At 43.6% G+C, this 143,868-nt stretch overlaps 1 protein-coding gene and 1 long non-coding RNA gene across 2 annotated transcripts; both read right to left on the bottom strand.

Annotated features, from left to right (window-relative positions):
• Window positions 1-15,357: 15,357 nt before the first annotated feature.
• Window positions 15,358-15,919, bottom strand: LOC147633933 (uncharacterized). The gene is made up of 2 exons (XR_015266950.1): window positions 15,794-15,919; window positions 15,358-15,682 (listed from the first exon to the last, which is right to left on the bottom strand). It is a non-coding gene; the product is annotated as an uncharacterized LOC147633933 (long non-coding RNA).
• A 7,970-nt stretch (window positions 15,920-23,889) lies between these two features.
• Window positions 23,890-84,375, bottom strand: LOC147633934 (uncharacterized). The gene is made up of 10 exons (XM_086805003.1): window positions 84,200-84,375; window positions 82,465-82,564; window positions 82,044-82,356; window positions 81,194-81,337; window positions 71,886-71,987; window positions 31,843-31,946; window positions 31,641-31,767; window positions 28,959-29,111; window positions 24,713-24,813; window positions 23,890-24,618 (listed from the first exon to the last, which is right to left on the bottom strand). The coding sequence occupies exons 1-10, from the start codon at window positions 84,225-84,227 to the stop codon at window positions 24,339-24,341; spliced, it is 1,452 nt and encodes a 483-aa protein (XP_086661129.1). The 5' UTR covers window positions 84,228-84,375; the 3' UTR covers window positions 23,890-24,338.
• Between the last annotated feature and the right edge of the window lie 59,493 nt (window positions 84,376-143,868).

Raw genomic sequence — 143,868 nt, forward strand, 5'->3', positions numbered from 1 at the left:
GATGAGAGTTCATTATAGAAACTGTATTTGTGACCTGTTTGTAAATAACTGTTTTATGTCAAGAATGATGGGAAAGCATTTTGACCGTCTTGTGATTAAGGTCGTGGGAGACCTAACTGATAAAGTTGCAACAGCTGACGGAGAGTCAACGGAGGATGTCTCGGGTAGCATGGTCGGCCGAGGTCTTGACCAGCCTCGGTTCGATTTAAATGGTGAGCTTCCGGTACGGTGGATGAGGGACCAAGGAAGCGGCCTATGAGTGAAGCGCTAGGTGACCTGCAAAGGATCCTAGAGGGTGCTGACCATACGGTGCTCGGGCTCTGGGTCGCCGAAGATACCCACACGTGCATCGTGGAAGATATTGGAACAAGGAGTAAGAGTTGTTTTCTGAAACCGGGCATGGATCTGGTTGATTGACCTTGCTGGTCCTCAACGGATGAGTCCATGGCTCTTTTATATGGATCTGTTGGTTGATCTTGCTGATCTTCAACGGAGATTCCATCTTGATTTTTATAAGTGATTATATTGCCGGGTACTATGAGCTAGGAACTATTGAAAAGGCCCTTGAGTGGACAGGTGGTGAGCGTTCTGGTTGCCAATGATGCCATAGATACTCCGATGAAGGAATGATTGGAAATTAAGATTCAACCAGATATTTTGGAGGATTGGGATCAATGATACTATGGTTTCATTAAATGATTGTTTTAAAGATGGCTGAATCTGTAAAAAAGGCAATTTCATATTGGGTGTGTAAGTGGCATGACTAATGTTAAATTTGCATGAATATCCGGCTAGGGGGCCAGGGAACTCTTTTCCCTGGTACCCGGGACAAAACCTAACCAAATTCTAAATTGGACCCCATCACTACAGTCACCATAGTCAATGCCTATCTCTTGCCGATAATCCTTTGCAACAACAAGCCTAGCTTTGTATCGCTCAATACTACCGTCAGCTTTGCATTTAAGTTGTAAACCCATTTTGTGCCAATGGCCTTCTCCTGTTAAGGAAACCCTACCCTAACTATGTCGTGGGAAGTTGCCTATCCTCCGATCTCCAGCATGGCTCAAGAGCTCCACCGTAGCCACTCATCACCACCATCCTCCCACACTCGTCACACCAAGGTGGTTGCTCTAATCCAACGGGTGATGCAAGCTCTCTCGACGGGGACGAAGATCATGTGGGATCTCCACAGGAAGAGGATCGCATTGGTTAACCTAATCATGAGAGAGAGAGAGAGAGAGAGAGAGCGAGAGAGGAAGCAAGAGGGAACAAGTGATTAGCATTAATCACTCCCAAACCCTAACCCTGAGCACACCACACATGCTAGATTAGAGTTGCAAGAGAGAGGGAGAGAGAGAACACTCCAATTCTATTGCACAAATGGGAGGATGAGTTACAAACAAGAGAAATTAGCTTTTATAGTTCCAAGCATTTTCTCACTAGGCTGCCCCGAAATAAGTGACCCGGGGTGCCCAAAACATAGTTACAAGGCTTTTCTCTATGGTTTGGCCAACTGACCAAGATTCTCTTGTCTGTCCTTTGAAGCTCAATACTTGGGAGCATCTTTAGGGTGTTTCCCTCATCAAATGAAGGGATTTAGAATATAGCATGGGTTCTCATTAACATAAGTGAGCAGATATAGTCATAGGAATGTGTTAACCAATATGTGGTTAACATACTCCCCTTCTTGAAGTTGATCGCGTCCTCATGATCAGTGAGGGGTTGTCAAGGCACGCGGGGAAGTATCGCACTTGGTTGGTTATGTGGTCTCTCTGGAAATGAGAAGGGGTGGGGGAGTTAGTAAGATGGAAAGAAGTTAGTAGAGTACTTACGAGATTAAGTATCCAGCTAGTCTGATGGGCTCTTATGAGTTTGCTTTTTTGTATGTGCCCAGCAAGTAGTACTCTCTTTTCTTTTTTTTCACCTGTGTGGCAAGACATCCTCATTAGAGGAGTCAGAGTACTTGAATGAGTAGACTAGCATAGAATACTTAATGACCAGTATCCCAGTAGTAGGTGGTATGATTAAAGAGGAGTTAGTAAAACAATGGGGCTAGTAAGCAAGTGGCGAGGGGGGAATTCTGGAGGGACAAGAAGGCAACACTCATAACTCAACTGCTTGGACTCCGAGATGCTGTAGGTCGATGGCAATGTTCATGAAGCTCTAGCATCTGTGTTAAGACACCGTAATGGGTATCTTTACTCCCATGGATGTTAAGTCATCAGGTTGCGGTGTTATCTCTTTTTCTTTTGGTGCTTTGTCTTCTTCAGTCCTCGGAGATCTGGGATCTTATGTTGATAGGAGTGGCCGATGTTGAGGATCTATAGGTGTTGAGCCGAAGAAGAAGGTTTGGGTAGAATTGATGAGACATGAAGCGCAGTTACTCGGGTGAAGTAGGGGGGTGATTAAGGAGATCCAGGCAATGGGTCGTACCATGGACTAGGCTTGTGCCCACCATGGTCCCCCCATCCAAAGATATACTCTAAATGGCTGTCAATGATGAAGCTTTATGCGGTGTGTACGCATAGGACAGAGCCCAGTGAGATTTGCAGGTGTTGTGCATGGGCGAGAGCAAAACGTGTGCCGATGGTCCTAATCACCTAGAGACTCTCGTTTTTTTCGTGTGTTTATGGTCAGCACCCCTAAAAAGGGTTTTGTAATGAGTGGCCCTTGTGGCTAGAGTTGTGAGCTTACCTTTGAGTTTATCTTTAACTGGTTGGATAAGCTCAGCCATGTGTAGCACTGCCCCTTAGTTTGGTAGGGGCAGGGTGGATCTTCGTGGATGAGGCTCCGTGGATTGAAAGGGTTGGGAAAATTGAGCTTTGGAGTGGCCATGGGTTGGGTGTGGGCAAGTCCGGAGGATTTTGTTGAGGAGGGGACTTGCCTGCCTGGTGGTCACCAAACCATCTTTGTCGATTGGACAGGTAGTACTAGCATGGTGGGTGTGGTTTGGGCAAACTGTTGAGAGGTATGCCTTGGAAGCCAAATGATGGATTTGCCATCATGGAATCCTTGGGCTTCTAGGAGACATTTGTGCACCCAACGCTGCCAAGTGATGAAGCTCCGTGGTTAGCAAGGCTTCCGAATTAAGACGTGATTAGTAAATAATTAAGACGTGATTAACAAAGTGATTAGTGTGAGTAATTAACAAATAGCTTAATGTAGGCATGGATAATCAAAAACCAGCAAATTCTCATTAGGCCAATGCCTCAATTTATAGAGTTTACATCCAAATAGCTTAATGTAGGCATGGATAATCAAAAACCAGCAAATTCTCTTTAGGTCAATGCCTCAATTTATAGAGTTTACATCCAAATAGCTTAATGTAGGCATGGATAATCAAAAACCAACAAACTCTCATTAGGCCAATCTCTCAATTTATAGAGTTTACATCCAAGCATCTAATCCCACTGATTTCTCCTTGATTCACTCCACCTCTTTTGCTTGATTCTCTCCACCTCTCCCAGAATATCTCCACACTTCCTAAATCTTCTCATGCTACCCTTTATTCTCTCCCAGTAGATTCTTCTCACCTTTTCACAGGTTCTCTCACATTTACAGATTCTCTTTTACAGCCTCTAACCAAGGGCTTGTTCCCGCACACACCCTATTTCAACACCTCCCCTCAAATGAATACTCCTACAACACCTGGATCCTATACCAAGTCTCCCTCTTATTTGATAGTCCGCGAGACCAGTGTCTAGCACACCTCCCCTCAAGTTAACTTAGCACACTTGGACCCTATACCAAGTTTCTCTCTTACTTGTTGAGAGCCCGCGACCAGTGCCTCAAGTAGTCCTTGACACTCTCTCTCTATGTGTCCAAGGCTACTACAAGTGCCCGTGACCTTGACTAAAGTGCTCACACATACATCTATCTACCACGTGGCCTACATCATCGGGTGGCTCAGAGGTGGTTTTACTTTGTTGGGGCAGGTTACATTGGGTTGTGGGGTCTCTCTCTCTCTCTCTCTCTCTCTCTCTCTCTCTCTCTCTCTCTCTCTCTCTCTCTCAGATTTTCACATGGCTCCTCACTCTTTGGAGCCTCACATCTTCTCTTGTCTTCAGTCTTCTTATTGGCAGCTTCTCTTCACGCGTCCGTGTCTTCCTCTTCTTTCAGTCTTCTTGTTGTGGCAGCTTCTCTTCTCGTGTCCATGTCTTCCTTCAATGCTTCCTCTAGATTTTATTGGTGTGGATCTTCTTCTTGGAAAAGAGATGTTCTTCTTCTTTCATGGCTGGGGCCATGAGCTTGTCCGTCAGGTCTTCTTGCTCCATGTGAGCAACATGTTTAAATGTTTTGCTGACAGTTCCTTTGGATTTTTGATGTTTATCTTGTGTCATTATGCAATGCAAACCCAAATCTATGCGGGAGGTCTTACCTCTTGCCTTATTCTGGACAAGGGCAGTGTCTGATCCCATTTTTACACTGATATAATGTGCCCAATACATAATGCATATAGCATTCATTCTTATGCACATTCCCAAACGCAACTCTGGCTGTGAATAATCTTGAATTTGAGTGAGATTTACAGGCATTAACCAAGGGTTAAATGCAAAATGATGATTACTACAAATTTATCATAGCACAATTTTACCAGAAATTACATTAAATCAAGGGTAACCAATTTGTACGAAATGGTTGGAGCATCAAACCAACTCCGAATTGCAATCTGAAGTTATAGAGATCTGTATCAGATACCTAATGGTTAATTTTAACCCTCAATTGTACCAAAATATAGTGATTAACATTGATTAATCACTGATTAGCAAATTAATCCACTGTTTTGTGTGTAAAAAACAGAGTATGCAGGGAGTCCAGATCTGGTGCCTTAGACCTCAAATGAGTTCAAATTCTTTCAAGGACATCAATAGCAATGAGTCTAGTAGAGGATTAAGCTAATAAACACAAGATTCGACCAAATATTGAATGCTTAATCTCTGTTTTACCAAAGTCACCTGCAGATTTGATGAAGAGCTTGGATCTCACTATAGACTTGATCAAATCAATTTCTGACTTCACCAGCTTGTAGAGCATTCTTGAAAACCCCTGGAGCTATGAGAAATTAGAGCAATTTGATTTAATGAAGTAGAAAATGCAGATTTTCTCCAAAAAAATGGCGCTTGCTAAAATCACGATTTCTCCTTCGTCCGATGGCAGTTTGCGCTTCTGTTTCGACTGGCTAGAGCTCCTTTGGGTTAGTTATCCTGGGCTAGAAGGGTTTGGGCAATAGTTAAGTGTGCAAGGAGAGGGAGCTCCTCCACTGGCTGGGGGTACAAAGGCTAGTTCAAAAAAAGAGGGGAAAAATATAATTTTTTACTAATCCTAATTAGCAAAATGATTAGCAAGATAATGAGCTCACAAATTGATGGATTCTAGGCTTGGCTCTGATGCCATGTTGAAATTATAGCAATGTGATGAGCTATGGTAGATCAAATACTAGAATCAACATCATTAACAAAGTGATTAGTAAATAATTAAGATGTGATTAGTGAGTAATTAACAAATAGCTTAATGTAGGCATGGATAATCAAAAACCAGCAAATTCTTATTAGGCCAATGCCTCAATTTATAGATTTTACATCCAAGCATCTAATCCCACTGATTTCTCCTTGATTCACTCCACCTCTTTTGCTTGATTCTCTCCACCTCTCCCAGAATATCTCCACACTTCCTAAATCTTCTCATGCTACCCTTTATTCTCTCCCAGTAGATTCTTTTCACCTTTTCACAGGTTCTCTCACATTTACATATTTTCTTTTATAGCCTCTAACCAAGGGCTTGTTCCCGCACACACCCTATTCACTTGTATATTTCAACATTGCCTTCATGGAAGCCTTGTGCTTTGAGCACATTGGTAGGCGCCCAGCTTTATTGGACTCATTATTCTTGGGGTGGCCAAACTTGTGGTTGTGGGACCTTTTGTCGTGGCTTCTTGGGGAGTTGTGATGGATGAGCACAAGTGACATTCTTGGGTAGCTAGAGGTGAGTGTTGCCTTCATAGTAGCCTAGTGCTCGTAACAAGTGGTCGGGGACTAGCCAACATTGAACCTTTGTTTAGGGTTGGTGTGTGTTGGCTTAGTTGGCTAGAGATGGCCCTTTGGGGATCCATAATTCTGTGTAGCCATCGTAGAATCCCTGAGCAATAAGAAGATTCTTTGGCTCCTACCATTGATTGTCATGATAAAGATATGAGGTCGGGGTGCTTGCAATGTGGGTGGTCGAGGTTGTAGAGTTTAGGGGGATTGTCGACCATCGAAGCTTGATTATGCTTGTTGAAGGGTGTCAACAATGCTTGATTGACCGTCTATGTGAAGGCATGGAGTGTGTGAACAGAGGAGACTGTCGGTATATGATGAGGATGGGACGTGAGGGGGGGAAGGGCAGTCGGGAGTGAGGGTGTGTGGATGAGTTCCTCTTGGGGACACAAGAGGACGGTGGCCTTTTTGCCGTTGATTTCCATCATGGCCGTTTCATTGCACCAATTGATTTGGCAGTGAGTGGCACAATCCATTCTTTTCCAATGATAATCCAGCCTTGGAGTGCACCTACATCTATGACATGAAATCTGCACTCCAATTGGTTATTTCCAATAGAAATTTTAGGAGTGAAATGCCGTGAAATTTGAATGTAAGTGTTTTCGTTTGTTAGTGTGGGTTTTCCTGAGAGTTTTCCATGCCTCCAAGAATATGAGATTGGTGTGGAACACAGGATATATGTGGGCTTGCCACCGTTGTAGACCATTCTCAATCAAGAGTCCAATCCATATTCTTGGTGGGTTGAGTTCTGGTGGTAGTTCAGGGGTAGTGGAAGACTTATCAGTTATTGTGGGGGGTGAGGGAGTACCCTTTGTGGAAGCAGTTGGTGGGGACAGAGGATCGGATTCGATGCACTCCCCATCCCAGAGGATCATTGTTACCTTACCCTATGGAAGCTTGAGGGTAGCTGTGTTGTCAGCTTGGTTTATTGTACTTGTAGCATTCTAGAATGACGGCTTCCTTTGTCTCACATGTTGGAACCACATAGAACTTACAAGCCAATGGGTTAGATACAATATGTACAGTTTGTGTAAAGGACCCAAGGCTTTGTATGCATTTCCACTCGGCATGGGCAATTTTTAGAGATGGTTTCCCAGAGAGACCCATGTTTACCATGGCAAAAGATTGTGGCTGGCTATGGGAGACAACAAGGCACATTTCGGTTGTATGTTTCTGCAAAAGGGGAAATCTATCCAGACCCGAAGGGTGGTTGTTTCAAGTTGTCGAGCTACGCTTACACTCAGGGTGTTAAGCAAGGCAATGGCCTTATAGGGTTCATGAATGGTCTGGCCGCTTGGGAGCACAAATTATGTGCCGAGTTTGTGATCTGGGAGGGTGCAAGTGTAGCAAGGAGTTTCAACCAATCGTGGTCGACTTCATCACTATGGACAGAAGCAGTTGTGCATGGCACCCGTGCATCATCAAGAGCTTAATGACAAGCATCACAAACCAAGAGATCATTGCTCCTCGCAGTAGTCACAGATTCTTCAATAAGGAGAGATTTGGCCATGGGATGTGAGTGCCAGGTATATAAGTTGACCTTAAGCATTTGAGACGCTTTGCGGAGGTAGACATGATGTAGGTCCTGGTCATGGAGCAGTCGGGTTTGTCTCATGAAGGGTCGACCCAAGATGACATCATAGGATGCGTTACGAAAGTTCATGACCACAAATGTGAGGTGGAATGTCATGCCACAAACTTTTACCTTAGGGGTTTTGCTGAGTTTTTATCCGCAAGCTTGATCACCAATGTGATGGGATCGAGGCGTGGTTGACCCTAGGTTTCCCAACATGTTTGTGTAACGATGCTTACTCCAGCACCTCCATCTAGGATGCCTTTGACCGCATGTCCATTATAGAAAATGGGCAATGCTATGTTTGTGTCATCACCTTCAAAGTAGTGTCCCAGTGCATTGACGTGAATTGTTGGTGCATCTTTGGGTCGTGGGTGGTGGTGATGAAGTAAGTCTGGATGATGGGGCTCAGATTCATCCAAGGAATCTCTAGCTTCCTCATCCACATAAGCTTGTAGTTTGTGTTCTATCCAATCCCAAAGGTCATTCCATAAATTTGGACTACCTTTTAACAAGGTTCCAATGGGCATGTGGATTTGAGAGGAGAGGAAGGTAAAGAGGCCGGTCAGGTCTCATTGATGAGTAGGGGCTTCTTGAGGGGCGAGGCCTTGATCATAGGGTGGACCAGCAATAGTATATGGAAGTTCTATTTGGTCTTTATTTAACAGGTGTGGAGGTCAAGAGGTGGCTGCAGTAGGACAATAAAATACCTCAGCAAATCTGGTGTGCGAACCTCATAAGTCTCTGTCGGAATGTGTGTCAGTGTTCCCATCAAGTTGTTTGATGTGAACAGGGGATTTGGGCTTGCAATTTGTGGAATAGGCATAGGAGGATGAGGAGGTGCATGAGGGGCAAAATCATCATTTGTCAACATCATGTTGGCAAATAGATCTTCCTCAGCCTAGAGCGGTTATTACAAGGGCTCCTGCATGACCCGGTGCGGAAGTTCAGGTTCACTGGGGGATGACGTGCACTCCGATAAGGGGTCAAAGGTTACAAAAATGGGTGGCGGTTCAAGTTGAGACTGGTATTGCTCTACAAGTGCTTGGGCCTCCTGAAGACGTTGCTTCTCAAGGATGGCATTGGGATATGTGGCCAGCCGTTTTTCCTGTTTGGTGAGTTTTTGTTGGGCTGTAGGGGGGAGGGGCAATTCGACATGATCATCGCCTGCCGGAGGAGGATGATGTGGTCTTTGTTGAGCCCGTGCAGATGCTAACCCAATCGTTACCATGGCCAACGTGCTCAAAGCGTTGTTTCTTTTGGGATGTGTCTTTCTTTAGCTTAGCCTGCAACCGTGTGACAACATTCAATGGGACAGTGGACAACATTCAATGGGATAGTGGATATCTTCCCATGCTAAACACTCAACACATTGAGGGATGGCATGCCTTCGATTGTGGAATGAGAAACTGATTACAAAGGGAAATCCTTATAGTAATTGTCAATGACATTGTGGTTGCATTGGCAGACATTTCTTTTGAGGGCAGTCTGCCACTCTATGGGGTTCATGGAAGAGGAAACACAGAAGAGGTGGTTTCCCTGCTCCTGCGGGTGCACCTATAGTGTGCACAAGTGGTTTAGGGTCCTTGTGAGGCACCGGCAGAGGGAGGTGAGGTGTTAGGGGTGCCTCAGGGATGGCAGAGCTCATAGGTTCCACAAGTTTAGCAATGGACCTAGTTGGGATCTTTCCATAAGCAATGGGGTTTGCCCGGAGAGGCAACGGTTAGGATGGAAAGATTGATACTTGAGAGGGGCATCGTGGCACGTTATATGAGCAGCTGGTTTGGGGTGGTGCCACCAACAAGGCTTGGGGCCTAGGAGGAGAGGAAGGTAATGTTACAAATGAGCTGTGGGTGGCATTGGCGTTGTGGCCAATTGCGTGGAATAGCTTTCTCGCATGTTGTCATCATTGAGAAAGATCGCCCATTTACAGGCCTGATCAAAGGTGGAGGGGTCCTTGACCAACAGGTGAAGCCTTGGATTGTGCAAGCCCAAGAGAAAACGGTCCATTAATTGCTTCTCTCTCAAATTTTCCCTCTCTTCACAATGCGAATCAAGATACTTGATGTAAGCAATGTAGTCGTGTAATGTTTCCTCGGGTTTTTGTTCCAATTCGAACAATTGGATGACGGGGCTCCGTTTGGGCCTATAGGATGCAAATCTGAGAATAAAGGCCTCTTGTACCGCTTTGAAAGCGCTTTTGTTGCTGAGGGTCCAAGGATTGAAACCATTGCACAGCCTTAACCTCAAGGCTGAGTCCAAGTAAATGGACTTTGGTTGCATCATCGAAAATTTCAAATGCCTGCTGATGACAGATTTCGTTAAAGACCTCGATGTGGAATACGGGGTCTCCAACTCCATGGAATTTTAGCAGAAGTTTGAAAATTTTTACCCACATAGGTTTTGTATGTGATGTTTGTGGGTGCAAGTGTTGTGACACTCCCCTTCCTAGAGCTTGTGCTAAGCTTGGAATGTCAAGTTGTGGCATAAGGAGAGGCATTGCAAGGGTGGAGGTGGGAATAGATCCGTGGTGGATAGAGAAGAGGGTATGTGAATGTGCTTGAGGCATCTATCCATGTTGGGGTGCATGTATGGAGGGGCCCTTCAAAGATCATTTCGCCCTCCCGCCGACCAAGACTGTGTGGCATGGCGACCACATGTGAATGAGCAATTGAGGCCGGGGTGCCGCCAAATGGAATGGAGGCATTGGGGGCATGCAACCATGACCAAAAGGTGTACATGGTGTACAAGGAAGCTTAAAGAAGCTTCACCGGTGCACTCGCACGCCCAAAATAGGAGTTTTAGCTCACTTTTGCCTTGCGCGTAAACATACCCTTAAGATTAAAAGTGGTGTTTTGAGGCGTTTTATGCATGTAAAAATGACCCAAGTGAGTCGAGGACGTAGACCAAAAGCACCTCAACAGATTTGAAAATTTTAAATTTTTTGAATTTTTTTTTAATTTGTATTTTTTTTTTAAAGAACGTCCACAACACTTGGGAAGGAACGGCCGGGAAGGAACATCCACGGCACTTGGGAAGGAACAGCCGAGAAGGAACGTCCCCACGACACTTGGGAAGGAACAGCCAAGGAAGGAACATCCAGGAAGGAACGTCCACAAGACTTGGGAAGGAACGACCGAGAAGGAACTTCCATGGCACTTGGGAAGGAACGATCGCAGCACTTGGGAAAAGGAACGTCCACGGCCCTTAGGAAAGGAACAGCCGGGAAGGAATGTCCACTGCACTTGGGAAGGAACGATCGCGGCACTTAGGAAGGATTGGCTGAGAAGAAATGTCCACAGCACTTGGGAAGGAACGGTCGAGAAGGAATGTCCACGGCATTTGGGAGGAAGGAATGGCCAGGAAGAAATGTCCACAGCACTTGGGAAGGAACGGCTGGGAAGGAACGTCCACAGCACTTGGGAGGAACGTCCACGGCACTTGGGAGGAAGGAACGGCCGGGAAGGAACGTCCATGGCACTTGGGAAGGAACGACTGGGAAGTAACATCCACAACACTTGGAAAGGAACGTCCACGGGACTTGGGAAGGAACGTCCATGGCACTTTTGAGATTTGAATTTCAAATTAGAGGGAAGAAGTGAGTGGGAGACAACTAAGACCCCCTCTTTAATGCTAGGTGGGATATGGCTAAAGTTAGAGACAACTAAGACCCCCTCCTTAATGCTAGGTGGGTGGGATATGGCTAAAGTTAGAGGCTACCTCTAAATCAGTGGATTTTGACTAATATAGAGGTCCTCTAGCTTAACTAAAGATTAATTCTCCTAATCCCACTATTAATCACTCCGTAACTCTCTTATTTGCCCTCAAACTACTCCTAATTGGTGAGGAGTTTAAGCATGGGGATTTGATAGGTGGATTAGCAATGTTTATGCTAATCGAAAGATGTGATTATCCCAAAATAATTTCACTAATTAATCCACTCAAAAGAGAAAAAATTAGACAAAAGAGACCAAATTAGTGCTAATTCTTGCTAATTAAGACCTAATTGGAGTGAACTAAGCATAGATTTGAGTCAAGACAAGTGTTTAGAACACTAATACCACTCCAATTAGTCAAGCAATTAGGCTCAATTTTTTAGTTTTTTGCTCTTTAAGTCCACTAATCATACTAACCACTAGATTAGTGATAATTAGTCAAAATTAAGAGATAGTTTATGGTTTTTTTTAGTTTTTTTGTTTGATTAGTATTCTATCTAGTAATGCTAACCTACCTATGCAAAGGAATTAAGAGAAAAAATAAAATTAAGCTGTAAATTAACAAAAAGAGTCTAGGTTTAAGCAAAAAACCTCTTGATTAGGCTCTAATCACCCAAATCACAAGTTTTTTTACTTAAACAAGTGATAATCCTACTCTAAACACAAAGCTATTCATGAATCTTAACAAAAACATCAAAACAACCAAACAAAACATCAAAATACAACAAAAAATCAAAAAATCGCATACTAAAGAGCCTACCTGGCACTGGACTATGGAAGCTCCATCGGATTCGAATCAAAGATGGCATAGACAAGTAGCAGATGGCGCTCCCCAGTAGCGGTGCCAAAAATGTTAAAAAAGGCTCTCTATGGCCTTAAGCAGGCTCTTAGAGCATGGTATGAGAAGATTCAGCATACTTGGTTGCAAATGATTTTTGCAACAATCCAACAGAGAGTACCCTCTATGTGAAGAGGAGTAAGGACACATTTTTGGTCATCGTTCTCTATACGTTGACGACATGTTGCTCACAGGACCCGATATAGATCAAATTTCAGCCTTTAAGGCTAATTTACAATCATCGTTTGAGATTTCATATTTGGGGCCCTTGCATTACTATTTGAGGATTCAGTTTATGCAACGCAATGATGACATTGTTATACTGCAATCTAAATATATACAGAAGCTATTAAAGAGGTTTAATCTTGATGAGAAGACTGTAAACCTGTGCTTACACCTATGGAGACAAGTACTCAACTTAGTCTTTAAGATACAAGAGACTCTTTTGATGCTAGTTTGTATCAGCAGGCTGTTGGATCCCTTCTTTATGTGTGCAACACGAGGCCAGATATACAATATGCAGTCTCACAGCTGAGCAGATTTATGCATAGCCTAGGAAGCATTAGTAGGCTGTTAAGTGGGTTTCTGCTATTTACACTCAGTATTTTGGATTATTTTATCCAAAGAGAGGTGAGTCATAGCTGCATGCTTTCAGTGACCCAGACCGGGCCGGGGACTCTATGACACACAAGTGTCCACTAGTGGGTTTTTCTTTCGCCTTAGTGATTCATGTATATCATGGCTCAACAAGAAGCAACCTACAATGGCCACTTCCAGCTGTGAAGCTGAGTACAGGGCAGCTTTTATAGCTACAATTGAGTGTGTGTGGCTCATACGTCTTATGGTTGATTTGGGTGTTGGACAGTCGTCTAGCACTACGATTTTCACTGACAACCAGAGTGCATTAGCAGTTGCCAAGGAACCTAGTGTTTCATGCTCGCACTATAAGCACATTGAGGTGAATTACCACTATGTCAGGAAAAGACTCTCTCTGCCTGCAGAGCAGAGATCAGCTTGGTCTATGTGCTTACACATGACAACATGGTAGATTTATTCACGAAGGCTCTTCCTCATATAAAAAGTTCAAAGCTTTTCATAAAGCTTTGGGCTTACTACCTTTTCAAGATTGATCAGCCATACCATGTACATATTCACATCATGACTCCAAGGTGGATTTGTAGCATTATATGGTAGTGATATGTGTGAACACACTTAGGACCGTCGAGACACTTTTTTCATCACTAGGAGATTTTTTCCCCCGTGCGTATGTACACCCTCTTATCTACTCATTTTGGGATATATACTTATCTTTTGTATCTGGCACACATTTGTTGATTCTAATCTAGTGAGTTTGTGTGCTCTCCAGCTTCTCTATCTTGTGTGTGTGCATTGTTGCAACCCTAACCCTAATTCCAACAACTGTAAAGAGTTTTCAAATTTGCACTAAAATCTGCATTAGTATCTGTTCAAAACTGTTATGAATCTGCACTTACAACTTTGTGGGAAGTACAAGAAGTTATCCCCCAAATACTGTGGGCCATATGTGATTACAAAGAAAGTAGGTGACTTAGCCTATGAACTTCTTCTGCCTCCACATCTCAAAGTACATAATGTATTTCATGTCAGCCTACTTAAGAAGTATGTACCGAGCCCGAATCATGTGCTTAATGAGATGAACTCTTAACTTCTTCAACCTTTGAGAGAAGGTTCTCAGAAACAGAATTCTGAGAGAATTATTAGTCAAATGGAAGTTCTATCCTTTTGAAGACGCCACCTGGGAGAAAGAAGCCGAACTGATGCGGGATCGCCCCGAGTTTGCAAGATGAGGATATCTTGTGTTTTTTCAAGTGGGAGAGGATGTAAGATTTCTCCCCAGCCCCTCAAGATGTCCAGCTTCTTCCCCTATAATCAATCCCCTTTTCAGAATAATAAAAGATCTTGTTTCTACCTATTTAGACCTAGAGAGAGAAAATTTTCTAGAGAGAGAGAATTCAGTTTTTAGATATTTTTGGATGAAAAAATATCCCTTCTTATTAAAATAAATTTCACTAAAACAGAAGTTTAAAAAGAAATTCCTAAGGTGCATTAGAAATAAATTATAATGTGCACAAAAGACCTTAGCCTAAGGGTCCAGATTTTCTAAAAATTTTGGATTAAGGTTCTTATGGACCAATAAGATTAATCCCTCAACAAATCTTGGAGTAAGTGCATAAACTTTAACTTCGTTTCATGTATCTTGAATATTGTGCACCTATTGCTTTCTCAACAAGAAACAAATTGAAAGACGAAGATGCTTGGTGAAAGATTAAGTGAATATTTACAACTTTTGACAAAGATTACATAACAATAGCAAAGAACTTGTGAAAGCTTCAAGAGCAATGAATTACACAGAACGACAAAGAAATGATGCAATTCTTGAGCAAGAAAGTGTGCAAAAACTGTTAAATCTTTTCAAATTTGAAAATAAGCAAGCCTTATCATAGATTAGTGTTAATCTTTCAAAGATTAAAGCTAAACACACTTCTACAACTAAGATTGATCAAGCTATACTAGTTTTGATACAAAAGTGTACAAGCTTTACAATTTCAAGTGCAAAAATTAAAAAAGTTGTTGGTTAACATTGTGTTTGCAAGTATGGCCCTATTGGGAATTGAACCTAGTCTACTGGTGTGAGCCAATGTGCCCCATACAACCACAGGGTTCTACTCACTTGCATACAAGACTTCTTGAGTGTGAAGATCTTGCAGATTATTACAGATCTTCAATCTACAAACTTGGTGTGCAAGCAATAGTACAAAGATTCAATGAGAAGACAAACAGTTGGCAACTTGGATCTTGGCATCATAGAGCCTTAAGTGGCCAACTCTGTATAACATCGTCGAGCACAAGACTGAGCAGTCTACTCGACACCAGCAACAACAAGTTCTCACAAAGTCTCTTTATTGAGCTAATTGAGCTTCTGACAACAGCAGTAGCAAGTTCTCACATAGTCACTTCATCGAGCTACAACAACTCTCATACAGTGATTTGCAGCACCATTGGAGTGCAACAAGGGCAAGCATCATAGCCTCGTGGGGCTCAACAAGCAAGGAGGAGATGCTGAAAAGTATAGTTAATGGAAGACATGGCATGGAATAAGCATGTATGCTTGCAAAAGATTGATGATTAAAGGCAAACAATTGGTAGCAAATGTGCTCTAGCAAACAAAAGTCACATTATTTAAAATTTGTACATGAAGACTCCAAAACAGATGTATGTCCTTTCCTGTCACAAGCTAGCTGTTCAAAGGAAAAGCTGCCACCAACCAATACTGAAAAAGCCAGAAGAGTCTTTGTAGAAATAGAGGTCCCATCCTTAGCCGAAGCCAAAACAAGCTCTGGTTGCATTCCTCCAAGCTTGTAAGTGGCATCAAGTTAATGTGAAGAAGCGAAGTGAATGCTTCAACAAACAACCAGCCGCCTGTGCACAAGCAGAGTTCAAGGCCACTGAAGGTTTTCATTTCATCTGAGGCCATCGTTTGCTTCAGCAAAGAAAGCAACAGTGAGAGAAGTGCAGAGTTAACAGCGGCTTTCTCTCTACAACAAGCGTTCAATCATCGCAAAGGAGGTTTTGCAAGTGTTTAGGACTACACATTTCTGGGGGCAGGCGGGATTCCATAGAGCTCGAACTTCCTCAGCAAGTTATTATCTCTGGTTCTGATCCGCGCTTGTCTGAGTAAGTGGAAAACACCTGCTCCTTGGTGGGAATGGTTGTGTTGCGAGGATTCAAGAAGACAGCCATTACTCCTCGGGCAGTTTCTAGAACAAGGGACAACGGAGTCACATCAAGCAGAAGCAGGTCCTGCACCTTCTCATTCCCCTCTCCACTCAGAATTGCAGCTTGCACAGAGGACATTCAGACATTTCTGAGGTCAGTAGAAATCATTGAGCTTTCCATTTCATGTGCCTAGGCCAGCTGGTGCAGCTAGACAGGGGAAAGAAAAAATGTGTGTGAGTAAAAAAAGAAGAAAGGGTCTTTAACGTTTAGGTTTTCTTCTCCTAACCTTTTCACATTTTCCCATCTTTCATACCATTCCCATCAGGCCCATCCACATTTTGTCCAGCCTTACCCATTCATGCATGTTTGGACCTTAGGGAACATTTACATGCTTTTGAAGTTGTTTTGGTTTATTCACATACCTTCCGTAATGTGGGTGCTATTTTTAGCACATGGTGGGCTTACTTCATATACTTGAGACTTGTGAAGAGGTGTGATTCATACATTTAGCATTTGTGGAGCGTTTTGAGACATTTTTGGGTTTGTTGGGGTTTGTTCACATGTTTTTTTTTACGCATTATGAGCCTTGTTCACACATGAGTACATTTTTGTGGGGTGTTCACTCACTTTGAGCTTTCATTGGGTATTGTTCACATGCTTTGAGCATTGGGTAGTGTTCGCATGTAGACATGATTTATTACTATTACCCCTCTATTACTCACCATGGTAAGTTTCTTTCTTTGGCGACGACATCCTCTTGTGGCTCTTGATGATTGAGGGGACGCATGTGTGATGCTAGATTCTTAGTTGGGATACTTCGTATGCAGTACCATGGATTACCCGACATGATCAGATTATACATCACTTTTGGCGACTTTGTGCATACATTTGGGGCATCTAAACTTTGACCATTGGATCCTTCATCATCTATTTCACGTGATGACGAGATAGTCCATTCAGGCCATAGATGGAGGATGGAAGTACGGAGTTTATTGTTTATACATGTTCATCATCTATGTGATGAGAGAGATTGGCACATTCAATGATCCTTTGACTGTTGGTCATTGAGATATTTCTTGGAGGCACATGGATCGGTTTTTCTCAATTGGGATGACTCCTATGGTCACTTGTTCAAGTCTCGTACATTCTTGAGTAGTCATGATTATATTCATGAGGATGTATATTGCATCGACATTGGCACAGATGATGATGATGACGATGTATCACACCCACATACCTATGATGATGTATCGTGCACACATACACATGATGATATTGATGTATTGCACACACATACACATGATGATAGTGATACACGAGCACATATTGCTACTAACACATTCACATATGATGATAGTGATAGTGATAGTGAGAGTGAGAGTGAGAGTGATGTGTGTGAGTTAGATCATGTGGGCATGATCTTGATGAGAGGGATAGCAGTGAGCATTCCGAGCATTGTAATTAATGATACGCATATGTCTACCTACCTTCCAGCAGATCATAGTGATGCATTAGGAGATAGTGATGCATTAGACTATCATGGGGATCAGCTCTTGACTAGTGATGCATCCATTGCAGTGTGTGAGATTCGGTATGATGATACTTCACATGTTGATGAGCATATGATAGTGCATGAGGAGTATAGCCCAGAGTTTTTAGTACTACATGATACTTCACATGTTGATGAGCATACGATAGTGGATGAGGAGCATAGACTTGTGTTTCTAGTACTAGATACTCTTTCTAATCTTCTATTCATGGAGATATCTATGATTCTATCTCTACTCCTAGCCCCCATAGCATGCCTGGAATCATTCATTTGGGTTTAGTGCATATACTTGGGTGGGTAGTCAGGCATTGCATATGAGCATAGCGATGATTTTGTTGAGGTGAGACTTCGTAGGAGAGAGAGGATTATGCAAATGGATCTAGAGAGCTTTGTATTTGATTTGGGTATTTTCATAGATCCAGTGATTAGAGATTTTGACATATCTTTGGATATATGTTATATATAGATTCCATTGATGGATACAGACCATGATCATGATGATGATTTTAGAGATTTGTATTACTTTCTATTTCATCCACTCCAAAGTTGGCTTACCCTTCTCCTCCAAGTTGTTCTTGTTCTTCTTACAAAAAGTAGGGTCTTCTGCCTTTTATATAGGCTCTACCAAGGGGTAGGGTTCAGCTAACCCTAGATCCCTTTTCCACCCACATGCCCACTTTATTTGAGTGTGTTCACACCTCCATTACCTCTTCCTCTTATCCTTAAGCTTGTACATCAAATATTTCAACAGTTTCATTAGCTCCTTTTCCAACGCGAGATTGGGTTACTCTTTTAGTTTCTTTGAAAGGATAGTGTTCTCTTTGGGAAGAGCTCGTTTGAGTGGGAGATCACCAGTTGTCTCTCGCGAGGGAGAGAGCTTTTAGAGCTATCATCCAAATCTTTCAATGGTGGTCACAATGTTGTTGCCCTTGGCAACCGATCGTGCATTGTGTTTCTACATGGGATCTTCAAGGTTTTCTTCTTTTGGACCTCTAGTTTTGATTCTTTATCCTTTTCAAGGGCTATTATAGCCTTTGGGACCTATGCCTCAAGATCTTTGGTGGTTGGTTTTGAGATTGAAGCTTGAGCTTTCTACTTCTTAGCTGCCTTGTTAGCGTTGCCCTTATCTTAATCTGATGGCATTAAGGGGTATTGTATGAATAACAAGTTAAGACTCATTGAAGTGGCTGATGCTCCAACCCCAATGGGGTTATTGTCCCTCTGTTGGGATAATCGCTAAAAGCATGTTTGAATCCACATTTGTAACATGTGGGATTATTGTCCCTCTGTTGGGATAATCAGTAAAAGCATGTTTGAATCCACATTTGTAACATGTGCCTCCATATAGAATGACATTGGGATTTGGCATTGGATTTGAAGATGGAGTTGGGATACTTGGTGTGCGACGGCTCTATATGAGAACACTCAACAACATAGTGCAGGCCCTTAGAAACTTTGAAGACGTGGTGTGCATGACATATCATGGAAGTATCTTTCCCTTTATTGCACCATAGCTTTGAACAAGAAGGCATAGTCAGTGGCCTGCATGACATATTATTGAAGTCTCTTGCCCTTTATTGCACCATAGCTTCGAGTAAGAAGGCATAGTCAATGGTTGGGGGTTTCTCTAGATTGTATTGCTCATATGATTCATAGCTCTCCTAGTTTGGAATCTCGAGGTCTTCTGGTAATGTCACCGAATATTGTTATACCATTGAGTTCAAGAGGAACTAGTTAGGGTGGTATCGGATGTGGGTATGGCATTGGTGGTGGCAGTCTGTACATACCTCTCGGTATAGGGTTCTCATAAATGGGAACTGGATTATGAAAGCATTTGGTATGAGTGGTAGGGCTAGTTGTTTCTTTGGCGTCGGGAGTATAGGTTATGGTGCCAGGTTCCTCTAGTACCAATAATGAGTTATATTGTGGTTTCCATGGGGCTACAACAATGAGCAGAATACTATAGTCGTCAAGGCCTCAGCATAGGACACTCCGTACTTGTATGATTTTAGTGGAAAATTGAACACCAAACCATATCTCTCCGTGGAAATAAGTGTGGGTGTACAACTTAAGGAACTGGTTGGGGTTGGCCTTGAAGTTGCCCTTGGGGTGAGCCCTGCCACCACTCCTAGCCTAAATGGTTGATCTAGTTTTATGCCAACTCATCCATGCTCATGTCCTTGACTAGGACACTAGTTGGTGCTGGTGGGACACCCTTAACTTTGGATTCTTTGAATGATGCATCCCCTATGTCTTGGTTTGTGTGGACAACTTCTACATCCTTTGTCTTGGTTCGGGTGGATAACTTCTACATCCTTGTCTTGGCGATTAGCTACTAGGTCTGTTGATACGGCAACACTCATTGAAGATGTAGTGTCTAGACTATATAGATGTGGTCATGAAGCCTCTTGCCCTTGAGACAAATCATAAATCAATCAATGAGCGATAAGTCATCTAATCTCTCATGGGATACACCTAACATTGTGAAGATACTTGGTTCTAGCAATATAGTCCCGCATTATTTCACCCTCCTCTTGCTTGAGGTTGTAGATGTAATGTGGCTCCATCCAGCTCCACTGGGCGAGAATCCCACTATAAATGTGTGTCTCAAGACCTCGTAGCTAGCTTTTCATGTGGGTTTAGAGACCTAATCTAGTGGCTTGCTTTGCCTTCAAGGCAAAGTCCAAATGAACAAATCTTAGTGGGATCATCAATCCTTCCCATGGCCTCATAAACTTGATCGAACTTCTCTAGATTAGTTCCATCAAATTTGGTCATCATCCTTGAGATGAGGTTGGCTTTGTTTTGCTAACTCTGAGCCTCTGGGTATTATGTTTGTGGCAACCTCCCTTTCCATTTCAAACACCATCATAAGCATGTCTTTTGTATATTCGCATGGGCGATGGAACGAAGGGAGTGGTTACACAAAACACTTTGTTTTAGGGCATGGGATTTCTTGCCCCATGGGGTTAGGCTGTGTGGTTTTCCAATGGCATTTGTCCTATGTTGTCGGCATAGCTTTGAGACTACAAGCTCGCATGTTGTTTGCAAGGACATGTTATGTGAATGCCCTTATGGATCCCTATGGTTTGAGGTAGTCTTGCACATTGACTCTTTACCCTTCCCTGTGTTCCATGTTCCTTGTTCAAATGGAGAAGAACTCGAGCTTGGTTCCATGGTGAAGCCGCTTCAATAATGAGCTCCTATGCAGAGTGGGAGTGTGTTGTGTGCACTTGTATTGGGGGAACACTCGTCCCCCTAATGGTACAACAACAAAAGAGACATGTCTTGATTACCGTAATTGCAATTGTTGGGCTACTAGTTGGTCATGGTCAAACCCAGGGCAAGATTGACACCAAATGTTTGAAACACTATGGCGTTTGAAATGGTTTGACCGCTTCCTAAGGGAGAAAACCTTGAGTTTCCCGATCCTACTCCTGCTCCTGCACAAGAGCTTCACCTAAAAATAAATAGATTTAATGTCCTTTTCATGAAGTTTATGACGTTTATAGAGCCAATTATGGTGAATATAGGTTGGAGGATCATGAGTGACGACTTCTATTTCTAAATGTCATGTTGTTCCTCCACTCACATCTACATTTAGTTGGCTTATCTTGTCCCAAAGCTCCTCCCTTGAGGTAGATCTGAAGGAGTTTTGTCTTCTTAATTGGGGAGCGCTCTGCTGTGGATGGCTGTTTAATGGGTGATGCACTATAGTCAACTGTATTGTCGTTTCTAACAATTAGTCTAGATTGGGTTTGTATCAAGGGTTTAAACAGTCTCTAGTGCTTCTTGAAGCAGGTCTAAAACTAATTTTAGACACGTTCGTTCTTCTCATGCTTAAAAACGTTTTTTTATTTTGTAGCACAAAAAATACCTTTTTTAGTTTTGAGATCATGTCTTTTTTGGGATCATGTCTTTAGGTTCATGCCTCTATACTCACGTCTGCATGCACATGTATGTAGTCTCACACCTTTTTTCTTTAAAAAAGGCTCACATACTTTATTTTTATGAAATAGGCCAATCTGGGGTATAGAGCTTCATGTAATAAGCCTATGACACGGTTGATTGGGCAATAATTGTACTCTTTAATGCCCCAATAATTCTCATACAAATTGTATGATTAAAAAATCCTTAAAGGATATAAGTAGGTACATCCTTACAAGTCTTTAAGGTACTAATTATTGGTTAGTACAATAGTAGGTATACCTAACTCTAGACTCATGTCTCCAGGCTCACGGCTCACTTCTCCAAGCACACATGTATTAACGCATGTTTGACTCATGTCCTTTTTCGAGGCACTGTGGGCTCACGTCTCCCAACCTAAGCTCATTTGGCCTGGTATTTTCAATTTCTTTAAGAATTTTTGAGACTTGATGGAGGGATGGTAAGGGTTGTAATCCTAGTTAATGGTTATTATGTAAGTAAGTGATTGTTTTTTATTGGATTTGCATGCTTCTAAGCCACCAATTCAAACAATGCATAAACAAAAATTACGTATCTAACTCTAATCCACACCTAATCGAGCTTAATACTCTTGTTTTCAGAGTGAATTCTACTCCTAATCATAATTGCTAAGCTATTCCTTGGCTCAATGCAACAACATCAAAGACTTACGAGCTTCAAAATCATGCATACAAGCAAGCAAGAGTAGAGAAGAGGGGGAGCTATTACAAGGGAGTGATTGTGTATTGCTTATTGTCAAATAACTAGTTTTCACACTAGGCTGGTCAAACTTAAAAATGCTCTAGCCTCTATTAGTAGTCTTAAGAAACTTGTACGCAAAGTCCATAGGACTTTCCCATTTGACATTAAGCACATGGTAGGTCTGCTTTATATGTTCCAACGTCGTACAAAAGATAACTGCCCGTTCAAGCGAGTAAGATGAGAAAGCACCTTACGATAGGTCAAGTAGGTGAAACCATGTTATCCTATGGAGTGGTTAATACCAAGCACGAAGAAATTTCTATTTTCCATCAAAGTTTTTTCCTTATATATATTCAAATGGACCCACTTTACACTATGTTACCTAATGAAGAAGAGCTTCTTGTCTCTTCTTCTTCTTCTTCAAACATTAAAAGAAGAAGTCTACCATCTTTTAGCTATACATTTGTTCTCTTCTTCGCTCACAAATTGCTACTTCTCCCCCTCTTGTTAGTCGTCCAAATTAATCACCTCAACAAAAGGTGACACCAAAATGTAGCTAGAAGAGCAAAGATGGTTTATCTTGACCTGATCAATTTGGATGACCAACATGAGAAAAAAGAGATGCAATAATGTACAAAGAAAGAAGACAACAAATCTATGGTGAAAGATACTCTCATCTCCTTCCTCTTTAAATGTCCAAAGAATAAGTAGAAGTAGAAGAGCTTGATCTTCAACTACACAACCCACATCTTCCAAAAAATATTCTTCTATAAACTCCTGAAAATAGATTAAAACCTTGCAATTATCTAATATTTTAGCGGATAATCGAATCCAATAGATAGGCATATCCAAGGCCTTTAATAGAGCCAAGTGGTGGATTGGAGTCAAGTTATTTCAAAGAGTATAATCGAGGAGAAAAAATATAGTTGTTGAGACTCTCTTCTACAAACTCCTTGAATTTTTTAAAGACTTTAGTTACTAATCAAATCCACTAGATAGGCATACAAGGCCTATGATATAGCTCATAACCATTGACATTGAAAAGTTGCTAAGTTTTTAGTTTATTTTGGAGAGTTTGAATACAAAGACGTGTGTTTTGGAGACTTGTTGAAAGTAAGGCAAAATTGGAATTAGGTGATTGGGGATCCTAGTCTCTCTCTCCACCTCACACATCATTTTAAGGGAGGAGAGAGAGAGAGAGAGAGAGAGAGAAAGATATATTAACGTCTACGAGAGGCCAAAGTCGGCCTATGAGACAAAAAATAATACAACTGTGTTCTTCCGGTCATCGGAAGAAAAGAAACAAAAGAAAAAGTGTGCATGTGTCTGGATACAACTGTGAATCATCATGGATCGGTGGAGCCCATATACAAACAATATAACCAGATATGCTACATTACTCTTCATGGTCTATGGAGTCATGAGAATCTGGCTTTGATGTAGTGAGAGTAGTATGGCAAGATTGGAATTAAGGAGCATACGAGATTGTGTAGCCTTGTCACATAGCAAGATAAAGAGAAGGCACAAGCCTCCAAATACCTCCTAGAGTTTCAATATAACTCTTTGAATCAAGGGGCACAACAGTGCTACCACCTGTCTTCAAAAGTAACTCCACTGAATTCCTATCCTGCTGTACACCTAATATTTTCACAAAATGGTGTAAGCTCCTTACTAAACAAAATATATATATATTCTAATTATTCACACTTTTTTAGGACCTTTGTGACTACTCCAATCCACTATTGCCCCAATCAATAGACCCCCACAAACATCTACAACTGCATAAGACTCAGTATGTATATCGAAGGGAAAAACTTGTTTGTCCAGTTTGTATAAGGCACTCCATGTGATTGAGCGCCATAATCAGCATAGTAAACTTTTTATTGTACAACTTGCACTTTAATGCAATGTAAGTGCTACTGCATAAGACAAGATGACATTAGCTGCAGTTGTGGGTCCAGCAGCCCAGTTAGTTGGGCCATGGGAAAGGTATCTTATCCAATATTCTGTCAGTCTATAACATGAAAAGCTAAAAGAAGTGTGTTATCAATAATAATCACAATTCTACAAAGTCAGCCAACTAGATATCCGAATAGTGTGTTTATGTGAATTGACATTTTGTATGGTGTGCTTTCTTGAACCTATGTAAGTCGTGTAAAAGCATGTGTATTCAAGCCTTTGAACTCATGTACTCTGTAAGCTTAAAATGGCATCCAGGCCTTTCCTACCCCCCAGATAGCCATTCCATCCAAGCTCTTCCTCCATGGGGCAGAAAATAATCCTGTAACGTTCTTGAGATGGTCCATACAATACGATTGGTAGGCACGTCCATGGCTCCCACATTAGGTAGTTCTTCAATGACTGCATCTGCAAGGTCAGATATGAAAGTCTTCTCACATCCAAGCGCAGGCACACGGCCCCATTCTGTAATCCCTGACTCCAAAGCAAGGTCTCGGTACTCGACATCGATTTCCTCTAGCGTCTCAATGTGTTCACTAACAAAGCTGCAAAGCCACCAAAGGCAAGCATTGCATTTATCAATCTCAAGACCTCTTGCATGGAGCTTTAATGATGGCAAGATGTAGCAAGCAAACTAACCTGATGGGAATAGCCAAGAGACCTTTGACCCCCTTCTGGCCCAACTCTTTGATTGTGTCATCTGTGTAAGGCTTTAACCATTCTATAGGTCCAACCCGACTCTATCAAAAGTACAAAAACAGAAATAATTAGATTTGAGCTCAAGAATTTGATAATCTATCTATCTATAATAAAGGATTATATTAAAACGTGTTTTAATATGGCACCAAAATGTTTTTTGCATTTCCATTAAATATATTATGTGAGATTTTCAAGAATAAGTGTGTTTTTCTAAGGTTTCATTTTAGTCAATGAAATGAGGACCCCCATTTCCTCTTTTTTTAAGGCAATAAAATGATGACTCCCCATATCGTTTCTATTTACATAAATTCACCCAGATGCTTTCTATTTGCAATCCTATCTATTTATGGCAATAAAATGATGACCCTCGATATCGTTTCTATTTTTATGCTTTCACCCATATCCTTTCTATTTAAGGTCCACAATTCTCTAAAAAAGCTTCAAAGGGCTCCCTCAACGAGTAGAGGAAGGGAAAGAGAGGAGGAGAGGGAAGGGGTGGGAGAAACTCATCTTCTAAGGTTGTAATAATTAAATGCCACGTCAGTGGCATTTAATTAATACATATCAAATAAATTGTTTGAATAATAAAACGTGTTTTACTATGGTATAGAAACTAAACGAATTGATTTAGTTTTTCTTTCTTATAGCATTTGAAAATTAGCCTCACCTAAATATTTTCTTAAAAATTGTAGTCCCCCCCCCTCTCCTCTCTCTCTCTCTCTCTCTCTCTCTCTCTTTGCGTGTGTGTGTGTTGGAATTGAAATGGCACCCTATGGTCAGATCCAGGAGGTTTTGCACAAATATACACAGGAAGAGATGCAGTTTTTTATACACACGTGACGCACACATCAAAGCCCTGAAAGAGGACTACCCGAGGTGTCAAGGTACACATGGGAGTCCACATATAGGGACCATACCCGTAATTTTGGGGAAGCAGAGGTTAGTTAAGTCCTCATTTGCATAAGGTACGGTGCTAGACTTTATAAAGCGGCCTTACCCTTAGCTTAATGCCAAACGGAAAAGTGATAAATGGGAAAGCTTAGGACTAGAACTAGTACCAATGGAGTTAGTTTTGTCTGGCCTAGTGTGAAAGCTAGTCATTTGTATATAAGTCAATATTTACGTTAAGCAAGACACATTCATTCCCTTGCAATAGAATACTTGTAAGCTCTCTCTCTTCTTTGCTTGCTTGTGCTAAATGGTTTGCTTGCTTGAATAGGTTTGCTTATAGTTTTTTCCCTCTCATTAGCTTCTATTCCATCCACCGCTTGTGAGAGAGAACCACCGCAAAGGCCATTCTTTTCTTGCCTCCATCTAGGCAAAGAGAGCTCTTCCTTCAACCCATGGCCATGGATCATTCCGTGTGAGGACACAACAGACGGGCTAGCACACCCACATTAGGAAGTTGCATTTGCGGCTCAAAGACAAGACCAAACAACACTTATTTCGGCAAAGGCTAAGGTAAGCTCTTGACTTGAACATATGACTTTGAGGAAAGCAACCATATTGTTTTTCATTTGCTTTGTTCAACTTTTACATTGCGAATAGACTTTTTCTTTGTTTTTTTTTTCCTTAAAAATGCTAAAAATTACCCCAAAAAAAGGTGAACAAATGTAGACAAGCGGAACAAGGAGGTCAAATTCACGTTGATACGCCTAACCTTGCCAACCTTTCGGATTCCACACAATGCGGTGCGTCATTTTCCACGAGAGATGAACTTTTGCATAGGATTTATACAAGATGAACATCACCATATGCCCCTCTTTTTCTTTGAAGGTATTGTGGAGTTCGCTCAAAAAGGAGACATCCTCCTATTGGGTGACTCCAATGCTCAGGCAGCCGGAACAAAGGTACATATTTATTACTTCCATGAAAAACCAGTGATACTCTTGAAGATGGATCATATAGAGTAAGGGATACAGCGGACCGTAGTGGACACAAAGCATATCACTAGCTATGGTAGAAGCTTCCTAGAGATGGGTGTCGTGCATGAGGAGTTGATATATACAGGATGTCCCCTTAGCAATCATCGGACAGCCTCACCTGCTTCCACACAATGGCCGCACACGTAGAGTCGATTACTTGATGGGGTCTCCTGTTCTTATGCGACACATCCAGGAGTTTACCATCCATAGTAACAAAAAAACTTGTTTCTAGCTTTCAAAACCTCGAAACTTCAAAACGGTTTTTAAAAACCTCGAAACCTCTCCAGAACGGCAATTTCGCCCAGATTTCAAGTTCCTTCTTCTTTCCCCTCCCCCACCCCCCGCGATTTTTCTAGGATTTTTTTATTTTTGTTTTTCTTCCATATCCTCCTCATCACCTTCCTTCCCTCTTCTTCCCTACCTCCCTCCTTCCCTTTCCATCTTCTTCTACTTCTTTCACATGTACTCCTCCTTTCTTCTTTCTCCTCTTCTTCTTCGTTTCTCTTCTTCTCTCCTCCTCTTCTCCCTTGCTCTTCTTCTCCTTTTCTCTTCTTCTACTCTCTTCTTTTTCCTTTTTCTTCATACACCATCCTTCAATGTCTTAAATCTTTCCCAATTTCTACCTTCTCTTCTTCAATTTCTTAAGAATCCTTGATTGAACCACTTGTGGCATCTAATCAAGCAAAATTGCCATAATGCCTCGCCAAAATAAGGATGGTTCCCTGAGATGTGTGAGAAGACACCATTTTTCATCATTACACTGATTTTAGATGGCTACGTACAGGGGAGGCATCAAAGCAATCCACTCTGCGTTCTTGTATCTCATCACAAGCTTGGGTAAAGAAGCGGCAAAGGGTGGCAGAAATGGAGATTTGTCGTGCTCTTATTGAGTGTAATATATCCTTCAATGTGTTAAGGAGAGACCAATGGAAAAGAATGGTGAAAGCAATTGCGCAGGTACGGCCTACTGAGACGTGGACAGGTCTTGAGTATACGAAGATGCGTACATCCATGTTGGATGAGCAGAAGGCCTTGATAGACAAGGCGCTCACTCCTGTGAAAGCAGGTTGGCAGGAGTTTGGATGCACTATTATTTCAGATAGGTGGGCAGACATTCGCAAGAGGCACATAATCAATATCCAATAAAAGGTCCTTAGACCTTAGTAGAGCATTATTTAGGAAGTTATACACAAGCTATCTGTAGAAAGAGTACACGTGTCTAGAGACCATTTACTTGCTATATAATCCTTTATATATATGTGGCATATACTTGCCAAAATGATGTAATGGCTTTAGTCTCTTCATGAGAGATTATCACTTTAATGATAAATCATGCTTTACTCCAGGATTCTTGTACCCATTAGTCCTATAATAATCCCCATAATAAACATGTGCTTAACTCCTTAATCCCGTGTTAATAATCTTCTGTCTCTGCACGTTTTTCTCTCATCCCTATCCCATCATCACTACTGCCTGGCCGTCACCATCACTGCACTCAAAGGCTGTACACACTAACATATGGTATCAAAGCTTGACACGACACAAGGCAGCTATAACTTTGATTGGCTGTGCACAAGTAATCGTGCAAGGCAGCATGCAGAGTTTGGTGACGTTTCTCTGTAGCAGCTGATCATCATCTTCAAGTAGTCCGTGTGGGCTATACAACACGATGTGCTGTGTGGGCATCAGCTGCTGCAGGTGAAGCATAGCCAAGGCAACACGAAGGTTGACTGGAGAAAGATGAGATTGCAAGTGATCATGTGTGCACGGCACATGTGTATTTGTGTATGTGTATCCCGCATGTGTGCCTACGTTTGTGCTCATGCATGTGTTTGTGTGTGGGTGCGTATGCATGTGTAGTACATTGCATGTAATTAGACTGAACAGCAAAGTTTGAAAGTGGATAAATCTTTTACAATCCTCCCCTTTTACATCTTTGAATCCTCACAAAATCTTTTAAATAGAAAATTTGGTTTGCAAGTGGATAATCCTCCCCCTTTCCACCTTTGACTCCCTCGCAAAATCTTTTAAATAGAAAATTTCAAGAACCTTAATTATATTTTCTCTTTCAAAGATTTTATGTCTCACCTGTGGCTTGGCCACAGACTCCCCCGCTAGTAATACTTACAAAAAGACATCCACTTCAAATAAGCCACAATAGAGGCTTTAGAAACATAAAGATATAGATCCAAGTGCAAGGGTCTGACGGCAGCACTTGATTAACGGCATCCACTACAAACAAGGAAAGAAAGAAGGCTCACCTGGTAAGCAAGAATGTGTTTATTATGTATCCCTCTCTTCCTTATCTCAGTCATTATGAGTCTTACACACTTCTCCATCTCATCTTTGTAAGGATCACCAGCCTCCTCAACATACGTGCGTGGCACTCCATGTGCACTGAAGAATATAACTACCTGTAATTTTATAAAGCCTTCAAAAACAGTGCTAAATATAGACAGAATATAGAGTTTAACTTTACTTTCATACAACTGAGCATGTATTGATGTGCATTCTGGAGGTGTCACCACACCAAAGAGCATCATTCAAAATGTGTATCATATGGTTTTTTTATTAGAATTACTTACCTCCTTTACAAGCATGTTTACCTGCAGAAAATCTCCACACACACACACACACACAGTTTTCTTTTTTGTAAAAAGTTATGTTCTATTGCTTCATTGTACAAAGTAAGAAGTCCTCAAAAAAGAGGGAAAATTCTTAAATAGCAGTCACAAAAGTTAAAAACACTAAAAAACAAAGCCAACTGGCCATCATCAATCTGATTCAGGTCAAACAAAGACTGACTCAAGGATTGATGAAAGTAGTGATAACGTGCAATCCTTACGGAATGAAAAAACCAACTGATTTCTTGCATGCCATATTGTCTGCAAAGCCTAATATCTAGTCCAGATTAGAAAGGGTTCTCCATGATCCAATCTAGAAGGCCACGTGCCAAAGAGAGAAAAAAATCTAGAGAAGGAATACCTTGGAAATCTAAGTTGAGGAGAATGTGAAATTTGTCGAAGGAAACTTTTGGTCTACGTACAAGACCAAAGAAGATGCATCATTGTTTCCTTAATGCAACGACAAGAAGGGAATTTTGCACCAGCTATGTATCTTTTTTCAAGAAATTCTCCAATTGGGAGCACTCCCCAGTCCCAACAAGCATTGTCATAAAATTTGAGTGGCAATTTACTATGCCAGATTTTCTTTAGATTTTGTTTTCACCAATGGGTTGTCTAAGTGAGGAGCCGAATCTTATTAACTCGATCGACAAACCACACACTTTTTTTTTTTTGTAATACGTTATATTACTGGAAACCTCCCAATGGAGGAGCCACACACACACACATAGATGTATGTGTGATGTGTGTGTGTGTGTGTGTGTGTGTGTGTGTGTGTGTGTGTGTGTGTAGGTATATGTATATTTATGTGAGCGTGTGCGTGCGCGCGCGCGCGCGCGTGTGTGTGTGTGTGTGTGTGTGTGAGAGAGAGAGAGAGAGAGAGAGATATGTGTACTTTATGGGGAATGCATAAGAATACTAAATGGTGGAAACAAGGGCTTCAACTAATCTGGGATTGTAAGCTACCTCTCAAAGAGCATCTATTCTTATGGAGATGCCTTGTGGGAATACTTCCAATTTCCACTTTTCTGGCAAAACGACATATCTCCAATGATAGATGTTGTAGATGTGGACGACATGCAGAGTCTGTTCCACATCTTGCATTGCACGGAGTCCAGGACTTTCTTGCAAGCACCAACTCATAATCTCCAAGGACATTTTCCATCCTTCAAAGGAGGAAAACTCTTCTAGATTTTTGGTATTTTGCCATCTTGCATGGCTGGATTTGACATTTTCATGATATGGATGAGATATCGAGCACTTTGGACTCTTTGGAAGGCTAGGAACCATATTATGTTTCGCCAGCCTTCTCTAGATGCTTATTCTTTCTTTCATGCCAAACTTCACCAGTCCCTACATGACTATTGACAGCTGGAGGCTATTGATACCCAGCAGTTTGAGGTCTTTTTCTAGCTTTATTCCTTGGATGAATTCTCTCTAAAGTGAGGAGCACACTAGAGCCCCAAGGAGGCAACCAAAATGTCCTAAATAGTAGGAAAGAAAAGCACATGGCCTGTATACACAATCAAAATATGAAAAGCACATGATGGCATGTATACACAATCAAAATATGAAAAGCACATGGCTTGTATGCACAATCAAAATCTGAAAACGTAGCTCACCAGTGGGTGAGGATTTATCGACCAATTAGAAATGGAACAAAAGAAAGAAGCTAAGCAAGTGTAAGACCAAAAAATGAATTCACCCATACACATATAACCCAAGAGTAATTAATAAAATCATGGATATGTGACAAACTGAATGTAATCAATCCATCAAAATGTTACATCCTTACTACAAGTAACAGGGGATTGGCAGTAAAACCAATTGACAGTCAATAATCCCATAAAGCAGGCATGGGGCCTATATAAGTGAACTAGTGTTACCCATAACAAGTGGCATGCATCATTGTGTGGTAGAGCCAGCCCATGAGATGGGTCTAGGGATGCCCACCCCAAGGGATGCTGGCACACCTAGTATGAAACGTAGCAACACCGAGGGTTCGGCAGTCCAAGAAACTGAAGACTTCTTGTTCAAGAGTTCTCACTAATTCAACTCTCCATGTGCTCGAAGATGGTGCACAACTGTGGGGGCTATGGTTGGGTTGGAGAAAAATTGGTTGCTGATATCTAGGGTGTTCAGGTAATCTCCAATGGTTTGTGGCAGTTGTCTTGTGCTTTGGATGGATGCTATGGTCTCGGGTTTGGGGTTGCCATACAAAAGCACCACGAGAAGTTCTCAACAAGCAGAAGACAATTCTTCATTACATCACCCTGTGTGAGTGGGTGCATGTGCACAATATGAGAGAAACTTATGTACCTCATTTGGCTGCTTAAACGTCTTGAGCTCCTGATCTATTAAGGCTGACATGGCTTTCACATATCCTTCCCTTTGATACCAGGATGGAATCACAGTATGCTGCATGTTTGCAAGATATTCATCCTCCCTGCCATGTAAACTGATTTACACATTTTTCTGACTAGAAAAGCATGTAAATGATGTCTTAACAAAACTTATTTACCTGAAAATTTCTTCCAAAAGTCGAAGACTTGAGCCACTTGTTGAGATAGAGAATTGGGGGTAAAGAGGTAGAACAACAAGTCTCGTAATCTGATCTTTCTTGATCTGAAAAACCAATTCTTATCTGACAAACATATTTCATCTTCATTTAAGCTCAGTAGCCAGAGACTGTGCAACATCCATGCATTTGTATTGTCTTTAATGATATAAAAATAGCAGTTTTTATTATTATTTTGTGTGTCCACCCTTGCTCAGGCCCCCAAGGCAGAAACATAACTCTCTCTCTCTCTCCTTCCTCCCTGCCTGTGGGAAGGACTGCAGAGTGATTTGGAGGAATGGCCCCGAGTCTCCAAGAGAAACTCGAGGCCCTCGAGATGGCAATGAAGGCATTAATCAAGGAGAACAAGAAGACATCCGATTCCAACCTCAATGAGGTGGAAAACAAACTACACAAGCACATCATAGCTCTCGAAGCACGGGTCACGAACCTCGAACAAGAGAACACGGCACTCAAAGAGGAGGTGAGTGCATTGAAAATGGAAATGGTAGCCATCAAGAATGCTGAGAAGGAAGAAGGGGAGATCAATGACAACACTCTCACGGCCATCAAAGAAGAGATCTCCAAGGAGATCACAAAGGACATGGAAGGAAAGCTCGAAGCCAAGCAATCAGGATGGGTCGAGGTGGTGAAGAAGAACATCCGTAAAGAAGTGAGAGAGGAAACTCAAAGGGAAGAAAACCAAATCATTCACACCACCATTGAGGAGGAGAAGATGAGGCATGCCCGCCGCCTCAACATTCGAGTCACAGGTATAGCCGAGACACCCGACTCCACTCCCGAGAAAGATGCACAGCTTCTATGCATGAAGCTCGGCTACAAGGAAGAGCACCCTCTCCCCTTCACCAAAGCATGGAGAGCTGGGAAAGACTTAACACGCAAGCGAGCCCTCATCCTACAGTTTGCAGGAGAGACGGAGAGGGTCACCTTCATGAGGAAGAGGGTTATACTACGGGGTTTAGAGGGAGCTCCTATTTTCTTGGATGATGATCTCACGAGGATGCAGCTTGAGCATAGGAGAACTTGCATGCCACGAGTCTTACACGCGAGGAGAGAAGGCAAGAAGGCCTTCTATCGAGATGGTCGGGTCATCATTGATGGCCAGCCCATGGATTAGCGGTTTGGGGCCTATGGGACACAGACCAGGCCACTGACAGAGATACACATAGCAGTATGGAACTGTAATGGTTCACTATGGGTGCAGCCTGGACGACTGGAGCATGTTATGGTGGGGAGAGACATCATACTTCTGACAGAGACACATCAGAGCCCAGAGAGAGGGCTACCTCGAGTAGAGGGATTCCAGTGGGAGTCAGCATACAGGAGGACCACACGCCAGGGTACCTCGAGAGGGTCGGGGGGAGTAGCAGTCCTATTCAGACGAGAGCTACAGGGGAGACTGAGAGTGGTAGCACAGGATCCAGAGGCCAGATACATGTGGATCAGCTTACAGCTCTCACAGGACATGGTTATATACATAGCTCTATGTTACTTTTCTCCATCAGGATCCTCCTATGTCATTACAGAGGACATGCCACAGGAGGAGGAGATAGGAGCCTCGCCATACACTTGTCTGTCAGAGGAGATTATGCATTATTCTACACTAGGGGAAGTATTTCTTACGGGCGACTTCAATGCCCACACACAGAGCAGACAGTGTGAGGTGTATGACTATGATGACATGGAGATCCTCCACCCTGTGGATCCAGAGGAGATAGGGGCTAGTCGGGCATCAGAGGACACTGGACCAGACAGAGGACATTATGGAGACCACTTACTAGAGTTGGGAGCCAGGCATCGTCTCGTTATTTATAACGGGATGCTACAGTGGCCGGGATCAGGAGGACTGACATGCTTCCCACATGGGGGTCATACACGGACCGGAGGCACGGTGGTAGACTACATTATGGGGTCTTTGGAAGCATCACAGCTTGTCACCTCATTCTCCATTCCACCTCGTCCTATTGGGGCAGATCATACATACTTGGCATTTTCACTAGCCGGATCACCAGTATCACCAGCCCCCCACATACCGACGCCACACACTACCATCTACTTCACACATGACATGGCAGACATATACACTGGCAGAGTAGAGGATGGGCTCCTACTCATGGATCCCCTGGCATCTATGGATACCATTACAGCCCAGCTCGCATCACTCCTACACACGGCTGCATTACAGAGCTTCCCACATCGTGTACACTCAGGAGAGCCTGCGAGACCTGGGACTATGCCCGCCCCAGAACAGATGGTATGATGACGAGTGCAGAGCCCTATACTCACGACTCCGCATACAGAGAGCCTTGGGAGCCATCACAGAGCAGGAGTCGAGGAGAGAGATGAGGAGACTTACTCGCCGCAAAAGGCGGGCCTTCGCAGAGATGCAGGAGCTAGAGATCTTTCATTTCTTCATGAGTAGAGATAGCCCTGTCTCATGGCGGCACTTCAGAGAGCCCCGGACCCCGACACCTATTGCAGACCCACAGACATGGCACACATATGCAGAGGGTCTATACCATGCCCCACAGCAGCCACCTATACCTCAGCCACAGGAGCCTCGACCTACCACAGCTAGCTTCTTTACCCACTCGATGGTACAGGAAGCTATCCGCCGCCTACAGCATGGACGGGCCGCCGACCATATGGGCCTGCAGGGTGAGCATCTCATATATGCAGTAGATTCTTTAGCTCCTTTTCTTGCACACCTGTTTAACAGGGCACTAGCAGAGGGTTTGCCTGCGGAGTGGACGATGCACACCATTGTGCCGATTCACAAAACAGGGGATATGCTCGATCCGAGCAACTACAGGACGGTTATGGTTGGCCACGTGCTGGCCAAACTCTATGGTGCAGTGCTGGAGCAGGAGCTTAGCTTATATGCTGAGCGAGCAGGTTTACGCTCTTCAGGGCAGGCAGGCTTCAGGAGAGCTTTCTCTACCACTGACCATGTATTCACTTTGAGATGTATGATTGATCAGGCCAGAGTGAGGAAGAGAAAGCTCTATTGCTGCTTTGTGGATTTCCGCAAGGCATTTGACACAGTACCACGAGAGAGGCTCTTTCAGCGCCTGCAGTCTCTTGGCATACCAGCAGATATGACATGGGGCATCTATGCATTATATGAGCAGGTTTTTGGGCGAGTCAGATGTCCAGGAGGTATGTCCGAGACTATTGCTAGCACCATTGGTGTGAAGCAAGGATGCCCACTTTCCCCCACGCTATTTGGGTTATACATTGATGAGGTGGCTGACTTCATTACACAGGGAGGCGGAGATGGAGTTGATTTAGCAGGTACCTCAGTACATATTATGCTCTATGCTGATGATATTGTATTAGTGTCTGAGTCCCCAGGGGGTCTACAGCAGCATCTACATGCACTCCATGATTTCTGCACACAGAGGGGTCTTACTGTGAACCTTGGGAAAACCAAGGTTATGGTCTTTCATACATCGAGACAGGGCAGGAGTCATCTGACATTCACTCTCGCAGGATGCCAGGTGGAGGTGGTGACATCATACGTGTACCTAGGGGTTACCTTCTCTGCAGCAGCCACACGCTTTACCATGGGTTCAGCAGCCAGAGCTAGATTGACACGGGGATATGCAGCATTGGCTATGCTAGAGAGACAGTGCCACCAGGCGCATTTTCAGGAGCCCCGGACGAAGGGGTGGCTATTTGACACATTAGTCACACCGGCATTGATGTATGGAGCAGCAGTATGGGCGCCAGGCCTTGCTACCCATTGGTGGACACAGATAGAGAGACCACAGGCCCTCATGATGGCACGCATGATACGCAGCAAACCGTCAGTACCTCATGACATTATCCGAGCAGAGTTTGCTGCGCCTCCTATGATGGTAGAGGCCATATTTCAGACTATATGCCTGCTAGACAGATTCAGAGAGATGCCACAGGACAGATTATCATACAGAGCTTTTCAGGCATCTAGACAGTTGGCTGAGGCAGGAGACAGAGGATCATGGTATGCACAGGTCACACATTGGTTCTCACAGCATGGCCTAGACATGGATCATCTACCACCATTCCAGTATGACAGGGATGCACCACATATCCGTCTCTCTCATAGTGAGAGGAACAGAGTATTGAGACAGGATCTATGGCAGCTCTATACACGAGAGACATGGATTTCGCCTACACAGCCTCTTCCACCGAAGATGCTATACTACAGAGATCACTTCATGAGTATCACTGATGATGGATTTATAGAGAGGCCTAGATACATGGAGGGCTTTTTACCACACGGCTCCCGAGTGGCTATTGGTCAGCTCAGAGTTTCATCACACCGATTGGAGATTGAGACTGGCAGAGCAGCACGGATCCCCCGAGAGGAGAGGGTATGCAGATTGTGCAGAGAGGAGGTGGAGAGTGAGGAGCATTATGTATGCAGATGCAGAGCATATACAGCCATCAGAGAGAGATATCCCATTTTATTGAGAGAGCCACATTCCCTACGCCAGATCTTTGAGGCAGCAGACCAGCGCATACTGGGGAGATACATTCTAGACATACAGCGCCACAGAGAGACATTATTACAGGCTCAGACAGCTCCAGAGGGGGGGGCGACAGACACAGATTACTACATTTTTTCAGAGATCTATACCCCTCCCAGCCCCTACACGGCAGGGAATTACTCTCCAGAGAGCAGAGACACTTAGAGCCCGCAGGAGACAGAGGACACCTGGCTTTCGGACACCACGCCTATACCAGAGAGAGATGACAGAGATCAGAGCTCAGTTTCACAGAGAGGGTGCGGAGCGACTGGCTCGCTTCAGAGCACACCCAGGCATGTTCTTCAGGGAGCTGTGGACACCCCCTTCACTGATGTATACCATTTTATACCCCCAGTATGGTACAGGATGGAGCTAGCTAGGTTGCATATCATGATTGTATACTCCATGCATATAGCTTTGCATTCTCCTAGTAATAGAGCTCCATCCCCTGCACACCCAGATTCAGCTTTTTTATTCAGTACTTTTTCATTTTGTTGGGATGACAGAGGATACCCCATATCTCATTACTTTTTGTACCCTATACCTAGCATAGTAGGATCTAGATTTTTCATCTTGTATAATCTCAAAATCTGAGATCGTAGTTTTCAGTTTTTAGTTTTAGTTTACTGTTGCTTTTTCTTATTTCATCCATGACGAGATTTCATGGACGCTATGTATACATCATTTTGGTCTCATAGACCCTTTGGGTCTTTTGAAGGCGTCAATATAACTCTCTCTCTCTCTCTCCCATACGATTACAGCCTGGACTGCCCCTTCTTGGACCTTAGTCGCTCTGAGCAGAATAGGGTGATCAGGATGGACATCGTGAGGCTAGATGCAGAAAGGACATGGTCCAGGCCCCCCCTACCACTAGGCACGAAGATGGCCCACTATCGGGACCATTTTCTACATCTCTCCCCAGATGGCTTTGTGACACGGTCTACATACATGTACACCCATCTCTCACATGGCATTTCCAGTGCCATTGGACAGATCCGCACTTCATCACATCAGCTTAGGATAGAGACTAGCAGATACGAGGGGATGAAGCCAGAAGACCGCATTTGTCAGCTATGCCACCAGGAAGTGGAGTCAGAGGAGCACTACATATGCCAATGTACTGTGTACTATGAGATACAAGGGAGATACTGGTGTCTCTTCCGAAAGGGTTTTGGACCATTACGACATGTGATGGAGTTTGAGGATCAGAGGTGTTTGGGGCTTTTCTTATTGGAGCTCAGACGCCATCGAGAGGCTCTCCTACGAGCCAGGACAGCACACCAAGATCCACCCCGCCAGCAAGCCATGACAGATTTTTTCAGGGCCAGGACCACCCCTGCAGATACGACCAGGACCTCCACTACCCCCTCGGCGAGCCAGACGTCCCATAGACGTCCTTCAAGAGGAGTCACCCTTGACAAAGTCATAGCACTTTGTCGAGCGAGACGCCCATGCTTACCAAGACCTCGTCCACGGACACTTCATCACCGGTGGATTAGATCCATCATCACCCGCCACAAGAGACAACTTCCCCGCCACTTTAGTTTCTCTATCTTACAGCACCCCATGAGAGAGATACTGAGATGGGCAGATTACACCAATCTTATGCTAGTTGTAGATATTATACACTTTTGTTGTACCTCAGTAGGAGTTTTTTCCTTTCATAGCTGTTTAGGACTGTTTTAGGACTTTTTAGTCCTTTTTGTCTAACTTTTGATGAGATACCATCAGCTGTGTACTATGTTTTGGTCTCATAGGCCACTTTGGCCTTTCGCAGACGTTAATATATCTTTCTTTCTTTCTCTCTCTCTCTCAGATGGGAGTTTGTTCACCGCCCACACCCATGCACAGTAGGGGGTACCCGGGGGTCAGGAGAGGTGGCTTTACTATACAGGGAGGAGCTTCAACATATGATACAGGTGGTCAGACAGGATGAGGCCGCACAGTTTTTGCAGGTGAGGATCCAGACAGAGAGGGCCCGAGACATCTACCTTGCAATGTGCTACTTTGCACCCTCCAATTCTACATATGCCACCCATGGAGAGTCCCCGCACTTGCCCCTTTATGGTGACATTATGAAGTTTTCCACTCTAGGGGACATCCTCCTGGCTGTAGACTTCAATGCCCACACCACAGGTGCACGGGTACCCTTCTTTGAGACAGATGATCCCATGTACCAGGAGATTGACACGGTGCGTACGGATCTGGAGCAGACATCACAGGATACAGCAACCCGCACAGAATATGGAGAGTATCTCTTAGCCCTCGACGGGGCTCATAGGCTAGCCATTTACAATGGCCTAGCTAGATGGCCTAGATCCAACTCCTTCACCTCCTACCCCTTCGGACATGGAGCTAGTACAGTGGACTATCTAATGGGATCCCTCTCTCTGATCCCACTCATTCCAGAGTTTACCATCTCTCCTCGCCCCACGGTGTTGGGGCCAACCATGCATACCTGGCCTTCTCCCTCACATGCCGATACACCATGCAACCACCTGCTTTGCCCCATCACCATCCACAATACCACTTCACCAGAGAGACCTCTTCCATCTATTCTGATCACGTCTACCACATCCTCTCCGACCTCGACCCCCACATCCCACTTGATGAGCTTACTACACACCTCTCAGCCACCCTCCATACGTCCGCTGCAGCCGCCTTCCACACACTCCAAAGCCACCCCTACATCACCAGGAGGGACTGTCCAACAAAATAGCTCGTACGACGAGGAATGTCGTGATACCCGAGCCCGTCTACATCAGGAGATGGCACTAGGATCCACCACTCACCAGCAGGCACGAGTGATCTTTCGACGTCTCACACGGAGAAAGAAGAGAGCCTACCTAGCCAGGCTTGAGCAAGAGCTATACCAGCTATTTCTTGGAAGGGACTATAAGGAGGCCTGGAGGATCTTCCAGGATCATCGCCTTCCCATTCCGATTACTTCACCCAGCACCTGGCACACCTATGCCACCTCTCTCTACCATGTCCCCGAGCAACCACCTCTCCCCCATCCACCCGAACCTCGTCCCCCACACTCTTCCTTCTTTCACCTGAGCATGGTGAGAGATGCTATTGACAGGATGCAGACTGGGAGAGCACAGGATCATGATGGACTCCTCACCGAGTATTTCTCCCATGCTAGGGACATGCTAGCCCCTTTAATGGTTCACATGTTTAACAGGGCTTTATGTGAGGGCTTCCCCGTCAGCTGGTCATCGAATACTATTGTTACCTATCTTGAAAGCAGGTGACCCCATGGACCCCAACAACTATAGGACTATCATGATTGGTCACACCTTGGCCAAGATTTATGGTTCGATTTTGGAGCATGAGCTTAGTAGATGGTTCGAGGAGCAGAGACTCAGAGCACCGGGGCAGGCAAGCTTCAAGAGAGGGCACTCCACACTAGATCATATCTTTACACTACGGGGGATCACTGAGGAGGGGAGAGCTCATGGGCAATGGATATACTGCTGCTTTGTGGATTTCCGCAAAGCTTTTGATACTGTCCCACGGGCCAGACTAATGAGGAGACTGCAGGATATGGGAGTGCTAGCAGAGATGCTCTGGGGGATCATTACAATCTATGAGTCAGTCACAGGCAGAGTACGGGCTCTAGGAGGTGACTCAAAGATCATACACAGCACTATCGGGGTGAAGCAGGGCTGCCCCTTGTCTCCTACTCTATTTGGTCTATACATTGAGAGATCTCGGATTACATAGACAAACAGGGAGGACCAGGAGCACATTTGGCAGGAGTCCTAATACCGATCCTCTTGTATGCAAATGATATTGTTCTTATTTCTGATTCACCAGAGGAGCTGCAGAGGCATTTGGATGCATTACGTGTAACACGCGGAAGCTCTGGGAGTCTTCTTTCAGCCCTGGAAAACTTTTGATGCAAAAACGCAGGTATAGAGAGAGAGTAGAGAGAGAGAGGTGCTGGAAAATTCAGTATATTCTATGGTACAGAAAGGTACCTAAATCTGCAGCCATGGGCTGCCTTACATAAAAAGGTGGTTAACACCAAAATCTGTCCCCTATGGGACCTCTAATGATCCAAACCCCTAGTGGGAGTGAATGCATAAAACAATGAGCTCTTGGGCTATTTATAGCCCCTTGAAATCCATGGAGAACTGGCCGACTGCTGGTCGGCCAGCAGCCCTGCCAGAAAATACCAAAACGCAAGTACTTTTATTAGATGCTCTTGTCTTTATGATGCGCTTCAGCCCCTGGCCCCTCTGGAATCAGCCGACAGCCCTTATCTGGATCCTGTGCTTCAGCCGTCTGCTTCCGTCCATGATCCCACTTGTCCTGCTCCATGTCCACCTCAGATGCTACACCTGAAGCTCCTACATTCTGGTTCTACCTATCTTCTACTGGTTCATGGTCTTTATCTGTATGCCCCCCTTCTCGATTTAGCCTTGAGAAGGTCCATGGCATTGCTGATGCACATGACATTACGGGCCTTTTGCGAGGACCGGGACCTTACTGTGAACCTTGGAAAGACCAAGGTCATGATCTTTAACACCTCCTCACAGTGGATAAGTAGATCTGCAGTACAGTTTACATACACTGGAGAGCTTGTGGAGTATGTTACCTCATATGTATACCTTGGGATCACTTTTGCTGGACCTCAGTTCTCGATGCGGAAGGCGGCCGACGCTAGATTCACGAGGGGATATGCAGCCCTTGGCTCCCTAGAGAGGCAATGCTCACAGGTACAGTTTCAGGAGCCGAGGACGAAGCTTTGGCTATATGATACTCTAGTTACACCTGCACTAGAGTATGGTGCCCCCATCTAAGGTCCTAACTTATACCACAGGAGGAGACAGAGGAGAGAGCCGGCCAAGACAGATACAGAGGAGGTATATGATGGGTGGAAGCCGATGGAAAGGCCCCTAGTGGTGATGATCTCACGCATGATTAGGAGTAAACCATCAGTGCCACATGAGATTGTGCGGGCAAAGATGGGGGTTGCACCGATAGTGACAGAGGCTCTATTCCAAACAGTCACATACTGGCATAGGCTATGGGAGCTTCCACTTGATAGATACCCCCGGCTAGCCCTGGAGTCCTCGAGACAATTGACACTTGAGGGAGATACAGAGTGCTGGTATGCACAAGTAAGCACTTGGTTTGGCATGCACGATATGCAAATGGAGAACCTCCCCCCCTTCCAGTACAGCATAGAGACCCCGTCATTTGCTCTCAGCCGCACAGAGCGGAACAGGGTTATCAGGAAGGACATTGTCAGATTGGATACTCAGAGGACATGGAGTTCACCTAGTCGTCCACTAGGGACGAAGATGGCCTTCTACAGAGATCACCTCCTATGCCTGACAGAGGATGGGTTCATCATCCGTCCACGCTACATGGACATACACCTATCCTTTGGGGTGAGACGTGCGATCGGCCAAATCCGCACCTCGTCCCACCAGTTGAGAGTGGAGACCGCCAGATATGGGCCTAGGGCAGCCACACCAGAGGATAGGATATGCCAACTCTGTCACACAGAGCCCGAGACAGAGGACCATTACATATGCTGATGCCCTGTATACTATGAGATTCAGGGGAGGTTCCACTGCCTCTTCCGAGCTGGGTTCGGACCACTTTCCAGGATCATGGACTTCCCGGATCAGAGATGCCTGGGACTTTTTCTTCTAGAGCTCCGTAGACACAGGGAGTCCTTAGTGAGATCCAGATCAGCTGTACTTGCTCGAGGACCAGCACAGAGAGCTCTCACCGACTTCTTCCATACCAGCACTTCGAGGGCCGATCCACCCATCATACCCAGACCACACCCTAGTGTAGGAGCTCGGCCGAGAGGTGTGACACTCGACAGAGCCACTGAGTTATGCAGAGCTCGACGCCCCAGACCCCATGGCCCTCGCACACGGCCACGCCACCACAGGAAGATCCGGGCCATCATCGCAGGACCTTCTCGCGCCAGCTCAGTTTTACCACCTTGAGCACCATGTCACAATGGCCCATGAGGGATGTATTAGGGTGATATGAGAGCTCTCTGCTCATGTACCTAGATCAGATTTTAAAGTTCTAGATTTTTTATTATCTTTCTTTATTACTATTTTGTACCCAAGATGATGTACCTCATGGATATGATGTAATGTAACCTTTTGGTCTCATAGGTCATTTTGGCCTTTTGAAGACGTTAATACAACAACTTTCTTTCTCTCTCTTTCTCTCTCTCTCTTTCTCTCTCTCTCTCTTTCTCTCTCTCTCTCTCTCCATGGCGTGAAGAACTAGAGGCAAAGGTGAACCACCAAGAGGAGGAGGAGATTTGGACGTTGAAAGAGACCTAGATGCAACAACGGGCAATGCCAAAGCCCACCCCAATGATAGGGGAAATTTGGGCAGAAATGGAAGCCCTAAAGACTACTATCAAGAACCATACAGTGGAGGAAGGGGAACTAAATATACAAGAGGGTCTAAGGACGGAACTGGAGCAGTTGAAGGCTCACAAGACATCATACATGAGACTCTGGAGGAGGAGAAACGCAGGAAGGATAGGGCCCTCCATGTGCGAGTGTAGAGGCTAAAGGTTGGGGCTTCCCCCAAGGCAGATGCCACACATCCATATAATATAGAAGTACAAAATATTATATGTTAGAGTGTCCTTTCACACTTGATGTCCAAGGGGAAAAACCACATGGGAAAAAGTGCCCTTGGGTAAGTCCTGTTCACACATAGCACTACCAGAAGTGAGCATATGCCTACAAATCCCCCCTGTAGTGGAAGTGTGAACCTGTACAAGGTAGCAGATCACTCTCTGTATGAGAGTAAGCCCAAAGCTTTGCGGAAAGCTTCAAACTTTTCTCGAGGTAAAGCCTTTATGAATAGATCTACAACATTATCCTGTGTAGGGCAATAAGATAAACTGATCTCCCCTGCATGTAGCCTCTCTCTGACATAGTGATAATGAATCTCTATGTGCTTGGTACGTGCATGAAATACTGGATTTCATGCCACAGCCATAGCACTCTGGCTATCAGTGAGAATGGTGGTGGGTGTCTGCTGACACTCACGAAGATCAGCCAATAGTCTCCTCAACCATACACAATCTACTGTAGCTGTAAAGACTGCCCTGTACTCAGCCTCACAAGTAGATGTAGCAACAGTGGGTTGCTTTTTACTCAACCAAGATATGCATGAACTGCCAAGAAAAAAACAATTCGCACTGGTGGATTGCCTGGTATCATAATCACCAGCCCAATCTGAATCACTGTATGCATAAAGCTGCAAGCTACCCCCCCTGGAGTAGAACAAACCAAGATCCAAGGTACCCTTAAGATAACGAAAAATGCGTTTGACTGCTTGCCAATGCTTTGTGCCTGGGCTGTGCATGAATTTGCTCAACAAAGACACTCCAAAAGATATGTCTGGCCTCGTGTTACACAAGTAAATGAGGCATCCCACTGCCTAATGCCGGCCTCAAAAGGCTCTCCAATATCATGCATAGTAAGCCGTACACCTGGTTCTACCGGAGTAGAAATGGGCTTACATTCATCCATGTGAAACCTTTTTAGCAAACTTTTTATGCATTTAGTTTGCTGCATAACAATGCCATCATCTGTATGCATAAACTGTATGCCAAGATAGTAGTGTAAAGGCCCCACAAGGGTACCGTACACACATGTATGCTTTCATATATATTTTTGACTATATGAATCGTGTAAAATTTCAAGATTATCATCCAAATCTTAATTTTCAAAGGCTTTTGCAAATTTAAATTCTTCTTCAATGCTTCCTCACTTAAGGATTGGGATTTCCTGATCTCGCGAATCGGGACTATCTTTAGCTCTATAGATCCTCTTCTTTTCCCAAGTCGCATCTTCAACAGGGAGAAACTCCCATTTAACTAAGCATTCTTTTAGAATCCTATGCTGTAGAGATTTCTCGAACATCTTGGGTTCCGATTCCAAATGTACCTTGCACTAGCAAGCATAACCACAAGTAATAATCTTTTCTCATGATATGGAAGATGCTGCGAAAGCTGTGGAGGAAGAAGCAAGTCATAAGATTTATCTCCAATATTCCTGGTAATACCATAAGGTCCACAAGATCTTGTGGTACTTTCACAAGGGTCGTAAACAAAGAAAAAGCATATGGCCTCCCTCAAAATCATGACTCAACCTCTTGCGATCTACATAATGTTTTTGTCTACCTTGACCAGCTTTGATATCTTTTCTTATAGATGGCATTTGATTGTCCATCTCATCAAGCATCTGTGCTTCAAAATCTCTACCTTCATTAGGGGGTCAGACCAAGTCAAGGATGTAAGGAAATCTTGACCATAGATAGCTTTAAGAGGATTCATTACTAATGCTTTTATAATAAGGATCATAGGGAAATTCTACTATATGTAGGAAGTTCAACTATCTTTCTTGTTCCCGTGCACAGAAAACTTTGAGGGTGTCTTCTATATAACCTGACATATCAAATTCAGGTTTCAAATCAGCTTTGAAATCTGAAATTTGTGCTTTGCTTGTACCTGTAATGAGCATGTCATCTACATACAAGATGACTATGAGAATATCGGCATCGGTTTTCTTCACATACAATGTGCTTTCAGCTGGACTATTCTCATAACCTTGGCTAGTTAGATGAGCATGTATCTTATCATACCAAGCTCTTAGAGCTTGCTTTAACCCATACAATGCTTTGTGCAACCTGCATACTTTATGTTCCTCACCAGGAACTACAAAACCAATGGGCTGATTTACATATACTTCCTCCTGTAAATCCCCATTTAAGAATGCAGTTTTGATATCCAATTGATGCACTTTCCATCCTTTATGGGCAGCCAATGCAATCACTGATCTTATTGTGGTCATTCTCGAAGTAGGAGCAAAAGTCTCTTCATAATCTATTCCCTTTTTCTGGGAGTAGCCTTTAGCCACAAGTCTTGCTTTGTACCTGTCAATAGTACCATCAGACTTTCTTTTGACTTTGTACACCCACTTTGTTCCAATTACATGCTTGCCTTTAGGCAATTCCACAAGATCCCAGGTATTGTTCTTCATGATAGAAGAAATTTCAGCTTGCATAGCTTGCAACCAATGCTCATTCTCATGTGCTTCTTCATAAGAAGAAGGCTCTTCTGAATCAAAGAGACCACCCATTGCGAATGCAGACTCCCCACGATGTACATTCAAAGCATGGCTGGAACTAGCCCTTGTTCTACCTGTGAGTGGAGTTGCAAGTTTGCTTTCTTGCAAAGTTTTCAGCAACCATCTTGGCACTGACTTGGCTGTGTCTATGGCTGTTTGCTCTTCCCTGACAAGATCTTCCACTTCTTCCATAGAAGGGGGCTGAATGGCTGGCTGGTCCACATGTTCTACATGTGGATTTTCTTGTGTAGGGGCTGGCTGATCTGAATCCCCCCTAATTGCAATGGGTAAAAGTCCATCAAACATGTCCTGTATGCCTGTATCATTGCTTTTATACAAGCTGTACATGGGCTGTTCTGAATTTTCAGCAAATACCACATCTCTACTGACAAAAATCCTTCGTGTAGTTGGATTATAAAGACGGTATCCTTTGCTCTCATTGCTGTAGTCCACAAAAATGCATTTAATTGCTTTGTCATCTAGCTTTGTTCGGAGTTGTTCTGGCACATGTGCATATGCCAAACACCCAAATGTACGCATATAATCCACTGTTGGCTTTCGGCTATACCAAGCCTCAAATGGTGTTATGGTTTTCAAAGCTTTTGTTGGACACCTGTTCAACACATGAGCTGCACACATTATAGCTTCCATCCAAAATTTGTGAGGCAACTTTTGTGCTTTCACCATGCATCTTGCCATCTCCATGAGAGATCTATTTTTCCTTTCAGCTACACCATTCTGTTGCGGTGTATAAGGCACAGTACGGTGTTTGATGCCCTTTTGAAGCATATAATCTTTGAATGCATTTGACATGTATTCTCCACCTCTATCTCAGCAGAGTATTTGGACTTTACATCCACACATATTTTCAGTCATTGCTACAAAGTGTTGAAAGCATGTAAACACATCTGCTTTCGCTTTCAAGGGGTAAGCCCAAGCAAACCTGGAGTAGTCATCAATGAATGTGACAAAGTAAAGATGCCCCCCTATGGATGGTGTCCTCATCGGACCACATACATCACTATGTATGAGCTGTGATTTACTTTCAGCTCTAACAGCTCCATCTTTGGGGAATGGTTTTCGTTGCATCTTTCCCAAAATACACCCCTCACATACATGTCTTGGTGGAGACTCAAGAGGCGGCATATTATCAACCATATGATGCTTTTGCAAAAGCATCAAACTCTGACAATTTACATGCCCAAAACGAGCATGCCATAGCTCTGCATCATGCATAGCAAGAGTGTGGGCAGCCACTGTATTTGCATCATAAGTGCGCTTGTCATAGCTGTCCAGCTTATACAAGCCTTTGTATCGTGTTCCAGAAGTGACTATTTCATAACCCTTTGATGGGTCTTTTACCAAACACTTCCAATCTTCAAATTCAACCTTTAAACCTTGGTCGTTTATGGCTGAGACGGAGAGCAGATTTTTCTTTATCCCTGGAACATACAATACATTTTTCATACATATATTGGCACCATTGGCTGCAATAAGTATGACATTACCAATTCCCTTTACTGGATATGTGGTATGATCTGCACATGATACAGTGCGGCCTTTTGAAGCATAAACCAAGTGCTGAAATACATCTTTGCATGAAGTGATGCGGCTCGAAGCACCACTATCAAAATACCATGATGCATTTTGTGACCTGTCTGTCAGATGCAATGCAAGACATATCAGTGTCTGAAGCACTTGGTGTGTCACTAGTGCATGTGACCAAAAAAGTGTACTCTTCCTGGATTACATTAGCTGATTGATGTGCTTTGTCATCAGAAGAGTCTGCTACTGCATTGCCTGCTTCTTTCCTTTTCTCTTTTGCAATCCGCTTCCTACATTCACTGATGTAGTGTCCAGGCTTATGGCAGTAGTGACATTTGCCCTTCTTTTTGGGCTTGTTTGCATCCCCTTTGTCAGACTTTTCACCACTAGAAGAGGGCTGTCCATGACCAGCCTTGCTAGACTGTTGTCCCCCATGCTAAAGCTCTTTGCTTTACCCTTATCCTTGGCTGTAAATGCCTTTTCTCCACCACGGTTGCTCGATAAGTTTGCTCTTGTTTCCTCTTCCTGCAAGAGTAAACCCACGAGCTCTTCAAAAGTGACGGGATCACCACCTCCTCTCATTGAGAGGTTGAGAGAGGTGTGAAAGCTCAAGTAGGAAGGTGGTAAAGAATGAAGAGTGTTGGTGACCATCTGTCTGTCTGGGATAACCTCATCAATGTTGAGCAATTGTTCCTGCAAATCTTTCACTTTGGTGAGATGATCTGCCATGGAGTGACTCTCATCCATAGAAAGAAGATCCAATTTCCTCTTCAAGTAGGCAACTCTTGCCTCGTTGCGTACCTGATACATTGCTTCCAATGTGTCCCATGCAAGCTTCGATGTGCATGAACGAATGTGCGGAATAATAGTCCTTTTCACTGAAAGGGCTATCAATGACATGGCTTGTGCATCTCTAGAGTCCCATCTCTTCTGCTCTTGTGTGGGAGCAGGATCTACATCAGGAGCTCTTTGAGCACCTCCCCTTTGAGGCGTGGCTGGCTGTATGGTAAGTGGGCGTGTGCCATCACCACACACGATGCCCCAAAGCCCTTTGGCTACCAGCAAATTACGGATCATGAAACTCCAGAGGGAGTAGTTAGATCCATCCAGCTTGTCCTCCTGGGTGAGCACACCAAATACATATGTAGCATTCTGTGCCATGTCAACAAAATATATCTGCAAGCAAACCAAGCACCAATGTGCACTGCCAGGCAACCAAATGTCCTGTGCAAATGTATGCCTGCAAACCAAAGCAAGTGTAAACCTGCACCAAATTGTCCAATTACACACAATGTGTATACATGCGTGACAAATCGCAGCTGTAATGCCCAATTACATACTCCAATCAGAAAATCTCTAATTTTTATGCACTCCAATCGCTTCAATGTGCATCTAATTGGCCAATTTTCACAAAAGCCCCAAATTTTTGCAAATGAAAGAGGTTCAATTTGTCGATTTTGACCTCAATTTTGAAAACCTCCAAATTTCTGCAAATGAGAGAGGTTCAATTTGTTGATTTTGACCTCAATTTCAAAAACCCCCAAATTGCAGTCAAAGCAACATGCCCAATTTTATCAATTTGTCCTGAAATTGAGAAATCTCCCAAATTGCACCTGTAATTTTCCTGTGAATTTGACTTGCACAGAAGTGTCTGCTAAATCTGCATATGACCTGCACTGTAATGGCTGCAAAATATTGTATTTGTATTTGACCCAAAATGTGCGCAGAGAAATACCTTCCTGCAAGGGCAGCAGGCTTGGAGCAGACAATCTAATAGAGTTGACGGCGGGAGCCGGTGGAGCTGTGCAGAGCTGCAGGTGTCGAGGAGGGCAGAGCTGCAGACGGTTGCAGTCGTTGCAGGTGGAGGCATTGGAGGGAGTGTTGCAGGGCGGCGGTTGGCTGTGGGCAGCCGATGGGGAGCTGGGGCTGAAGCTTACGGAGCTGATGGAACGGAGGGGCAATGTGTGGACCATCGACTGCTCTGGCCGGAACAGAGTCGACGGAGGTGCAGACTGGCCGGAACGGAGTCGACGGATGTGTAGACTGGCCGGAACACAAAGTCGACGGTGGGCACCGAGGGACGGACGGACAGCCGGTGGGAGGCGCACCTGGCCGGAGGCTGTGCTGAGACGCCGGCTGCAGAGGAGGTGCCGCCTGGGAGGAGGTGGTGGGCTCCCCACTAGTGCCGCCCGTCTCTGGCGGCCGGACGGCGGAGCAATGACCCCTCCATGATAATTCATCATATGTTTCTGCAGTCAAGGCTTGTCAGTGTGGAGAAGCTCACACACAGAAATGAGAGAGAGAGAGAGCCAAAAGTGTCGTATCCACAAAATGCAAGTCAACCCTTGCATGTGTGCCACATCCATATAATATAGAAGTACAAAATATTATATGTTAGAGTGTCCTTTCACACTTGATGTCCAAGGGGAAAAACCACATGGGAAAAAGTGCCCTTGGTTAAGCCTTGTTCACACATAGCACTACCATAAGTGAGCATATGCCTACAAGAGTCATCCACATTGCCATGTGTATTGACACTGGACCACTCCCCTTACACCACATAGCATGGTCAGTCACTCTACTTACCATTATATGGGGATATTATGGAGTTCTCATGTCACCAATTGGCGGACCATTTGGTCCATCTCCAGTTTTTGCGTCTCGTTCACTTGAGGCCAGGCCAGTGTCTCATGTGAAGAGGCCAGTATTTTGCTGACATGGACGGGAGCCAGACTGGTGCCACCCGTGTGTTAGCAGGATGGTGTCGTATGGACGGGAGCCAGACTGGTGCCACCCGTGTATGACCTGGACTGTGTTCGACCCATGGGATTGTCACGCCATGGAAGAGCCAGTATTCGTGTCGTGTTTTGCCTATGGGACTGTCACACCATAGGGAGACTCGTGCCTAGAACTGTCTTACCTATGGGACTGTCACTCCATAGGAAGACCAGGTTTTTATGTTTTACGTCGTGAGTTTTGTGCCGACAGATATTTTGTACTTGTTCCATGAACGGGAGATATGTCCATGTTACTATTTGCACATGCACACATGATTTGCATGTTTGAAACTGTTTTCGCATGACTTGTATTTTTGTGTTTGCCTGCTTGACGTGTTACTTACTGAGCGGGGACGCCTGCCAGTGAGTCGTGAAGTTTGCTCTGTATTCTGACGAGTTTTGGTGCATGTGAACAGGTGGTAAGTATATCGCACATGTTGTTTTAATATTTTATTTCTAACCTTTTGTTTTATAAGGTTAAGTGTTCACATTCATTTAAAAGTGGGCACCCACTTAGGGGCCAAGGTGGGAAGCCCCACTTAAGTGAGTGTGGGGGTGGGCATGGTCACCTACCCACACTCCTCACCCACATGCAAGCGTGGAAATCACTAGTGTAACTCCACCTTAAGTTTTATATAAAAAAAAACCTTCTGCTTCAAGCGTGGACATCACCACCCGGCGAATCGCTTCTACCTTGCCCTCGTTCTCTAACCGGCGACCATCCCTTTTGCGCATGCTTCTCTCTCAGGCGACTGTTTTCCCCTACACTACAGGCTGCAACCAAACACCTCCCCAGGCTCCCAAGCGGCTGCTGAATTATACGTGCTTCTGCTCCAAGGCGGGTGCTGACTGGCTGCGTGACTCTCTCTCTTCTCAGGCGGCTGCAACCAGGCGTGTGCTGTCCCTCATAACAGACTGCGCTGCCGCCTCTTGCAGGCAGCTGTGCGTGTGTTTCCCTTCATAAATGGCTGCGCATACCTTTCTACAGGCGCCTATCACATCTTCTCTCCTACAGGTGGGCTGCGCAGGTTGCAGCCAGGCGTAGCTGAACTGCACAGGCTGCCCTCTCTGCGCCAGCTACCTCAAGCACCTGTCTTCCAACAGGACAGCTCACCATCTACTGAAGGCTGCACGTTCAGATTAGCCGGCTCCTCCACACAGCAGCCAAGCATCTTCTCTCGCCAATGGGTACTCCTTCCCTCACAACAGGCGGCTGTGGTCTTTGTGGTTGTACTTAACCTGGTGGCTGCGCTAATTTCTCAACGAGGCGGCTGTGCCATCTCAACAAGATTGCACATCTTCAAGTGGCAACAACTGGTGTTTCACTCAGGTAACTGCACACATGGGTATTGGATTTCTCTATCTGCTATCCACAAGTAAGTGAATTTCAGATTTAAGTAAAAGTATTTTTGTGTTAAATTTGATAAGGGATTCCCGACTCCCTATACGGCCACACCCGTTCGGTGCCGGGTTGTCCAAGCTCTATTGGAGAACCTCGGTCCAAAGGTGCTGAGATCGGGAGAGCCAGGCGTTAGTACAAGAGCGCCTGTTTGTGCGTGGTCTCGGAACACCAGTGAGGCGCTCTCCGCGGAGTCCAGTGAAAGCACAGGACCGTAGAGACTGGACCACGCTAGTGGTGATTCTGCTTCGAGCATCTACATCGAATTTCGACTTCGAGTCTATTTGTTCGGTACTGTTTTCATATGTACATGGACATCATCTGGTTCTTGGAACCCATGGAGCATTGTATTTATTAAATACTCCCAATAAATATATCATATATTGAGGGGGGGTCGGCCCGTTCCGGCCCCAGTGCTGGTGTCCATCTTTCCATTTCATTTCAATTCAATTTCAAGTTGTATTAAGTTGTCCATTTCAAATTTGTGGTTTTAAAGTTGTGCTATTAAGCGTGTGGGTGTCCAACGGAGTCTTCCCACTTGACGGGATCGGTTTCATCTCACATCTCAGGGAAGTCCTCCTGCTCGAAGACTTCAATGCCAGGACGGGGAATTAGCAAGTCTTGACGACCCTATCAAACTACAGGAGCTGGACATCACTGACACAAGGTTAGAGAGATCATCACAGGACCGTGTGGAGGTCACCATGTAAGGGAGACATTTTTTAGAGCTGGGAGCTACACATGGTCTTGTTATCTATAACGGGATGTCCGATGGCCCTCCTCTAACGCCCTCACCTCCTTCCCTTACTCAAGAGGTAGCAGCACCGTAGATTACTTGATGGGATCTCCGACTTTGGCACACCTCCCCAACTTCTCCATCCTGCCAACCCCCCTTTGAACCTGACAATGCCTACCTCTCTTTCACTCTTACTTGCACACCACCTGCTCCCCCACCACCACCCATCCAAATCTGAAAGGAGGACGAGCTAGTGTGGGACCAGCCCCACCTAATCTGTCAATGAAGCTCGAGATCTCATCAATGTAGCGGGAGGGGCTTAAGAGACATTTGGATGCCTTACAAGACTTTTGCACTCAACGAGACCTCACTAATAACCTTGGTAAAACCAAGGTAATGGTCCTCAATATCTCCTACCCCTTCACATCTAGATTAAGCTTCACATACAAAGGGGATCCTGTGGATATTGTCTCATCCTATGTCTACCTCGATCACTTTCAGTGGCCCACGCTTCACCATGCTTCCCGCAGCACATGCCAAAGTTACACATGGATATGCAGCCTTGAGCTTACTTGAGCGGCAATGCTTCCAGACACATTTCCAGGAGCCCTGGATGAAGGATTGGCTTTTTGACACCCTCGTCACACCAACCTTGATGTATGGAGCAGCCTTCTGGGTCGTGTTTTGATTATGAAGTGTTTCGATGTGTTCTTAATCCTCTTTCATCTAATGTTACTTCTGATTTTAAATCTAGTAAGTTAGATGTTTGGGAGACATGTGAGTTAGAAAACATCAAGGTAGAGTTCATTAATGTTTTTTCCACAGAGTTACCTCATGGTTTACCGCCTAGTCAGTCGGTTGACCATAGGATTGATTTGATTCCAAGGTCTCAACCTGTGATGAGCATTGCACCTTACAGGATCAGCCAGTTGGAAGAGGATGAGTATGATTTGGTAAAACGTATAGTTTACTAGCCCAGGACTATGTGGTAAAGTGTCGTTAGTGTCAGGTGAATAAGGCTCAGCGTCTTAAGACCAAAGGATTGTCACATCCACTAGAGATCCCTTATAGTAGATGGGAGAGTATTTCCATGGATTTTATCACCAATTTACCATGCATTTGCAGAGGGGATGATGCCATTTGGGTGTGGTGGGACAAAGATGGCAAGATTTCTATCCACAAGGAAAACAGTAACGGCTCTTGAATTGGAGTTTATTGAGGAGCTTTTTAGATTATATGGTTTTACCTTGTGACATGGTGAGTTATAGGGACTCGAAGTTTACTCCAACATTTCTCGCAGCTAGTCTCTCAGAAATTGGAGACCAAGCTGAGTTTGAGTTCATCTAATCATCCTCAACCAACGGGCAGAATGAGAGGGTGAATCACGTTTTCGAGGATATGCTTCGTGCATACGTCTCCAGGAGACCATCAAACTAGGAGAGGTTTATCCTCATGGTTAAGTTTGCCCATAATAGTGCCAATCATGCCGCCACTGGTTACAAGTTGTTTATGTTGATGTATGGATACCAACCTAGATCTCCGGTAGCTATGGGACTTAGAGTATTCACAATGATGCGGCCAGGGATTTCTTGGCAAATATGCAAGAGATGCTAGCCAGAGCTAGAGATTCTATCACGAGTGCTCAAGATAGAGCACAATTGTGCGCTAGCTAATAGACTGTCAAAATACGCAACGGAAATGATAACCAAACTTGAGACCACAAGAGCAAGTAGAGTGCAGAAAATAGACAGCAAAAGAGGAGAGAGATAGGCGTATAACTCTTCTCTATACACAAGATCCCGAGAAATAACTGAATGAGTACAATGTGGGGCAATGGGGCCTATTTATATGGCCCCATCATGGGGTTGGCCAGCACTAGTGGCCCTCACGACTGGGCACGTCCAATCGGCCAGCAGAGAAAAATACCACGACCCCTCCTGATGAAGTCGGCCAGCTCCTGGTACACATGAGTGCAGTCGGCCAGCATCAGAGGCTTCTGCCAGCCTGTGGCAGCCACCCACATCATGGGAAAAATGGGAAAAAAATACGAGGAGTAAGGAAAAATGATAAAACACCTATACAGGGCGGGCACACCCACAACAGAGGCCTTGGTGTCTGATAAAGACAGGAGATGACTTCTAACACCCCCTCTCAGCTCCTGGCTGTGAAATCAACCCAAGGGAGCTGGAGTGCCGCCTGAGCGTAGCCTGAGGTAGAGACTTCGTGAAGAGGTCCGCCGCATTGTCCTCCGTCGAACAATAAAGTAGCAAGATGTCACCAGCCAAGATCTTCTCACGTACAAAGTGATACTGTATCTCTATGTGCTTGGTCCGGGCATGGAAGACCGGGTTCCGAGCAATAGCTATACAACTCTGGTTATCGCATTGGATGACTGTGGGCTCCTTCTGTGGAAACCCAATCTCGCCTAGCAACCTCCGCAACCACACAACCTCGCAAGCAGCACCACAAGCAGCCCGGTACTCTGCCTCTGTCGAAGAAAGGGCAATAGTTGGCTCCCTCTTATTGCTCCTGTGCGAGGGTAAAACTGTAACCTGAAGTAGATCTCCTCGTGTCTGGATCTCCTCCCCAATCTGAGTCACTCCAACCTTGGAGTGATCCTTCATACTCTGGAGATACCGCAAGATCCGCAATCCTGCGTCCCAATGAGACTTCAATGGCGTCTGCATAAAAGAGCTCAACAGCCCCACGGAGAAGCTCAAGTCCAATCTGGTGTTCAGCAACTAGATCAATGAACCAACCAACTTTCGATACTGCGAGGCATCAACTCGCTCACAAGGATCATTAACGGTTAACTTTGTGTTTGGGTCCATCGGCGAAGTAATAGGCTTGCACTTCTCCATCCCAAAGGCCTCAAGCAACTCATGAACATACCGCTGCTGAGAGACAAAAAACCCCCTCTGGGTCTGCCAGATCTCCAATCCCAAAAAGAAGTGGAGTAAGCCTAAGTCGGTCATCTCAAACTCCTTTGACAAGGCAACCTTCGTCACACCAATGTGCTCCACATGACCGCCGATGAGAATGAGATCATCCACATAAAGGATGATAATCATAACCATGCCGCGTTCTCGAAAGAGATACAGGTTAGGATCTGCAACCGATCTCTGAAATCCAGTCCGAACAAAGAAGGAATCAATCTTCTGATTCCAAGCCCTGGGAGCCTGCTTAAGACCATACAAGGCCTTACGTAACCTGTAAACCATCCCTTTTGATCCTGGAACCACAAAGCCTGGAGGCTGCTCAACATACACCTCCTCCTACAGGTCACCATTAAGGAACGCAGATTTTACATCCATTTGATACACGGGCCACCTCTGAGAATAAGCAAGGGCAAGAACGGTCCGAATCGTGGACATCCGTGCTGTCGGTGCAAAGGTATCCTCGTATTCGATGCCTGGCTGCTGAGCATAACCTTTAGCCACAAGTCTGGCTTTGTATTTGTCCACCGACCCATCTGACGCATATTTGGTCTTAAAGACCCATTTGACACCAATGACTGACCGTTTCGACGGCCTCGGTACCAACTCCCATGTGTTGTTCTTCTCGATGGCATCAAGTTCCACCTGCATGGCTTTCCTCCAAGTATCTTGTGAGAGGGCTTCCTTGACGGAAGTGGGCTCCTTGTCCCGCATAATACGAGACATCAGAGCATAGTTTACCTGAAGAAGCTCCGCTGTATTGCTTTTGTCTCGGACTCTGTGTGATCTTCGAGGGCCATCCTCTGTGGTCCACTCGGAGGGTAACTCCGTGACACTTGACTCCCGAAGGGTGTCCAACAACCACCTAGGTACTCGAACAGATCGTGGAGCCTCCTGCGGTTGCGGGGGCTCTACTCCAGCTGCGGGCTCAACCTCCTGTGTTGACTGAGGGTGATCAACTGGAGCAATGGTCTGGGAATCATCATCAGACTCTTCTGGATCTCCAAGAAGTGGCGGCTCCTCGACATTGGATACTGGAACATGCTCATCAAAGACCACATCCCGACTGACAACAATCTCATTCCTGTCTAGATCATACAATCTGTATCCCTTGGAAAGAGAATTATACCCCACAAATATAAGCTTGCGGGACTTGGAGTCAAGCTTCCCCCTCTACTTCTTCGGAATATGTACATACGCATCACTCCCAAAAACACGGAAGTGCGAGACATCAGGTTTCCTGCCAAAGTATGCCTCAAACGGAGTCATGTTAGGTACTGAAGTCGTCGGAGATCGGTTGAGGGTATGGACAGCCGTTGCCACAGCCTCTCCCCAAAGTGGACGAGGAAGATCACAATGCTCCAGCATGGTCCTCGCCATCTCCACCACAATCCTGTTTTTGCGTTCTACAACTCCATTCTCTGAGGGCGATCCGGTATTGGCCAGTTTCCTCTTGATGCCATGGTCTGCACAAAATCTAAGAAATACAGTCGAGGAGAATTCACCTCCTTTGTCAGCCTTGAGAGTCTTTACCTGCAATCCAGACTCTTTCTCCACCATCACATGCCAATCCTTGAACCGTGCAAAAGCTTGGTCCTTCTGTGAAAGAAAGTAGACCCACGTGAATCTAGTACAGTCATCAACAAGCAGCATAAAATAGAGAGATCCTCCTAATGATGGTGTCTGCTGAGGTCCACACAAGTCAGTGTGAATCAACTCCAACGGTTTCAAAGCCTGCCTGGAAGCCTGCTTCGGAAAGGATTCCCTGTGCTGCTTACCACGTATGCAAGAACTGCAACGTCCTTGCCTACTGCCAACATCTGGCAAGCCAACCACCATCTGGTCTCGAAAAGCTCGCCGCAGTGCGTCCACATTTAAGTGGCCAAAACGAAAGTGCCCCAAATCTCCGACCTAAGAACCTGTCAACGAGGAGAGTGCAGAGAGCTTGTAGATACCATTCTCCACACCGCCTTCCCAAACAACCTAGCCAGTCTCACGGTCCCGTAGAGCAACTGAATGCTCCTCAAATTCCACCCGAAAGCCAGTCTTGCATACTTCATGCACTGACAGAAGATGAAACCCAGAGCAGGGACATAAAGAACAGAAGAAGCATGCTTGCCCCCCATGCCGTCCGGAATAATCTCCATCCGGCCCTCACTGTGTATTGGAATAGTGGAGTTGTCGCCAATAAAGATGCGACCTGACTGCCGTTTTAGATCCAAAAAGAAGTCACGGGACGGAATCATGTGCCTGGAAGCACCACTGTCAAGAATCCATTCCCGGGTATCCTTCGCGGTGAAGCCAACTGCCTCCTCGCTCGAAGACGATGAAGCATCGGAGTCCATCATCTCTAAGTGCACAAATGCAGGAGTCTTTGTAGCCGAGGCTGAAGAATCAGCACTCTTCCCAATCCGCTTAGGACACTTCCTCCAATAGTGGCCTTTCTCGCCACAATCATTGCAGGATCGTTCGGCGTTCAGCTTCTCTCGTTCTGAGTCGGGCTTCTTCTCAGAAGACTTCTCCGGTGAAGCCTTCCCTTTGCCCTTGTTGTTATTTCGGCCCTTCGACCGTTGGCCAGTTAAGGCCTCCGAACCTCCGCTGTGAGGAGGGTTTGTGAAACGTTCCTCATGGTCCAAGACCATGGGCACAAGCTCCTCCCAAGTAATGGTGCTGAGCCTGCCACTCGTAATCAAAGAGGAGTAGAAAGTGGAATATTGAGCAGGCAAGTGAGACAGCAAAGTAATGGCCATATCTTCAGATGATATCTCCTTCCCAGCCTGGAGGACTTCCTACTGAAGAGCCTGCAGCTTGTTAATGTGCTCCCACATCGTCGATGACTTTGCAGGGTTCATAACCCGCATCTGCACTTCCAAGGAGATCTTCTTCATGGGTGATACCCTATTATAAAGAGGAGCCAAGTGCTGCCATATGCCTCTGGCCAACGTCATGTGCTTTACGTGATTAATCACTTGTGGTGTGCAATTGAGGAAAATAAATGACCGGACCCTGGCGTTGACACGATCCCACATCTGTGCCTGTGCCTCTCGGTCCTTCTTTATCAACAGTAACTCCCCTTCCTCTGCTTCCGGCCGTGGAACCCCGATAACAATGAAATCAGCAAGGTCATATGACTCCAGCACAGACTCCATCATCACCTTCCAGATGCCGTAATTGTTCTCGTCCAACTGACGGTCCACTGGGAACGTGGGGAGAGTCGGGATCTTCACATGCTTCTCAGCCATCTCTAACAAATCTGCCATCGCGGGGATGTAACTGAAAAAGGGTGGGTGGGTGGGAAAAAAAACTCTAAACCTGCAAGTGGCTGTCCAGCACTTTAGCCCGCCTTCCTCTTGCAACTTCTCTTCCCGAACAGTCCAAACAGTCCACCAATCAGCAGCGTAATTATCCCCCTCTTGCTCAGAAAACTCCCAAGATCTATCAAGAGCCTAGGGCTCTGATACCATGTCAAAACACACAGCGGAAATGATAACCAAACTTGAGACCACAAGAGCAAGTAGAGTGCAAAAAATAGACAGCACAAGAGAAGGAGAGAGATAGGCGTATAACTCTTCTCTATACACAAGATCCCGAGAAATAACTGAATGAGTACAATGTGGGGCAATGGGGCCTATTTATATGGCCCCATCATGCAGTCGGCCAACACTAGTGGCCCTCACGACTGGGCACATCCAATCGGCCAGCAGAGAAAAATACCACGACCCCTCCTGATGAAGTCGGCCAGCTCTTGGTACACATGAGTGCAGTCGGCCAGCATCAAAGGCTCCTGCCAGCCTGTGGCAGCCACCCACATCATGGAAAAAATGGGGAAAAAATACGGGGAGTGAGGAAAAATGATAAAACACCTATACAGGGCGGGCACACCCACAACAGAGGCCCTGGTGTCTGATAAAGATAGGAGATGACAAGGGAGTTATGCAAGGGAATGTTGGTGTATTTGCGAATACCCAAGAGTTCAAAGACATTATGGAGAGGGAAGTTTGGGAAGTTATTCCCTAGGTACTATGGACCTTTCTGGATCCTTAAGAAGATTAGAGAGGTATCCTATAAGCTAGAATTGCCTCTAAATATGGAAGTTCATAAAAAATGAATTAATATGATTTTTCTTAAGGGAAGATTTTCAGCTTAAGAGATGCCTGAAAGGCAGCACAAGTCATCGCTGCAGCGCGTGTAGTCCGCTGCCCCCTGCGCCTCCCCCTTCGCAGTCGCCGCCGCCTCCTCCCCCTCCTCCTTCACCCGCCTGTCCCCGCAGCCCTTCCTCCCCTCCGCCTTCACCCGCCTGTCCCCGCAGCCCTTCCGCCCTTCCTCCCCTCCGCCTTCTTCCCGCCTGCCCCCCTCTGCCCCCCGCCTGAGCCAGACCCTTCCGCCCCCGGCCTCCCTCTTCCGCGCCGCCCTCCACTCCCCCCCCCTTTCTCGCCTTCTCTGCGCAGCCCCCCCTCGCCATCTTTCTGCCTCCGCCTCTCTCCCTCCCCCCCGCCCCCCTTTTTCCACCTCCTTTTCCCCCCCCTCCTTGCGTCGTCGGCTTCTCCGCCCCCCGTCCCTGCCTCTCCCTATCTCCCTGCCTCAGCCCCCCCATCCCCCCCCCCCTTTTTTGTTTTTCGGCGTCTTCAGCGGAGTGGCGTGGTCTTTCTTGGGTTCGTCTCGTCGATTCAGCCAGTACCTGGTCTTTTTCCCCTAGGAGGACTCCATGGCAGCCTCTCCGTCAGCCCCGACCGATACAGGTCTTCGACTAGACTTCTCAGATGCAGAGCAGCAGCTTCTCGCGTCCTCCGTTTCTTCTTTGGAGGCCTCCTCCTTGGTTTGCAAGGTGGTGGGTAGCCGCCCAATGCGGAGAGAGTTACGCGACCTACTTCAGGGTAGCCTCATCGGCGAGACTGCCAGAATCGTCAGCGTGGATTTTTTAGGCCGCGGCTACTACCAGGTGGAGTTCGAGTCCCCACCAGCAGCTCAGAGGGTGCTGGCTCGGAGCCCCATTGCCCTACGCTCCTCTCGGGCGTTCTTGGCGCGATGGACACACGGTTTCGACCCATCGTCTGATCCACTGGCAGGCGCGACTGGATTCCCCATCACCGTCTGCTTTCCAGGTCTCCGAAGGGAGTACTTGCCCCTCCTGCCGGCCATAGGCAAGGCTTTCGGGCAGGTGTTGGAGGTGCCACAGACCGCGGCTTCAGTGGTTGCTCGGGCAGCAGGACTCCCGGCCATTCGTGTTGTTGTTTCGTCACCGGAGTCCCTCCCGAAGACGATCCTCCTCCCTTGTCTTTCTGGAGGACATCTGATTCAGCGCGTGGAGTATTCGGGCCTCCCCGGTCAGTGCTTCATATGTCGGGAGATGGGCCATCTCGCACGCTCCTGTCCCCGCAAGGGGGCTAATCCTTCACGCTTTGCTGCCTCTGGACCCCCTGCGGGAGACCCGAGCGGTGGCCATCCACCTCCGAGACCGGACATCTCTGGCTCGTCACAGCAGGCGCCACCATCGGACGAGCAGGCTCCGGCGGAGGATGCCGCACAGACTCAGGAGGCTGGAGGCTGGCAGGAGGTTCGCCGGCGGAAACGCCCGGCTCGCAGGGACCGTCGCAGACGCCAGCAGGCAGCGCAGGCTGGCGGACAGGATGGTGGACGGGCGACTCCGGCTGGCCCACAGGCACCTACCCGCATTTATGCTCCAGTCAGGGATAGGCGGCCGGTAGGTCCCACCCCGATGGACGAGGATTCAGTCTCAGTGCCCGTTGCTGAGGCCGATGGAGGAGTCTCCCACGTGGAGACCCCACTCCCGCCTCCCCCCGCGGGGGGCCCCGCCCCCTCCTTGGAGCAGTTCCCTGAGGATCCCCGGCCGCACTCTGCGACCCCCGGCTCCCCTCCCCCCCACCCGGAGAGCACTCTTCCCTCCTCCCCCCCTCCCCCCCCCGCCCCCCCCCTCCCTCCTCCCCCGGCGGCCCCCCCTGACTCCTATCCTCTGGCAGATGCCTTTCCATCCTCCCCTCGCTCTCCCCCCTCCTCGCCGCGCGCCCCCATCCCTCCCTCAGCCTCTCCAGGATACTTCGCCAAACCACCCACTGCCCCGGGGCAGCGCAGCTGGGTAGGCCAGAGTTCAGTCCAGCGGTTGTTTCACCGCCTCTCCGGGCCGGTGGAGATGGCGATCCTCGCTTCACCCGCCACAGAGTTCGCCCCAGCCTCCCCTGGGGGGCCCCCGCGAGTGATGGGGCTACCAGTGGATTACAGTTTTTTCAGGTGCCTCCAGCTGGATGCTGGCCCATTCGAGACTCTGGTCGCGCCCCTGCGAGTTTGCGTGGTGTGCCATCCCTCGCGTTCTCCTTCAGTGGTGAGCAGCATGGTGGCCTTCTCCTTTCCTCTCAGCGTTGCCCCAGACACAGCCTGGGATTGCAGCTCTGTAGAGGAAGTTCTGCGTGACCAGATACTGGAGTTTTCTCACCACTTCAGCGACCTGGGGCTCACGGATCTACTGCAAACCAGACTTCACTCAGCCCGCATGAGCCTGTTTGGTATAGGAGATTGGCGGGTGGATCCGGTCCACACATCAGTTGAGGCGGTGCTACTGATTCTCCTCCATGCCGCCCCGAGGGTGCAGCCTTCCTTTAGGTACTTATATGCAGAGGATTGGTCTCACGCCTATGCTCTGGATAGGGCGAAGGCGGAGTGGAGCTGGACTCAGACACAGGTCACCCTCTTTCTGGAGAGACTCCGCACCCGGACAGACAGTGATTATTCTCCCTCCAAGCCGGCGCCCAAGACTCCTAGAGTGGAGGGCAGATCATCCGGGCCGGCTGAGAGGGGTGAGCCAGTGGCGGCTTCTTCACTTGCCTCAGCTCATCCATGAGGATCCTCTCATGGAACATCCAGGGTCTCGGTGGACATCGCTGCCACATTGGTCGGGGCAGACTTCGTCAGGAGATCCAGAGGGCTCTCGTTGGAGGACCCATAGATATTCTTTTCATCCAGGAGCACCACCTTTCTGCCGGGCGTACCCGCATCTGCGGGAAGATCTTGCCAGGCAGGAGTCACACTTTTTGGTCCCCGGCATATGGCCCCCAGGGGAACCAGGGCGGAGTATGCATCTCAGTCAGCGAGCAGCTTCTTTCTGAGGTTGTGGACTCTGGCACTCTGGTTCAGGGTCGAGCGCAGTGGGTCATCCTTCGGGTTGGGGAAGACCGCATTGGCTTCCTCAACTTCTACGCCCCTAACGGGGCGTCCGGGAGAGCCGAGTTCTGGAGCACCATCAGGCAGTCCCTCCCCTTGGCAGACCACTGGTGCCTAGGAGGGGATTGCAACATGCTGGAGGACGCAGAGGATAGGATGGGGGGCAGCCAGGAGACCATTCATGGGCCAGAGCTAGCTGCCTGGGAGGAGCTAGTGCTACAGGTGAGAGGCCAGGATCCGTGGACTCTCCCGGAGTTTGGCAGGTTGCAGGGGAGTCTATCTTTCTCGCGCTCGGATAGACGAGCCACAGGCGTTAACCTTTCCCGCATCGACAGATTCTACATTGATGAGTGGGCCTGTGATAGAGGCGGCACTGTGGGCATACTTGCTGGCTCCTCCTTTTCAGACCACTTCCCAGTGCTTCTCCAGATTGAGGACCCTACGAGAGGAGAGCGGGGCCAGAGCGTCCGGATTCCTGATTGTCTCATAGAGGAGCCTGAGATCGTGCTCAGAGTTGAGCAGGTCTGGCAGGAGCTACAGTTCAGGAGAGGCTCGGCAGCCAGTGATCTTGCCAGTGGCTTGCAGGAGATTAGTCGGATGCTCAGACTGGCTGCCTTGGACCGTCTGGAGGCCTTCAGGGAGCAGGAGAGGAGCCTACGGAGGAGTTTAGCGTCTCTCCAGAGACTCCACGAGAGAGATCCTCTGAGCCCTTGGATCTCTGAGCAGATGGAGACAGCTCGCACTGAGATCAGATCCATCGAGGAGAGGCGGGTGGAGTTCCGATTCCATGCTCGGTCTTCTTTTTGGACTCAGGCTGGAGATAGAGTGACTCGGGATTTCTTTGAGGCGACTGGGCCTCGCTTCAGACGAGAGGGTCTCAGGCGGCTTCGTCAGGCTGATGGCCAGGTTGTGGTGGATCCCCCCAGGGTGCGGGCGATAGCCACAGATTTTTACAGGGTTCTTCTCTCTGCTGAGCCGGCAGACGACAGGGTGAGAGAGGCTAGGGAGGCAGTCTGGAGCTTCACGAGACCGGTTGTGCCGGCCCATCTGCAGCACTCCCTTCTCTCCCCCTTCTCGGATACGGAACTGGAGGAGGCTCTTCAGGCATTACCGCGGGGCAAATGCCCAGGAGAGGACGGTCTTTCAGTGGCTTTCTTCCAGAGGTACTGGGGCCTCCTTCATAGGGGCTTCAGATTGGCATTCCAGGAGATTATGGAGACGGGAGTCATGCCGGACAGCATTGCAGAGGGGTTGATTCACTTGATCCCCAAAGAGGGCGGAGACAGACTGGAGATTAGACAGTGGAGACCGATCACCTTGCTAGGCACGGCCTACAAGGTCCTAGCTAAGGCGATCAGCAGGCGGCTTCAGCCTCACCTTCCGGACATCATCCACTCCACGCAGACAGGCTTCATCCAGGATCGGAGCATTCTGGATAACATTTTCTCTTTCTGGGAGGCTACGGCCTTGGCTAGATTGCGGCAGGAGGATTTGGCGGTGCTCCTTCTCGACTTCGAGAAGGCATATGATCGGGTGGACTGGGCCTTCTTGGAAGGCACTATGGAGAGGATGGGCTTCCCCCCTCAGTGGATCCGTGGGGTATCTGCACTCTACACTTCGGCTCATAGCCAGGTGCTGATACAGGGTGTGTGCGGTGAGAGGTTCCAGCTTTCGCGCTCGGTGCGGCAGGGGTGCCCCTTGGCGCCCTTTCTTTTTCTTTTTGTGGCGGAGGCCATGAGCACCTTTTTGACGGCACAGGATACAGGTTTGAGGGGCCTCCAGCTTCCCATCCGCACCTCGGAGGAGCTCCTAGACTCGGAGTTTGCGGATGACACTGCTGTCTATCTTCAGGGAGGTGAGGAGAACCTCCGCCGCTTCGCCTCAGCCATGGACAGGTTTTGCAGAGCCTCGGGCGCTTTGATCAACTGGCACAAGTCGTGTGGGCTGTGGGTCAGTTCTATGCCCCCCCCGACTTGGAGGCCAGTTGATGGTTTTCAGTGGCTGCCCCCCGGCACTACAGTGCGTTATCTGGGCTGCTATGTGGGCATTGATATATCTCCGGAGCAGCAGATAGCCCCCCTTCTTCTGAGCATTCGGAAGAAGCTTCTGTATTGGAGTACTGCTCGTTTATCTCTGGCTGGCCGCGTAGTGGTGGCCAACCAGGTTCTGCTCGCTACCATGTGGTACATCACTTCCTGCTGGGCCTTCTCTCGGGCGTGCATCGGCCAGGTGCAGAGGCTCATCAGGAACTTTCTTTGGTCCGGAGGCGATGGGCGACCCGCTAGGGCAAAGGTGGCATGGGCTGTGATCACTCAGCCGAGGGAGAGAGGCGGCTTGGGCATTGTAGATCCTATTTGCCAAAGCCGAGCTTTGCTTGGCAAGCTGGTAGTTCGTGGTCTCCTGCCAGGTGTTGAGCCGTGGAAGGAGCTTCTTGTTTCCAGGATGCTCAGCCGCACTCCGTCTCTTAGCGGCCCCTGGAACCCCAGCATCAGGTGGATCTTTACGGAGCAGCGCTCCAGAGGAGTGGGCCTTGGCTTCGAGGAGCGTTTTGCAGCCAGCCTTCTGAGGGCCTGGGCGCATCTGAGGCCTGCACTCTTCCAGACTCCCCCGGGCACCGATGAGGAGCGCCTGAGGCAGCCATTGATCTGGAACCCCTTGATTCGTCTCCCCAGTGGCCATATGGTTGGCTCGCGGTCTCACGTGTCGTGGGGCCCGTTGAGCTCCGGCCCAGCCCAGTCCCTAGACGACTGGATATGTTTTCAGCAGCTGCCTCCAGAGGCTCAGGAGAGGAGACTCAGTGGGATGAGGGGCAGAGAGTTGATGAGACAGGATATTGAGGCGGCCATCCCCCGGGAGTGGCGGACCCCAGTACAGGACCCTTCACCTCCACAGTGGATGGGTGTCTTTACTCGGCATGAGATCCTCCTAGCGGTCTGCGGCACAGCGGAGAGAGTCGCCCCACTCACTTTCGAGGTGGGAGAGGGTGGCCAACTTCAGAGGTCACGACTAGATTTGGATGGGTTCCAGGGTTGTATCCTTCAGAGGGTTCGGGTGGTCGGCTTTCATCAGAGACAGTGGTATGTAGACCCCTCACCGGCCTCGATAGGGGAGGATTGTTCTTGGAGACTCTGGGCTTGGGACAGCAAGCCTCTTATTCGCCTTCAGTGGGACCCAGGGGAGTGGTTTTGGCGAGATCCCTACTCGGCCCCTACCAGCCCTGCCATTCCCTTTTTTCAGTACACAGCGAGGCTGGGGCGGCGGATTCAGAGACACAGGATAGAGAGCACCCCGGCAGCGGCCGAGCATTGGCGGCGACAGGGGCTCTCCCCTGCCTTTCTTAGGGACTTCTGGCAGCGCCTTTGGGCCAGCTTCCGTCCCCGGAAGGTGACGCTTTTTCTCTGGCTCACAGCGCATAGAGGATTGGCTGTGGGGGCTTGGCTTGCTTTTGGTAGACACCCAGCGTCCTGCCCTCGGTGCGATCATGCACAGGAGTCACAGCGGCACTGCTTATGGGATTGCCCACAGGCACAGCAGGTCTGGCAGCGCGCTCTCAGGATGGTTTTTGCAGGTTCTCCAGGGGAGATGTTGGTGACATGGGGTGCGGTAGCTTGGGCCACGGATAGTGGCCCTGCACTTGGATATGAGGACGCTCCTGGCAGTGTGACCATCCAGGTCTCTGACAGGGCGATGGCGGTGGTTCCGACACCAGACTTCTCCTCGGCAGCCTCTCAGGAGGGGGTCGGGCAGAGATGGGAGTTGATCAGCAGCATGACGGCCTGGCACATATGGAGAGCCCGATGCAGGGAGGCCATTGACCACCAGACGACTCCACCGGCGGAGGTCATACAGGCCCTCTGGGTGGACATCATCCACACCTTGAGAGGACACTGGGGGAAACTCCAGGGAGACTCGGATCGCATGAGAGGGCGCCGCAAGGCTTTCCTCCGCACTTGGCAGCCTGGCCCTTTCCTCACCGCGAGGGACGAGGATGTCATTTGGCACTATCGGCCGCCAGTTTGGCTTTTCTCACCTCCTTCATGTATTACTAGGTAGCCCCCCCAGAGAGCGGCCAGCCACGGGGGGGAGCTCAGGTGTTCATTGTGTTTTATCCCTCCTTGCGAGGTGAGCTTTGTAGCCATATGGCGTTTTCTCATTAACTAATAGAAGGATCTTTTTTCCGGAAAGAAAAAAAAAAAATATGGAAGTTCATCCGGTCTTTCAAGTCACTAAACCGAAATAGATGTTGGGAACTAAGGATAGCATTGTGACTCCTTAGGAGCTTGTCGAGGTTGAGGACTTGTCATGTGTTCCGCATGAACTGAAAATGGTGATTGAAATAAGTTGATACCTGAGTATAAAATTAAGTGGCAAGATAGGACAAAGGAGGACTCGTCTTGGAAGACAGTTGCTAGTTTACAGCATAGGTTCCTTGGTTTTCTTGCTTAGACAAATTTTGTTTCCAAGAGTGGAAATGTCCGAGCGGCGAGGAGGGGAAGTATGTAATGTACCTAGAGTTAATCCTCGAATTAGCGAGCCTAATCCAGCAAGGTTAGGGGACCCTGGGATTAGGAGATAGTAGGTAGATGCAAAGGGCTAAGGTTCACAGTTAATAAAACTAGGCTACTGGCTGTCTTGCAGGTTAGCTATTTATAGCGACAATTATCACTATATAAGTGATGCCTTGGGTTATTATTTTGTAGTCAGTCGTGCGGTGCACTTCTGCTGGGTCTGTGACTAGACCAGAGTTTCTACTCCTGCCATGGACATGGCAAATCACAAATAGTCTTGCCGAGGGCCCCTATGGGCAAGCACTCTTGGTATGGGACGCCAGTACTAACTGGCATGTATCTATGGAAGTGGAACCTTAGCCCCTAGCTCGGGGGTGGATCGAAGTACTGATCCTACGATTGGGTGGATCGAAGTACTGATCCTACGATTGGGTGGTCAGCTTGCCTGCACCCCTCTAATCTTATTCAGATTGTGTTTAGGAGATCTTGGTTAGTCACACCTGGGAGGCCTAAGTATGTTGTGTACCTAGAGCTAATCCTCGGATTAGGCAGCCTAATCCAACAAGGTTAGGGAACCCAAGGATTAGGAGATAGCAGGCTGATGTTGAGGGCTAAGGTTCAAAATTAATGAAACTAGGCTATTGGCTATCTATAGACTATAGCAGGTTAGCTATTTATAGCGGCACTTATCACTGTATACGTGATGCCTTGATAATTGTGTAGTAAGTTGTGCAGTGCACTTCTCATGGGTATGTGCCTGGACCAGAGTTTCTACTCTTGCCGTGGACATGGCAAATCACAGATATTCTTGCCGAGGACCTGTGGGCAAGCACTGGTGGTATGGATGCCAGTGCTACCTAGCATGTATATGTGGAGTGGAGCCTTAGCCCTTGGCTTGGGGGTGGATCGAACTATTGTTCCTACGGCTAGGTGGTGAGCTTGCCCGCACCTCTTTTATTTGGTTTTCTCTAATCTTGTTTTGGACTGTGTTTAGGAGATCTTGGTTAGACAGACCTGGGAGGCTGAACACGTGTCGGTTAAAAAGGTAGTACAAGTAGCCATGTGATTAATACAAGGTTCCAGTATGTACAGTGGGGTTAGAGGAAAGCATGCATCATCCAATAATAGTATGCCCAGGATCTACAGTTGACGAGTGGTAGGTCCAGATTGATGGCGGCCGGGGTGTCTGGCTCTTAGAAGGGATCGCGGTCTCTCCCTCTAGTGATTGTGGGTGCCTGTGGCCAAAGTTTCCCGTGGTTGGGTGTGTAGTGAGCCATCATTGTGATCCCTATGTCCGTGTGAAGGCTGGGTGGCATTCTCTGTCATCGACAAGTGCAACTGAAAGAAGTCTATAATAGAGGTCTGAAAGGCATCTCACTGGCTGGGTGGCATTCTTTGTCGTCGACAAGTGCACCCGAAAGAAGTCTATAATAAAGGTCTGAAAGGCATCTCGCTGGCTGGGTGACATTCTCTGTCATCGTCGACAAGTGCAATCTAAAGAATTCTATAATAGAGGTCTGAAAGGCATCTCAGTGGCTCTGACTCCCTGGGAGCTATCTCAGCATGACCTCTCAGTGGCAGAGAGAGAGAGAGAGAGCAAAAAACAAGAAAGAAAGATTGTATTGAACATATAGGTCTATGAGGCTTAACATGAGTGCATATGTTCATGAATACCTCCATGTCAGAAACATGAAAGAAAAAATAAAAATGAGAGAGAGAGAGAGAGAGAGAGAGAGAGAGAGAGAGAAGAAGAAGAAGAAGAAGAAGATTGTATTATCGTCCACTGGGGGCCAAATATGACCCATGGGACCAACAAACTAGTACAAGACAAAAAAAAAAAGTCTCCTTCTGTTACTATGAAGGGTAAAATAGCAAGCTAGTGTGTGGCATAATGTGACTCAAGCTCCTCTCTATGTTTGAAGAGTCAATGATGAATGCCCCCAAAACAGTGGATGTGGCTGTAAGCAATACTTGTGGCAGAGAGAGAGAGAGAGAAAACATCTAGAAAAGACCCAAAGGGTCTATGAGACCAAAAGTGTTGAAAAAAAAAAAAATCCATGAGGTAACCAGATCATGGAAAGATAAATAAAATAAAAACATCCAACTCCACATACTTATTGATCATGTGAAAATACGATAGAATACAATAAAGTAAAGTAGCCACCTCTCTCGCATCCTACACACCAATGTACTACAATATCTATGATCTCAAGAAACCCTCTATGTCCACTTCCTGTAGGATGGCCTCCCCGTCTCTAAAGAATCTCCTAGACCTAGAGATGCTGCACACTGGGCGTCTAGGGCAGGGGGCGTCTAGTGAGCTCCATGTCTGCTAAGAATCAAGAATAGCCCATGAAAAGTGCTATACTGGAAGATGCCTAAAGTATTTCCATAATATTCTATCAATATAATACAGGGTCAAATGAAAAGAAATGAGGATGAGGTACATAGACCACTAATGATCTCTTCTTATGCAAGTCTAAATACAGAATCTTCCATGCATCTGCCAAAGTGGTCTAAAATCAGTGGCTACCCACGTGGGCTCTGTATTTGAGTTCGTCTTTGTACTCCATGTGTTAGCCTGCCTCCCATTCCTCGGTCTCCATGCCATTGCGAGTCTCTCAGATATTTCAAGACAAGTTCCTCGTGGTACAAGTCTGGTTTTGACATGACAGTCCTAGATGAGAGTCGCTTGGTTCGTGTGCCTTACACTGCCCTAAAAGGTAACGAAAGATGTGAGAAGTGTCTGTGTGGTGCCCACCACTTGGCCAGTGTCCACCAATTCCATTCCTCATATCCTTGGAACTAGCATCTACATTATCCACCTGATGAGTTAACTTTGCTCTTGAACCAATTTGAGCTTATGTATCAACTCTACCTCGTGAACCAATTTGAGCTTATGTATCAACTCTTGGCCTCGAAACATGCCACATACATTCCTGAACCAATTTGAGCTTATCAACTCTACCTCGTGGCTTGTCTCTACATGTGTTACATCCCTAACTGGGTTGAGTCCAGTATTAACCTGAAGTTGGATGACCTGAGGCCAAGGGGATGGGCTAACCTTGATCAACTAGGTTAAGAGTTAAAGGACTAAGTTGGGCTTTGGGGCTGATAAGAACCTGGGCAGGAAGCTAGGGCTAGCAAGAATGAGGAGATAGTCTTGGGTCAGGTTAAAAGTAACCACTAGCTAAAAAAGGAAAAAGCCTAAGTACAGGGCTACATGCTAATAATTGCAAGTCCAGGCTATAAAAGAGTACCTAGGGCAGTTACGCATGACATCATGTCATGAGCGTGGATCCTCGCACACGAGAGTAGCAGACACCAAGCTCTATTACTGTGGGAGGGCTAACTAAGGCAATCTAGACCTTAGGCTCGGGGGTGGTTCCAGATGGGAACCTAGGGGTGTGACAAGTGAGCCGCGGCCCGCTAGCTATCACAGTCATCGTCTTCAAATTTGAAGCACGTTATCTTTACTCAAGAAGGGTTCCAGGTATGTGCAACCCTTGCATTGATATTAGAGCCAAAGCTGTTGGTGAGAGCTTTTGACGAGCTGTTGATGACATAGCAAGTGCTTCATCCTCACACCTGCTTTTCCGACCATGACACAAAAGCTTCCACAAAAACTGAATTTACACCTTTTGATGCCTAAGGGCAAGTTGACATGAAAGGGAGGAAGTCGTGACACAGGAAAAAGGGCCAATTGACTGTTGATGCCATGGGAAAGGCTTTTCAGTCGTTGCATTTCTACCTATGTTGTAAGATCACCTCAAGAACGCCTGCAGGGGGTGCTTTGCATGAGGGAAAAATCAGGTGGGAGGGAGGATATCATGACAAGGGAAAGTAGGTAGTTGACTCTGGTTTGTCTCAAAGAGCAGGCTGATTTTTGTACTCCTCAAGTACAACCACATGTTGCATGGCAGGTTGTCCAAGCAGCAAGCCATACAAATTAGCACAGCAAGCTGAATAGGCAGCAATTGTACAGGCCGTACGACTGCATGAATTGTTGTACAGCTGCACAGATGCTCATACAGGTTTCTGGATGACCATACAGGGGACCAACACGTCATGGATATGTGGGCTGGTGCAGATGTCTAAAATTGGCTAAGAAACGGGAAGGGTAGCCATGGGCTCCCACATTTGTAGGGTGGGTTACTTTTGTTCCCACTTTTGTAGGTGAAAAGTGGAAAGTTGCACCCAAATACATTGGGGAGAGAATTCTCCGACATTTGGATGAGGGAAGAAAGAGGTTGCACCCACATTTGTTGGCAAAAAAGTTGCTCCCATATTACGCAGGGCCAGGAGTGTTCAGCAAGGGGTTATGTCTCGGTGGCATGGGATGCCAAGGCCTGGTAACATGGCAGGGCTAACTTGGGGCAACGTAGACCTCAAGCTTGGAGGTAATTCTGGATGGGAACCCACCGTTTGTAGGTGAACCGCTGGCCAAATTCTATTGCAACATGCAAACCAGTGTTCAGCTGCCTAAAGATATTCTCAACACGTGAATTCCTAGGCATTTCGACCCAGGACATGTACAAATCCCTACCTTCAGCAAGATCGCCTCAGACCACCATGTCCATGGCAGGAGTAAGCCTCTTGGTCCATGTCCATACCATAATGAATAATAATAACCCAAGACTCACTTATATAGTGACTTATTACTGCTATAAATAACCATCCAGTTATTAATAGCCAATAACCAAGGATTTATTAATATTGAACCTTAGCCACCCATCCAAACCTACTTCCCCTAATCCTATTGGATTAGTCCCTAACCCGAGGGTTAGTGTCAGGTACGTAACACAAGTTGAAAATTGGATTTCAAAAGAGTTATGATTCTCATGAAAGGACCCAATCTCTACAAAAAAGTAACATCTCAAAGTCGATAGACAAGACCATGGATAATAAACATTACAATAAGATCATCTTTGATCTTAATTTGTTTGAGGCTCTTAATAACGTGTAAAAGAAAAAAACTTTGCATATTGTTCATCAAGCTAACTAGGCTTCCAAGGCAGTATTTGTAAGCCAAGGTAGTATTTGTAAGCACGTGTGTACACAAAGAGCTAAGTTGTAAAGGTGGAATATAGGATTTTCAAGACTTTACCTCTATAGTTCAAGCCAAACACACCATGCTATAAACGGACTTGAGCCATGCTCATCAACATCAAAGTAAGTATTTTTGAAAAGAAAACATAAATGTCATCTGAAATTAGAAATTTTCACAACTTCAGTTCTATAATGGAGGAGAGAATGCATACCTTCTCAATAGCCTCTTCTGTAAATGGGTGCCAGTACCTCATTCCAACATAAATTTTTGCTGGAAGGTTCTTTTCTAGCAAAGCCTCCTTCAAAGCATTTGCCTACATGAGAGAGTACTATAATTACATACTAGGCATGTAAGAAATATAAGCAAAGATATGAAAAATATTTGCCAAATACACACACAATATGTACTCCCATAAAAGAACCTGAACTTCAAAGATATGACATGAAAAACATTTGCAAAATACACACACAATATGTGCTCCCATAAAAGAACCTGAACTTCAAAACCTTCTTGCCAATGTTCACACAGAGAGGCAACTATTGATTAACCGGGGAGGAGGGGGGGGGGGGGGGGGGAACTTCTAAAACAGGCACACAATACAGGTTTTGAAAGTTTCAATCGCCAAGGGGGAGGTTCCATACATCCATACAAGTGTACATGACATAATCTATATGGCCAAGAGTAGGGGTCAACAAGTATAGATGAAAGGAGGCCCTTTTAAAAGCCTGTAAGAAACTTCTAAAACTCCTAAGGAGTGTTTTCATATATAAAAGGATAAATTTTGTAACGTCTCGTATAGATTGAGCTGGATACAAAAGAGTTTCAAAGCAACCCTGCTTAATAGATCCACTGGGATACTCCAGCCATTGAACATCTCATGGCTATCGCTTTCTTAGTGGACCATCTAAGATCCACAAACCTTTTGATAACAATCAATTCATCCTTCTTGTAACTTGGCTTGCTTTGAATCCCCTTCTCATCAGTTGCCAGAATCTGTCTAGGTAGTACTACTAATGGAAGGTAGCTCGGTACCTCTGTTTGATCTTTAATGCTCTTCAAAGAATTATATGCATATCACATAATCTGACAAGACCCTCCAAACTCTAGGCATCTAGGCATCTCTTACCTGTGCTGCACCCACTGTTGCTGCTGCCGCTCAATCTCCACCTCATGTGCTACTCTCTTCGCGTGCTGTTCTGACCTTTTTTACTTCGTGTGCTGCTGGCTGCGCTACCTGTAGCATGCGCGCTGTGCCACCTGCCACTACCAACCACCTGACGTCACATAGCCTCTGCCGCCTCTGTACTCCGATGTCCCTGCTGCACCATGTAACTGCCTGTGCACAACCTACATGGCTGCTGCTCGGTGCCTTTCACAGCTGGGCGTCCATTAACCTGGGCAGCCATCATCTCCCGGTCCCTTGCCCATTTTGCCCAAAAATAGATTTATTCCAAAAAAAAAAACTCGATCCCCCCCTGTTATCCCCAGATTCCCTGCATAACCAGCAAACCAGGCAATTAGAATGTAAATAACAGATGGAACATCATATAACTCAGATCAGAAAAATGGGGAGGACAGCCAGGGAAATTGATGCAGGCCCTCAACAACATGGATACATAAATCACCAACACAGACAAACTGGGGGCCATGGCACTGCATGCTCGTGATGCATTCACGAGCATCAAGGAGATTCTGTTACAGCAGGAGGGACACCTGGAAAAACAGATTACAGATTTACAGGACCCCACGTGGAGGACATGGAAGCTATGAAGGCCCAATACAACAAGGAAATTTCTGATTTGAATGTATCCCTACAAGAATTGAAAGACCCCACCATCATAGCTGAAGAAGATGGAGCACTAGTACTTGAGTTGGATCAGCTCAAAGAAGGCAAATGACAAACTCTGCAAGGAACTCCAAGAGGCCAAGTCAGAGATCATGGAGAGGCTTACCCAAAAGGTGGAAGCCACCAAATCCAATATCCAAGAAGCAAACACCCACCTAAGGAAGGATTTCCAGGCCATCTTGAAATGGGTTGAGGTCGCCAAGAAAGAACCTTGATCCCTCTCCTATTGTATGGAGAGGATATAGTACTAGTTTCAAATTCAGCCAAGATTTTACAGAGGCACTTGCATGCATTACACACCTTCTGTGAGTGGCTGCACCTCACGGTTAGCCTTGGGAAGACCAAGATTATGTTCTTTAACACCTCTCACTCGGTAGCATCCAGCCATCAATTCACCTACATGGGAGACCCCGTGGATAGTCACATCATATGTACACTGGGAGCCCCCTTCTCCGGCCCAATTTTCACCATATGCCTAGCAGCCAAGGCTAGATTGAGGAGAGGCTACACAACTCTAGCCCTCCTTGAGAGACAGTGCTTTCAGACACACTTCCGAGAACCTAGTACTAAGGGATGGCTCTGCGACACCTAGTAACCCCAGTGGTGATGTATGGGGTCCCTTACTGCGGACAGGACCTCAGAGAAGAGGATTGGAGGACAATTGAGAGGCTTCAGGTCATGGTGTTCTCCCACATGATCATTCAATCTGATCTCCTCAGCCTACACACCCTCACCATGTGGCTCACTCCCCTGGAGCTAACCACAAAGATGCAATTCCACAAAGATCACTTCCTGAGGGTCACAGAAAATGGATTCATCTAGAGGCCATGATACCTGCACAGACATATGTCACGTGTCATACGGATCGCGATTGGGCAGATCCTGGTTTCATCTCACTGTCTCAGAGTAGAGACAAGGAGATTAGAGGGCATTGCCACAAAAGATAAGATATGTGGACTTTACTCCACATAGGTTGAGACGGAGAAGCACTACATTTTGCAGATGTCCAGCATAGTATGGGATCTGTATGAAATTCTATTGCCTCTTCTAAGAAGAATTTGTTCCATTGTCCAAGACCATTGATTTCCTCAACCAGCGATGCCTAGTACTTTACCTTATAGAGCTGAGCAGGCACAGAGACTCCCTCCTCAAAGATAGCAGAGCCCAACCTTGGGACACCTCACAGCTGACCATTACTAGCTGCTTCTAGGTACAAGATGGCAACACTAGATACCTGAGCCCGCACACCCACCCAGGAGGGCCAATCGCCCTGCTGCACCGATCCAAAGCCCACCTCAACCACCTAGTCACCTTGGATTGCGCTCGCCAGCTACAGCACACTTGACGTCCACAGGCCCCCAGTCCGTGGCAACCATCCATTCCAGATCGGGGAGATTCTACAGGGACATGGGGACAATGTCTTGCTCCTGGTGGCATGGCGAGTCTTTCGACAGTCAGACTCCCTTATGCTGGATTCTAGATGGATGAGGATGATACCACACACATGAGATCTCCTTTGTACTGATACGGAGACATATTTGCCATGCTCTCTATGATGCTCACTATGATGGTGATGATGATGATGATGCAATAGACATACAGCTAATGTATCCTTGTGTATCAGCTTTTTAGATTCTGTCTTTTCCATGGCTCGGTATCACATGGAACCATTGTAATACTTTGGTCTCAAAGACCCATTGGGGCTTTTGAAGATGATAATATAACCTTCTTTCTTTTTTACACGCTACCTTTTGGTCCATGTACCTTTTGGTCTTATAGACCAGTTTAGGTCCTCTACTATATGGTGCCCCCATCTGGGGACCGAGCCTAGATCGCCGCCGCTGCCGCACGGGAGGGGCCTACGATGGATGGGGGTCTATGGAGAGACTCTTGTTATGATGATTGCTAGGATGATACGCAGTAAGCCATCAGTCCCATGTGAGATCATTTGAGCAGAGATGGCTGCTGCACCACTCGTAGTAAAGGCTCTTACCAGGTCAGTATCTTTCCTCCACAGTTTATGGGAGCTCCCTCGACATAGATATGCTAGGCTTGCTTTGGAGTCATCACGACAGCTTGAAGAAAGGGGAGATGAGACATGCTGGTATGCACAGATGACTACATGGTTCGGTCTACATGGGATCTCAATGGATAGATTGCCACCTTTTCAGTACTCTTTAGATGCCCCTTCTATGCCTTTGTGCACCACTCAGAGGTGAACAGAATCATCAAGCAGGATATTATCAGATTAGACACTGAGAGGACATGGGTATCACCAATGGCCCCTCTAGGGATGAAGATGAGTTTTTACAGAGATCACTTGCTTCGCCTCACAGAGGATGGTTTCATCACTCGTCTAAGATACAAGGACATACATTTGTCACATGGCATCAGATGCCGCTTCCTCGGCTCCCTCAGCCTCGCTTATCCCACCCACCCTTCCTCAGGCCCCCAAGGCAACAACATAATTTTCTTCTCAGGCCCCCAAGGAGGCAGGAACATAATCTTCTCTCTCTCTTTCTCTCTTTCGCTTGCACCAAGATGAAGAGATCCCAGAAATGGGAGGCCCTGCATTCAGAACTGAATGCAATCATTGACCAGATGGAGAAATACGTGCTTGCAAGCTCAGAGAAGCTAGAGAAGCACCCCTTAGGCGGATGGGGAAAAGATGGGCTGAAAGGTATCAGGGACATCCTGATATGCCAGGAAGATACACAGGATAGGGAAATTAAAGAGCTCAAGGAAGCCCATGTGACCGAAGCAGAAAAGTGGAAGGCACAGGTTGAAGACCTCAAGGAGGAGCTACATGAATGCAAAGCACATATGAAAGAAATTAATCCCTCTCTTGCCTCGGAGGTTGAAAGCCTAAAAAACAAACTGTAGGAAGGTTTAGTAGCCACAAAGGAGGAGATGGAGAAAGGGTGGGCCGGAGTGGTTAAGCAAGAAGGAGAGAAAGAATGGACAGAAGTGGTGAGAAAACACGCCACACCCATGCCCATCATACATGATACGCTGGAAAAGGGGAAGAGGAGGAAGGTCAGCGCTCTTCATGTGAGGGTGACACGCCTAAAGGAGGGGGAATCTCCCAAGGCTGACGCTCTAGCCCTATGCAAGAAACTCAAAGTGGAAGGGACCCCTTATGTGGACACATGGCGTGTGGGACGAGACACCTCACGAGAGCACCCCCTCATCTCGAAATTCTCAGACCTTGCTAGCCGAGACACCTTCATGGACACACGGACAGCTCTCCGAGGGGAGAAGATATACCTAGGGGACGATCTCACCCAAACCTAGGTAGAGCACAGATGGGCAAACATGCGCAAGGTGCATGAGGCCCGCAAGACAGGAAAGTGGGCAATATACAGGGACGGGCGAGTCATCATCACAGAGCGGCGTCCCAAATAGGGACGCGGGATCTGTGGGACCCATAGTCACATGGGACGTGAAATGGGGGCGGAAAAGCTTGAGAATGGCCATTCCCTATGACTATAGAGTGACATGGGACGGGAATGGGAACGGGAAGATGCTGCCATCCCCAACATTCCCAAGTCTAAAAATGCCCATTCCCTGTTACTATGGTGGGACCATACACCTGGTGTCGGTAGTTTGGAACTGCAATGGGGCACTATGGTCAGACATTGGGGGACTTAGGGAAGTTTTTACACAGAGGGACGTTATCTTCTTCACAGAGACCCAACAGAGGGCTACCACGCATTTCAAGCTATGAGTCATGCACATGTGGTGGGGTACACAGGTGTGGCCAGGTCACATCTACAGTCCATGATCACCATAGTCCGCAAGGACACAGAGGCACACTTTATGTGGGTGAGGTTACAGGTAACACTAGAGAGATGTACACACATTGCAGTATGTTACTTCCCACCTAGGACGTCCTCATATGCTATTTTGGAGGAGGGAGAGCAGTTTTATCCCCTCCATGTAGACATCATTGAGTTCTCATGCTTGGGCAAAGTTCTCCTTTTAAGGGATTTCAACACCAGGACTCAAAGCGAGCAAGCATCTCTATATGACTAGGAGGAGCGGACCATGCACGAGATAGACTCAGAGGAGATTGGCATTCAGCGAGCATCACAGGACAAAGGGGACATCACAAGATCACGGAGAGTGTTCCTCATGCTGGGGACCACACATGGCTTACCCATCTTCAACGGGATGTCCTGTTGGCCTTCTTCCGGAGAGCTCACGTCCTTCCCACATGGTGGAGGCTCGAGTACAGCGGATTACCCGATGGGATCTCCGGCTCTAGCCACATTCATGCATACCTTCACCATTCCCACCCGCTCCCTTGGAGCCGACCACGCCTATCTCTCCTTCAACCTCAGCTTTTCCCAACCATCCTCAACACCACCGCCCATCTCCCACTACACTTGCCTAGGCCTCTTCCTACTAGAGCTTCACCGCTACAGAGACTCACTGATTAGGAAGTCGAGACCCATGGGAGACACCCACCCCGGCCCAAAGCGACCATCACTCAGTTCTTTCGACCATGAGAGGATGCCCCACCAGCTATGGATGACATACCCACAGCCTCATTGAGCCACATTCTTGAGTGCCCGCTGTAACAAGCGGCGGTGAGTGGCCGGGGGACTAGGGCCTTTGACACACTTGTTGATACCATCAATGCATATTAAAACATTTAAACATGGCCACAGCCTTAACACATATCCATCATCACTTTGCATAAAACATAAAGCTGGACAAAACATCCACAAATGCTGAAAATGGAGCTTGCACGTGTGACACCGCATAGAGGCCGGAATGGGCCGACCCCCCCCTTGGAGTATTTTATTACCCAAGGAGAATAATATCATGTACAAGCTTTGAGGGCCTTACTCTCCCCACGGGAGATGCCGGATTATCCATATACAAATGCCATAACACAGCCCAACACAAGGCTACCAAGCCGGAACATAGGCTGTAGAAATGCCGAGCCAACAATATAATCCATATACCTCCGTGTGGGTACTGATTCTTCCCCAAAAACCACGGGTCTTCATGCAATAGAGCTGGTATAGCAGGTACAACTCTCCATTCAGCCGGTACAGTAGGTACAATGGCTGGTACAGCCGGTACAGTGGCTGGTACAACAGGTACAGCAAGTACAAATGCTGGTACAGCAGGTACGATGGCTGGTACAGCCGGTACGGTGGCTGGTACAGCAAGTACAATGGCTGGTACAGCCGGTACGGTGGCTGGTACAGCAAGTATGGTGGCTGGTACAGCAAGTACCGTGGCTGGTACAGCAGGTACAGCAAGTACAAAAGCTGGTACAACACATACAATGGCTAGAAATCATAATAAATGATTGAATACCCTTGCCTTCAGTATTTCTTCGCGATGGAAGCCTCCAAAACAGTCCCCAACAGCCGGTATTCTTCATGGGCAGCCTTCAAGCGAGAGAGAAAGAGAGTAGCCATCATTAGAGAAACCTTCAACGGTGGTAGAGGCTAGTGTGCGGCAAGAGAGCCTCTATTAATGAAGAGAGGGCTCCAATTTATAGATTTGGGCCTCCCATGAGCTAAAATGGCAAGAGAAGGCTACAATGACAAGTGGAGAGCCACACAATAGCTGAAGTGACAAGTGTGAGGCCACTTGTCTCATTTTGATCCATTTTCTAACAAGTGTCAGGCCACTTGTCTCACTTTGATCCACTTTCTTGCCACATGTCCCAATCTAAGAGATGGATTCTCCCATAATCTTTAGCTCTAAAAATATCCCAACTAGTAGACATTCTGTCATAGGCACGTTGCCAACTCTTGGTATCTGCTCAATTCCAGATGTAATGACGCGAACAGAATTTCCATCGGAGTCGGGCCAAAAATAGCAACTCTCCTAAATTTTAGGAGTGTGGTCCTTTGTATTCTAGGATAATCCCCCATTCCCAAAGCTTGTACTTTCCAAATATTTAAACATCCTGGAGTCCACCAGACCCCTTTCAGACTGGGAAATGTCCAGGCTAGTGACACCCGCCGACAGTCGACCCCCCACCAAACCCCACTCCCCGCTGGCGTGACTCTAGACCGGGCCACGGCACTACAACGAGCCCCGACGCCCCAAACTCCTTGGACCTCGCCAGCAACACAGAAATCAGCCCCAACTTGAGGAGATCTTGGAGAGGCATAGAGCATTGATAGGTGAATAATAATCACATTTACAAACCTGAGATCACTTTCTGTGTACTCACCATAGTTGTCAAGTATGATACCATACGATTCGCACGATGCGAATCGCGATATTGTACGGGAAAATACGGTATGATATTTAAAAAAAATATCTTATTGTACGATAAAACACAGTGTTTTAAAAAATTACTTATAAACTTAGGTATTTCTAATTTTGAGATATGGAGTATTTTAAAAAGGAGGGAAGCATCATAGTACACAGGAAGCTCGAACAGCCATAGACAAGAAAAAACAAGACCATTACTCCCCCCAAAAAAAATTTGGAAAAAAAATCGGGAAAGAAAAATTCTCAGAAAAATCCATACAATTCCGTACGGTATCGTGCCATACAATATGCCGTCGTACGGAGACAACTATGGTACTCACGTACATGCTGTACTCTAGAACTTTGGAAAATCACCACTTATGAGAACCCTGCTGGCACCTTGACCAAGTTAATGGATGTCACTTGACACCAGATCCGTTTTCGATTACTGGTCTTACACACATATTGATATATTAAGTACAGGCGAGGGCAGGTGGGTTTGTAAATGTGATTATTATTTTATTCATAACTTTTGTTTAAGCATTGATAGAACGTTGATCAAAGAAGTAATTACAAAGTGACGTGTTGCCTCATTCAACATCACGCCTCTAGGCATGAATACAGCACACAGAATAATGAAGGCTCTGTTGCAGTTTCTATGATAGAGGTAGCAGGAGCTGGAGAGTTGCACTTTTCTTTTAACTCAAGTCTAAAAAGCAGGAGTTTAAGCTCTCAACATGGGCAGGTTGCATCTGTAAGCAGGTGGTCAGGTCATTTGACAACAAGACACTAGCAAGATGATGATGGACTAGCATGAACCTAGTCGCTGACGCTTTTCTACGGAGAACTTTGGCCTAGTGGCACGAGACACCATAGTGAGAATACAGGGATTGAGGCATTTCTGCAACTGATGCACCAATGCCTAAGAATAACAATGTTATTCTAAGGCAGGGCTTAACAATACACACTGCTTTCATGGCCATTTGCAGCATGCTCAAACATTAGCACTTCTGTCTGACTCTGGATGCCCTGCAGCTGTGCATGCAATGCCCTTTAAGGTGGCTAACAATCAGAGACTTTACAAAGATAACTGGATGCAAACTACACCTAACATGCCTCGGCAATACGTAAAAGTAAACCTCTGAGCATTATAATGGGACAACTACACATGTCGTCACATACAGAAGTTACATGTGGAAACTCGTTAACCAGTGGAGAAACTCAGCAATGGGGGCAGAGAGCACACCATACTTCAATGCTCAGCCTACTATAAAGTCTGAGGCCAAATTTTTCATTAAGGGAAGTACCAAGCTCACCATTGGCAGGGCTGGCATCAGGCCATGGATCTTCTATGATATGTATACATGCTTCCTGCAAGGAAGGCCTTAGCACACATTTATGTGACGAGAGTTTTAGATAACCATGCATGCAACGATGGATCTAACCTGGTCCTCTGTTATCTTGCGTAAAGGTGATCCTCCACCAATGGCAGCATACCCCGCCTTGCTCTTAGGAGCTCGTATGAAGGAGATTAACTTAGCAAGTGGTTGCTGAAAAATTTTCAATAGCCTTGGCAGCCGAATGATATCCTGCATCCAAATAAAAGAAGGTTGTCATATGATGTTTTCTTGTGTTTCCAAAACTGTGTACCCTTTATATGTAACTGAACAGCTGAAATGAGGCATTGGTGTGAAGGTGTGAGATAAGAGGATTTTCTGCATAAGAGTATCATGAACTGCAACCCATCTGTCCAGCTCCAATCTAAGAATGTGAGGTCAAATGCCTAAACGATGCTCCATGCATGGCTGGTGAGATCAAAAATCAAAGCGAAAGAGTTTTGTTGCACTCAAGAGCTTCAACCTGATGGAATTATTGCACATGCCTGTGTGCACGTGTGTGCCAGCCTGCCTGTGGGCATGTGTGTGGGTGTGCCATGCATGCGTGCATGTGTGTGTGTGTGTGTGTGTGTGTGTGTGTGTGTGCCCGTGATCTGGATTACCCTGCATACTTGTCATACATTGCTATCTTTTGATGTTGTAGCTGCATGTCCTCTTTCTGGGGACTGATTACTGTAACATAAATATAAATAGACTTCACCCAAAAAAAAGTGTGTGTTGGGGAGGGAGGGGGACCGCCGCGGGCGGGGGGGTAGGGGGGGGGGGGGGGGGGGGGGTAGGGTAGGGTAGTGCACGCATGCTCTCATGTGTAAACATGCCTACATGCACAAATGAAAGCATACAATTGAAATGAGAACGCAAGTAACATCCAAGGATGCTACTTGATACAAGTTCTTACTGGATCTGCAAAAAGGTTGTACAGAAACGGTTGCACGTCATCAAGTGTCTCTGGTCCCCCCAGATTCAGTAATAAAACGCCCACCTTTTCCTTCCCGTCTTCATAAAGCCTAAGAGTGTCACGGGGTTCTTTCTCTGGCAAATTTGCCTTGACTGAAAATACTTGAGGGTAGTCCCTTCCCGCATTTGAACTGGATGCATGTTCAAAAGAAAGTGATGCTGTAATGCTTCTTTTGTTCCTCTTGCCAAAACCATTCCAGTCTTCGCACAAACTTGTCTTGGTTCCTCGGGCTGCTTTACTTACATCATGTGATCTGCCATGTAGATTGCACCATGTATTAGACCACAGCCACAAGGCCTTTTTCATATGCAAGACTGAGTTTGAAAGAAAACTACCAGTTAAAATCAACCAGGAGATATACCGACAAACAACAAAGGCTCTTGGAACTTCACATAGTCGACGACAACCCTTATTCCCTGAATACATATGTGCTTGGCGAGTTGTGGAAATGAGATTGCCATCTGCTAAACACAACAGATCAGCTGCAAAAAAATGCTTTCCAACAATAGCTTCAATAAGATGGCCAATCCCCTTGAAAGGCCCTTCGTGCATGTGTGTGTGTGTGTGTGTGTGTGAGAGAGAGAGAGAGAGAGAGAGAGAGAGAGAGTATGTGTGGGGGTGTGAGGAGGAGAGGGAAAGGAGAGGCAGGGACGGGAAAGACAGTTTTTAGCCTTTCAGTTTGACCCTAGCCCTTCACTCCTGACCTTGCGTTGCGGTGACAGATCCTGCAATCAGGTGTTCTATCCAGCTATCCATGTACAAACTAGTGACACATACAGAGACCCAGCCCAAACCAGGTAAGCCACATGCATGTCATAACCCTCTTGCCTCCTTATTTGTGGCAAAACCATTCACTTGTGATTTTGATGACCTACCCAGCATTTTGACGGTTGATTATACTTCCCCATGTACAAACAACACATAGGAGAAGCCATCGAGACAAGGACCACACACTACAAGATCAGGCAAGCCACATGACTACACTTCACTCCTCACAGCACAAATCTATCATAAAACCAACACACATTCATCATCATACATTTTAAACAAATGATTTATGTAACTGAAAGTAGCCAGTCTCTTTGTGTGACTCATTCTATCCACTGAACTTATCATGAGCCCTTTATTTAATTGCATGGATCTTAAGCACATAACTACTGTATTTAATATCATCTGCAAACTTGTCATGTTTGAATGATAGTATCTTCCTCATTGCTGAATTTCCTTAGGTCCTCAATATGTAAAGGTGTTTCTACTACTACTCAAGTTTTATTAACATAATTCTCATTCATCAAATGGAACATGAGAGTCTTCTTTCCTTGATTCCCCACCTTTTTGCCAAGCCCTAGGGGGGTCACTACATGAAAACCATATATATGAGGTGCATTCGAGAGACATTTTTAAAAACCCTTATCTGCAAATATGGACTAGCTTTAACAAGAAGCTTAATTTTAATATAACAAGAAGTTTGAACTTGCCCTGTCATACCTCATCAACTTCTTCCTTCAATCAAATAACCTTCCTAGCTTGCAAGGGTAGGTCAGCGGGCCTTGGACACCATTGCTAGTACCTCTCACCACTCACACATGATCTGTCTGGTCTATGCCATTAGTCTCCTAAAACCTTGAGTATTGATTCAATATCAGCCTTGATTCAGTGGTCCTTGGCATCTAATATGGGCATGTATCAGCCTTGATTCAGTGGTCCTTGGCATCTAATATGGGCATGTAACATCAACAAATTGCATTGACATGGGAACCGCACTTTTAGAGGCGCTATGAGACCAACCAAGCCAAGCCAAAATCCTTCTTTCATAACCCACATGGAGAAGATCAACAGGGACTTCCATGTAAGAACTAGTAGAGACCAAGCCCTTTCATGACAAGGTACTAAGGAGCTACTCCAACATTTGAAACCTATCTCAACTTCTTAAGCTACTGGTCTGCAGACTAAACTCAACCTCCAGGACTTTTCTGTAAGCTGCAAAGTCTAGTGAAGAAAACTAGGGCAAATTTCCCGAATCAGGAAATGCAGCGATAACATAAAATTTCGAAATTATAATTTTTAATAAAACAAAAAAGGAGGAAAATCGGTACCTGAGGGAGGCGCATAACGTGCTGTCATCGCGAGGCTGGGGATCTCGGAACTCTTAGAAGAAATCGAGCAAACAAGTGCTGAAACCCTTGCGATCCCGCAACCGCAAAGAAAGGCTTCGTTTCTAGTCGGTCAACCACCGAGTAAGCTGGCGCAGCAAACGTGCTCTTTAAATAAGGTGTTCTACTTACTTTGGATATAAGGTGTGTCCTAAACTCTTTGGTCGATGACACACACACACTTACTTTGGATATAAGGTGTGTCCTAAACTCTTTGGTCGATGACACACACACATATATATATATATGTGGGTCCCAAACTCTTTGGTCGATGACACACACACACATATGTGGGTCCCAAACTCTCACACACACACACACACACATATATATATATATATATTGAATTTTATAATCTACTTATGTTATCAAACCAAAAATATATAAGCTCGGTATTGATAAAATTTAGTAGCCCATGTTTTGCTGCCTCTTAAGTCCCAACCTCTTTGAATTTTTGCCACGTGCCAATTGTAACTCCTTTAGCCAGTAGCCTCTGCAACCCTTTGTGCAGTCGTTGGCAGCTACTCTTAGAAGCCTCACAAAAACCTATGATGTGCAGGTGTGCATCATCCCTAGCCTTGCTAATTTTACTTTTCCTCACATTAAGAAAAGTGTATTTTTTATATCTTGTTATTTCAATTCACAAAAAGTTATGTAAACCCATGTTTTTACATAACAACAAAAATATATCTTTTTGAAGACTTAAATAGTTAGGAAAGTTGCATATTGATGCCCAAGTTGAAGGGGATAAGTTGCATAAAACTTTTGATGAAACCTTGCCCTGGGCTTCAAATTTAAAGCTTGCCTACCTTACTTTTAACAAGGTGTGTCCAAAACTCCTTTCATGGTGATGATAAATATTAAATAGCCTTAAGGGATGTCTTTATGTTGGGTGTAGTTAGGTGTTTTTATGTTCTTTTTTACACCCTTCCAATTAATTTTAACAGTATATTGTAGCATTGCTAAGGCTTTTTTACCAATTTTTTTCAGTATCAAATCTTTAAAGGAGAAGTTTATTTTCAGAGGTGGTATTTTGGCTCAAATGTGAAGGTGCTATTAATTAATGCCCCACTAAATGGGTATTAAAAATAGCACTTTAATCACCCATTGATGCAAAATGTGTCACAAAAGATTACAAAGAACTTGATTAATCTTACATCACTTCGGCAAGATTCACTAATCTTGCTTTTTCTTGCATCAATTTTTGGGGCTCTTAAGATAGGTGCACTTGCCAAGGCCCTCTTTAGCTCAGCATATGCTTAATCCATCTCTATCCCAAGATCCCTTTCTTGTAGTGGTATCAGAGCTTTTGGCTTTGATCTTGGTAGTATTTGGCTTTGATCTTGGCTTTAATCTTGGTACTGATATTGACTTAATTATTTTCAAATTAAGTTTTACATAATTTTTCAAGATTGCTTTTATCTTTATTTGTGTGGATTAGCAATGAGATTAGTATTAATCATTTTTGGGTATATGCTAACTATTTTGAGAAATCATATTCCCTGAGTTTAGCGAACAATTTCCTTAATTAGTGATTTCTTTCATTAAATATTTTCATAAACCCTAGTTTCCTTCAACATTTGCCTAGTTTCTTTAGATTTTTGGTAGTTTAGGAGATACTCGTGGTTGCTATGCAAATCTTGTTGTGTAGAGTTTATCAAGAAAGTGTACAAATTATAATTTTGTTGCATATTTATGTGTAGATTACAATTCTATTACATATTTGAGCGGATTTATGTGCAGTATATAGTTCTATTTACAGATTTAGGAAGAGGAATCTTGGTGCAGATTTATAAAGTTTGCGAAGATTAAGTGAAGAAATCAAATCTTGAGTAGACTTAATATCAGTGTTGAGAGTGTTTTTCTTGACCAAATCTTTCCTAAATTGGATCATATCTTGCAAGTAATTGTGTTCCTTTAAAAGCAATCGCTACAAACTTCAAGAAACCATTATTGAAAACTCAACCAAGAAAAGATACAAAAAGGTACAATAGTCCTGAGGCTGCTGCCTTTTATAGTCCCCAAAGCCCTATATGCCCAAATCCCCCATGCTAAATATGCCCTAAGCCCCAATGTACCTAGACCCATGTTCCATGTTCATGTGTGCAAGAAACTAGGGTTGGCCACTCAAGGCATGGAGTGACAACATGGGTGCAGGTCACCATCCTAACATCTCATATGGGAGAAGTCCACCATGAAAGCTTAAGCATGAGAGCTCCAAGAAAAGTAATAGTCAAATGATCAATAATGTGTATGGCCCCCAAAGGCACATATGTAAATGACCCTAAGCCCAAGTGCCTAGGCCCAATCCCCCCATGTGCATGTGACACCAAATCTACTTCGTTACAAACCATGAGGCTAATGATAATGATGCTTGGATCGAATGGAAATCCAAGACATGCCTAACCCATGATCATATTGAGACCATATCAATCCTGCATCCTCCTAGATCGAATGAGACCATATCAATCCTGCATCCTCCTAGATCGAATGGATGATGTAATGCACCACATCCATCAATGAGATACATCCAATGTCCCCTTGGGTCAAAAGAATAATGCACCCATCCATATGTCCCTATGGATACATGATAGTCCATATAGAACCATCCATTCAAATCATATGCGAATACATCATGTCCAAAAGTGAATGCCTGATCGACTATGTCTGTGTCAATGCATAGGCATCCATGAGCATCAAAAGAGAATGCCTCATACTCCATAACATGCTCCATCAAATGTGAATCCATGTCCTCACTGCATCCATCACCATGCATAGGTCCATAGGCATGATCCACATCACAAGTGACTACCTTAGTATAATCCATATGTACCAGGCATAATCCTCATCACTGTCCACATAACCCTCGTAGAGGTCACAATCATAGACTCTCCACTCATCTCTCAAGAAAGGGTCATAGAATGGGTTTCCATAGAACCTCCATAAAGTATCCAATAGCTGCTCACTACTAGATGCATGAGTAGCCTCATCATCGATGTCATCCATATCATCAATGTCATTCATATCAATGATGTCATCGACATGCTCGCTAGCATCATAGGACTCATCCTCATCATATGTATCATGTGTATGCATATTACCATCATCCACATCAACATATATGCTCTCCTCATCACTAGTTAGATGGTAGATGAGTCATCAACAACTACATAGGCATCATGATCAAGATGCCTAATGTCACCATAATCAACAATGCATATGTCTTTACCATATGTGTAATCCCCATCCTCATGTGCATGGCCTATGTCAAATGCATCCTCATGGGTATGTGCATCATCACATGAATCATCATCCCTTGTGTCAACCACAATTGCATGCACATCCAAAATATCCTCAATGATCACGTCTTCATGATCTCATGGCATCATATCATAAGCTGAAATTGTATCCATCAAAGCACTTATGGAAGCATTTCCATTTTCAACTTGTGTATTCCCATTGGTCACGAACACATCGGTGATGTCTTGTTGAGAGAGAGCCGGCATTTAGATCTCCTCATTTCGGCATTGAGATCTCCTTATTTACTTGCTATCCAAAAATTACAGCAAGCGTCTCATCCACTTCAACACCCACAATGTGTGCTAAAATACCCACATAGTCATACTCTATGCAATGACCAAAAGATTAAGTGAGCGGGTAACCTCTGTTATCATTAACACTAGTTTGGTACCAAAAAAGGACACTTAAGTGTCCTTTTTCAGACGATGCAAATAAAATGCTACTTGCGCTAGGAAAGACATATTCAAAATCCCTCTTGAGGAGTTTGAATATGTGACCTAGTGTGTCTTTAAAAAACGTAACCTTGCAATTTGGATGCTGGCACGATAAGGAATTACACCCATAAATAGGACTTGCATGAGACTGCAACTCAGGTTTGAGAAAACCGCCTTATAAGCTTAGAGAAAAAAATCACTAAGCCCCGTGAAAAATTCCAAGTAATTATTTCATATTTGTGTCAAAGATTTTGCCAAGTTTCACATGAAATAAAATTCAATTGAGAGTGTCTAAAATAGTAGGAAGTTGTGTGTGTTTGATAAACCACTTTTTAGCATCCATTTGTATCCAAACCAATACATGGTTTTAATGTGTTTACAAGTTTTTTAAGGTGATACAATGCTTACTCTATCCATTGAGATCTTAAAGTTATATGTAAAAGCCCCTTAGTAAGCTACAAATATTAATTGCCAAATATTAATTGTTTCAAAATGTAAAAGCCCCTTAGTAAGCTACAAATATTAAAGTTATATGTAAAAGCCCCTTAGTAAGCTACAAATATTAATTGTTTCAAAATGTCAAAACTGCACATAACAAAAATTCTAGATTTATATTCTTGAGTCATACGCATTACATTCCTTTTAGTAAACTTGCAACATTTTGTCTGTATAGAATAATTTCGCTAAGGTACATTGTACAAACATAATTTGGGCACCTAAAACCTTTGTTTCATGGTTGTTGAGAGAGAATTTAGAAATTTTGAAACATGTAACATAAGATAGCGCTCAAGTAGCAAGATTTACTTAAGCTTGGGACCCCAAAAAATATGTATTAACTTGGTTTTGAACTATATAATCATTTTCGATTGCCAATTTGCACTAACATAACCCTAGTTTTATGGAAGTACCTTTGGAAGGCCAAAATTTTTCTCTTTTTTAGCATCTTGGTAATTATGAGATTTTTGTTATAGTTCACAAGTAGCTTAGGAACTAGGACCTAAAGGAGATTGTGTTGTTTTGAAACCCCAAGTTCTACCAATTGACTTTTACAAACATGAAAAACATGATTTATTCAAGAAGTTATGGGCATTTTATGGGATTTTTGACAAAACAGCTTCAAATTTCAATGAAAATTTTAAGTTAGAGTTTGTTGTCAAATTTCTAATATAGCTTGTGTTTTGACATCGTGAAAAATCCCCTTTATTTTTTGACTTTTAACCGACCTAAGGTTGAAACAAGGTGTAGAAATGTTATTTCTAGGTTTCCCAAAAAATTCCAAAGTTTTGGTGAGAAACAGAACACTAAAGTGTCCTCAGGACACTTTAGTGTCCAATTACAGAACTAGTGTTAATGATATCCAAATATTTCAAAATGAGTTGAAGCATTCCATCCCCATTCAAACATTAAGTGTGGCCAAGAATGGGTACCACCAATTCAATCATTTCTATCTTGCTTAGCTCAACAAACTTGCCCTTGTAATTGACCATTTGGGTATGCATGTGGACAAGTCCCATCAACACCATGATCTCATGTAAACCAATATCCTCATTAATTTGCAAAATACTTTGAGATATTTGCATGAAATCTTTGTCTAATCTTTGCACAAAACCCTCCATACTTTCCTTCTCTTTGATGTTGGGAATGAAGAAGGAAAGGTACCAATATCTCTCCATATAGATAGAGAGTCCTCGTGTGAGAATACCATGCATCGATATCTAAAGCACTTTTTCCCTTGGGTGGTCTCACAAAGTATTGCACAACATTATATTGCAAATTCTGCCAATCCCAAGTATAGTTGTGCATTTCCTAGCCATGCTCCCCTTGGCCTCTCCAACCAAATGCCAAGGTACCCTCACACACATTCAAGATTCTAGGAATAGAAATGTGAATATAATGTGTGTGGGATTTGTGTAGAATGCTTGAAGAAATTAGTAACTTCACTTACAAGAATGTTTGTATGAGCTCATATCATATCCATTTACATTTCTTAGCATGTACTCATGCTCTTCTCATCTCCAAGGCATAGTACCATAACGTCCAAAAGTATCAATTAAAACACATGTATGCCCCTTACATAGGTATGTCAAAAACATGGGCAATCAACACCTCCACATACATGTGTATTAAGCATTCACATAAGCATACCAGGTGCCATTACAATTTTTGATTCATGCCTCCAATACCAATTAATGCATTCCCATTTCACCAAGATGCACTAATACATCAAAATGTATTCACATAGAATCAATGAGTCTCTTAGCCTTGCATAAATGCACTCTAAGGTATATGTGTCCTTCCAAGAGTATTCAAGGCTATGTGATGTCAATGAATGAGATTAAGAGGGTTGCATCCTTAAGCAAGAATGGCAAAGTTCTCAAGCAAGAAGGAAAACCCCCAAATTGTTGGCAATCGTGTTATATGCACATTATGTGTGCATATACTAGGAGGCTAACCCACATTAGGCTTGTGAGCATGGGAACAAGCTCTAGTGGAGCATGGGTTAGGACTAACCTTATGAGTTAAGGTTAGGGTCAAGCATCCAAGGGTCACACATGGGAAATGGAGAGTCAAGAGTCACTTGAGGGCCCTCCTATATAATAGAGGCATGGGGCACACTCAAAGGAAGGTTTGGAGGCGTGGAGGCTTGGAGGCTTAGGCTATGGTCTCTTGTGTAGAGGATCATATCTACTCACCTACCATTTCACACTATAGCTACATGCTATTGGATTGCAGTTATACCTCTTGATGGTATGGGACATCAAGGTAAAGGTATGATGTATTTCATTATATTTCATGTGTGTATCCCTTGGGCTCAGGGGTGGTCGGGTGGTTGAGTTTATGCCTGATTTATACATGTTTATGCATAACAATTATCTAGAGAGATCTTAGGGTTTTAACAGTGGTATCAGAGCAATCTCTAGTTAATTGTTGTTGATTCTTCTTTTTTATTACAATTTTTGACATTTTTTTGAAGTAAATTTTAATATTTACTAATAAAAAATATTATTTTATTGATTTGTATTGATGATTTGCACGTGGATCGTCGATATGGCAATTGGAACGCGTGTTACTACTATTCAAGACGAATCGACGTTGCGGGGGAATTCCATGAGTTTAATGCTATTTTTTTTCTATTTTTGGTGGTTTAAAATAAGTATTAATGGAAATTTTTACAAAAATACCACATATTTTATTGTGGATATTTTTGGTTGGATTCCTTACATTTCTAGAATTTTTAAGAAATTTTTTCTAATTTTTTAGAATTTTTTGAGCATTTTTATGGTTAAAAATATATTTTTAATACATTTTTGCCGGTTTTCCCGCAAGTATGCTATCAAATTTCTCCTGATTTTCTGCTAAAATGCAGTAGGGGGCAACATGTTGATGCATGAAATGCTCTCCCATGTGCATGGGACCCTCTTTGTCTCTCAATAAATGAGAATCAAAAGATCAAATCAACTCAAGCAAGATCTCCATATCCCATTTCTTGATCAAGAAAATCAAGAAACTCAAGAATTCCTCAAATTTTCTTGAAATTAAAATGAAAATGGATCAAAGGCTAGGCTCTGATACCAATGCAAGAAACTAGGGTTGGCTACTTAAGGCATGGAGTGACAACATGGGTGTAGGTCACCACAACTCAAGCAAGATCTCCATATCCCATTTCTTGATCAAGAAAATCAAGAAACTCAAGAATTCCTCAAATTTTCTTGAAATTAAAATGAAAATGGATCAAAGGCTAGGCTCTGATACCAATGCAAGAAACAAGGGTTGGCTACTTAAGGCATGGAGTGACAACATGGGTGTAGGTCACCATCCTAACAACTCATATGGGAGAAGTCCACCATGAAATCTTGGGCATGAGAGCTTCAAGAAAAGTAATAGTCATATGATCAATAATGTGTACAATTCCCATGAGCCCTATGTATCATATAGCCCAAGCCCCCAAAGGCACATATGTAAGTGACCCTAAGCCCAAGTGCCTAGGCCCCATCCCCCCATGTGCATGTGACACCAAATCTGCTTCGTTACAATGTGCACCCTAAAATCACTTTGTTACAATGCCATATTTGATGATTCTAATAGATGGCACTATATGTAACCCTATAATGCCATATTTGATGATTCCACTACATGCAACTCTCTCTCTCTCTCTCTCTCTCTCTCTCTCTCTCTCTCTCATGCACACGCACATGCACACACACACACACACACACATGCACACGCGCACACACACACACACACACACACACACACACACACACACATTTGAGGGCATCCATAGGGTTTATGCTTGTGAGGGGAAAACATCATCTTACCAGGAAAATGCTAAATATTTGGAGGCAAGCATCGTCTTACCATGGAAATACCAAAGTATGGGAGTAGATAGAGGCTTTGATTAGAAGTAAGGAAAAAGGAGATACTAGGTGAGGGGCAATGGGCAAGCACCATCTTGAAAGGGGAATGTAGAAAGGTGATCGCAAGTCTTTGAGGGCTTTGAGGACATCCGAAAATTTCCTCCTTGTGTGTGTGTAAAAGGAGGGGAGGGGTGGGGGTTGAACCTTACCACTATTGAAAGTCTAAGGTTTGTCCTAAGTATTGAATGTAGAAAGGTGATAGCAAGTCTTTGAGGGCTTTGAGGACATCCAAAAATTTCATCCTTGTGTGTGTGTGTGTGTTGGGGGGGGCGGGGTTGTTGAACCTTACCACACTATTGAAAGTCCAAGGTTTGTCTTGAGTATTATTTCAATGAGCACATAGCACCTATTTAATTGATTTATATACAACATAGGTGCAAATATGCACGCACACACGTGCACACATTATTGAAAGTCTAAGGTTTGACCTCAACATTATTTAAATGGGCACATAGCACCCGTTTAATTAATGTATATGTAACATAAATGTGAATTTGCACACATATGTGAACGTGCTCGAGTGCAAGCATGCACACATATGTGAACGTGCTCGAGTGCAAGCATGCACACACACACACACACACACACACACACACACACACAACATGGGCATGTTTATATATATGTGTAATTTATAGGTTGAATGGAGACATTTTGGGTCTTAAGTGGGTTTCGATGAGGTGATCACACCATTAGGGTAGATGGGTTGATATTATGATGCGGTATTGAAAAAATACAATGAAAGGCCTTTATTAATCCCTTTTCCTTATCAATGAAAGGCCCTTCTCCTTGTCAATTTTTAGATGTAACCCATTGGTTGCTTTGTAAAAACCTCATGAGAAAATTTTTAGGAGCGGCACATGATTGTCCTCAATTTAATTGGCTATGTAAAAGGAGGGGAAAAAGAGGACCACAAGCAATGGGAAAATGTGGGGATGTTTTTAAGGTAGTAGCAAAAATGCCTTTAATTGGTGCAACTAATACAACCTTTTTTCCTCTCCCAAGTCTACCTACATCTAGACTACCAAACACATGCATGCATGCACAGATAGAAAAAACAAGGAAAACAATAGGTAACTTATCTCCCTACCATAGGCTTTGCTTGACCAGTGAGAGAGTATAAGAGAGAAGGTTAGGGTAGAAGGTTAGCCCAATGGTCCTAAGTGCAAGGAATCATGACCCATAGATTATCTTTATTACAAAATGCATACATACCATAATGGGGGCATCCACCCAAAAGTTCCAAATTTCCAAAATCCATAATCTACCTCTAGGCTAGATCAAATCTACTTTTACATTACGTTGATTCATGTTGTTTGAGAGCTTAGTGTGAGCTTAGTGCCAACTAGTAATGTTGCAATGTTGTGGGATGCCACTACATCACTCATGTACTTTAGAATCCCTCTCAACCATAATGCCTTATTGTTAATCCCATTTTGGGTTAACAAAGATGCTCCTCCAATTAAGGACATTAATAAGTGTCATGTAAAGGCACTATAGAAGTTGTACATTTTGAGATATTGGCCACCCAAGGCCTTAGTTAGTAAGTTTTGGGCGCCCAAGTATGAATAAGGGCCAGTTATATAAAAGGCAAATTCTCATAATGAAAATGTTAAATTTGCAGCAATGTGATGAGCTATGGTGGATCAAATGCAAGAAACAACATCATTAGCAAAGAGATTAGACGATAATAAAGATGTGATTAGTGAGCAATTAATTGATAGCTTAATGTGGGAATGGATAATCAAAAACCAGCAAATTCTCATTAGGCCAATGCCTCAATTCATAGAGTTTACATCCAAGCATCTAATCCCACCGATCTCTCCTTGATTCACTCCACCTCTTTTGCTTGATTCTCTCCACCTCTTCCCAGAATATCTCCACACATCCTAAATCTTCTCATGCTACCCTTTATTCTCTCCCTGTAGATACTTCTCACCTTTTCACAGGTTCTCACTCATTTACAGATTCTCTTTTATAGCCTCTTGCTAAGGGCTTGTTCCCGCACACACCCTATTCACTTGTATATTTCAACACCTCCCCTCAAGTGAATACTCCTAGCACACCTGGACCCTATACCAAGTTTCCCTCTTACTTGGTAGTCCGCGACCAGTGCCTCAAGTCCCTAAACTCATAGTCCTTGACACTCTCTCTCACTATATGTCCAAGGCTATGACAAGTGCCCGTGACCTTGACTAAAGTGCTCACACATACATCTACCACATGGCCTACATCATCGGTGGCTCAGAGGTGGTTTTACTCTGTTGGGGTAGGTTACATTGGGTTGTGGGGTTTCTCTCTCTCTCTCTCTTAGAAAAGATGATCTGACTCCACTTCCTTAATTAGGAGCCTCCTCCTACTCTGCCTCTTCCTCATCCTCGTCCTCGAGAGAATCCTCAACGGGTGAAGATCCTCGGGTGAAGAATGCTTTTTCCTCTCCAACTGTTGAGTCCAGCCATTTCTTCTCTTTGACCTTGGTCTCTTGCTCTAGTAGAGCTCCTTCTATCTCGTGCAGCTTCAATTCAGGTACATTCTTTAATGTTGCTATAATGTTTTCATATTCACCTTTGCCCACACTCTTCAGAAGCACTGCTAGTGCCTCATCATCTTCTACCTTCTTGCCAATGGCTACCAGTTATTGCTTAATGCTTTTATATTTGTTCAAGTGTGTGATTAAAAATTCACTTTCCTTCATATCCAGTTTGTAGAATTGCATTAACAGATTTATCTTTGAATTTTTTGCTAAGTGCCACAAATAATTTATTGAGTTCATCCCATGCATCATTTGCCCATTGTATCCCTGTGATGTGATGAATGATTTCATCATTTAAACTGAGTGCAATAAGTCCTAATGCTTTCTCATTCCAGCTCTTCCTACTCATTTTCCCCACTCACCTCTGAGCATTCATCTCTTCCCTTAACTAACCCCCACAGATTTTTTCTCATGAGCAGATACATGGTTTTTGTTTGCCATGTATAAAACTGCTCCCCATTAAATTTGGCTATCTCTTGTGCCGTGCTCATGATGATGTGAAGGGGGTCTTACCTCTTGATCCAATTTCAAGATTCAAGGACAGTGTCTACCCTTTTACAACTTAATCTGGTGTTTAGGTGATGATTACAACAAATTTATCAGCTTAAATTCACCAGAAATTACATAAAACCAAGGGTAACAAATCTGTACTGAATGGTTGGAGTATCAAGCCATCTCCAAATTGCAATCTGAAGTTATAGGGATCTGTATCAGATACCCAATGCTTAATTTGAACCCTCAATTGTACCAAAATACAGTGAGTAGTATTGATTAATCACTGATTAGCAAAATAATCCTCTGTTTTGTGTGCAAAAAACAGAGTATGCGGGGAGTCTAGATCTGGGGCCTTAGAGTTCAAATGAGCTCAACTCCTTTCAAACCAATCAATATCAATTAGTCTAGTAGAGGTGTAAGCCAAGAAACACACATTGAATGATTAATCTCTGTTTTACCAAAGTCACCTGTAGATTTGATGCAGAGCTTGGATCTCACTATAGACTTGATGAAATCAAAAACTGTCTTCACTAGCTTGTAGAGCACCCTTGAAAAACCCTAGGGCCAAGAGGAATTAGACCCATTGTATCTGAAGACAAGATCTCCATTTTCCTTCAGAAAAACAGTGCTTGAAGAAATGCGGAATTCCGCAGCTCCAGTCGGCGGTTTGATGCTTTGAGTTGATGGGCTGAAGCATAAGGAGTATGGCTACATGTGGCTAAGAGGTTTTGGGCCAATGTTATGTGTGAAGGGAGAGAGAGCTCCTCCACAAGTTGGGGGTATAGAGGTTAATTGAAAAAGAGCTAAAAATTTTGATTTTTTTCCTAATCCTAATTAACTAGGTGATTAGCAAGATAATGGGCTCATAAATTTAATGGATTCTAATTTAGGCTCTGATACCATGTTAAATTTGCAGTAATGTGATGAGCTATGGTGGATAAAATGCAAGAATCAACATCATTAGCAAAGAGATTAGATGATAATTAAGACGTGATTAGTGATCAATTAACTGATATCTTAATATAGGCATGGATAACAAAAAACCAGCAAATTCTCATTAGGCCAATGCCTCAATTTATAGAGTTTACATCCAAGCATCTAATCCCACTGATCTCTCCTTGATTCACTCCACCTCTTTTGCTTGATTCTCTCCACCTCTTCCTAGAATATCTCCACACATCCTAAATCATCTCATGCTACCCTTTATTCTCTCCTAGTAGATACTTCTCACCTTTTCACAGCTTCTCACTCATTTACAGATTCTCTTTTACAGCCTCTTGCTAAGGGCTTGTTTTCCCGCACACACCCTATTCACTTGTATATTTCAACAGAAAAGACACAATCTCCCTTTGTGCTATGAGATCTCTTGATTTTGTCTTGTGTGTGTGTGTGTGTGTGTGTGTGAGAGAGAGAGAGAGAGAGAGAGAGAGAGAGAGAGAGAGTACTCTCTCTAGTGCATGTTCCTATTCTATGCATGTGTATGTGGAAGAGTGAAAGATAGATTGCCTTGCATTGTGGTGAGAGCGACTCTGCGAGATGACACTGTGGAGGTGGATATTGGAGGAGTGGAGCTTCCAAAAGCGAGCTTGGGGAGCCTCAAGGGACGTGATCTCAAAGCATTAGTAAGTACCCAACGATTGTTGTTGTCTATTGCTACTTCCGATTATGAATGGGTAGAGTTCTCTCTTAGGAGGTGCGGTAGCCCATAACATTTTTGGTGCCGTTGCCAGGGAAACACCATTGTTTCTTCCATCCTCTTAGAGCTCTAGCTCCCATTATGCAAGATTCACTATTGCCTTTACATTCGGAAGGTGCATTATGAAGAAATTGTGTAGATAAGGTTTGAGTGGTAGAGAAAGAATTGCATTAGTTCTGGAAAATTGTGTGTTGGAATGGGTGAGTACTTAGGAGAACCTAGAGGAAAGCTACACTTAGTTTTACATTCAATTTATTGTTTTCCATCACCAATTTCTACAGCATGAGCTAGTAGTTAGTGACATGCAATGTATTGTTTTTTCTAAAAATCATGAAAACTACAAAAAAAGGAGCCATTGGTTGTGTTCATGTCTTGCATTGCATTCCTAATCCTTGGCACAACCTTTTTGGATCAATTGGATAGGGAAATCACCTTCTAACCATCATTCTGTTGACACGGCTTAAACACTTGAAAGTCCAAGAAATTGTTCACATCGTGAAACATAACTTGCTACTTCACGGCATGAAACACTTTCCGCAATCAATGCCGAGATTACCTTACTAAAATTAGGGCGTGAAACATAACCTGCTACTTCACAGCGTGACACTTTTCACAATCAACATCAGGGATTACCTTACTAAAATTAGGGTGCCTTATCCTGACACATCTGACACAATGAAATAGAAAAATCTTATCTCATGAAATAGCAGCGAAAAATAGTTCACGACGTGAATGACATTCTATTTCATGGCATGAAGCATACTCTGTTTCACGACGTGAACTACCGTCTGCTACTTCACGATGTGAAACATAACCTCCTACTTCACGAGTTAATGCTTCATGAGTTAACCCTTCACATACTAATGCTTCACATGTTAGCAATTCACAAAGTAACCTTTCACATGTTAGAAGTTCACAAAGTAACCTTTCACAGACTGCTAGTTCATCAATTAAGGGTTGTCAGACCAGTGATAAGAGAAGTACCCTAAATTGCACCATTGGAGTCTATCCAACTTAGATTAAAGTAATTCTGAGCCAAAAATTTGAAACGTGGAACACCAGTTGTTGGCAGCATGAAAAATAGTTCACGACATAAACAGCCTTCTGTTTCATGGCATGAATTATTGCCTGCTACTTCACGACATGAACCATTGTCTGTTGTTTCACGGAGATCTGCGATTTCATCTCACTAGAAAAAATTGTTACCATATTATAGTAGTGATGTGTGTGAACACACTTAGGACCGCCGGGGCACTTTTTCCCTCACTAGGAGGTTTTTTCCCCCGTGCATTGTATATACGCCCATTATCTTCTAGGGCTAGTTATCTTTCATTTTTGGCACTCATAATACACTACTGTGTTGTGCTCAAGCTTCCTCATCTTCTTGAAGTTGTGTGTGCATTCCTGCAACCCTAATTCCAACAATTGGTATCAGAGCAGGCTTCCTCCTCCCGGGCAGCATCACCGGCACCTGCCGCTTCATCTCCTCCGATTGCAACGAGGTTTCACGAGCGTCTGCAGGTTAGTATATGCCGTGGGAGAGCCCGTAGGGCTTGGTCGTTTCAGAATTTTGATCTGAAGTCATTTCGCCCTCCGTTTTTGCATTCCAAGTACTGCGCAGGAAAAATCGTCCTACTGTGCAGATTTTCTGTCAAGTTTAAAATCTGCAGGACAGGTGCCCATTCGTCTGTTTTGGGCTGTGCTACATAGCACAGGTCGATTTTATACAGGTTTACCTCTTACAGACAGCATTTACATCTAGTAGTACAGTCATTGGCCATGGCTGACAACAATGATGTATTCCGCATGTTGGCTGCTGAGGATAAGTTGGATGGCACCAACTATCCATTGTGGGCATATATGATGCGACATGTATTGGTAGCAAAGGGGTTATGGAACATTGTGCAGGGTATTGATGCACGTCCTATTGTGGCTGGGAATGCTGCAAACACATCAGAAACAGGTACTGTTGATGATGGTGCAGGCACAAGTGCTGTAGCAGCTGTTCGAGAACCACCACTTTCAGCAGAGCAGATTCGTTGGGATGGTAGAGATGCGCAGGCTCATGCCTTGATTGCGCTGTCTGTCAAACGTACCATTATCCCACATATTCGCTCCTGCAGGACTTCTAAGGATGCTTGGGATGTACTTGCCACATTGTATCAGGCAAGAAATGAGGCTCGTGTTGCTTACCTCCGAAAACAGTTGGAGAATGAGCATATGAACGAAGGTGATTCTATGGATAGCTTTTTGACAAAGATCAAGGATTTCAAAGAGCAGCTCATTTCTGCAGATGAAATCCTGTCAGACAGTTCACTTGTGCAGACTGTTTTGAATGGTCTACCAGATTCTTATCAGGGTTTTGCTTCCACTCTTCGCTTGATGATGAAAGGCAATCCCAATGCCTTATCATTTGAGGAGTTAGTTTCTGTTTTGCTGCAAGAAGACCAGTCAAGGCAAAACAGGAATAATATGCGTGTCGCAGATCAAGCTTTCGGTGCTAGTCAGAGAAGCGGGAAAGGTAAAGCTGGCTTTTCTTCTAGTAAGCAGAAATCTGCAAATGCTGCGCAACCAAAGAAGGAAGACAAAGATGAGAAGAAGGGTGACAAACAGAAGACATTTTGCAAGTACTGTAAGGGAAATGATCATGTCATCAAAGCGTGTCCTAAGCTGGCTGCGAAAGAGGCTAAGAAGAAAGAGGCTGGTATGGCTGTTGCAGATGCCTCTCCTTCTAACAATGAATCTGCTAATGTTGTGCTAGATACAGAATGGGCATTCAATGCGCAGTGCAGTTATGACCCATCTTTGCATGACACATGTATGTCTGCAGTAGATTCAGATGTATGGTACTTTGACAGTGGTGCCACTAAGCATATCACCTCGCAGCGCAGTTTATTCACTTTCCTTGAGTCTGCTCCCACAGGGAATACTGTCACTTGTGCCAATAACTCCTCTTATCCCGTTAAAGGAGTTGGACAGATTGTGCTGAATGTTGCAAATGGCAACACCTTTACACTTTTTGATGCATTGTATGTGCCAGGGATCAAAAAGAATCTGCTGTCAGTCTCCGCATTTGCCAAAACAGGTTTGGTTGTAAAATTTGTGGATGACAGATGTACTGTTCATGATCTCTCTTGTGGTGACATCATTGTAGCATCTGGTTCACTATGTCGAGGGCTGTATAAGCTCAATATGGATGGCAAATGTGTAGAGGATTCAGCATGTGCTATTATGGATACGCAGGCTATTTCAAATGCAAAACTGTGGCATGCACGTTTTGGTCATCTGAATTTTGCAAGTTTGCTGCGCCTGCAGAAATCTGAAATGGTGTCTTCTTTGCCTAAGCTTGAGGCACCTGTCAAGCATGTTTGTGAGGGCTGCATATTGGGTAAAATGCAGCGTGCTTCCTTTCCCAAAGATGGATCAGTGAGAGCTGAACGCAGATTGCAGCTTGTTCACAGTGATGTTTGTGGTCCCATGCAAACTCCATCATTTGGAAACTACCTTTACTTCGTGACTTTCATTGATGATTTTACCAGGCATGCATGGGTATATCCTTTGAAGGCAAAGTCCGAAGTGTTTTTGTGCTTCAAACAGTTTTTGGTTATGGCTGAAAATGTGTCAGAAAGTAAGATGGGCACCCTCCGTTCAGATCGAGGGGGGGAGTATATGTCTTCAGAATTTAATGCATTTCTGGCTGAGCGTGGGATAAAACACCAATGTACAGTGCCGTATACACCACAGCAAAATGGTGTGGCTGAGAGAAAAAACAGGTCTCTCATGGAAATGGCAAGATGTATGGTTAAGAGTCAAAGTCTACCACATGGTTTTTGGCTTGAGGCTGTCATGTGTGCCACTTATGTACTAAACAGGTGTCCCACCAAAGCATTACAGGTTGTCACTCCATATGAGGCTTGGCATGGCCGCAAGCCATCTGTTGGCCATTTACGTGTTTTTGGTTGCCTGGCATATGCATTAGTGCCTGTGCAACATCGCAGAAAATTGGATGACAAAGCTGTCAAATGTATTTTTGTTGGATATAGTGCTGAGAGCAAAGGCTATCGTTTGTATCATCCACAGACAAAGCGCATTTTGGTTAGCCGTGATGTTGTATTTGTGGAAGATGCAGTTCAGCCCTTGGTTTCATGTACTAAGGAGACAGATATCAGCTCACGTGATGTCTATGATACATTGTTGCCTCTTTTCAGTGGTGCACAGTCAAGTGCAATACCTCATGAGGCAGTTTTTCAGCCTATGCAGGTTTTAAATGATGGCACAGATCAGCCTATATCTGATGCAGATGTGCATGATGCACTTGAGGATGAGAGACAAGAGATTGAGGGCTCTAGGAATATGCCTAGATGGCTGGTGCAGACTTTGCGTGACAGCAAGTTGGATGCCCCTTTGTCTAGTCGCACTCGTTCTGGCTCTCATGGTGCCTCTTATGCGTCAGATTGTTATGCATTGGCTGTTTCTAGTATGTGCGATGAAAGTGAGCCTGTTTCATTTGATGAGGCACAAAGTTCAGAAAATTGGATGGCTGCTATGCAAGCAGAATACGATGCTATTATGAAGAATGGTACATGGTCTTTATGTGACTTGCCTCCTGGCAAGAAGGCCATTGGCACTAAGTGGGTATACAAATTGAAGCGTAAGCCTGATGGCACAGTGGATCGCCATAAGGCTAGGCTTGTTGCAAAAGGTTATGCTCAAGAGAAGGGCATTGATTTTGATGAGACTTTTGCTCCCACATGTCGTATGACCACTGTTCGTAGCATCTGTGCATTAGCAGCTCATAATGGTTGGAATGTACATCAGCTGGACATAAAGACTGCGTTCTTAAATGGAGATTTGCATGAGGAGGTGTATGTATCGCAGCCTCGTGGTTTTGTTCAAAGAGGGCAGGAAAACAAAGTGTGCAAGTTAAAAAAGGCTTTATATGGTTTAAAGCAAGCTCCACGAGCTTGGTATGAAAAAATACATGCATATTTGACTGCACATGGGTTTCAGAATAGTCCAACAGAAAGCACTTTGTATGTTAAACGTGTGGATGGTGTACATCTAATCATTGCTCTCTATGTCGATGACATGCTGCTCACAGGACCAAATGAGAGTCATATTGCTGATTTTAAGGCTGATTTGAATGCCTCTTTTGAGATGTCAGATTTGGGGCATTTGCATCATTATTTGGGGATACAATTTAAGCAGTGTGATGGAGGTATTGCTTTGTGTCAGACAAAGTATATTGAAACATTGTTGCGGAGATTTGGCCTTGAAGACTGCAAGCCTATTGCTACTCCAATGGAGACAGGTTTGAAGTTGAGTCTTCATGATGCTGGAGATCACTTTGATGTCACACTCTATCAGACAGCTGTTGGTTGCCTCATTTATGTATGCATTACAAGGCCAGACATTCAGTTTGCAGTCTCACAGGTGAGCAGATTTATGCATAGCCCAGGCATTAAGCATTGGCAGGCAATGAAGCGTATCTTTCGCTATTTGAGTGGTACTCGGCATCTTGGGTTGTTTTATCCCAAGGGGGGATCATTGCCGCCAGATTTACATGTTTTTTCAGATTCTGACTGGGCTGGTTGTTATGACACACGCGTGTCCACGAGTGGTTTTTGCTTCATGCTTGGAAGCTCATGCATATCATGGTTGAGCAAGAAGCAGCCTACTGTGGCCACTTCTAGTTGTGAAGCTGAGTACAGGGCAGCTTTCACAGCTACGGTTGAGTGTGTGTGGCTCAGACGCCTTATGGCTGATTTGGGTGTTGGGCAGCCATCTGCCACCACCATCTTCACTGACAGTCAGAGCGCATTGGCAGTTGCGCGGAACCCAGTGTTCCATGCTCGTACGAAGCACATTGAGGTGCACTACCATTATGTCAGGGAGAGACTCTCTGCAGGAGAGATCAGTTTGGCTTATGTGCCAACACAGGATAACCTTGCAGACCTTTTCACAAAGGCTCTGCCTCGTGAGAAGTTCGAAGCTTTTCGCAAAGCTTTGGGCTTGCTCCCTTTTGTGGATTCGTCCACATAGCTAGACACTTCCCTATACATGAGTGCTAGCTCTTGTTCACCGCATCACTCCAGGGGGGATTTGTTACCATATTATAGTAGTGATGTGTGTGAACACACTTAGGACCGCCGGGGCACTTTTTCCCTCACTAGGAGGTTTTTTCCCCCGTGCATTGTATATACGCCCATTATCTTCTAGGGCTAGTTATCTTTCATTTTTGGCACTCATAATACACTACTGTGTTGTGCTCAAGCTTCCTCATCTTCTTGAAGTTGTGTGTGCATTCCTGCAACCCTAATTCCAACAAAAATAGTTCGGCAAAAAATTGGGCGAAACGGTTGGAGTAGTGATTTCGCCTATTAAAACACATTCTCATGCACTTGAGGTTCGGGAAACTCATTGGAGACAACCTTACCCCCGACGACGACAGTACATCAAATCACCCAGGTTCTTCCTACCAAAAAAGTGTTGGCTTAGACCGCTCGGCGAGCACTCAATTGAGTGTTTCAGCTTGGAGGAATCTGACCACAATAGAAACAAGTAGTGAAGAATCCATGGAAGAAGGGCTAAGATTCTCTGGCCTTGGAGAGGAAGAAAAACCCTCTTCTCCTATGAGGTCCAGCAAAATCTTTAATATGGCCAAGGAAATTTTTTGAACTCCAGCACGGCACGGAAGATGACACACAATCTACGGGCACGGGCCCATCAACAAGTGAGGACATGGTCTAAGACCGGATTTACCAACCCAACCTTCTGGCCCCAGGAATGCTAACACAGTGAGGATTAATGGGATGAACCACCCTAGGGTTAGAAGGGATAAGAAAAGCACTGCCAGGATAGGTTAAGTCTTCTTCCCCACATTGGAGGAAATGGAAACAGACTTGAAGAGGGCTGAGGTAGAGCAATAATTGCGACTATTGAGCTTAAGAAAATAGAGGATTTAAATCAGTTCTGACCACATAGCAAAGAATCAGAAACATCTAGAAATGTCACTGATAGCATGTGGATGGGAATAAGAGAAGGAGTGATACCAAATTTAGAACCCATCAAAAGGAAACCAAGGGCTAATGAAAGCCTTGAAACACAAGAAGTGGAGGAAAATCTACCTAGGGAACCTGTAGTAGGAGGTGAGGATCGTCTCTATACCAGAGAGGATATACAAGAAATGATCAATGATCTCATGTTCTTGCAGAGCATGGAACTCCTGATCCTACAAAAGTGGGCTGAGGCTGCCAACAATGAGCCATGCAATGAAGAATTACCCGAACCTGGCCATAGACCCGAATTGAATAGAATGTCCTATCCAGGGAGAGGACGTGGTCTAGGTAGGGGGGGAGTAGCTCCTCGGAGGCCAATTGTGGATCCTAACGTCGACCTAAACGCAGTCACAAGGGTGGATCTACTAAATATGGGTGTAAAAATGGGCCAAGGTATGGGTAGGAAGAAATCCATACCATCCCAAATGAAGCCACATATTATTTCAAAGCTTGTGCAAAAATTATCGGGAGATGGGGACCCGATCCAACATGTAGAGGTCTTTGAGTTTACCTGTGAAATATGTGGGCCAATGAACAACATGACCATGATACATGCTTTTTCCCTAATCTTAAAAGGGACGACTCACCAATGGTATCAAACACTAAAACCTGAGGATAAAGTCAATTTTACTCGACTTAAAAATGTGTTCATATCGAGCTTTGCTCGAAGTGGTGAGAGATGGAGTCCATTGGCTCATTTCCACAATATAAAGCAAGTGGAAAAGGAGCCCATGTGGGATTATGTTTCTCAGCTCAAGCACTTAAATTCAAGATGTAAGTTGAGGGAAAGGCTGACCGATGATCGATTATTTCCTTGCTTCCGGAGAGGAGACTGAGATCATAAGATGCATGATTATCTAATGTTAGCCTGACAAGCTACTCTAGATACTTGTTGTAAGCTAGCAATTGAATATGAGGATAATATGCTTGAGTTGCCACCGCATACACCAAGGCAACTTCACTAGTGGCAACATCGCGAGTCTCCAGTCAGACACATTAACCAAGAGCAAGCAAGTTAGCAATATGGCAGTGGAAGAACTTAGTAATGCCATCTTAGAGAAATTAAAAGTCAGGGATGGGAGAGAAGCATCAGAAAATGCTCATCTCTACCCCCCGGAGAGAATTGATTTGGTGCTAAATGTGTAGACAAAATCACATGAGCATCGAATGCCCTCACTAAAGACCAAGGCAATTACTCTATTGTGCTCCCTTGTCAAAGATTGGGAAACCATAACACTTTATGTACAGATATCCGAGGGTCCACCAGCCCTTAGCACAACTTCCAGCACCTAAAGTGTCGCGAGTCTTGCTAGCACCACCAGTGCAAACCAATGTGACCGTAGGCCAGCCAATACCTACCTACCAAGAGGGATGTTCCAAATGCAGGACATGTCGCCTTTGTCGCCGCACCACCTGTTCTACCACCACAGGCTAAAATCGACCAAATGTTGATTGAGGAGTCCTTGGATGAGGGAGAAATCATGTGCGAGATAGAAGTCAATAATGACTACTACGAGGAGCCCACGGAGATCACACCAAAGTATTATGTCTTACAGAATAGCACGCCAATACCTGTGTTTCAAACTACGGTACAATGGAAAGGAAAAGACATAAACTCCACTATGAGAAGGGGCCTAATACAATGTTTTCATTATAATGGACCTCATCGAGTAGCAAAGTGTCCTCATAAGAATATGGCTAATGTTGGCCAAGCTCAGCCTGTCGCAACAGTGACCAACGTGATGCCTACAGTTTCATGTGTGAAGTGTAGTGTCGATCATTTGATAAAAGATCGCCCATATCACGCCAGTAGTTCCGCTTCTACTTCTAAACATGCCACTATCAAGACTATAAGTGTGCATCCTTGGAATATCACCATATAAAGAGGTTCATGACATTGGAATGCAATGCAAAAAGAGTAATTCCCATGATATTTGAGGTCCAATAAATTAAATGAGAAAAAGAGAAATTTTTAGTATAATTTAATTTTTGGTTATTTATCAAAAGTGGAAATATGGGTAGAATTGATTTCTGTTAATCCCATGAAATCTTTTATTCAAAAGAGGAATATTGAATATAATGCAATTGAGGAATTGAGAAAGAATATGAAAATAGTCGTCGAGAAAAAGAACCTTTATCTAGGCCAAGCAATTGGTAGAAATTTAGAAAACGTCCCATTATCGATATCAAAGTAGTAAAAACTACTAAATGGGAATAGCATGTGGAACAGATGTGATAAGATGTAAATGGGATGTGATAGGATGTGAATGAATGTGATAAGATGTAAATGGGATGCGATAAGATGTGAATGGATGTGATAAGATGTAAATGGGATGTGATAAGATGATGTAAATGGAATGTGATAAGATGTGAATGGATGTGATAAGATGTAAATGGGATACGATAGGATGTGAATGGATGTGATAAGATGAAAATAAGATGCGATAAGATGTGAATGGGATGTGATGAAAATGAATGGGGATGAGATGTGAAGTAAATGGATGTGGATGAGAATAATGAGATGAGAATGAGATGAGAGGATATGTGAAAGGGCGAGATGGAAAGCACATGGATGTGGATGTGGATGTGTATCTGTATGTGAAAGAAGGGATGTGGATGTGTATGTGAAAGAATGGATGTGGATGTGTATGTGAAAGAGTGGATGTGGATATGTGAAAGAAGGGATGTGGATGTGTATGTGAAAGAATGGATGTGGAAGTGTATGTGAAAGAATGGATGTGGATGTGTATGTGAAAGATGAAAGAATGGATGCGGATGTGTATGTAAAAGAATGGATATGGATATGTATGCGAAAGAAGGGATGTGGATGTGTATGTGAAAGAATGGATGTGATGTGACATGAATACATGTGGATGTGAAGTGATAGATATGAATGTATAGATAGATGTGGGTAGTCGTACATGTGAACAATTGGATGAATGAGATGAGATGTGTATGAATGAGACATGATGTGGATAGATGTGATGTGATGTGATGTAATGTGGATAGAATGTATGTGATGGGATGGTGATGAGAATGGATGTGATGGATATGAATGAATGTGATGTGATGGATGTAAATGAATGTGATGGACGTGAATAGATGTGATGTGATACGAATCGGGATGTGAATAAATGAGATGTGATGCTATGTGAATCGGGATGTGAATGAATGAGATGTGATGTCATGTATGTGAATGAATGAGATGTGATGTCATGTGAATCGGGATGTGAATGAATGAGATGTGACGTCATGTGAATCGGGATGTGAATGGATAAGAGGTGATGTGATGTGAATCAGGATGTGAATGAATGAGCTGTGATGTAAATTGGGATAGATGTGAATGGATGATATGTGATGTGAATGAATGTGATGTGATGTGATATGAAATGGGATAGATGTGAATGAATATGATGTGATGAGATGTGGATATGGGTAGATGCGAGTGGATGAGATCTAATGAGGATAAATGAGGAAAGATGTGATAAGATGCAAAATGATGTGATGAGAATGGGAATACATATGAAATGAATGTGGATTAAGTAATGTGGATTGATGTGGAACAATGTGGAAAGACGTGAGTTCATTATAGAAACTGTATTTATGACCTATTTTTAAATGATTGTTTTATGTCAAGAATGCTCGTGGGGAAGCATTTTGACCATCTTGTGAATAAGATCGTGGAGACCTAACTGATAAAGTTGCAAGAGCTGACAGAGAGTCAACGGAGGACATCTCGCGTAGCAAGGTTGGCCGAGGTCTTGACCAACCTCGGTTCGATTTAAATGGTGAGCTTCCGGTACGGGCTGACCATACGGTGCTCGGGCTCTGGGTCACCGAAGATACCCACACGTGCGTCGAGGAAGATACTGGAATAAGAAGTAAGAGTTGTTTTCTGAATTCGGGCATGGATCTGGTTGATTAACCTTGCTGGTCCTCAACAACGGATGAGTCCATGGCTCTTTTATATGGATCTGTTGGTTGATCTTGTTGATCTTCAATGGAGATTCCATCTGGATTTTTATAAGTGAATATATTGTCGGGTACTATGAGCTAGGAACTATCGAAAAGATACCTGAGTGGACAGGTGGTGAGCATTCTGGTTACCAATGATGCCATAGGTATACCGATGAAGGAATGATTGGAAATTAGAATTCAAACAGATATTTTGTAGGATTATGATCAGTGATACTATGGTTTCATTAAAAGATTGTTTTAAAGACAACTGAATCTGTGAGAAAGGCAATTTCATATTGGGTGTGTAAGTGGTATGACTAGCTTGAAATTTGCATGAAGATCCGGCTAGGGGGCCTGGGCACTCTTTTCCCTGGTACCCAGGATAAAACCTAACCAAATTCCTAAATGGATCCCATCACTACAGTGGTTGGGCAGTTGGTTGCAACCCACGGGACAGGATGGGGTTAGGCTAGACTGATGGATCCCTAAAATGAGACTCAATTCTGTTATGGTACGATAGATGAAGTAAATCCTGGATAGAAATTGTTCTATGGAAAAGAATCAACGGTTGTGCCTCTCAATGAGGAAAAAAGCGTTGATCTCTATGATCCAAGTGCAAGTCTTTTCCTTGATCTGACCTCGGAACTTACAGGTTCGGTCGGATCAATTCAATTAGTTAAGGCTCTTGACTACGTTAGAGTAAAAATATCCTGGAGGAATCGCCCGACCGTGCTTTTCGGGCGGGGGAAGTTTTTCCAGGTTCGGTTTTGGAAGAACCGAGGGACTAGTCTCTTGTCTGGATATCCGTGGGCGAGGCCCCGAGTGAGAGGCCCTGCCCTACGCAAGAAGTGCTACTTCCGCTGCTAGCACCTCCGAATTCATTGCGCAGAGGGAGCAGGGATCTTTCAAGGACCATTACTACACAACACACCGACATTGTGGGCAGATGTCAAGGTTTGGGTAGAAGGAAGATTGAACCCAATGTCCACTACAGAGGGGAGCTAGTCACCTCTGGCAGACAAAAACCTGGTGCATGAGGAAGAAGGAACACCCAAATTTGTCAAAATACATGTCAACCAATTGGGCCGAAATTATGAGAGTAATGATACGAATGCTACAATTCCAACCCACCACAATGAGCACTGGTTATCCTGGATGGAGGTGCGGGTGTGAGCATTATTACCAAATGATGTTGGGGAAAAGCAGAATTGGAAAGGGCAGATCTAATCGTCAAGATGGCAGATGAAACATCCTCAAGACCAATGGGGTTGTTGAGAAACATTAGGCTTAAGGTCTTTTCATTCCAATACCATCATACATTTGTTGTAATGGACTTTCTGCACCAGCCGGATTCATATAACATTATCTTGGGTAGATTCTTCATGAGGGAAGCCAAATTGGTGCATGATTGGGTGTTAGGTCAGGTGTATGTTTGAAAGGATTCGCAAACCCTTCATGAGGGAAGCCAAATTGGTACATTAGATCAGGTGTATATTCAAAAGGATTGCATATTATGAAGATCGATCTACATATGTGGAAGGTTCACCCCATGGAAGGGCAATTGTTTGGAAATGATTTGGTCACCATAGAGCAAACCACATCCTTACAAGTCTGCCAACCAGTTGAACAGATTTAGGAAGAGGATGAGGCTGCAATGTATGCGTCACTTCCACCTCCGGATTTTAGCAAAAATTGGATGCACGTGCTTGCCACTATAGATGTGTTTCTCCTTAGAGGAACCCAGTACATTGAATCGGGAAACATTCCAACCACCTCAGTGTGCATGGTGGATGTGCAACCAAGATAAGAGGAAACAGAGAATGAAGCCTCCGACATAGAGGGGTCTGGGTCACAAGGCCGCAAAACGGCACCTAACGCCTCAGGAGATGGCATAAACAAAAGAGGTATATCGCTCGACAAAATGCCCTACTACGAAGTAAACCCATGGATGCCCAGTGGTGGCTAAGATATCTCGAGGTCACTAAGGTGCATAAGGAGTTTTCTATGAATTGGGTGAGGAGTTGAGTAATATAACGCTGGAAGGCAAACAAGAGAAAAAGGCTATGCCACAAGAGTTATAAATGCCCAAACTCACTAAGGCAGGATGTAGAAAATGAAATAAGGCTCTGGTTGAAGCCGAGCGTGAGGCAAGGAAGGCAATGGTTCAGACGAAAGATGAGGAGGATGACAAAGCAAACCTACTCTGAGTATGCTGGACCATTTCAAAACATACACCATTGATGAACAAAAGGTGGTCCAATTGATGGCTAAAAGAGTAAAGGAAGATGGCCAATCCATGTCTTACGATGGTCCACCCAACTGAAGTTGAGAAGGTTGATATTGCAAAGCGAGGGGAGAACACCAAGCCTATCTACATTGCTAAAGACTTAACTGGCGGTTGAGGAAGAAGAGCTCATTGCTCTCTTAAAAGAATTCAAGAACTGTTTTGCTTAGAAATACATGGAAATGAAGGGTGTACCACACCTGAGGTTGTTCAACACACTATCCCGATCATGGAAGGATTGAGACCATCCAGGCAAAAACCGTATAAGATGAATCCAAAAAATGCAGCAATTGTATAGGAGGAAATTAATATACTCATTGTTGAGGATTTCATCTATGAAATCAAGCACACATATTGGCTTTCACCAATCGTGGTCGTGTGCCAAAGAAAAACAGAAAATTGAGAGTTTGTGTTGATCTCAAAAAGGTCAATGCAACCACCAAGAAGGACCACTACCCACTTCCATCTACAGAACATGTAAAGAAGCCTATAGCTTCTTAAACGGTTTTTCAGGCTATAATCAGGTGTCCATAGCACTAGAAGACCAGCACAAGATAGCCTTCAATATGATGTGGGGGACATATGCTCATAAGGTTATGCTTTTTGGCCTCACTAATGCCCCAACAACTTTCCAACGGCTGATGTGCACAGCTTTCAAGGACTACTTGCAAAAGTGGCTGGAGGTATTCATTGGTGATCTATGTGCACACTCATGGTAGAATGATCACTTGGCAAGCTTGAGAAAGGTGTTTGAAAGATGTCGATTATATCGTATATCTTTAAACCCTTTAAAGTGTCAATTTTGGGTCAAGCACGGTGTAATCTTAGAGCACATTGTGTCTAAAAATGGTATTTCCATTGATGAGAGCAAGGTAAAATTGATCTTGGAATTACTCCCATCAACCAACTACAAAGGTGTACAATGGTTTATGGGCCACGTTGGGTATTATTGTCGACGCTTCATCATATTTTATGTTGAAATTGCCAGGCCATTGTATAAACTACTCATTGTCTTTGAATGGACCGAGGAATGCCAAGAGGCCTATGATAAGTTAAAGATACATTGGCTCGTGCACTAATCCTTAGATCACCCAACTGGGATCTTGTATTCCACATGCACATCGATGCATCAAACTTCACTATAGGATGCATATTGGCACAATCTGGGAAATTCAAATTGGATTACCTAGTTTGCTTTGCCAATCGTCAACTAAATGATGCAGAGACAGAGATAAACTACACCACCACGGAGCGTGAAGGTTTGGTCATGGTTTATGCTATAAATAAATACAGACATTATATGCTGGCTAATAAATTTGTATTCTTTGTGGACCATCAAGCCCTATTATATCTGGTGAACAAGCTATTATGGCTCACCCTTACCCTCCTTGAAACACATCCAAAAAGAGATTACTTGGTGAACCGTAACTGTCATGAGGATCTTTCCAATGGTCGAGCTCGTAACCCTTGAGGTCTCCTAGCTCTAGCATGCATTAGGGAGAGAGATTAGCAAGAGGATTAGCAAGAGCAAGACTCAATTGCACAATAGGAGAGTATGTTGTATTATGAGAGAAATTCACTTATATACATGGCCATCAGTGTTCACACTCACTTAAACTGTGGTGGCCAGCTAGGCACTTTAGGCTCATAAGAGGCCTAATGCTATTATAATGACCTCTCATAATATATCCATGAAGTACATCACTTAGGACTTCATCCTATCTTGCTACCACTCGCTCTTGAAGCAAGAATCGCTATAAATACTCTGTCACACCATTATGGGTGCCCGTCCAAGTTGTAGCTTTGGACACTATTGCTTCATATCTTGAATGCATAACCCTTTGGTGTATCTACTGTGACTTCTTGATGTAAGATAATGGTGGTAGCTCTTGTTAATTCTAAAATTGGATTAATATCCCCCCTTCCTGAAATGGCGATCACGTCCTTGTGATCGCATTGAAGACCTTTGTGTGGGGAGAATGAACAAGATTTGTCAATGGTGTTAATGTTGAGTGACGTTCAATGGTCTATGTTCCTCTGGAAAGAATAAGAAAAGCTAGTTAAAGAATGAATAGGTTAGTGGTGTATTGGGAATTTCTAACGGGATGGGGGGTGGGGTTTTTTGTGAATGATTGCATTTTTATATTTGTGTGAGCCCTTTTTTTTGCTCAATTTGTTTTTGGCAATCATCAGCACGGTTACATGTGATTTTTGTTAGTAGGGACACTAAGAGATGTTAAAAATGGGAGAGAAGAGAGAAGGATCCGGAGGAATGTAGACTTAATCATCAGAAAGAGATGGTGATTCTCAGTTCCTCATTTGATTCATTGAAGCGACATTCATCATTTGAAGTAATTGGCTTGTGATGATGTCCCTTTATGTGGCAGGATTCTTGTCAAATGTTGTTGAGTAGGACCTGATCCTGTCTTCTTTTGTTCATGTGCTTTTTGTGTTTTTATGCATATTTAAGTGCTCTTATGAAGCAGATTTACATGAAGTACAAGAATTGAGTCATATAGACTCTTATTGAACTGCTCTGTGTAGAAGTAGCCACTTGTTGTGGTGAGGATTGAAAGAAGTACGTCGACTTGCGAGGCTAATATACATATCTTCACTAAGGATTGAAGATAATTGAGTTGTGAAGATGGTGGCGTCGTTTGGAGAGGTTTGTAATTTGAAGGAAAATTCCAGGCGATGGGTTATACCATTGGCCAGGCTTTCGCCCACCATGGCCCCCCCTTCCAGGGATGTACCTGGAAGTTGTTGATGGTGGTGAGGCTTTGGTGCAAATGTTCTCTAGTTGGATGTGGGACCTTCTTCTGGAATAGTTGCTAATTGCGAGATTTTGGCATCAAATTTCATAGGTGATGATAGAGTTGAAGGAGTAGATGCTTTATCGGAGTCGGTCGTTGGACGCAGATGGTAGGTCATTGTGTAGAGGGGATTTTGTGGAAGAGGCTTGTATCCTTTTATGTTTAGTATCATAGAAATCCATTAAAGTTGGATCCTCTTCCTTGCACTATGGTATTGTCAACTTTTTTATCTTTGACCATCATGATGATTCTATATAGCAAAGCACAGTCGTGCTTGGGCAACAATAGTCCATTTATGCCCCAAGATCAAATCTGCTTCTAATACATACTCAACCACAAAAAACTTGCAAGTGAGGGGGTTTGTTTCAATATACATTGTATGTTCAAAGTACCCCAGACATGGCATGTTCAAGTCTTGTGTAAAGGCAATCCTTTCAAGATGTGCCATGAGTGTTGGTTGACCTAATAAATCCCATAGCTCGAGGGTCATGAGATTGTGTTCTCGTGTTGGATAAAGCTGTGCTTGAGCTGTGGTGATTTTATTTGCAATTTTCAATCCAACCAGAATCCTAGGGATCTTTTCAGTAAGATATGTTGGAAGTTCCAGCTCTTGCAAGGTTTCTTCCTCCCGTAATAGCAATTGTACATTGCATGCATGAGTGTTCAAGGTGACTATTTGCATGGATTCATCTAGTGAATACAATGATTCACTTATCCAACTTTCGTGAAAAACGACTTCATCCTCAAGGGAATCTAGGATAATATGACATGTAAATTCCATATTGCCATCAATTGTTTGAGTAGTATATCTAAAGTAACCTGGAACTTCAATGTTTTGTCCATTGGCTCCTTGTGCAAGACTATTACTTTGTAGGGATGAGTTTAGGTTGTCCCAATGATACCCAAGTGTCTATTATCCACGATGTTTTGACTAGCTCGAGGGCTAATCAATACGCATTTGCGCTTAACATCATTGCATGTAGGGAAATCCAACCATACCAGGATAGAATCTTCCAAAGGAACCATGGCTGTTTCAGTTATTGTTTCGGTTTCAAATCATGTTTCTGTTTCATACTCCCATTCACTTTCATCCTCTGTTTGGGTCTCAGCTTTTTCAAGAGTACCCAATGCATACACTGGCACACTTGGCCCTCTGACAATTCTTAATGAGGTCTATTTGGAAACTTGTGAATCCTCACAGTCTTGTTTTATGGAGTTCTTTACATCTTGGTATAAATCAGGTTGAGCCATTAAAGGTGCGAGTGCTGATGTGATGCTTGCTTTATCATAAGAGAAGAGCATTCCTCCAAATGAGGTTTTGAGAGATTGGTTTAATCTTGTAAGGGAATTATCGAATTCCTCATGTGCTTTCTCAAGTGTATAGTTCGTACAATTTGTTCCAGATGACTCTTCTATAGAGAGTATGTCTTCCTCTTAAAAGGGAAAGCGGTACTCCTCTAGGCTTTGTATCTTGGTTGCTATTTTAGGTTTGGCATTATGAGGTTCAATCACAACCGGTGACCCTAGATGTTGGTTGCAAGGTTTTAAGCAAGGCTGCATAAAATTATGGGAATATCAGTTCCGAGATCAATCTTTCTTTTGCCATTGCTTCACTTGGTTTAGATGAGGAACACCTCGCAGCATGATCATCTTTTAGCATGTTGTCATCTAAACATATTGCTTCTTTGCAACATTGATCGAATGTTTTTGGATTAGTTCTAATGATCAAGTTGTGTAAGCTGTTATTCTTTAAGCCCATCATGAAACATCTCTTCAATTGAACATCGTTTAATTTTTCCCATGATTCACAACATGAGTCCAAGAGTTTTAACCTAAGGATAAAATCTTTAATGGATTCATTTGGTTGACACTCAATTGAATAGAGGTCTATTACTGCACTCCACCAATCACCTTATCTGGAAAAGCCATGTATAAAGGCTGATTTCAAGGTTTTGAAGTTGGTCTTGATCGCCGGCATTAATGCGATGAACCATCGACTAGATTTTCTCTCTAAGCATAAGCTGAGTGCATGTACCTTAGTGGGGCAATTGGGATTTCCAAAGGCTTCACATCTCTAGAATGAATTAAACAAGGTCTGTTGTTCCATCATATTTACCCATAATTTTAGATATTTATACAGCCGTATTGCTATATGAGTCACTGAGGCCGTATGTGAGTGCTCTTATTGGAAGAGACTCGTCCTTGGGCCACCCAAGGTGTGGGCATCCAGGAAAGGGTTGGTAGTTATAGGACTTGCAGGAATGTTAAGCAAGGGATCAATGCCTGGTGGGATCGAAGTCATAGGGGGTGTAAAACCTAATGACACGCTTGTTATAGGCATGGCCAATGGCATTGGGAGGTGAATTTGTGGCATAGATCTCAATGTCTCGAAGATGTCAGCCATTGGGTTCAGTCCTTGCGTGATCCCTGGCAATCCCTCCATCTTGGCCATAGTAGAGTGCCTAATTGCTCCTTAATGAGCAAACACAGTTTTTTTTTCCTTATATCTTCCCACATCCCGTTTTACAGCCTCAAGAGGCTTGGCGTACTCGTCGTCGTCGTTAGATTAAACGGGTGTCCATTTGCCCTAATTAGCTTAGGCGCTATACGACGTGAACGACCTTTTAGATATATTTTTCCAAAAAAAGTGTATGCTAGGAACTTCCCACATATTTTCCATCACTGTCTCAAGACGAAAAAAAATTCTGAGAATTTTTTCCATGTTTTGCAATATGTTTTTGAGGATGTTCCAAAAGGAATTTTGAAAAACTCTGTATGAGGGAGTTGTAATATTTTTGGAGTACAACTTTGTTTCCCTGAGTCGTCCGTAATTTTGTCGTAGACCCTCCAAAAAGTAGCCCGAATATGGCTCATCGTCCTTTTTGCGCCGTAAATTTTTGTGACTTTTCGTGGTTTTTGGACTCTTTTTTGCCTCGATTTTCGGGTTGAATTTTGAGGTTGCTGGTCGAAGGCCAAAATGGTCGATTTTGACTTCGGACGACCGGGTCCAAAGTCAAAGAGCTCGATGTCAGCTTTGCCCTAGAGCGCCTTCATCGGATATACGGTTTAGGAGATACGGGCCTCCAAACAGGGGTGGTTTCCAGAGTTTTTTTTCTTTTGCTGACGTCCGGACCCCTTTTCACGAAGTCGACGGACTTCACAAGTTTTATAAAAATTATTATTTTTGGGTGCGTGCTCTAGTTCCGTGAAATTACAGAAAATGGTTCACACTGTGAACCGAAACTCCACGGAATATTAAATTCTTTTTTTTTCTGCATGAAACCTTAGGCTTTCATGCCGTGAAATGTTGAGTGTTTCACGCCGTGAACCGGCCTCCACGGAATATTAAATTTATTTATTTTTTTGCGTGAACGCTATTTCCATGAAATTGTAAAAAATGGTTCACGTCATGAACCGGACTCCACGGAAAATTAAATTCCTTTTTTTTCGCGTGAAACCTTAGGCTTTTACACCGTGAAACGTTGTTCATTTTTAAAATGAAATGGGAAATTAAAAGGAGTATTTCACGCCGTGAACCAAACCACGGAATATTAAATTTATTTTTTTTTAACGTCTGAACTTTCAAGGCCGAAATTTTTCCGCTCACGATCGGATTTCCGTTCACGGTCGGATTTTTTTTGAAGAGTCTAGTGGGAAATACAAATTTTCCTTTTTGGAGGGGAATATTTTTGAATTTAAAATGAAAGGGGTATAGGAATTTTTCCAAAAAAGTAAGTGGGTTCCGTTCACGGTCGGATTTTTTTTGAAGAGTCTAGTGGGAAATACAAATTTTTCTTTTTGGAGGGGAATATTTTTGAATTTAAAATGAAAGGGGTATAGGAATTTTTCCAAAAAAGTAAGTGGGAATATAAAAAGTCAACCTTTTATAATGACACTCCTTACACCCTTCATAAATGACCCCCAAAATAGACAATTTTAACAACTCATGAGCATCTAGATACTCATTGAATGCTCATTAGCCTTAATGAGTTATGTAAAAGAGTGATTAAGAATTAATCCTTTCACTAATCTTTCTCTCTTTTACACTAATCAAGGACTCTAATTAACCATTAATCCCTATTTTACACTAATCAAGGACTCTAATTAACTATTAATCCCTAATTAATTCACACAACTGAGCATATCATTGGATAGAGCAAGGGAATGCTAATTTTTATGAATCAATAATTGTGTAAATTAATCTAAATTAAAGGATTAATTAGACACTTAATTATAGTCTCCTCTTTTAAGGTAAATTTAAGCAAAGAGAGTCAAATTTCTCCAATTCATGAAAAAATTGATGTGATTAGGTGTTTTGATGCATCTAGATGCTCTCAAAACACTCAAAAACACCAATTTTGACTACTCATGATCAATTCCAATTAACACATTTTCTAACTTTTTGGCCTCTTGAACAAGATTAATCACCCTTAATAACAAAAACTAGTCCATTAAGAGAAATTAGTCAAATTCAAGGATTTTTTGATGGTTTTAAGAAATTTTTTGAAATATTAAGCTACTCTTGCTAACACTCTAATCCAAACAATTTCAACAAAAAACACACAATTAAACTAAATTAATGATCTTAGTTCTATGTTTAAACTAAAAAGAGCTAACATTCACTAAGAAATGCATTCTCTTGCATTGTTTAATGCAATGGATACAAACTAAGCCTAATACAAACTATGTGCAAGCCCTAAGAACATGAAAAACCACAAAAACAACAAATTAATCTAAAAATTAAGCAAAAAGCATTCTTTTCGAAAATAAAAAAGAGAGCTATTCTATAAATCTCACACAAATCACCATAAAATCCACATCTTTTTCATGGGAAACCATTAATCAAGATAATGGGCAATGGGTTATGTGTAGATTAGAGGCAAAACGATGGAAAAAGCCAAGGGATGCCTCCCCAACAAAACGGCACCAAAAATGTTAAGGCTCACCCTAACCCTCCTTGAAACACATCCAAAAAGAGATTACCTGGTGAACCATAACTGTCGTGAGGATATTTCCAATGGCCGAGCTCGTAACCCTTGAGGTCTCCAAGCTCTACAACTACTTGAGAAGTAATTCCACCGCGTCTCCCACAAGGGTTATCACACTGCGGCGTTGCACTACGGGTACTCGTCCCTCCTCTCACCTCACTTCACTTACACACACTCACTAGCATGAACTAGGGAGAGAGATTAGCAAGAGCAAGACTCAATTTCACAATGGGAGAGTATGTTGTATTATAAGAAAAATTCACTTATATACATGGCCATCAGTGTTCACACTCACTTAAACTGTGGCTGACCGAGCATTTTAGGCATAAGAGGCCTAATGCTATTACAAGGACTACTCTCATAATATATCCATGAAGTACATCACTTAGGACTTCATCCTATCTTGCTACCACTCACTCTTGAAGCGAGAATCACCATAAATACTATGTCACACCATTACGGGGGCCCGTCCAAGTTGTAGCTTTGGACACTATTGCTTCATATCTTGAATGCATGACCCTTTGGTGTATCTACCGTGACTCCTTGATGTAAGATAATGGCTGTAGCTCTTGTTAATCCTAAAATTGGATTAACACAAGCCTTGCACCATAGGAAGAATCACACGATGGTTGCTTCTACTCCTAGAATTCGACTTTACGATCACGGTGAGAAAAGGAACACAACATGTTTTGGCAAACCATATGTCTAGACTTCCTAATGGAGCATTGATAATAGGCATTGATGATGACCTTCTAGATGCTTTGTCTATTCAAACTTGATATGGTGCCTGAGTGGAGTGAGGAAATATTCGACTATCTAGCTGATGGGTTCCCACAAGATTGACCCTTGAACAAAGATAAGATGCGTCGACTTATTAAGCTGGCCACACCTTATCAATTGATTGTTGGACAATTATATAAGCTATGCAAGGACGATATCCTCAGGAGATGTGTGTGAGAAGATGAGTTTGTCTCACGATCTTAGAAGAAGCACACGCAGGAATAGCCAGAGGACATTTTACGGGAAAAGCTATAGCTCGCAAAGTACTTCAAGTAGAACTGTGGTGGCCTACATTATTTGGGGATGCCATAGAATTTGCAAAGAGATGAGAGGAGTGGCAATGATTTGCTATTCCACAACAAAAGAATAGGATGCCACCACTCACCCCTATGATTTTGAGACAACCCTTTGAGAAATGGAGTATTGATTTTGTTGGACCTATAAGTCTAGTAGCGCATCTGTCACAAGCCCGTTATGTGATCGTAGCTATAGATTATTTCACTAAGTGGGCAGAGGCGAGAGCCTCTAAAAGAGCTGATGTTCAAACTACGACCAAGTTCTTATATGAACAAATCATTTCCAGATTTGGTTGCCCACTTGAATTAGTCAGTGGACCGGGGTTCACATTTCATTAATGAGGTGATTGAACAATTACTTACAGGATTCCTTATAGTACACCGTAAATCATCACCTTATTACCCATAAGAAAATGGCTAAGAAGAGAGCACAAACAAGATATTATGGAAGCCAGTCGTACGGATTGGAAACACGAGCTGACTCTGCAGCACTATGGGCCTATCGCACATCATATAGGTAGCGACGAGATACACTCCCTTCCATCTAGCTTATGGCATTGATGCAGTAATGCCTTTGGAATTTTTAGTTCCCAGCTTGCGAATCACCATACAAGAAAGGCTCACGGAAAATGCATTAGTCGAAAGGTTGGTTGACTTCAAAAAACTTGATGAAACCCGACTAATTGCCTTGCATGGGCTTATGGTCAAAAAACTACGAAGAAAACACTAGTTTGACCACCATAACTTGAAACACAAAGAATTGGAAACGAGGGACCTCGTCCTTATGTATAGTGTGGAAGCACCAAGAAAAAGAAACTAAAATACATAGGGTTAGGGCCTTTTAGAGTGTCTGAAATCACCCCTCCAGGGTCAGTCTGAATTGAAACTATTGAAGGGGTAGAAATGGAAGGGGTAGAAATGGAAGGGTATATCAACGGAAGTAAACTCAAGAAATATTATGGACCCCTAACCCAAGAAATGCTCACACAAGAGCATCTCCTAAAATTAAAAAAAAGAGCTAGTCAAGGGAAAAGATCAAACAAGCTCAAGAGGAATCCAAGGTGAGGGAAGCCAAAGCAAAACAAACACTCCAAGGGAGAAAGCTACATGTCAACATGGCTTCACTCACCTTACTTAACAAGGATGACTTGGATATTGAACCTGCATGACTTAGTGTAAAGGTCTCTACAAAGGAGGGCCACATGATAAGCATCGCACTCCATTGATATGGGGTCAAGTCATAACTTGATTTCCTATGAGATGTGGGTAGCCTTAAACAAACCCCCCTAGAGGAAACTAATGCAGAGGTTCGAAGTATGCACCCATATGTTACACATACAATAGGGCTTTTGAATATAAATATCTCTATCAGAAATAATCTCATGGTCGGGAAGGTGTTTGTTATGCTTGCCCGTATGGTTGGAAGAATATGCAACTTTCGGTCATCGTCTACGATTTCATTGGTGGCTACACACGTGATCTCAAATCATTGATTATGGCCATCTCGTTCTTCATCCCAAAGTCCACCAAATTGTGTAAAGTACTCTAACAAAACTGTCACCCTAGGCACTGGGACTACCATGATTTTGGCAAAAAGAGAGTCTAATCCCAAGTCTTCTTCCTTAAACAAATATATAGCATTTCCTTTTTGGGATATGGAATAAGTCTCTAAAACCAAAATCCTCACACTATCTTCTAAATTTCTATACTCTTCCTCTCCTTCACGTTCCTTCTTTATTTCTCTCCGCTCTTCTTCTTTAATTGGACTTACATTTGAATAGTAATCCTTGTTGTCACTACCAGGGATTGAAACAAACTCTCCCAATAGTATGGATCATTCTCAATTATATTAGAGGGAGTACTCTCCATAATGCATCCTTCATTTAAACTTATACTAGCTAATGATGCTTCTCTAGCTCCTCCTAGTAGTTCGTTCAACTACTCCAATTTCTTAGTGAGTCTTTGTTACCTCTTTCCCAACGTTCCTCTTTCTCTCTCTCTCTCTCTCTCTCTCTCTCTCTCTCTCTCTCTCTCTCTCTCTCTCTCTTACTTCTCCACTACTTACACCACTCATCCTTTCTACTCTTATTACACTCTTCCTCACTACCCCACTCTATCGTCTCATTTATGCAACTAATCACTTCTTCTAAAGTTGTTAAAGACATAGAAGATTCCTTAACATGAGAGTTGAACTAATCTAGAGAAATTCTTTATAAACCGTCTTATAATTCCTAAGAGTTCGAGTCTAGTGATTGGTCTATCCATCTATTTCCTTTAGATGTGAGAAGCACGTTCTTCCACAAGGTCTTTAAATCCTCTAGTTCTTTTTTGTGCGTTCGGACAAAAATCTATTTTCATGCCACTACAGAGGGTAAAATATTTAGTAAGATCTTCATAATGTACCTTATATATGGTATGGCTATGGTTAGCCTAGGTCCTCTCCAATATCCACTATAGTTAGAAAAGTGAATTGCCTCTAACTCTATTTTATCTACTAGGCCCTAATGCATAGCTAGTTGAAATATTAAGTAAGACGGAAGGGCATCTTCCATATCTTCTTGGCTAGTCTCTCCCTCTTCAGTCACTTCTTGGCTACTCTCTCCCTAGGTTTCTTGGCTAGAGTCCTCCTCGTCTAAGTCTTTCCTTTTCTTAATGGCTTTAAAATAAACACTATATGTCTCCTTGATTAAACCATCCACAATTACCTTGTTTGCATTCTTTGGAAGGTCACCCACCCATTCTAAATTGATATCATGCATACTAGTCTAATCTACCTTTTTGTAGCACTTGTTCGTCCTCCCGGAGAGAATGCACCAAAAGTGACCACTAAATTTTCTCTCACTAAACTAGATTACTAGCCAACTAAGCCTTAAGTTATTATGTTACTTAAGAGTTAACTTGCTATATCTAGTTTGCCATGCTCAATATGAATAATCTCTTTTTTTCACTCTTTTTGCTGTTACATTACCTTCTTGTGTACCTCTCACTCTCATATAGTCCAACTACGTATGCTTCGCTTGCCTAGTCGATATCACATAAACTTAACTTTTCAATCATCTAGGTTCTACACATATGATAACCACTAGATAACTAGGGTGAACAGTGCCGAAGTCCTTTCCACACGTTCCCCACTATTTAAGCCAAAGGCAACTTCTCTTTTTTAAGAGAAGGATAGTGGAAAAATCAAGGGCTCCCTCTCCTCCAGCAACCTGCTTTGCAGATAATCACTCCTAGGCTAACTTAATGGATATCACATATCAACCTTGATAGCAAAAAATCACACTACACTTTATCGTTTACTGAATTTAATCATCACAACTCATAATACTTAAAATAAAATACTCAAAATAACTTAGATTTCAATTAACCACTAACATAACATCATTCATTTAGCTCATAAAAATGATTCTATTTTACAAAAGAAGTATACACAAATGAAATCCATCACATCAGCGATAGTTCACATACTCACCCTTCACATTAAAAAATTAACTTTCTTTGTTCTTATTATCATACCCTAATTCCTTTTATTTCTTCATTAATCCTCCAAATAATTTCTAATCAACCCCATTTAACAAAGGAACTATGATCAAAATGTATTTACTATAAATTCCTTCAAAAAAGGGAAACTTCAATAAAAATAAACCCTAATTTCTTTTTAAACTATCTTGAAATTTATTAATATTTGAGTTATTAATTTTCTAAAAATAGTATTAAAAATGAGAAAATTTTATACTATTCATTAAAAAATAGTTTATGCTCTTCAACTTGATCCTACTAATAGTTCATGATAGAAACATATCGTCTTAATTTTTTAGTATTTATTTAATATTATTTACTAATTATTATTAATTATTCAAAATATTTACACCTCTTTTAAAATGAGGTAAAACCCTAATTAATACCACCAAACAGTAACTAATCATCTTTATATAAAAAATAGTGTTAAAACATATTTAAGTATTTTACCAACCCATTCCATTACAGTTAATTCTTTCATTAACATACTTTCTTTAAATATTTTTAGCTTTGTTATATATTTTGAAAATTAAACTTTGTTAGATAAACTCAACCAATAATTATCGAAAATTTTGCCATAGCACTTTTTTAATAACTTGCTTCTTTGTTTGATATCATAATCAACAAATGACTAATATAAATTATAGCCATAATTAAGAAAAGTGATTAAAATAGCTATATAATCATGTTTAATTAGTGATCAAGTGCATGTATTCATTAACTTGTAACATGTTTCATCTCTGTTAATCATCATGTTTTTAATTATATATGAAAACTCTTAATATTTCTTAATTATTATCATATTTTCTCAATAACAAAATGCATTACCTTAACAAAGCGGTTTATTTGAACACAAAGGAGCTAGGAAATGTGTTGTTTCAACACTCCCAATCTCTTTCTCCTTGCCAGTAATCCATCCTCAATTGCTTTAAATACCTAATCCTCTCAGGAACCCACTAATTACCCTTAATTAGAATGCTAACTATGTATAGATTAGGGTGTAAATTATGAAAGAAAGTAAGCAATTAAACCTCCCATATTTGAACAACCCTCCCATAGATTAGGGTGTAAAATGTGATAGGAAGTAATAGCAATCAACCCTCCCATGATTGAACAACAAGATAACAAGCAAGAATGGCCAAAGCAGAGAGCAAATTACTTCACAAATCAGCCCCCAAAGATGAAAGAAGGAGTCACCCCGCCGAAAACCGCCGAAAACCACCTCTTCACTTGATTTTTTTGGACCCCTTCACCGGGGTCACATCCCTTCACACCTCCCCTGGCACCCAAATATGGTAATTTTAGACTCATTTTCATCCCTAATTTGATATATTTGCTAGATCTCTCCACTTTTATGGATTCTCGCACTCCTATAAGGCTTAGCAACACATTCTCGGGCTCCCATCAGTTTCTTAAATATACAAAAATTTGCCCAAAATGGGCAATATGCCTAAAAATTTAGCATGAATCCTAAAATAAAGATTAAATTTAGAAAACCTTGAATATCCTACTAATTTGCTAAAATAGACTAATTTTTTTAATTTTAACTAAAAGCTATCAAAAATGAAAAAAACTGATTCACTTGGTTAAAAAATTGGTAAATTTTGGCTCATAAATAGCACTCATTACAATCCCTTCTAACTCATAGATGGTTAACTCTACAAGGTGATGGCGTTCTAAGGTGGTGTGTCAGCCCTCTCACGAGGTGCCACATCTTGTTGAAGGTGCTCACTTAAGACCTGGTGTAGTCACTGAGGACTTAGTGTAGTCTCGCTATCTCAGACACATTTCAAGCAAGCACATTTTAAGCGGCCTCTTATCCCAGCACAACTTGGTAGGCGACCCATGTTCAAGGATTCCATCCACCAATTTGCCAAGTCTTATGCCCACACCTGCCAACGGTGTGGGCCAAAACTCACCCATTAGCCCAACTAGACTCTCCAGATTTCCTTAGCATAGTCGCCCTTTGAGAGCGATGGTGGGGGATTGATTTTGTGGTTCCCATAGATCCAATAGCCCACCCCAACTGGTGCAAGTACATATTTGGCATTGCCACCATTAACTATGCTTCTAAGTGTGTTGTTGGAGCCCAAGCCATAGATTGCACAACTAACACCATGGCCCGGTTCTTATATGAGCACTTTGGCTACCCCTTCGAAATCACAGTGATAGAGGCTCCAACTTTGTCAATGAAGTCATCACCATCTTACTCAGAAGGATACAAGAGCTTCCATTGAAAATCATGTGCCTAACTAGTACCCTTGGGCAAATGGATAGGCTGAAAGCACCAACAAAGTGCTTTACGACTTACTCAAAAAGATATGCCATTAACACCCAAATCATTGGGTCCAAGGCACTTCTAGGCACATTGTGGGCTTATTGCACTGCATTCAAAGCCACAATAACGAATAACCCATTTCAATTGGTTCATGGCCTAGAAGTAGTCTTTCCCTTTTTGAATTTAATAATGGGTCACATAGGGTAGGGTCTGGCCATGATGATGTTTCACACCATGCCACTATGCTTCAGATGACTATTCTAAATGAAACCCGAGCATTGGGCCCAAGCAATGAAGGTCACAAAATAGACCAAAGACATGGCATAATTGCGATCTCCAAAAGCCCCAAATCTAGGAAGGTTAATTGGTCCTAGTGTACCAAGCTCGTTATCTGAAACGAGCAAGGAAGCTAGTTCTATCAGCTTAGGAAGGGCCATTTTTAGTGAACAAATCCTTCTTCAAGGTGGTGTACAACTCCGCACATTGGATGGCCATCTTCTTCCCTTAATTAATGGCCCCAGGATTAAGGTGTATGGCCCCAGGATTAAGGTGTATAGCCCTGGAGCCTCTCATTATATATATAAGTGGTACCTAGCTCCATTCAGTATTTTGGGTTTCCACTAACCCCGTCCCCTATCCAGTCACCATCACCCATTCCACTTACCCCTTCACACATAGGCAATCCACTATCACTCGCCTCCTTCACACAACATTGGCAATCCACTATCACTCACCCCCCCCCTTCACACCTTGAGGTAGGTCTACACATTCTTTACCAAGGGAGGCGATAATGAAAAACTCACCCGAAAATAAAAGTAAAGAATATGTGCTACCAAGGGAGGACACGAGTATGTAAATTGGTTTTAAAAGCTCTAATATAGGAGAGTATAACAAGAAGTTATGGATGGCAAATATGAAATTGTTCCCAAAAAAATTTTGAAAGGGTCGAGGGCACTTGGGCGAGTATGAAATTGGTCGAGTGTGATGGAGGGCATGAGGGAGGGGAGTGTGAAATGGGGGGAGGGAGGCGAGTATTAAATATGGCCATGGGGGGGACATGAGTATGATGGGGGGACGCGAGTATGAAAGATGGTAATGGGCAAGGCGAGTAAAAAACATGGCTCTAATATAGGCGAGTATGACAAGAAGTTATGGGAGGCAAATATGAAAGTGTTCCCAAATTTTTTTTGAAAGGGTTGAGGGTACTTGGGCGGGTATGAAATTGGTCGAGTGTGATGGAGGGCATGAGGGGGGCGAGTATGAAAAGGGGGAGGTGAGTATTAAAGATGGCCATGGGGAGGACGTGAGTATGATGGGGGGTCGTGAGTATGAAAGATGGTAATGGGGTTGCGAGTATGAAAGATGGTAATGGGGAGGCGAGTATTAAAGATGGTAATGGGGAGGTGAGTATTAAAGATGGTAATGGGGAGGTGAGTATTAAAGATGGCCATGGGGGGGACGTGAGTATGATGGGGGGTCACGAGTATGAAAGATGGTAATGGGGAGGGCGAGTAAAAAACATGGCCATGGGCAAAGAGGACATGGAGTTGGCCATGTGTGTGAAGGCATTGGAGGTGTAGTGTAGATGGTCGACAAGTAATGTGACCACTAACTACCCTTGATCATTTAGAGTAATAAAGGAACTATACAAGGACTCTCTTCCACTCTCACATCTATAGAAGAAAACTAAAAACATGGCTAAAGACGGGGACATCTAGAATAAGAGCTTCTCTAAGAGCGGTTTAATGATCAATAAAAAGAAATGACAAATGGGGCCATCATGAGCCCATGGGTACATGGGCTCATGATTCCTCCATGAGAAATGGAGGCATCATGAGGCCATGGGTACTACTTGCCATGGCATCTTATGTAGACATGGGGGAGAAGGTGAAGTGGATGAAGCTAATCCATACATGTGGCAAGTAGAGTGTGAATGGCATAACTCTCAAGTTAATAGCCACTCCACACCTCTTTATTACAAGAAGACACCAAACTATTAAAATGAGATTCTTTTCAAATCCCACTTTAATAGTCAAAGATGTTACTAAGCTTAATTTAATAATATCCACCAATATAGGAAACCTCATAGCTAGAGGTTGTTCACATGCTCCTTATTGTCATATATACATGGACTTTTTTTGGCTTATCACTTCTTCTATTTAAACTAATGGGGGTAATGGTGGTACATCTTTTGACTCTTCCAACTACTATAATGGTGGTGTTGGCATATGAGTCGAGGTGGCACAACCACCACTACTATTCATACCTACCTAAACTTTGGGGGAATTTTGGTGGTGGTGTCGAGTGGAGGCATGGATCTTGTTCTCCACTCATATGATGGTGAGTTTGTAGAGGCCTGAGGCATGGGTTTCTTTGACTTTAGAACCAAAATGTAGGGGTTCCTACCATTGGATCCTTCACTTCTATTAAGGGAAGTCACGGCATAGGTTTCTTTGACTTTGGAATCCAAATTTAGGGGTTCCCTTCATAGAAGCCTTGACTTCTACTAGCTTTGTTGGGATCCAATGTGATGTTAATTATTAGGATGGAAACGGTTTTTGAGGCCATCGCTTGTTGGCTCTCTTTGACTTAGGGTGTTGTGTAGATTGGCAAGGTTATTGGGATCCAAATGGAGCAGTTCCTCTCATAAAAGCTTTGAGATTCTAACACCTTGACGGGTATCGAGTGGGGCTCGAGTTATGGGTAAAACTCTCTTACATGAGAATCTCGCTTGGTATATTATTCCTTATAGGTAGGCTTTTTTCCAAAAGGTGATTATCATGAATTTTCCTTATAGGTAGGCTTTTTTCCAAAAGGTGATTATCATGAATTTTCTTTAGCATTGTACTTTTGTTGGCTAGCCAAGGTGCTCTTGGGTCTTTCTTGGTGACCTCCTCGAAGGTCAAAAAAGAAAGACATTCCTTGGCTAGCCAGGGTACTCTTAGGTCTTTCTTGGTGACCTCCCCAGAAGGTGTTGACATTTGGGAGGTGGTCTTGATCTCTGTCAACAAAGTTTTGGATCTCCATATAATGGTTGGAGGAGGGGATCACCAAAGCACCGAGGCAAGAGAAGTGTTGAGTGTTAGGGGTTTCCTAAGGTGATGGCCTAGAGGACGAGGCTCGGGATGTTGAAGGATTTGGGGTATCTTTATCCACCAAGGGTACAATAACCATTCCATAGGATAGCTCGAGTATCATGGTTCACTTTTGCCAGCGCTGGCGACACAGTTATTTAGTGGTCGCATCCCCTTTTGAGGATGATGCTCTCTTTCATTATACCTACAAAAAACTTTCAAGACAAAGGTTTAGTAACAATATAAAACTCCGCTTCAAAACAACCAATGATCATGGATTAAGAATTATTTACTATGGTAATGGTAGCTACGGATGGCATGAGGGGGTGGCCTAACAAGTTCCATGTCTCCCCAAGACAAAATGCCTTAGTGTCAACCAAGGCTAGCCATGTAGTTAAGTGGTCTTCCCACCATTGTTTCTGTTTCGGCCCCATCATGAAGCTCGGCTTTGCATATAGAGATTTTTACACATTTTTTGGGACCTACAGCCTTTTTGGTTTTTATTATGAGCAATCGCCTTGAGGCATACCCTCCCTTTTTGGTTTTTATTATGAGCAATTGGCCTTGAGGCATACCCTCCCTTTTTCATTTTTTGCTTCTCATTTCTCCTCCTTTTTCTTGTGGATTTTATAGAGCATATCTTGGGTAAGATGTCCATAGTTGAGTTTTAGTTTACTAGCATTGGAATACCCTTCCATCTCAGTCCCATCCAAGGTCTCTATTTTCACTACACCTTTGAGGAGTAATTTATGTGATACGATAGGTTCCCTGGCCTCGGTACTAGATTTTTCGTTTGATGTTCTTGACACACTGTTAAGTACCATGTCTCCTGCCTTCGTGCATTTATCTTTTAAAATTGGTCGTTAGACCATTTCTCTTGCACCATAGTTTCTCAACCATCAATTTGTAAAGCGAATCATAATCTTTGTTACCCAAGTAACTAACTTCTCTATGAGAGGGTTTCCTTTTAAATCATGCCTCACTATGATTCCATGGCTTGGAACTAAGTGTTTCATTAGCATGATGAATACGTCAAGCTTGAATGCAAGCTAGAAAGATGTGCTATTGATATCCACCTTATAGCCATAGGCACATAAAGTAGAGTGAAACTTATGCTCCTAATTTCTTCTCGTGCTTTTGGCATGGTCGTTTGCTTATAGGTAGTAAGGTGTTGAGATTGTCTGTGCACCATAAGGAATTCTTTGAGCAAGAACTACACCACATCTCGTTGATAAAGTGTGTATCGCAAGATTGATCACTATCTCTAGTGGGCAACTAAAACAAGTAATCACATTTTTATAAAGGAACTCCACCACTTCATTGATAAAATGTGTACCGTGATTGATCAGTGGGAAACCAAAACGAGTAATCACATTTTTATAAAGGAACCTTGTGGTAGATCTCGTGTTAGCATTTTGCATAGTTTTGGCTTTATCCCACTTCATGAAGTAATCAATGGTGACTATCATGAAGTAATTAGTTGGTAACTATGATGAAGTAATCGGTGGTGACTATGATAAAGTGGGCCCACTTCATGAAGTAATCAATGGTGACTATCATGAAGTAATTAGTTGGTAACTATGATGAAGTAATCGGTGGTGACTATGATAAAGTAATCAATGGTGCCTATTATGAAGTAATCCATGGGGTTGGTAACTACGATGAAGTGGGCCTAGGTTCCCTTAGCAATAGGGCTAATGGGACCCATGAATTCTAAGCCCCATGTTTCAAATGGTTATTCCAAAATTACGGGGGTTAAGGGAATTTGATCCTCTTCTTGAACCATGGTCAAACTTTGGCAGTCATTACAACATTTGATAAATTATAGTATGTCTCTAAAGAGTGTAGGCCACCATAGTCTACTTGGAGAACCTTGAGGGATATCATGTCCCGATAAATTGTCCTTCGTTGATGTCAGAATGGGTTTGCTAAAGAACAATGACAAGTCATCTTTATGAACACATTTCCTCATGATGTCATCTTGATAATTTTTGTAAAGCATTCCTAATATCAATTGATAGGGGAGAGCCTTCCTAACAAGGCATCTAGACATGTCCTTGATGGGATAGTCAATTGAAAATCCATTGATGGCCAAGAAGTAGGCGCTGTCTTCACTCCATTCATCCATGGGTGCCTTGATACCTACAAGTTGCATCATAATGCTCTTCATCTTACCTACATGCTCCACAAATGAGTCTTTGACCTCCATATCAAACCCATAAAACTGTATTTTTAGATTTATTTTTGAATTTTTTACCCTAGATCCAAATACTTTCTCTAGCTCATCACGAGCTTCTTTGGCATGCTCTTTGTTACTGATGTGATGAATGATATTATCCCCAAGACTTAACCCAATAATGGTCATAGCTTCTCTATCTTTATTTATCCATGCTTTGACCTTAGCCTCCCTCTGTTCATTGAGCTCATCTCCATTTACTACCGCTGCCCAAAGTTCCTTTTGCATGAGTAAATACATGACTTTTATTTGCCATATATGTAATCCTTCGCCACTAAATTTATCCACTAAGATTTGAGTAGCCATGGCTCAATGAGGAAGGTCTTACCATAAGCTTATACACTTTCTTGGGCAATGTCTACTCCCATACAAAGATTAGAGAAGAGATTTAGCTCAGCTTGGTCACTAATCATTGATTAATTACAATAATCCCATGTTAACTCCCAAAATAATTCAGGTAGACTTTGAGCAAGCAATTGAAGAAGTTATGCATACAATTGAACCAAGCACATTTGGGAAATGGATTAGCAATAGGAGAGGGTAAGATTAGGCCTCTGTTAGTTGAGATTATAAGCACTAATTTTGGATTAAGAAAACTTAATGAAAGTCTCAAGAGGGCAGCAGGTCTGGATCTCTTACCACACTTTATTAAATTGTGTTCTAGCTTCGCACGCTTATAGAGCATGCCTAAAAACCCCCAACCCTAGCTTGAATTAGACCATCTTGACTGGAGCAATACATTTCCCCCAAAAAACTTGGCGCTCGGCTTCTATGTAGATTTTTGTCGATCAGCGCGTCGAAGCAACTCGATTTCTTTGAGCTGCGTGGATGTCGTGATGTGCCCTTCTTTCCTCTAAGAGGGTTTTCCCAATGGTAGAGAGAATAGGTAATGGGAAGCCCTCAACCACACAGGGTGGTTTTTGCCACCACAAGTTATGAAGAGGATAAGGTTGAGGTTATGGCTTAATTAGTGTTAATAAAGCCACTAATCTACTTGATGATGAGTGTTAGGAGATGAAATATAGTGCCTAGCTCTGATACCATGTTGAAAGAAGTGGATTAGAAGAGAGTATTGAGCACATAACCATGAGAAGTGAGAGCTATGGTGGGTGGAAGATAGAAGAAGACATAGTTAAAGCATAATATTAATTATAATGGAGATATTCAAGTTATGAATCAAGGCTAATCACAAACAACTTACATTGTTGAAAATGAAATGGTATATCAATTTGTAGCCACATGCTATCTACCATCCACTTACCCTCATACATCATTGCTTACATCATCAGATATTCCCCTTTTTGACCACATTCTAGACTCTTCTTTACCATTTACATTGATTATCCATTATAACCTTTGCTAGACCATAACCTGAGGTTGACACATGTCCCAATACATACTCATTGTTTGATAAACACACGTGTCCCATAAGCATGAGTCAGCACCACATTTCTCAATAGAGGATCCCACGAGCTCTAAGTAAGTCAAGCTCTGTCGAGCTACCAAACATAAGCTCAATAAGGTTAAGGCCGAGGCAGGGAAGGAAAAAAATTCAAAGAGCTTATCGAGCCTCTAGAGGAAGATCTAAGGCAAGTTCCCAAGTACTTCAAATCCTACAACATTGGGGATAGAGTGTAACATGGAGAGAGAAAGAGCTCACCAAGCCTCAAGAGGAAGCTTTGGACAAGTGCCCAAGTACTTCAAGTTCTATAACATCGGGGACAAAGTGGTACATGGAGAGAGGGAAGCAAAACTCAAAGAGCTCACTGAGCCTTAAGAGGAAGATCTAAGGTAAGTATTTCAAGTCCTATAGCATCGGGGATAGAGTGGTACACAAAGAGAAGGCTCAAAGGAGGCCGGGTGGAGAGCTACACACCTTATATGACAGTCCTACCAAGGTTGAGGAATTAAAACTTGCTTGCCCAAGTGAAGAACCTAAGCTAATGTTCATTGCCAAGGACCTCACCCTTGAGCAAGAAGGGGAATTAATTGCCTCGCTCAAGGAATTTTAGGATGTGTTTGCTTGAAAGTACACTGACATGAAGGGAATTCCTCTGGAAGTGGTGAAAGACACCATTACTCTGCATGAAGGCATGGAATCATCCAAACAAAGAGCCTATCACATAAATCCCAAGTATGCTTAAATAGTAAAAGAAGAGCTAGACAAGCTTTAACGCGGGATTTGTCTACGAGATCAAGCGCACACCAAGTGGTTGTCATCTCGATAGTGATCGTTCCCAAAAAAACAAAAAGTTTAGAGTGTGCGCTAACCTCAAAAAGGTTAATGACACCAGAGTTTGTGATCACTACCCCTTGTCCTACACAGACCATATACTAGAAAGAGTCATTGAAGTCGAAGCTTAAAACTTTTTGGATGGCTTCTTAGGCTACAACCAAGGTGACGATGGACTCAGCCGACTAGTACAAGACAATGTTTGCTATGGAATGGGGAACCTATATGTATCCTATCATGCCATTTGACCTTACCAATGCTATAACCAAGTGATGATTGACTCAACCGATGAGTACAAGATGACGTTTGCTATAGAACGGGGAGCCTACATGTATCACGTCGTGCCATTCGGCATGACGACCAATGCTCCTGCCACCTTCTAACGCTTAATGTATATAGCATTCAAGGATCTCCTTCAGAATATCCTAGATATATTCATTGACAACCTCTACATGCACTACAAGTGGAAGGAACATCTTGCTCATCTTTGGTCAATCTTTAAAAAGTGAAAAATCTACTAAACCCACTCAAATGTCAATTTTAGGTTAAACAAGGTGTCAATCTTAGACACATCATCTCCAAGAGTGACATCTCCATGGATGAAAATAGGATCCATGTGATCTTAGAGTTGTAACCACCTATGAACTACAAGGATATCTAGAGATTTATGGGGCACGTATGGTATTAGAGAAGATTTATCTTCATGTATGCCATATATACCAGACTATTGTTAATATAAGCTACTGATTATCTTCAAGTAGATAGACGAATGCCAATGGGCATATGAGAAATTGAAGAAGGTAGCAAGCACACCCATCTTGAAATCTCCCAACTCTGATGTAATTTTCCATGTGCACATAAACGTTTTAACCTTTGCTATTGAATATGTGCTAGCACAATTGGGGGAGCACATGTACTTTCCTATTACCTTTGTTATTGGATGCATGCTAGCAAGGCTAGGGGATCACAGCATGGATTTCTCAAGGCTATGACCTTTGCTATAGCCATCAACTTAATGATGCTAAACATAATTACACCACCACTGAAAGAGAAGGGTTAGCCATGGTATATGTCATGAAGAAGTATATGCATGGCCACCAAATTTGTGTTCTTTGTTAACCATTAAGTACTATTGTATTTGAATAAGGATTGCACCACAATGTGCATCACCAAATGGTTGCCTTATTCTTTTAGAGTTCGATTTCACCAGCACTGTGTGAAAGGGGTTTATCCATGTCCATGTCCCAGGGGATTCACTCACAATAAAGGGGGACGTCACCTGCGTGCATGAACCTCAAGAAAACCCCCTATATATGATGCTGATAAGATGATGACACCCCCTATTTAAGCTTATAAGGATACCTTTAAAAATTACTATGTCACCCCCTATTTAAGCTTATAAGGATACCTTTAAAAATTACTATGTCACCCCCCTATTTAAGCTTATAAGGATACCTATTTAAGTTTATAAGGATACCTATTTAAGTTTAAAAATTACTATGTCACCCCCCTATTTAAGCTTATAAGGATACCTATTTAAGTTTATAAGGATACCTTTAAAAATTACTATGTCACCCCCCTTCCTTATATCAAGCTAACATAATTAATTAAACTACTTGGAATCCCTAATGTAGTACAAGTGAGTGGTTTTTGGAATGCTTATGTTCTCAAAGAATTTCATACTAAAAGTATTGCTAGAATGCTACCAAAACATTGCAAGAATTTTGTACAACTATGTTCATCAAAAGTACTTATGATATATTCTTAATGTTGCTATACCCCTCCCCATCTTCTCCCCCCCTCTCCCCCTGAGGCCCTCTCCCCCTAACTTAAATTTAAGACTCAGTATATTCGCCTAAATACATGGCCCTACCCCTACCTTATAAGCTTATGCTTCATTTTAAAAAAAACCCCTCTTGTACACTCACGTGATATCATAAGTTTTCTAAGAGTGAATCCCCCGAGATCCATGTTGACCACCTTTCCAAAATTTGTGTTCCTTGTTGACCATCAAACACTGTTGTATTCGAATAAGCCTTGCACCACAGTGTGCATCACCAAGCTTAATGGTGTTTATGCACTGTTACTCTACTCCTGCCCTGAGCCATCTACATTAAATTTGGTAATAATTCAATTTTTTTTGGCCTTGCCTTATTCTTTTGGAGTTCAGTTTCACCCGCACTGTGTGAAAAGGGTCTGTGCATGTCCATGTATACCACCTTTCTAGAATTCCAAATGGAGAACCCCCTCTAGGGGTGAAAGTTAATCTTCTCGATGATCCACTGTTTCACATTGAGAACACACACCAAAATGGAGTCAAGACATCACCCACTTCTTAGCAAATGGTTTTCCCATTGATTGCCCCATAAAAAAGAACAATTTCAAACACCTCATTAGGAAGGAAGCACCCTATCAATTGATAGCACGTGTGCTTTATAAGAAGGTTCAAGATGGCATCGTGAGGAAGTGTGTCCATAAAGATGACTTTGTTGCCATTCTTGAACAAGCCCATTTTGGCATGGGTAGAGAACACTTTTCCAAGGACATGACTACCGATAAGGTTCTCTAGGCTAAAAGTTGGTGGCCTACACTCTTTGGAGATGCGGATGAGTTTGTCAATGCTGTAATAAATGCCAGAGGTTCTCCATAGTCCATGTGAGAAGGACCAAATGTCCTTGCCCTCGGTAGTTTTGGAAAAACCCTTTGAAAAATGGGGTTTAGATTTTGTGGGTCCCATTAGCCGAGCTGCTAAGGGAACCCAAGTGAATTTGATTATCATCTCGCCACCACATACCATTTCACAAAATAAGCCGAGGCCAAAGCAACATAAAAAGTGGATGTGAGGGATACACCTCTCTACAAGAATGTGATTACCCATTTTGGTTGTCCACTAGAAATAGTGAGCAATCCTGGTACACATTTTATCAATGAAGTGGTGGAGTTCTTACTCAAGGAATTCGTTGTGGTGCACAAAAAGTCAACACCTTACTATCCACAAGCGAACAACCAAGTCGAAAGCACAAACAAGACTTTGTGCACTATTCTCACCAAACAAGATGGTAGAAGCATCGAGAAGCAATTAGGAGCACAAGCTCTATGGGCCTACTGCATGGTATACAAGGTGGTTGTCAACAGCACACCTTTCCAGTCATGCCAATAGAAAACTTGGTTCCAAGCCTACGAATTGCAGCCAGACATAACCTTAAGGGAAACCCTCTCATGGAGAGGTTAGTTACCAACTTAGTGAGCAAAGACTATGATCCACTTCTAGATTGATGTAGTTGAAAAACTAAGGTACAAGCAGTGACGACCACAACTGAAGGATAATTGTGTGGAGGTAGGATATATGGTGCTAAAGTATAATGTCACGAACACCAAATTAAAACTTCTTCACTACAAAGGCCAAGGTCTCTAGAGATTGCTCCTCAAAGGCCAAGGTCTCTACTAATTGATAGAGATTGCTCCTCAAAGGCGTAGTAAAGAAAGAGATCGTGGATGGGATTGAGATGGAAGGTTACTTCAATGCTAGTAAGGTGTAATGCTACTATGGACCTCTCACCCAAGAAATGCTCTTCAAATCCATAAGAAAAAGAGGAGAAGTGAGAAGCTGACAACAAAAAAGGAGGGCATGCCTAGAGGAGGCCACCCAACAAAAAAGAACCCAAAGAGGCCATAGACCCTCCCAACGTATAGATCTTTGTAATGTAGCCAATCTTCACAATGTGGCTAAAGCAAAAACACCTACTATGAAACCTGCTCACCTTGAGTTGGAGTACCTCCAAGAAGTAGCATGGTCAGCCTTGGTTGACATTGGGGCTAGCCGCAATGTTTTATATTTGGTTAGGCCATCCACTCCTCGCACCTTTTATTTGCAACTGTTATTATAGTAAATAACTTCCAATCCATGACCGTCAATTGTTTTGAAGTGGAGATTTTTCTACAATCTAAACTTGCATTGTGTAAGTTTTATTTTACCCCTATGAAAGAGAGCATCATCCTCGAGAGGGGATGGATCTCGGCCTCAGAGATTACATCGCTGGCAAAGCAAGACCGCAAAATGCTCGAACTTCCCTTTGGAATGGTTACCGTACCCTTGGTGGAACAAGAACCCTGAACCTATCAATGTCCCAAGCCTCATCCTCCACTTACACATCTCCACCACCACAGTAGGTAACCTATAATGCTACACCTCATCACATCGGTGGGCACCACCCCCTTAAACCCTATGGGAGAACCAAAACCTTACTATGTGACGACATAGATGAAAACCACCACCAAAACCTCAACCTCAGCAACCCTTCAGGAAGGTGACCAATAAGACATGGTTACCCAAAGAGTACCCTAGCTAGCATGGGAAAGCACGATTTCCTTATAAAAAACTATCAACCATCATTTGGTTTGTAGCCCAACCAAACTGGGAGACCTATGCAACACTATTCTACCCAACCAAAGTGGGAGACCTATGCAACACTATTCTACCCAAACCCAGAGCCCTACTATGGCGGAAGTTGCTAAAAGCCTAGGCTTTCTATGAAAGAAACTATGGGCTTCTAGGTCTAAAAAAACTGACTATTCACACAATTTCAGAAGCTAAAAAGATCTAGGTGATGGCCTCAGTACCTAGCACCACCCCAGAAATTGACATCTTGTTCGATCTTGACCGAATTGCTAGAAGCATAGGATTCTACAAAGGAAACCTGCACATCTAGGTGCAAAAATCATAGAAAAATGTGTCGCAAATGTCCACAAATGCACCCTAATGTCAACTCTAAGTGGGTGTGGAGACCCAAGGTCTTGCCTCAACACCACCCCTGAAGTCTTGGGAGGAATGGAGAGCTAACGTGCCTACCAAACCCAGCAATAAATTTGGTTGAAGAACCCTTGGTCGTGCTACCAACAAAGCCTATGTGTTGTGGTTGCATCCAAGACAATAATTATGCATCTAGTTGCATCCAAGACAATTCTGAATCCTAATAATGAGCCTCCTAGGGAGCCAAGCGTTCCACTATACCCCACAATAGTTGTGCCCCGCTCCCAAATGAATCCCCATAGTCCCATGACACTCTCGTGTTCCTCACCCCACAACATCAACTTGCCAGCTAGAAGGTCAAAGTTTAGACAAGTGCACCTACTAAGCCAACTGTGGTGGCGTCCTTGCTTTTGTCATGGATCGGTAGTAAGAAACTCTCTGCCCTTGCCCTGCTAAGTGCACGCACAGTAGCGTTGAACCCTAACTCACATGTACATATGTAACGTAACCCTCCCCATAAAGTGTACAGTTACTACCTTCAATGATTAAAAACACAAAAACCCAAAAACATATCAAGAAATGTCAAAAATAACTAAAAACATTCACCATGTGCATGCATACTTGCATGTACATACACCCACTCTTAAAAACATGTACATTTGTAGCACATGTGCACATACTTTCACATATATGCATCTAACCTTAAAAACATACACCATGTGCATGCATACTTGCATGTACATACACCCACTCTTAAAAACATGTACATTTGTAGCACATGTGCACATACTTTCACATATGTGCATCTAACCTTAAAAACATACACGTCCCCGCACATCCACCCGTGCACATCCACCTGCGCACATGCACATCGCACCCTCACCTTCATGTGTGTGCTATACCCTTACACATTCACATGTGCTCATTCACGCCCGTGTGCACACCCCACACACTCACATCCACGTATACACACTTGCCTGCACATACACTCATGTGGCACACACACGTATGCACATGCACTTGCATTCCCTCATTTGCTAGTGCACCCCACCTTTGCACATTCAAGCACTTGTACCCTCCCCACTCTATTTCACCTATACACATTCACACATGTACACTTGCACAGGTGCGTGTGCAAACACATTTGCCCCTTTGCATCTCATTCACACACTCCCCATTCACGTTCACCCCCTTTACATTCACGCCTGCACGTGCACCCCATACACTTATGCCTGCCCGCACACACACCCCATGCATGTACTCACATGTACACCCCATCTATTTGCGCACGCATATGCCCCCTCCCCCTCCCTCCTTTTCCTTTTTTCTTTCTTTTCTTCCCCCTTTTTTTCTTTTATTAACCTTTCTTATGTGTTTATTTTTTTTACTTATTTTTTTTATTTTATTAATTTCAATATAATGGTTTTTTTAAAGCCCCCCCTTCAACCCTCTTTCTTTTATTCCCCTTGCTTCCCCCCCCCCTTATTTCCATTTCTCTCTTTTCCCTCTTTTTTGTTTGTATTTTAATTTTATTTTTGTTGTTTTTTCTTTTATAAACAAACAAAACAAACAACAAAAAACCCCATTTTATCTTATTTTTCTTTTATTTTTAAACCCTCTTGGTTGTGTTTTTTCCCTTAATATTATGAAGAAAACAAAACCAAAACCACAAACAAAACAAAAAAATCCCCTTGCCTTTTCTTTTCTCTCTTTTTCGTTTATTTTACAAAACACGCACACATACACATGCACCACCCCCTTTCTTTTTCTCTTTCACTTTATTATTTCAAACATCCCTTTCTTTTTATTTTTATTTATTTTTCTCTCTTATTTTTTAAATACCTCTTATTTTTTTCTTTTTCTCTCCCCTTTTCCTTTTTTCTTTCTTCTTTTTTATATATTAAAAAACCATGATTTTTTACTTTTATATATATATATATACATATATATATACATATATATATAATATTTTTTTCTTTTCTATTCTTTTTCTATATATATATATATATATATATATATATATATATATATATATATATATATATATATATATATATATATAGTTCAAACATATATATATTATATGTAAAAGTTTTTAAAAAACAATTATCAAACCTTTATAACACTTGGAGAAGAATTCTATTTTCTCAACACAAAAATTAGAGTAAACCATAGACTTGGAACAAATTAAAAGCATTAACCTTACATAAACAAAATAAAATAAATAAGAGAGCTTGAAAATAAGAAAGAGACCACAAAGATTGGGTTGAATCTCCCCTGGATGAGTGTGGCCCGTCGTACCACTCACCCATATTTATATGTATCAAAGCTTGCTTTTGAAATAGACAACTCCAAAAACAAAGCATAATAGCTTTTAAGTTTTTAAGCATAAAAGCTTTTAAGTTTTTGAGCATAAAAGCTCTTCCATAAATATAGTAAGCAACAATTATCAAGTCTTGGGTCTACCAAAAGTTAAATACTAATTTCTATGTACAAAGGTATGGAGCCTTCACCTTCCAAAAATATTAATGCCAAAATATATAACCATAATAGGTGTTTCCATATCTTCCCAAATATCTCATTGTGGTCCCACAAATGTTCCAACCGTATTTAGATGTGTGTTTTACCCAAATCTTCTTTTAAAAGTTTGAGTTTTATGATTTTTTTGACCCTTTTTTTTATAGGTCGACTCACGTGTTAGCATAGCCTTGCTAACATGGTGGAAAAAACATGCTCCTACACACATAGCCATGGAGTACACATGTACACATGAGCATGGAGTAAGAGACATGGATCAAGAACAAGATAAATGCACAAGCAAATCATCATAGTGTATTCCATTTCCAATTTGCATCCAAGAGAGAGGCTTTATATAGCCATCCAACCATATGACTATTGGGATACCCATGTGACCATTGGGCTCCCATAACCTCCACGAGATCCGAACTCCCCACTAGCCCTCTTGTAATAACCACTTCTTGATATGACATCTTTTAATAATGACCAAATTCCACAACTCATTAGCCTAAGCTAATGCTAGTAATGCTCGGGGGTGTTCACACCCAAGCTAATGCCAAAAATTATAGGGGGTGTTCACACGTGTCAACACCTCTCTTCCACTTTGTTTAATTGGGAGTGTACTATCTCCTATCAATGCCAAGTACATCATAAAAATGCGTGAATAAGCGGCTACTAGAAGGTACAATGCAAACCATTTCAAGTCATACAATATACTCATGTAGAACCACATAAAATTGATGGTAGACCAAGTAGATGGATGGTTTCCACCAATCTGATGAAGAATCCACAAGCATATGCTGATGAGAAGAATCTCGTCCATGGGCACTCAAGTGTGCTACCATCTGTGTTAGTGAAGCTCGCTAGCCTAGGCCATCAACATAGGCCTCTAGATACCATGAAAAAGCACTCCACGAGGCAAGCAAGAATCATCTAGTGATAATGGTGTCAATGCTCCATGAGCATGGGATGCTAAAAATGTGGGCCATGTCGGCCCCATCATAAGTTGATGTAGGTGATTCGATGTAGCCTACTGGCTGCTTCATGTATCTTGGAAGTCAGCTTCATCTCTAGAAGTCCGTCTCCGAGAGTCCATAAAGTTTGCTTCCACTCCGGGTGTCCACAAAGTGAGTCCTCCCTTGGGTCCTGAAATTATAACACCCAACAAGTAACTACGTTGTAGAAATCATTACATCATTTTCTTATGCCTTTAACATTTTCATTTTGGTTTACATTTTGTTTTTCTTGGACTTACAGAGGTGACTCGATAGGGACCTCATGGGCCTCTCCTCCGGCCCTCCTGCCTCATTCTTGGACTTACAGGTGACTCGGTGGGGACCTCATTGGGCCTCTTCTCTGGCCCTCCTGCCTCATTCTTGGACTTACATGCAACACGATAGGGACCTCATTGGGCCTCTCCTCCAGCCCTCATGCCTCCTTCTTGGACTTATAGGCGACTCGGTAGGGACCTCGTTGGGCCTCTCCTCCAGCCCTCATGCCTCCTTCTTGGACTTATAGGCGACTTGGTAGGGACCTCGTTGGGCCTCTCCTCCATCCCTCGTGCCTCCTTCTTGAACTTACATGTGACTCGGTAAGGATCTCATTAGGCCTCTCCTCCGGCCCTCATGCCTTAGCGAAACGGTCGGGACATCTCTGGGCCTCTCCTCTGGCCCTCATGCCACATTCTTTTTAATGTTTTTATTCATACACTATTTCAAGGCAACGTACAACAATTGATATATTTGCAATTGGCAAATTACTCGGTATCTATGTCCATTAGGTTGTCCACCCCGAGTTTCCCATAGAGGTGAAGGGTGCGTTCCATGTATTATGCAATAGGTATAGATGAGTTGGATCATCAAAGCCAACAATGTCGTATGCCATATGTGTGCTTCTTTTAATATGCTCATGAAATCCTTTAGATTTTTAATTGTCTTCTTAACTTTCTTATGTGATTTAGATTTACACAAGGCATGCAAGATTCCCTTGAACTTATTCTCCAATGATAATGCACAATACGACTTCCGGTGACCCCTTACATTACGGTGCTTACATAAGTAGAATTGACAATATTTAGTGTGGTGATCATTGTTGTGACACAACTCACACTTTCTACCCATTTTTAGTGTTTAATTATATCTAAGCCCCTGCAACAACTCGTGCACCACACAAACGCAAGACTAAGTGTGCTCCCAACAAGTAGAGCTTGATGATGCAATACCAAGGTTCTTGCCATTCACACACAAGGCTGCTTGAGCTTAACTTTAAGTGTTCATTTTGTGAAAAAAACCTCTTATGTGTATTTATCGTTCTCGGACACTTACATCTCTCAGGGTGGAGTTTTAAAAACTATTTTGATAGTTCTCTGAATGCCCTAACACATGACTCGAAGATGTAAAGTTGAAAAAAACTCTTTTTTGGCCTTTCGGGTTGGCCGAACAAGTGCACGGGAGTTAAAAAACTCGATTTGAGGTTTTATGATGGCCAAGAAAGATGATTTGTCTGGACCAAATCGGAGTTGGTGGTGTTTTCAAACCCACATCATCTATATCAATTAGCCAAACCCTTTCCACAGATTACCGTCTCGAATACTAAGCTGCCTTGTCTAGACTCTCATGAGTTGTAGCATACACAAATGCCTTGGGTCCTGAAAGATCTACACTTGTTGGGAAAGTGCTATAGGAAAGAGAGAATGAAGCCCTCTTTGATCTGGGAAAAGTTTATTCCTTGTTGGGAAGTACTATCCAGGCTAAGATGTATCAAAATCTGGGGAGTATTTTCAGCGGCAACCTACACAAAGTAAATTCTTCGAAGATCCAATCAAATGCCATTCGGTAGTCAACGAACCTTTATAGGTGCTCTTTAGAACAAGCCATGAAATGCCTAAAAAGGTTATGGTAAGAAATTCAGCGGTGCTAAAGCAGGAAGCTTTTATTAATAGTGGGAACTTCCTTTGTGATTGTAACACCGTTTACTGCTTCAAGTCTCTGTGAGCAAGCTAATTTACAATATGCTACAGCCCTTTCAACGTCTCGGATGATGTGGAACTTCTTACAAACTATGGTGATTGCAAGGTCAAAGGAGCAGAACTTGAAATGTTGAATGGTTGTAACACCCCACATCCGCAAGCATGGATGGCACGACCTCACAACAGCGTCCATGGTGTTGTGCAGTAGCTTAGGTGGTTTTCATGTATAAAGAGTAGAGCCCATTTCTCATCATCGATAAGAGAGAACAACATGCAGAGCCCGATGGCTATCATCAGAGCATCCAGTGGCAATTAACAAAGTAGCAGTGGGCCATGTCAATAGAGCACAACAACCCTGATCCATCCCTTTCGCCTTGATAAAAGAACTCAACTCTCTCCCTCTCTCTACACAGAGTACTACAGCGGGCTGTGATTGTGAAAACATAAAGCTTCAAGCCATGCATCAACACCCTTTGTGAACGCTTTTACATAACTAAGAATAAAACTCCCAATGATTTATAATATAATCTCAAAAATCACCAATAATCATGCTTAATCTCCCTTCTCACGGGGTTTTGAGAGAAAAGATAAACATTATGGGTAATCTATAATCAAGAAAATTAAGAAAGAATCATGCATGCTACTAATCTCTCTTTCGGTAAGAAAGGCTTAAGGATTAGGCATTTGACTTCTAATCAAGAGCTTGTGAGCAAGGAGAAGATCGAAGCTTCCCATCCCATCGTGATTGCCAAAGTGTTAGCACAGCCTTGCTAGTATGGTGGAAAACACATGCTCCTACACACATAGCCATGGAGTACACGTGTACACATGAGCATAAAGTAAGAGACATGGATCAAGAACAAGATAGAGACACAAGCAAAACATTATAGTGTATTCCATTTCCGATTTGCATGTAAGAGGGGCTTTATATAGCCATCCAACCATGTGACTCTTGGGATACCCATGTGACCATTGGGCTTCCATA

The sequence above is a fragment of the Cibotium barometz genome, chromosome 11, assembly GCF_041138505.1.
Source record: "Cibotium barometz isolate CiBa-2024 chromosome 11, ASM4113850v1, whole genome shotgun sequence".
In the NCBI taxonomy this organism is placed as follows: domain Eukaryota; kingdom Viridiplantae; phylum Streptophyta; class Polypodiopsida; order Cyatheales; family Cibotiaceae; genus Cibotium; species Cibotium barometz.

Bases quoted from the DNA above. Each gene is read 5' to 3' on its own strand.
- LOC147633934 (XM_086805003.1), bottom strand. From the start codon at position 84,227: ATGACAGCACGTTATGCGCCTCCCTCAG. The intron at 31,947-71,885 runs GTATGCATTCTC...TTGGTTTTTCAG, and splicing joins CAGAAGAGGCTATTGAGAAG to ATCAAGAAAGATCAGATTAC. The intron at 24,814-28,958 runs GTGAGCCTTCTT...TACTTTTGATAG, and splicing joins AACACATTCTTGCTTACCAG to AGTCGGGTTGGACCTATAGA.